The following is a 144,179-nucleotide window of genomic DNA, read 5'->3' as shown; positions in this document are numbered from 1 at the left end:
CAGAATTGACGGGAGATAATCTGAGAAGAAAAGCACTAGAGGATCTAGGACTGACAAAGAGCAATTTGAGCTGAGTTTTAAAGGGAGCCAAAGAAACCAGAGATAGTAAGAAGGGAAAACATTCAAAGAATGTGAGGATAGCCAGTGAAAAAGCACATAGTAGGGAGATGGAGTAGTGTTGGAGAGAGACAACAAGGAGGCAGGTGTTATTATATCAAAAACTATTTGAAGGTAAGAATAACTTAAGAAGATTGCAGAGCTAGGATAGGGTCCAACTCTGAAGTTCTCCAAATGCTGAACAGAATTTTTTATACAGAACTTTGTAACTTAATCCTTGAAATATGAGGGAGTCACTGGAGTGTGTATGTGTGCAGAGAGTAGGAGAGGTGACATGGTCATATCTGGGCTTTAAGAAATTGAGTCTGGCAACTAAGATTAAAATAGGGAGAATTGATACTGAATAGGAAATTCTTGGAATAATCCAGGGGTGAGGTAATGGGAGGTTGCACTAGAATGGAGAGAAGGGGATGTGTATAAGACACATTGAGAATATAGGAACTGCAAGATTTAGCAACAAATTGTGTCTTGGGTGTTGGATATCCAATAAGTGGTATAAGTTCAAAAGAGAAGTTGAGGATGATGCTGAAGATGTGGATGATTGGAAGGGTGATAAATGTTCTTGAAAGTAACAGGACAATTTTAAAGAGGGGAAATTTTTTTTGAAGAAGGATGATGTATTCTATTTTGGACATATTGAGTTTGAAAGGCCTTAAGGACATCCCTTTAGTTGATGATGTGAAAGTGGAGCTCAGCAGAGAGGTTAGGGCTAGATATATAGATCTGAGAATAATTTACATAGAGATAATAATTGAATCCATAGGAGCTGATAAGATAACCTTATCAAATGTGAGGAGCAATAGAGTAATAGTGGGAGAAGAAAAGAAAATTTGAGGGATATCCAATGATAGAGGGCATGATTTGAGTCAAGAACCAGCAAAGGACACTGAGAAGAAACAATGGGACAGGTAAGAGGAGAATCAAAATAGCACAGTGCTACAAAAACCTAGAGGGGAAATAATATCCAAGAGAAGAGAATGTAGAAAGTTCAAGAAGGATAAGGATTGAGAAGAAACCATTAGATTTGGCAAGTGAGGTAGCACTAGTGATTTTTTAATGACTATACTTCCTCCCAAGGTTCTATGTGGTCCTCCTAAGATTTATAATATTCTCTATGAAATAGACTTGCCCTAAAATGTAAACACACTTATGGCCCACTGGAGAGGGCCAGGTATTGCACACACCTAATAGTTCACTGTGATTGCAAGGTCCCGACCCAAGTCACATGTCCTTCTTCATTGCTCATCCTCTACTCCAACTTTAGTGGTCACATGGGCAGCCTTCTTCCTCAAGAAGCATATTGTTTACGGATTTTTCCTTAGAAGGCTGAATCTCATGGTTCTTGATCATCTATTAGGCACCTTCTCAGGCTGTTACTCCTTTGAAGGTTTGATTCTGGCATTATTCTGGCTAGAGAAGAACCTTACATTTGGAGATAGAAGTCTTGTGTTTGAATCTTGGTTCTGACATTTGTTCCCTGTATGACCTTGGACAAGTAATATTACTTCTTCAGCCTTGGATTTCTTCATCTCTAAAATGAGGAGATTAGATCAAATCATCTGTGAATTCCCTTCTGACTCTAAACCTATGCCTCTAAAAACCTATCATCTTATGATACATATTTGAGGTTAGAAGCAGGTTGCAGGAGATCATCTTTCTCAACTAACTGAAGAAAATTGCTTTCACGGGATGGAAGAAATGAGGCATAAGGATTTTTTTGAATGATGGAAGGAAGAGAGAATGACGTTCCTATCATTTCTCTGCATTCTAACCTCACGACCTGTTGGTTCTGACTATTGCTTTTTTTATTTCCCTACCTTCCCCTTCTTCCCTACTGACTCCCAAAGTTCTGCGGAATAAATATGCCATTCTCATTCTATCTCTGCTCCTCAGATGTCACGCAGGCCCCCTAAAAAGGACTCTGATGTTTGCTTGCTGTGCCTTGTCAGTTCAAATCAAGTCACAGTAGCTCAAACTTACCCCACAGGCAAGGGTTTGACAGCTCTTCTCATCAGCGTGCTGCTCAAAGGCAGTAGCGGAGAGTGGAACCAGTTAATTAGTTGTGACTACTACCAGGTTGGAGGAGTTTTCTTTTTAAATGGTTAGTTAATTTCATAGTAATTGAATTTGGTCTCAGTGTATAGAGATGTAAATAAGAGATACTGAAGGTACTCTCAGCATCCCCTAGCTATGAGGAGGAGGAATAGAATTAAAAACAGTTCTATACTGTTCCTTTCCGTGTGTGTGTGTGTGTGTGTGTGTGTGTGTGTGTGTGTGTGTTTAAGGGGAGGGATTGATTGATGGGGAGACTGAAAGAGGGCTGAGATTTCCTTCAATGAGATTTATGGAGTTGGATTATATATGTATTGACAAGGCAACTTAGCCACCAAGGTTCCTCTCATACTTTATGTTCCAGGTCTATTTGATGGTCCAGAGTGAGAATTCAATTCATTCTGATTTTATTCAATTTGATTCAATTTAGTTTTAGTTCAAATTGCCAAACTTTAGTTAAGCATTTTGCTTGATACTAAGCAAGATTCTAGTGATACAACAACACAAATGAAAAGGTCTCTGCTCTTAAAAAACTTACATTCTATTGGAAAGATACAACATGGAATAGTCTTGAATCATTGTATTTTGAGAAGAATTATGAATATCATAGTTGATCATCACACAATGTTGCTGTTACTGTGTATAAAGTTTTCCTGGATCTGTTCACTTCACTCAGCATCAGTTCATGTGTCTCCAGGTTTTACTGAAATCTACCTGCTTATCACTCCATATAGTTCTATAATACTCTATTCCATGCATATACTACAAATTGTTCAGCTAATCCCCAATTGATGGCTTTCCCTTAATTTCCAATTCTTTTGCTTCTACAAAAATTGTGGCTATAAATGCTTTCGTATGTGTAGGTCCTTTCTTCCTTTTTTTTTTTTTTTTGGATGATCTTTCTTTGGGACACAGACCTAATATTGCTATTGTTGAATCAAAGGGTATGTAGAACTTTATAGCCCTTTGGACATTGTTCAAAATTGCTCTCCAATAATACTATCCAGTTGAATAAGTTCACAACTCCACAACAAAGCATTAATATTACAATTTTTCCACATCATTTGCAATTTTCTTGACAAAGATCCTAGAGTGATTTGACATTTTCTTCTCCAGCTCATTTTACAGATGAGGAAACAGAGGTAAATAGGGTTAAGTGACTTGCCCAAGGTCACACATATAAATACCTAAAGCCATATTTGAACTCAGTTTTGACTCCATGCCCAGTGCCCAATTGTGTCACCTAGCTACCAAAGAGAGAAGTGATGAGGACCTAAACTAAGGAAATGGTTATAGATGACTATAAGCAAACATATATTGGAGAGGTAGAAATAACATGATTTGGTAGCTGGTTTGTTATATGGATGAAAATGAGGAGTCAGAGGTAATTGGGAATCTGATTAAGAGAGTGGTGGTACTCTTGACAGTATCAGAAATAAAAACTTGGAGAGAGAATTTCTTAGGGAATTAATAATTTTAATAATTATGGCTAGCAAATAATTGGCTTTTTCTTGTAAACCGTAGATGCCTACTGGAGAACATTTAATGCTTAAAAAGCCTTTAGAAAAGGAGGAATAGCTGAGAGTGGAAATCAATTGGTTAACAATCCATGGGTAGTGGTAGACATATTAATGAGATGAGCAAAAAGTCTTCGGCTCCTCTTGCTGAGAATGTGACATGATCATGAGACTCAGCCATCTCCAAAAGAACTGGATAAAAGAATCCATCTACCCAGACTACTGTGGCTGGTTTTCCCCTCCATAATCTAGATCATTTTAAATTCTATTGAAAGATCCCAAGGATAGGGACTTATTTCTTAATGGCAAGAGTAAACTCTGTAAGATCTTCTAGGTATAAGGTCTTCACCCAAGATCAATAAGCAGCATTCCCAAACATTTGGGCAATCACATCTATCAGCAATGTCCTTCAGAGGTCCTCCAATCAGAGGAGTTGGTTCTGAATAAGAAAATGGAAAGGAAGAAAAATTGATGATTAGATATTAATGTAAGAGAAAAATAATCAGTTCTCTTAGTGGTAATATCTTATTCTATATTGAATATAGAATATTGAATATCTTATTCAAAACAAAGCTGAACCATTTAATTAAAATCACCAAGCTTGGCTCTAAAAGAGAAGTATGAGAATGTACTTTCTTTATTCTTGGTAGAAGTGAGAAGTTATGGTATAGAATATATATATATATATATAATATATAAAACTATGATTGATATGTTTTTTGCTGAACTGTTTTTTTCTCCCAATTTTATTCTTTGTTACAAGGAATGGATCTCTAGTTAGGGAAGAGTAAGGAAATATATTTGGAAATAAAGGTAATGTCGAAACAGTTATCTTAAAAGTGCTACCTTAAAGTATGAATAGGACAAACAGGAGAAAAATAGAATCCTTTATTTTTTTTTATTTTTTTTTTTTTTTTTTTTTTTTTTTTTTTATAATAAATTTTATTTTATTTAATAATAACTTCGCATTGACAGAATCCATGCCAGGATAATTTCTACACGACATTATCCCTTGCAATCACTTATGTTTCGTTTTTTCCCCTCCCTCCCTCCTCCCCCCCCCCCCAGGATGGCAAGCAGTCCTATATATGCTAAACATGTTGCAGTATATCCTAGATACAATACATATTTGCAGAACCAAACAGTTCTCTTGTTGCACAGGGAGAATTGGATTCAGAAGGTAAAAATAACTCGGGAAGAAAATCAAAATTGCAAATAGTTCACATTCATTTCCCAGTATTCCTTCTTTGGGTGTAGCTGTTTCTGTCCATCATTTCTCCAATGAAACTCAGTTAAGTCTCTTTGTCAGAGAAATCCACTTCCATCAGAATACATCCTCATACAATATCGTTGTCGAAGTGTATAATGATCTCCTGGTTCTGCTCATCTCACTTAGCATCAGTCCATGTAGGTCTCTCCAAGCCTCTCTGTATTCATCCTGCTGGTCATTCCTTACAGAGCAATAATATTCCATAACGTTCATATACCACAATTTACCCAGCCATTCTCCAATTGATGGGCATCCATTCATTTTCCAGTTTCTAGCCACTACAAACAGGGCTGCTACAAACATTTTGGCACATACAGGTCCCCTTCCCTTTTTTAGTATCTCTTTGGGGTATAAGCCCAATAGAAACACTGTTGGATCAAAGGGTATGCACAGTTTGATAACTTTTTGGGCATAATTCCAGATCGCTCTCCAGAATGGCTGGATTCGTTCACAACTCCACCAACAATGCATCAATGTCCCCGTTTTCCCGCATCCCCTCCAACATTCATCATTGTTTTTTCCTGTCATCTTAGCCAATCTGACAGGAGTGTAGTGATATCTCAGAGTTGTCTTAATTTGCATTTCTCTGATCAATAGTGATTTGGAACACTCTTTCATGTGAGTGGTAATAGTTTCAATTTCTTCATCTGAAAATTGTCTGTTCATATCCTTTGACCATTTATCAATTGGAGAATGGCTTGATTTTTTATAAATTTGAGTCAGTTCTCTATATATTTGGAAATGAGGCCTTTATCAGAACCTTTAATTGTAAAGATGTTTTCCCAGTTAGTTACTTCCCTACTAATCTTGTTTGCATTCGTTCTGTTTGTACAAAGGCTTTTTAATTTGATATAATCAAAATTTTCTATTTTGTGATTGGTAATGGTCTCTAGTTCATCTTTGGTCACAAATTTCTTTCTCCTCCACAAGTCTGAGAGATAAACTATCCTATGTTCTTCTAATTTATTTATAATCTCGTTCTTTATGCCTAGGTCATGGACCCATTTTGATCTTATCTTGGTATGTGGTGTTAAGTGTGGGTCCTTGCCTAATTTCTGCCATACTAATTTCCAGTTATCCCAGCAGTTTTTATCAAATAATGAAATCTTATCCCAAAATTTAGAATCTTTGGGTTTGTCAAACACTAGATTGCTATAGTTGACTATTCTGTCTTGTGAACCTAACCTTTTCCACTGATCAACTAATCTATTTCTAAGCCAATACCAGATGGTTTTGGTGACTGCTGCTTTATAATATAATTTTAGATCAGGTACAGCTAGACCACCTTCATTTGATTTTTTTTTCATTAATTCCCTTGAGATTCTCGACTTTTTATTGTTCCATATGAATTTTGTTGTTATTTTTTCTAAATCATTAAAATATTTTCTTGGAAGTCTGATTGGTATAGCACTAAATAAATAGATTAGTTTAGGGAGTATTGTCATCTTTATTATATTTGCTCGGCCTATCCAAGAGCACTTAATATTTTTCCAATTATTTAAGTCTGACTTTATTTGTGTGAAAACTTTTTTGTAATTTTGCTCATATAATTCCTGACTTTCCTTTGGTAGGTAGATTCCCAAATATTTTATGCTATCAACAGTTATTTTGAATGGAATTTCTCTTTGTATCTCTTGCTCTTGGATTTTGTTGGTGGTGTATAAGAATGCTGAGGATTTATGGGGATTTATTTTGTATCCTGCTATTTTGCTAAAATTATGAATTATTTCTAATAGCTTTTTAGTAGAATCTCTGGGGTTTTCTAGGTATACCATCATATCATCTGCAAAGAGTGATAGTTTGGTTTCCTCATTGCCTACTCTAATTCCTTTAATCTCTTTCTCGACTCTTATTGCAGAGGCCAGTGTTTCTAATACAATATTGAATAATAATGGTGATAGTGGGCAACCTTGCTTCACTCCAGATCTTACCGGGAAAGGTTCCAGTTTTTCCCCATTGCATATGATGCTTACTGAAGGTTTAAAATATATGCTCCTAACTATTTTAAGGAAAAGTCCTTTTATTCCTATGCTCTCAAGTGTTTTTATTAGGAATGGCTGTTGGATTTTATCAAATGCTTTTTCTGCATCTATTGAAATGATCATATGGTTTTTGTTTGGTTGGTTGTTGATATAGTCAATTATGTTAATAGTTTTCCTAATATTGAACCAGCCCTGCATTCCTGGTATAAATCCTACTTGGTCATAGTGTATTATCCTGGGGATGATTTTCTGTAATCTTTTTGCTAATATTTTATTTAAGATTTTAGCATCAATATTCATTAGGGAGATTGGTCTATAATTTTCTTTCTCTGTTTTCAGCCTACCTGGTTTAGGTATCAGTACCATATCTGTGTCATAAAAGGAGTTTGGTAGGACTCCTTCAATCCCTACTTCTTCAAATAGTTTATTTAGCATTGGAGTTAATTGATCTTTAAATGTTTGATAGAATTCAGATGTAAATCCATCTGGTCCTGGGGTTTTTTTCTTAGGGAGTTGATTGATAGTTTGTTCTATTTCTTTTTCTGAGATAGGAGTGTTTAGGATATTTACTTCTTCCTCTGTTAGTTTAGGTAAGCTATATTTTTGGAGGTATTCTTCTATTTCATTTAAGTTGTCGAATTTATTGGAGTAAAGTTGGGCAAAGTAACTCCTAATTATTGCTCTAATTTCCTCTTCGTTAGTGGTGAGTTCTCCCTTTTCATTTTTAAGACTAACAATTTGATTTTCCTCTTTCCTTTTTTTAATCAGATTTACTAAGGGTTTGTCTATTTTGTTGGTTTTTTCATAGAACCAACTCTTAGTTTTATTAATCAATTCAATAGTTTTTTTACTTTCAATTTTATTGATCTCTCCTTTTATTTTTTGAATTTCAAGTTTAGTGTTTGATTGGGGGTTTTTAATTTGTTCCTTTTCTAGCATTTTTAGTTGCAAGCCCAATTCATTGACCTTCTCTTTCTCTATTTTATACAAATAGGCCTCTAGAGATATGAGATTTCCCCTTATTACCGCTTTGGCTGCATCCCATACATTTTGGTATGATGTCTCATTATTATCATTTTCTTGGATGAAGTTATTAATTATGTCTATAATTTGCTGTTTCACCCAATCATTCTTTAGTATGAGATTATTTAGTTTCCAATTATTTTTTGGTCTACTTTCCTGTGGCTTTTTATTGAATGTAATTTTCAATGCATCATGGTCTGAAAAGGATGCATTCACTATTTCTGCCTTACTGCATTTGAGTTTGAGGTTTTTATGTCCTAATATATGATCAATTTTTGTATAAGTTCCATGAACTGCTGAAAAGAAGGTGTACTCCTTTCTGTCCCCATTACATTTTCTCCAGAGATCTATCATATCTAATTTTTCTAGTATTCTATTTATCTCTTTGACTTCTTTCTTATTTATTTTGTGGTTTGATTTATCTAATTCTGAGAGTGCAAGGTTGAGATCTCCCACTATTATAGTTTTACTGTCTATTTCTTCTTGCAGCTCTCTTAATTTCTCTTTTAGGAATTTAGATGCTACACTACTTGGTGCATATATATTTAATATAGATACTTCTTCATTATTCATTCTACCCTTTAGCAAGATATAGTGCCCTTCCTTATCTCTTTTGATTAGATCAATTTTTGCTTTAGCTTGATCTGAGATCAGGATGGCTACCCCTGCTTTTTTGGCTTCACCTGAAGCATAGTAGATTTTGCTCCAACCTTTTACCTTTAACCTGCATGTATCACCCCGCTTCAGGTGTGTTTCCTGTATACAACATATTGTAGGATTCTGGCTTTTAATCCATTCTGCTAACCGCTTCCTCTTTATAGAGGAGTTTACCCCGTTCACATTTATGGTTAAAATGACCAATTCTGTATTACTTGCCATCTTGTTGACCCCGGTTTATGCTTTTCTCCCTTCTTACTCCCTTACCCCCTCCCTTACCCCCCTTCCCAGTATTAAGCTTGTGAGCTCCCCTTGCTTCTCACAGCCCTCCCTTTTTCAGTATCCCTCCCCTCCCCTTAGAGTCCCCCCCCCCCCAACTTACCCCTTTCCCTCCCAGTTCCCGTATTCCCTTCCACTTAGCTTATTCCTTCCTTTTTCACTTTTCCCTTCTCACTTTTCAATGAGGTGGGAGAAGTTTCACCATAGATTGAATATGTCTAAAATTCTTCTCTTACTGCCAATTCTGAAAGCAGTAAAATACTCACTATTTTCATTCCTCTCCATTCTTTCTCTCAGATATACTAGGTTTTCTTTGCCTCTTCATGAAATGTAGTACCCCCACTTTCCCTTTTTTCTAGTACAATGTCCTTTCCTCAACTAGTTTCTAGAACAAGGTATACATGTATTTTTTATACATCTTTACAGCCGAAATATAGTTCCCAAGATTAATCTTTACCTTTTTAGATTTCTCTTGAGTTCTGTGCTTGTAGATCAAATTTTTTGTTAAGTTCTGGCTTTTTCATCAGAAATAGATGAAATTCGCTTATTTCGTTGAATGACCATCTTCTTCCCTGGAAAAAGATGCTCAATCTCGCTGGGTAAGTTATTTTTGGTTGCATACCAAGTTCCTTAGCCTTTCGGAATATCATATTCCAGGCCCTTCGATCCTTTAATGTGGATGCTGCCAGATCCTGGGTGATCCTTATTGTGGCTCCTTGATACTTGAATTGGGTTTTTCTAGCCGCTTGCAGTATTTTTTCCTTTGCCTGAGGGTTCTGGCATTTGGCCACTATATTCCTTGGTGTTTTGATTTTAGGATCCCTTTCAGTAGGGGATCGATGAATTCTTTCAATGTCTATTTTACCTTCTGTTTCTATGACTTCTGGGCAGTTCTCTTTGATAATTTCCTGGAAGATAGTGTTCAGGCTTTTTTTTTCATCATACTTTTCTGGAAGTCCGATGATTCTCAGGTTGTCTCTCCTGGATCTGTTTTCCAGGTCTGTTGTCTTCCCCAGAAGGTATTTCACATCCTTTTCCATTGTTTGATTTTTTTGGATTTGCTTGACTGATTCTTCTTGTCTCCTCGAGTCATTCAATTCCAATTGTTCGACCCTGATTTTCAGTGAGGTATTTTCTTCACTCACTTTTTTAAGATCTTTTTCTAATTGTCCAATTGAGTTCTTTTGTTCTGTGGAATTTTTTTCCATTTCGCCAATTTTGTTTTTTAGAGAGCTGTTTTCTGTTTCCAGTTCACTAATCCTATTTTTCAAGGATTTGGTTTCTTTATCCACTCTCTCTTTAACTGACTTCTCCAGGCTCTTTTGCCAAGCCTCCCTCTCCTTTTGCAGAGCCTCCCTCTCCTTTTCCCATTTTTCTTCTAGCTCCCTTGTGAGAGCCTTTTTAATTTCCTCCATGAGATTCATCTGTGCTGAGGGATATAAGGTCTCCTCCTTCGGGGATTCACCTGGGGACTGTTTGTTTTTAGTCTCCTCAGGGTTTGGAGTCTGCTCTTTATCTGTATAAAAGCTGTCCAGGGTTAAATTCTTTTTCAGTTTCTTGCTCATTCTGTCTATTTATCAAAGACAAACTATCAAAGAAACAGAAGGAAAAAAAACCCCTTGAATGGAGGCTGCTTTCTTTGGGGGAGGGGCAGGGTATTCGTGAGGCACAGGTCCTACTGTGCTATGGCGCCTGCGCACTGAGATCCGAGCGCTCTGAGATCCGAGCGGGCTAAGACACTGTGGGGGAGGGGTGGCCAGGTCCCTAGAAACTCCAGCTGTTTGGGATTGTATTCTTCACCCCCGGTGTTTTTAGCTTCTCTGCTGGGCTGCTGACTTGCTCCTATAGCAAAGCTCTCACCGCAGAGACGGCTGCGGTCCTACCCCCTCTCCGCTCCACCCGGTTCTGAGCTGCTATCTGTGCTCTGGTTGCAGCTGCTGCTACCCGCAGACTGCTTCCAAATACCGTCCCCGCCCTCGCGCAAAAACAGACCTTTCTTGACGAGTCTCAAGGATGGTTTCTCTTGGTAAGTAATTGTATGGTTTTTTTTTCAGTCGAGCATTAATTCAGAGGCATGAAATGAAATGAATAGTGAGAGAAAAACACGGAGATTACACAGAAGTGTATTTCCTCTCCGCCATCTTGGCCGGAAGTCTAGAATCCTTTATTTTTGAAGACTGATACTTATTCTGTGATTATTATTATTAATAGTAGGAGCACAAATGTCTACAAATGCAACAAAGGTGTACTGATAAATATTTAGAGTGGGCTTTCTAAAAATATCTAAATATGACACTTTAAAATTTAATTTTGCATTATTGAAATAGACATTTAATAAAACAAATAAATTTCTAATTTATTGCTTGCCTATTTCCAAGGTATAAATGATACATTGAAAATTTATATTTTCTCCTAAGCTATTATTTACCAATTCCAGCACACCATGGAATAAAAGTAACAGCTCTAAAGAATATTCAACTTTTTAACCATCTTTAAATTAATTAGCTTATTGAGTAAGTGTCCTAAGAAAATGGTATTCCTAGCCAATCTTTTAAATAATAACAACAGCTAAGATTTATACAGCATATTAAGGTTTGCAAAAAAACTTTATAAATATTATATCATTTTGTCCTTACAACAACTCTGAGAGGTAGATGATATTATCCTCTCTGTGTTATAAATGAGGAAATCAAGGTGGATAGAAGTTTAACTTGTCCAGGGTCACCCAATTAGTAATATCTGAAGCCTGATTTGAACATGCTCATCTTGACTTCAGTTCTTTATTTACTATCACCTGCGTTTTTCTTAAATATGCTGCTTTTTGGTAGTAAAAATGAAATAAATAAGATAAAACTGGCTCAGCATTTTGTCATCATGATTGGTAACAAGAGTTGTTATTAGTGCCTTCTTGTACCTGAGTACCTTCAGGCCCATTTTCCTTAAAAGGTCTTTGAAATGCCAAAGAATGAAACTATAGTAGTGCAATTATGGGTAATGAGATTGGTTCAGGGGTTGGACTAGGTGTTTCTGAGGTCCCTTCTAACACTAAAATTCTAGAATTCTAATGATTCCATGTTACTTATAGGTAGAGGATTCTGTGTGGGCTCCTCATGTCATATTTCAAGGAATAATCAATCATATTACCTTCTTTCTCTTTTCTATAAGGCTGTCCCAATTTCCTAAATATCTATCTGTCTGTCTGTCTATCTATCTATCTAAAAACCTGGATAAGCCAGATTATAGAATGGGAAACCAGAAGTAAAAGCTGGTCATTCACTGACAAACTCTTTAGCTTGTTGACTGTGGTTGAGCAATCCTAGATACTTGGTAGTGGTTTATACATTTCCTAATCCCATAGTTACTTTTGAGAAAATGATTTAGATAGTTTTAAGGCTTCCACAAACAAAAAGAGAGTTTTATGCTATCTGCGTATGTATAGGTATCAATGACAAATAAAACACAATAGGTAGGTTTGGTTATTATAGATAAATAAATCAGACATTATTTAAGCATGTGAAATGATCAGTGGATATTTGGTGCAATACTCTATTGAACAGAACTCTCTTTGGCCAATCATAGCCTCAGAGCAATGGCAGTAATCTATAGGAAGGGGAGATTAAAGAAACCCAAAGATTTAAAATTTAGAGGGAATCTTGGCTGTAGCTGGCCTGAGAAGTTCAGATTATTTTCTAGCGGTCAGGGTTTCAATTTTTCTCTTGAATTGAAAACAGACATTTTGGGAAAATGGACTGACTCAGAAACTAGACTGCTTTTAGTGTATTAAACATTCCTTTGAAAGAGTTTATGATCTTTCCAGAAGTTAACTTCTCTAATATCTTCTCTTCGGAACAGTATGTTTTACCATTTTGAACCACATTACCCAGACACAGCTTTCAAAGTTCCAGGCATCCTAAGCATTTCACAAAGAAGTGCATAAGGATCCTAGAATCTCAGGATGGAGGAGCTAACTCAGAGGCCATTTGAGTCTAATCTACACCTTAACAAAAATCCCCTCTACAAATATTCAACAAATGATCATCTAGCCCACAATTATATAAGCATAAGAGCATTTATTAAATGCTTTGCTAGAATTTGAACAAATTATATCAGTAATACTTCTCTGATCTGCTAGACTAGTTACCCCATGAAAGAATCAAAAAGCTTTTTCTGGTATGTCTTGCTCTTCAGTGAAGACATACTGGTTGTGTGTGTGTGTGTGTGTGTGTGTGTGTGTGTGTGTGTGTGTGTGATCATTCCATTTCAAGATGTTTATTTATCATTTCTTTAGGTAAGGAAGAGAATGGAATTTGCAACTCATTGGCATATAATTGCAAGTATCATTTCTTTCCCTTAAAAAACAAAAACAAAACTTAGCACATTTGCCTGTCTCCAATTATGTAGTTCTCTTCCATTAAAAAAAAAATCTTTTATGACTCAATAATCATAACTTTTAATTCTTTATTCAATGATATTGCTAATTTGGACTTGGCAACTTAAATATATCAAAGCTTACTGCTTATATTTTTATTATCTCCCCACTTATTTGGGACATTAGTTCCTTATTAATAATTTTTGTTGTGTTCTTTCTAGTTTAAAGATAAAGATCTTTGGGAAAGAAAAGAATAAGAAGTGGGCCTATGACTTCACTGGTATAGGATTCTTCCAGAGAAGGGAATTCCCTTTATGAATGTATCTTCTCTGTAACATATACTTGTAGAGTATTTGTAGAGGAATGACTTCCTAAAAGGCCACACAGCCAATCTGTGTCAGAAGTAGGATTTGAATCTAGTTCTTTCCGACTATAAGGCCAACTTTGATTTACTATAACATGTTGTCTCCCTAGGGATAAACTTTCTATATGTTGTCAACAAAATCTAGCAGGAAGAAATGGAAAAATAAATTCCATTAAAATAATTACAAAATATAAAAACAAGAAAAGTATCTAGGAATCCATCCATGAAGAGAAACATAAGAATTATATGAATACAATTATAAAGCACACTGTTAAAATTAAAAAAAAAAAAGACAGCAAACAACTGGTGAGATATTGATTGCTCATGGCTAGGCCATGTCAACCTAATAAAAAGACAATGTTATCTCAATTAATAAAGTGATTCAATGCCATATGAACCCAAATACCAAGACAATTACTCTAGAGAAATAGAAAATAATAACAAAATTCATCTGAAGGAACAAAAGTTCAAATATCTCAAGGGAAATAACAAAAAAAAAAGAGTGGAAATAAAGGTAGTTTAACAACATTAGATTTCAGTACACTACAAATTAGTAACATAAAATTTATTTGGTACTAATTTAAAAATAGAAATACTGATCAGTGAAAAGATTGAAGTAAATGTCTTTATTTGTTATTCTCCATAAATTATAGCTTCTATCTATGATATCTAGCTTAGTGGATACACTGCAACAATTTTTACCCTATTCCTTTTCAGTTTAATTGCTTTTGATTAGCTTTGCCAGGTTACATGCAAATATATTCCCACAAACCCTTGATAAAAATCCTCTATCCTCTTCCAGGAACCTCTTGATTCCTATGTTTTAAGCCATGGTCTATAAATTGCTGATTTATATCATTATTAAATTGATGATTAATTTATGGAATTATGAAATGGGATTGGGCATGCCTTGTTTTTTAGGTATTTTCTGGGAAAGACTGTGATAGCAATGGGAATAATGCTTCAATCATATTTTAATAAGGTACAGAGGATACAGGGATAAATTGTATAGAAAGTACAGACACAAATGGCATAGAAAGGGGTGTGCGAGATAGAGAGTATGGAGACAAGGCTAGGGTGTTAGAAGAAAACAGGTAGCATGGAAAAGAGAATGGGGAAGGGGAAAGTCTTGGAAATTCACTTAAACATGGATGGGAGTTGGAAACCACTCAGTAATATGTACCTAGGTGAAGATTGAAGATGCTTAGCCTGCAGGAATTTGGAGTCTTGTTTTTAAAGAGTTTTAGTGGAGGACAGATGAACTCATTCCTATCACTTTGGAATTTATTAAGATATCAATATCAACTCTAAGTTGTCAGCAATACCTTAGTGTTGGTTCATTAACATATTTACATTATCTTAAAATTATCAGCAACATTTGGTGTTCTCTTGGTCTCACTGAAGATATTAGAGACTAGAATATATCTAGAGCTTATTTGAAGTTTACATATCATAGGACCAAAAGAGTCTGATTTAGTATGTAATCTCAGGATGTAATTTTTAGTTAATGTATCATACAACTTGCAAATTACACTCTTTTGATCTTTGAGACAGCTGGTTAGTTACATCTAGGTTCCTGTTTCCAATTTTAGTTTGTTATGCCACAGTTCTTTTTATTATCCTTACTCACTTTCCCTAATTATCCTGTCTCAGTTTCCCTAATTGTTCTGCTCAATTCTGCAAAACCCACCCCTCCCTCTTAATCAGAATATTTGATAAGGATAAAAGATCTTATATTTTAGAATATCATAATGCCTCTCCCCATCCCAAGCTATCAGAATATCAGATACCATCTTATTAAGATGACTCTCCCCATCTCCAGGGTGCCTCCCCCTATTATGTCATTCCCTTCTCTGATGGCTCACCTCATCCTGTCAGAGTCCTGTTTCTGCTCTCAGCACCCTGATTCTGCCCCTGCCTCCGTCTACCACCTGAGTCTGAGCCACATGTATATAGGTCATTGAGAACTCACATTATTGGCTGGATTCTTGGAGACGATAGTCTCATTCAGCCTTTGGACCAAACCATGGATCTATTTGGTCCCAGTAAATCTCTCCCTTTTAAATAAATTATTAAATACTCTCTAATCTCTATCTTGCCTCAGTTTTTCTGGCATTACAAGTTGCTGCTATTGTTATTTTATTCTGGCTACTTACAACCTTATTTACTATACCAAAAAGAAGGGAGATAGTTAGTAAGAAAGACCAGAACAAGATACAGTTTAACATGCATGTTAATATCTGTGATGATTGAGGAAATTTCCATGCAAGCAGTCCTCTACATTGATAAAATTATGAATTCTTCAGGAATTCTCACATTACATATTCCTGGTCACTTCCCTAAAATATTTGTGCCAGTCAGCTATGTCACCAAAAATGTACTAAAATGCTCATTGACTCACATTCTTGTCATAATAAATTTGGAAATTCATATACAAAGTAATGTAAAATTAGTTCAGCAGAAAACAGAGACTGATGACCACTTACTAAAACTACTTTCACAAAAGAAAAAGTCAAAGGTAGTGGATATGAGGTATGGAAATGGAGCTTAGAGCAAATTTTCCTTTCCTTCCTTCCTTCTTCCTTCCCTCCCTCCCTCTCTCCCTCCCTCCCTCTCTCCCTTCCTTCCTTCCTTTTTCTTCCTTCCTTCCTTTTTCTTCCTTCCTTCCTTTCTTTCTTTCTTTCTTTCTTTTCTTTCTTTCTTTCTTTCTTTCTTTCTTTCTTTCTTTCTTTCTTTCTTTCTTTCTTTCTTTCTTTCTTTCTTTCTTCCTTCCTTCCTTCCTTCCTTCTTCCTTCCTTCCTTTCTTCTCTCTCTTTTTCTTTCTTTTTTCCTTTCTTCCCTTCCTCTCTCTCTCTTTCTTCCTTTCTTCTCTCTCTCTCTCTCTCTCTCTCTCTTTCTTATCAAATGCAAAGGATTTCACAGAACTTTGTTATTCATTTTGCATGTGTATTGGATTTTGCTTTTGCTGATGATTCTTGCTTTTAACAAAAATGCAAAAATGTTAAAAAATAAACAAACTAATTTAATTTATGGACAAATGACATTTATATCCACAATGATCTAAGCATTCAATATTTATTGAATGAGTGAATGGAAAACTGTATCATGAACCACACAAAATGAATTTCTTAATTTTTTACCCCAAATACTGATCACAAAACACCCTAAAGTGGAAGTTTGGAATTCAAATAGATGTGCAAAACAAAACAGATTCAAGTAGAAATCTTGGTCACTGTTGGATTTACCAAAGCTGAGAGAACCATCTGGTCAAACTGCAGGAGGGTATTAGTTGCTTTTGTCAAAGGAAGCCTTTATTTATGATCCTTGTTCTAAGAATCCAAATTCTAGTTAGAATACAACAGATTTGTCAATATGTATATTCCCTACTCAGGCATTACAAGTGTTTGGGAAGAGTTCAGTATATTCCCTGTCCTTTATATAATGACTCACTAAGCATATTTATTGCTTGTGAACAGACTGCAATATGAAAGCAAGAAGACTAACCCTTTCCTTTCTTTAGGGATACAACTATTCTGATATTCCCCCAAAAGGACCCCTTAGGAGAAAAACAGCTAATTGTGTTTTCACCATGCTTAAATATAGCTCATTTTTCAACTCCTGAAGATCCTGTGGTGTCACATGACAGGGCCACATGTGACAACAGGGAAGGGTGGTGACTGTCTAACAGTTCCTGATCTTAGAAGTGTGTAAATAACTCAGCATGGGCTCTGGGATTTGGAAAATACTAACAGCTTGCAAAAGAAACAAACTCTCCAAAGTATGGTGCCCTTCCTAAGCATTTAAGGGAAAAAAGAAAGATCTGTTTACAATCCTGTTCTGTCCTATAAAGGATGGCAAGCACATGCTTTTTGAGTGGAATAAGAAATAAAATAGAATACCATTCAACCAATATTAATTGAGATCCTATAATGGGAAAAAGTCTATATTGTGTTAAGGAATGTAACGAGGCACAAAGATGTATACTTAAGGCATGGTCTCTTCTTAGAGTGGACACGAGGCACATGAATACAAAATAAAGACAAAAACATAGAATGTGACAGAAGTATAAAGAATTATGAGAATTCATAGCAGAAGGAGATTGTCGCATCTTATATTGAAGACTTTATGTAAATAGATGACTTTTTTTGCGAGACCTTTATGGACGATTCTTGAATACTAAGATTTCATTAAGGTACATAGGTTAATGTTGCTAGAATGTATTCCTTCTCTTCATGAAAAGACAGCTGCAAGAGGTGTGCTCAGGAAGAAGGACTGCCTTGGTTAGACACAGTTTCCATACTTCATTTACTCCTAAATGATTTCTGAGATGATGACATCCTAATTATCCTTTCCATATTGACTGTTCTCTTTAGTTTACTTTAATTCAGATTTACATTGGGACTTAGAGGCTTCTATGTACTCTCCCAGCTTTTCTCCATTAAACCCTCTCTATGTATTCCCTGGTTATCAAAATAGCAATATCACTAGCAACACTATTTAGGGGTTCTAACAAGGACTTTTCCCCAATATGCTCTTCCCTTTAACTCCTTACCCCTTGATTCACAGGCATGAATAAGACATGACAAAGCTGCTGTTACAGCTTGATGGTTTTATACCACCAGCAGAATTACAAGGAAGCAATTAAAGATACAGTAAGGATTAGTCTGCTACTTAACAAGCATCTATTCATTACAACTACTGGTGATGTGTAATATATTACAATGGAAATAGAGCTGGATGTGGAATTTTAAAAAAAGGTTTAAATCATGGCTGTGATATAATTTGTGTGACTTTGGGTAAAGTACTTAAATGCTCTGGGCTTTGGTTTCCACATCTGTAATAAATGGTTAGGGTTGAACTTGACAACCTCTAAGGTCCCTTCTAACTAAATCTATGATCCTTTTTCTAGGATCATAAAAAAAGGCACCTTACTAAACTCAGGTCACAGGAACTGGGAGCTTTCTGGGGCTTTCTGGATCAGAAGAGGAGGGAAGGAAGGTGGGATATTCAGAGAAAACTACCTGATATATATTTACTAGTGTATTCCCTAATTCCAAAGGATCTCTCTCTCTCTCTCTCTCTCTCTCTCTCTCTCTCTCTCTCTCTCTCTCTCTCTCTCTCTCTTTTTCTGTCTCTCTCTCTCTCTGTTTCTCTCTCTCTCTCTCTCTCTCTCTCTCTCTCTGTCTCTTTCCTTCTCTTTCTCTCTGTCTCTATTTCTTTCTCTATCTCTCTGTCTCTGTCTCTGTCTCTGACCTTAAACTGCTTTCTAAATGTCACCTCTAATTATTGTTCCAAAGACTCAGATCAAAATAGGGACTTGGAATGACAGTGAAGCAGAACATATGCTTTCTTGCTTCCTTCTTGGATTAGTAAGCATATCCATAGGGCTTTGTGTATTATTGATTGAATCCTGTGGTTATGTTAGCTTAGAGAGACTCTGTATCTTATCGACAAAAATGTATCCTCTGTGTTAATGAATGACTATTAGTTTGTTTATGTGATTTGAAGTAAGGAGCTAGGATTTGAACCCAAAACTATTGAGAAGTTCCACTGCACTACCGTGTTTCCCCAATAAGAAGACACTATTTTATTATTTTTTTTTGGACAGAAAAACACCAGAGGGCTTATTTTAATGAACATTGACAGTAATTTTAATAAACAGGTAAATGTGAACAAAAAAAAAAGTACCTTTATTCAATAATGATCATGTCATCTTCTTCAACAACATCGTCATAAGTGTCCATACCCTGAATTCCGTCCTGGATGTCTTGCGCCTCTTTTTCCTTCAGAAGAAGTGGACCCAATCTGTCATGTCCAGCAATATAGCTCTCTTTAAATGAACATGTCTTGTCCAGGTCACCTGCTCGTAGTACCTTGGCGACAAGCTGTCAGTAATTTTATCCCATGACTTCTTCACCCAAGTCACAACTTCTTGCAGACAGGGCTTCACAAAGTTTCCACGCTGATTGCTTTCCATTCTATTTTCAATGTAGTCATTGACTTCCATGTGCAAATGGTCCTTGAATGGCTTGTTTATTGCAATATCAAGGGTGTGGAGATAGGCGGTCATTCCTGCAGGAATCATTACTTGATCTATTCTTCTCTCTGCAAGGAAGTTCTTCATTTCTTTAGCGTGGTGAGTGCTGGCTGAGTTCTTTTATCTTCCATCATGCCCCCTAAGTTCTTCTTTTATCCTCCATCATGTCCCTTTTATCCTCCATCATGCCCCCTCACTCCCGCTTACATACCGGGTTTTTATGTTGTCCTGCCTCAGCTCTCCTCCGCGCCACTGCTCTCAATGTCGCCTGCAAGCAAATCACTGGGGAAGAACAGGATGACGTGCTCACTGCTGCAGCTCTGATTGGATATAGCTCGGAGCACGGCATGCGTTTCACTGGGGAGTGGGGGGAGGAGGGGGAGGAACGGTGCATACAGAAGGTACCGTAATGTAGCGTGTAGCACAGGGGATCACCTTCACTACCGTAGCAATCTCAATAGGGCTTTTTCGGGGGAGGGCTTATTTTAGAGAAATCTTACACAGTAAGGGGAGGGCTTATTTTCGGGATAGGTCTTATTATCGGGGAAACACAGTACCTTTTGTTGGTATAGCAATGAAAGGGCACAAAGGATATTACCTGATCTAGATAATATCTAGGTCCATATGAATGCTGGCTTTTTTGTTGCTTTAGTTTGTTTAAATGATTGGATGATGCTATATACAATGGCAGGGAAGAGTACATATATTTCAGTAGCTACATTATTTAGTAGTGTTCAAGTGACTGAGCAGTAATATGGTCACATTTTTCTGAGCAACACCTTCTCTTATTGCTACATATTATATCAGGGCAAACTGCAGTATTTATTTTTCAATGCTTGAGATTAGTCATTTCGAGTCAAGATGTTTTGAATTTGTAGATCTATATTGGGCTTTCTATTTAGGCACTATTCTAAAGAACTAAAATAACTTGAGAATGTCACCATCATTTTTTTACTTAATAATTTATAAAGGGCACCACTGTGAAGCATTTAAATCACCACAACTCTAGATTCATGCCCTAAAATGGAAGAGAAGTTTACTTCTTATGGAGTGGTTATGTTATTGAATGTTTCCTTATCATTTCAGTTGTTAACCTCTGCCTCCTCCCACCCCCCTCACCCCCATTGTAGTGCTAGCCAATGGGCAGCAAATCTCCAGGGAGAGAGATTTGCATGCATTTTAGTGGATTAAAGCTAACCCCTCCCCTAGAGGAATTCTTTCTAAATAAGGATGCTCCATTTTGTTACAATGTATTCTTAATAAACAAGGTAGGGGTTCCTAGTATTATTTGAAAGGTAAATGATGTTGTATTGATATAATACGGGTATATATAATGAGGATGACAAGTTCAGGGATCTCTGCTGTTTCTCAGTAATTATATGTCTGTAAAGGACAATAGAGTCATTTCCCAGTATTTTGTTTTGAGGTAGTAAATTCTGGCATGCAGTTCTCACTCCCTGTGGACACTGTTGTTATTTTATCAGGGTCCTCTGCTCTATTCTCATTGGTGATTGATTTACCTGGCCCACAAGAACTGATAGAGGTAACTATTCATGAAGTGGATAGAGTGCTGGGCTTAGAGTTAAGATAACCTGAGTTAAAACTTGACACCAAACACTTACTACTTGTGTGACCTTGGCCTAGTTATTAACCTCTGTCTGCCTCAGTTTTCTTAACTGTCAAATGGGTATAATAATAGCATCTGTTTTCAAAGGCTATGTGAGGATCAAAGCAAAGTACCTGGCACATGGTATTTAATAAATGTTATTTTCTTTAACCCTTCCCTCTGTTTCCCTTCCTTCCCCTTTCCTTTCTTTCCTTTTCCTTCCTTCTTTCCATTCTTAAACAATGGGGAAAACACCAAGTTTAGAAAAGACATAGTCTCTGAGCTCATTGAGCTTCTAGTTTATTAGTGGAATAAGGTAAAAGCACTTTCCTATCCGATTCCATCTTGGGAATGGGGTTAATAATGATGGCATTATGGGAGATCCAATCCTACATTCTGAAGGATCTTTCCAGATGAAGGTAGTCCAAGTATTTTTAATACCATTTAAAAATTTTTATAAATTTTATAAAATTTTAATAAAATTTTAAATTTAATAATTTAATTAATAATAATTAATTTAATAATATTTTTAATACCAAGTATGTGCTTCTATCAACTATCTTAATAAATATCTTTGGGGCCAATGAGATTTCATCATAAGATAGCAATATGGTTCTCTCTTTTTCAGTTTATTAATTCTAGGAAACATGTCTACATCTATTCCCCTACAAAATATAGTGAATTCAACATAAAAAACCCAATGGACATCATTGATAAAAGCAACATCAAATATTGCAGATATTTTAAATATATAATCTATATATCTACTCCTATCCCCCGCCTTCTAAAAGAAAACAGTTATAGCCAATCAACAACACTAGTCTTCTTGCTCCTTTTTTTTTTTTCCCAACTCCCAACTCTATTTATTTGCACCAGTTCTCTCTCATGACTGCTTCAATGCTCATCTTCTTTACCTTTATCTCCTGGTTGCTTAGATTCCTTCAAAGCTCAGTCTAAATCTTACCTTTTGCAAGAACCCTTCCTCTGTCCAACCCCAGCACCTTCCTTCTGAGATTACCTCTCAGTTATAATATTTACATTTTACATGTTTTTAATCTTTTGTGTATTGTCTTCCCCATTATAGTGTAAGCACAGGGAGCATCTTTGCCTTTCTTTATATTCCCAGTATTAGCATAGTGTAGGTACATAATATTTAACCATTGATAATATTTCAGTGATCAGCCTTGATTATATACATTATTTTAAAGTCATAATATACTTGATGATCAGTAAAAAGACCAAGATTTGCAGAAGAGATCACATTTTCAGAATAGAAAATTATAGCCAAATTGGGCTGGAAGAAATCTTAATAGACCATGTTTCTTATGTTCAACCCATAAGGTGAGCAAAATGTAACATATCTCAAAATTTCCAGGTGTACATTCATTCAATTTTAAAAGTAGTCTTCTACTGTAACTCTTGGTTATGGTGAATCACATCTCATACTCAGGAAAGATTATCTTCCAGGTACCTAATTTCCTACTTTGCTCCCATGAATTTCCTTTGCCCTGTGTCTTTCTCTTAATTGGAAATGGAGACTGATCACTTGGTTATATTTCAAGTTACTTTGTAACTTGAAAAAAGTAACCCTTTTATCTCCTTATATGTTTTATTTTAGTTCATATTCTCTATAGAGTCTATAGATGCCTCTTTCCTTATGGAACCATGACTTCTCAATATGATGACAGAGGGGACAGAGCATTATACTTGGAGTGAGGTTCTTTGTTCAAAGGTTACTTTATGATCTTTACCAATCACTTCATCTCTTTGAGTTTCTGTTTCTTCATCTATGAAGTGGTTATAGTAATATTATCTGAGTAGCTAGAGAGCATAGTATGTTGAGTCCTGGATCTGGAGTCAAGAAGATTTAAGTTTAAATCTGACTTCAGATGCTTACTATGTGATCCTGAGCAAATCATGTTAATTCTGTTTATATCAGTTTCCTCATCTGTAAAATGAGCTGGAGAAGGAAATGCCAAGAAAATCCCAAATGGAATCATGAAGAGTAGAATACAAGTGAATGAAAAAACAATGCCATCTGCCTACTTCATAGATTTGGCACGAAGATCAAATGATATAAGGTATATACTAAGCTTTGAAAAACTTAAAGAATTATATAAATGTGAGCTATTATTATTAGTTCAGAAGTAAGGAATATCCTCCAATAACTAATAATATCTCTCTGATCCATGATGGGAGTAATGGGAGAATTATTTTACAATTAAAATTCATCCAGTCCCTGATTAATGTGATTAATGTGAATTAAGGCAAATGGTTCCTATTCTTCATGACTGCTGGAATATTACTATATGATGATGATAACATACTCTGACAGGACTGACATCTCTCATAACATGAAAACCTCCTTGGACCAGCAGTTGTTGGACAAGACTTCTGGAACCACTGTAGCTTCTCAAGGCCACATGTGAGCATGCTCATGTATGTGTGTGTACACGCATGTGCATGTACATGTATGTGCATATGTATGAAAAGCTGTCACCTCTATTTTTTGATCCCACAAAGGCACTAGCCTTTCTGATTATGTTTAGCAGAAATTGCCTGTTATTTTATCTTTATTTATTTATTTATTTTTTACCATTTTGCTAATATGTTATAGGTTAACTTGATTAAAACTGAAAAACAAAGAAGGGTCTGTGTCCTACACCAAAGACAGCAGTGATTGTCAGTGTGTATGAGGACCCAGTGCCTCAATTACCCATGTTAGCCTAGGAGTTGAGAAAAAAACTGAGTTGGAATCTTAGCAGTCTGTCCCAATGAAGTTGGGTGTGGTCAGCAATGTATACAGAATCTCCATGACATGCCTTGTAGAAATACCTTGGTTTCTTGTGACCATCTTTCCATCAATGCCACATACACGTCCAATTTTTCTCACAGCTTTCTTTTCTGTATTGTTCAAACTTTATTAGAACTAGGCTGGGTTTTATACTCAACTTATTGTATCCCCTTTTCTAAGATACTTTATAGGAAAGATTTTCTTGTTGTTGTTAAAAAAAAAACAAACAACTTTTGGTATCCTTGAAAAAATGAAGTGGTTACATATTTATTTAAATTTATAATTATGTCCTTATGTAGGGATTCAAACCCAATGAAAATGTGCAAGTACAAATTCAAATAATGCAGACACTTCAGGGGATTTATTATTTGTACTATTCATATTTCACGTTATATACGATGCTTTATATATCAAAGCTCACAAGCCTTTTGAGTGCCGTACTGTATGACTAATTCATATGTATTTGTTTTAATTTTGTCATAACAACTAAGTTGGCATTTTGCATATGTAAATTAGGATGCTTTCCTTCTGGATCTGACAAATCCCTATTTTGTTGATCATAAGAGTATAGTATGACAGACATGTCCTTTCAGGTTGGTTTCCCAGATGGATAGACTATCACTTGTTAATAGGATTCGATTAAATTCAACAAATATTTATTGTGTGCCCTCTGTGCAAAGCATTGCTCTTAGCACTGAAGATACAGATAGAAATATGATCATAGGCCCCATTCACACAGAGCATATAAATTTATGTGGGGAATGACAAGTACAAAAATAACTATACTATGAGAGGTAAATGTGGAAAGACCTTAATTCAGAAAGGCCAAGGTCATCTACTGCATTTCCAGACATCACCAGTGAGCTTAACTTTTCTCTTGCCTTTGAAGGAGAGAGTGAAGCTAATGACTTTGCCTATCTGTGCCTCTCTTAAATCCAACTCATACACAAATCAAGACACCATTCTTTTGATATCATTCATCCTCTTCAAGAATGAAGGGTAAATAACTTCAGTGAACAAGGTGTTTTCCCACCTTGAAAGATCCCTCTATCCTTCTCCCATGGCTGAGTTCCTCCTAGAATCACCCTCCTCCTCCTCCTTCTCTTTCTCCCTCTCCTCTTCTTTTTCTTCTTCCTCCTCATCCACCATAAATCCTTCATTTCTCTTGCAGCTATGCTTATAAATCTCTGGACTTTGTTATTATTCTCACATTAATACTTTCTCCCATTTTCATGCTTCCTTTACAGTATTCTTTTGTGTGTAATTAGAATGTCAACTCCATGAGGTCAGGGACTGCCTTTTTTTTTTTTTTTGGTTGTATTTGTATTCCCTCTGCTTTCCTCAGTGATTGGCACATAAGAAGTGTTTGAAAGATGCTTGTTAACTTATTGATTTAAACTCTCAGTGTCTAGACAAATCTCTTAAGACTACAAATTACAAAAAAAATGTCAAATTACATTGTATAGTTTCCTAAACTGGAATTTTCAATACCAATTAAAAGCTCAGTTGAATATCCCCTTCTTGCAATTAAAACTATTTCAAAATTGAATATACTGTCTCAGGATGTAGTAGATTTCCCATAATTTGAAATTTTCCAGACAAAGTTGGATAAATTCATTTTAGGTATGTTGTATAGGAGTTCTTTTAGGATAGCTAAATGACACAGTAGATAAAGTAGTGAGCTTAGAATCAGTAAGACTCATCCTTGAGTTTAAATCCTACATACTAGCTGTGTGAACCTGGACAAATCATTTAACTCTCTTTGCCACAGTTCCTCATCTATAAAATGAGCTGGAGAATAAAATGACAAACCACTCCAGCATCTTAACAAAGAAAACCCCAAATGGGATCATGGAGAGTTAGGCATGATTGAAACAATTAGGTAAGACAAGAGTTAGGATTCTTTTAATAATATCTTACATGAGATATCTACCAAGATCCCTTTAAACTCTTTAATTCTATGATACTAAAATTAGGATTTTCTGATTAAAAACATGTTCCTTTTTTGGCTAACTTCTTTAGAGAAAAGATAGTGATGTATAAAATAACATTTTAGATCTAAAAGAATATAGATAAAATTCTCATCACAGTGTCTTTTTCCTTTTACCCCTTCTCCTCCTTCAGATTTTCCCGTTGTTCTTGAGGGCACCATCAGCCCTCATCCTGCCCAGGCGTATAACTTCAGAGTATATCTTTGATTCCTCACTCTCACTTACCCCATTTATCCAATCTTGCCATTTCTACTTTCAGAACATCTCTCACATATCTCCTCTTTAGTCACACAGCTACCACCCATGTATAAGCTCTCATCACTTCTCTTCTGAACTACTGTAATATTGGCATTTCTGCCTCAAGATTTTCCCTACTTCAATCCATTCTGCACACACCTGCCAATATGATTTTTTTTTAAATAAAGTATGTTACTTTATATACTACGTTACTACCTTCTTTTCCTCCTGAATGAACCCTACTGGCTCCCTATTCCTCCAAAACCAAATTTTTTTTTTTTAAAGCTCTTTATATCCTAGTTATTTCCTACCTTTTCAGTCTTCTTGCACTTTACTCCTTTTCTTATACTTTACAATCCTGTTACAATGACAATTTCTTGAATAAGACATTTTATTATTCTTCATTTCTAAAATGCTTTGCCCACTCATTTCTGTTCCTTAATTTTTCTGCCTGCCATCAAGATTTAGCTCAAATATTATCTTTTTTAAGAGGTCTTTCCCAGTCCCCCTAACTACTAGTGTCTTCTCTTTTAGATCACCTTCCATTTATTCTTTATATGTTTTGAGTATTCTTATTTATTTATTATCTCACCATTAGAATGGATATTCCCGCAGAATAGAACATTTTTACCTTTCTTTGTATCTATCCAGAGCTTAGTATTGTGCCTGGCACATTATAAGATCTTAATAAATGCTTGTTGCCTAACTGCTCATTTATGCTACATTTCTAGGTAGAGAAAGAGTTCCTTATTCTTGTTGGCTTGACCTTCATTGAACAATCTAATGGTATGTTTATTAAACAAATAAATTTAAGGAGCTGATAGTTCTCATTAGTGGGTGTTAATATATTAAGAGAACCAATAAATTAAGTTGTCTTTACTCTGTTATTCCCCAGCCTTATTATAGCTTTAAAAAACACTTTTAATATGCCCTAATGAAGACTAACATTCTTTAGTGTCTGTTTGTTCAGTAAACAGATCATCAGATTATGAGCAGAAGGTCAGACTTACAAGCCGAGGACATTAGTCAGTTGCCAGAAATGCTGTTGATATTACTGATATATACTATACATTGCTGTTATTTTCATTGATCTTTGTAGGAGTAACTTATGCCTCCCAGGGATACTTTTGCATTCAGTGAATTCAGTTTAAATCTTTTGTATAGGAAGAGAGGCAGTGAAATGCAAAGGATCTGGTTTTCATAAGGCATTACTCATTTTTTTTTTCTTGTTGGAGTTTGCTATGTGGACTCAGATGTGAAGGGGGTACTCCTGTGTGCTTGCTATCCAGAAAGTGGGGAGAGATAGAAGAGCCTACGTTTCTATAGCTTTTTTCTCTATTGTGTAGGATGTCTAGTAGAGGAATACTATGTCTGAAATATTATGTGTGGGCTGTTCAGAAAGAAATGTTATGTAGTGAGTAACCATATAATTAAAGAATAGCAGCACTGGCAAGTGACTTCAGAAGTCATTTAGCATAACCTTCTTAGGAAACTGAGGCTCTGACAAAGACCCAGCTTCATAGGATGACTGAATCATTGATTTATTGATCTTAGAGCTTATCTACATAACAGATAAGAAAACAGCCCCAAAGAGGCAAAGTTATGTGATAGATCTTGTGGGTAATAAATGGTAAAGCCAGATTTTTAATGATTACAGACCCACACTTTCCCCACTCTTTCATTCTTCTCCTTGTTAAGTAAATAATCTTTCCAAAGTAATAGACCTAGTAAGTTGCAGAGATAGGACTTGACATTATAATAGCATTAAAATGAATGCATTCATTCTGGCACTTACCTTTTGGGGGATCTATCCTCTCCATTTTATTTCCCTACCCTAAATGAAGACAAATGAAAAACAGACACTTTAAAGCAAATATATAATGAAGCAAATAAAAATTTTAAATGGCCATGTGCAAAAAAATATATATCTTATTCTGGATTTTGTGTCCATCACTTCTCTCTCATGGTGGATTGCATGCTTCATTATTGGTATTATGGAAACATAATTATCACATTGATGAGAGTTCCTAAGTCTTTAAAATTCTTAGTTATGCTCATTTCAGTCACCATAAGCTGTAGATGTTTTCTCAGATTTGTTTGACATTATCACTTTTACCTTTACCTAAAATATAAAAATATTCCATTGTATTCATATACAATAATTTGTTCAGTCATTTCCTATTTGTTGGGCATCTCCTTAATTTTCATTTTTTTTTCTATAACAGAAAGAACTGCTCTGAATACATACATACATACATACATATATATATATATATTTATCCATGGTCTCTTTTCTTCTTTGCCTTGGAGTTTAGTAATGGTGTTGGTACAAAGATTATTCACAGTATGACTATCTGAGTATAATTCAAAATTGTCTTTGAGAATAGCTGGGCCAATCCAGAACTTCAACAACATTTTATTAATATTCCTGTTTTATTCCAGGCCTTTCAACAATTGTCTTTTTTCCTTCTTGTCATCATTTATGCCAATTTAATGGATATAAAGTGGACCTGAGGTTTATTTTAAAATGCATTTCTCTAATTATTAGTGATTTGGATAATTTTCCATCTAATTTGGATAATTTGAATATTAATAGCTTGGATTTCTTCTTTTAAAAGCTACTGATTCATATCCTTTAACTATTGAGGAATAGCTCTAGATCATGTTATTTCAAGCTAAAGGACCCTTAGACATCATCTAATCTAACCCTCTCATTTTACAGAGGAGCAAACTGAGGTTCAAAAAGTTTAATTAACTTATTCAAGGATTCAAGGGTAATAATAATAATAATTGATGATATAGCTTTACAACAAACCTATGAGGTAAATACTACCTCACTATTATTTCCATTTTACAAATGAGCAGTGTCTTATCCCTGGTTTCCTAGTCTTCTTGACTCCAAGACCAACGCTCTATACTATCAATCCTACTGTATGCCGCATATATACATAGATATAGTTAATTGGTGTCCCTCAAGAGCTCAATATAGAGTTACATTGTTCCTTTAAAGCCCAGGACAAATGGCCATAGATGTTCACGTTGTCCTTTATCCTTATTATTTCTGACAACTTAATTATTCTAATGATTAGTTCAAGTCAGTAAAGCATAGAATTCCAGATAAAGTAAGAAATCTTTTCCTTTCCTAAACATTGGGCAGATACTAGTCTTTCTAACCTTCTGTCATGTCCTACCTAGTCCATTTTTTCCTCTATCTAACTTTTTATAATAGACATTCACTTAGAAAGAAGTAATATTAGATTTTCTTTACAAACAGTAAGTAAATGAAACTTAAAAGAAATTTTTTATGGAAATTTCACAAGGTAAATAAAACTGGTTCACCAGTTAGTTCCAAAAGAAGGGGGGAGGGAAAATAGAGAGTGGACAAAATCCCTAGTTCCAAATACTGAGGCATACATAGTTTGGCCAATGGCAAGTGTCGTCCAAAAATATCACTCCAAAGATGGGTCAGCAATAAAATTCCAACTACTCATCATGTAGCAGCATTTTCTACTTATGGTTGGCTGCCACCGCTCACATGTATCCATATTCTAAGTCTCTTCTCTACAAACATTTCCATATTTCTGACTTTGTCTGTCCCAAGCAGAACTTTGTTCCTTCAGCCTTTTTTTTTTCTTTGCCTGTAAAAACTATATTTTCTAGTAGCCTTTTCAGCCACTATAGGGTCAAATATAAATAGCAAAATTGGGATACAAACAAAGGTCCCCTGACTGTGAAGCCAGTGCTCTTTCTACTATAACACACTGATTGTTATCATTTTTGATATAAAATATTATTACTTTTTATTGAAATCCCATGTTTAAGCTAATATACAGAGTACCAAAAATAAAAAAAGAATAGAAGACAAAAATGGATTTCTTTAAGATTTTGCCGTATTTATGAAAATCTCTGAATAGTCACAGAGTAACTCTATGTTGAATTAACCAATAGACATGTTTCCATATGCCTTGGAAACTGAAACCTGAAAAAAAAAAGTTTATCCCTTCTCATCTATCTATAGGTGGATGGTTTGAGCTTAACTCCTGTTTCTGGCTCTATCACTTACTGGGAATGTTGGGAAAGTCATTGAATTACCAGTTACATTGGGAAAATCAATTAACTCTATTGGAACCTCAATTTCCTCCTTTGTAAAATGGTCAAGTAGCTATACGATCCCTTCCTAATTGAAATCTATTGTCCTATTGCATATATCAATATTAATTCAAATGGCAATAATGTGTAAAGCAAAGTACCAGACTTGTAGTCTGTACTTCTTGGGCAGATCAGATTAGGAACACATAGAACAGGGCTTTTTATTCTTTTTCCACTTTGTGACCCAATTCACCCAAGAAATTTTTACATGATCCTGAGCATATAGATATATAAAAAGGTATACAAATCATACATTTCCTGATAATAAATCATAAAGAAATTTATATATTCTTTGGTATACATATAACCTCACCATTTATTAAAGATGAAAGCAAATTTGCATACTGAGATGAGATTTATTTTTACATAAAGATGCAAATCTTGGTGGAATATCTGATACCTTTTACTGCTTCCAAATTTTTTGCTATCCCTACATTCAGTTATGAGACTCCATGTGGAGTATGACCCATAGTTTAAGAAGCTTTGATATAGTGGGTAGTACTGTGTTACCCACAATACTGCCTGACTTCAGGTAAGGCAAGGAGATCTGTGTTCAAATATTGCCTCAGCTTTGTATGATCCTAGGCAAGTCATTTAATCCCTCTTAGTTTCAATTTTCAGAGGGTTAATCTCAAAGGTCTGTAAGGTCCTTTTGATACTGTATTTTCACCTCTTTGAGTTTCAATTTTCTTCTCTCTATAACAGGACAATGATACTTACCCTTCTACTTCACAGAAATGGTAGTGGAAGAACAACAGCAACAACAGAAAAATGTGTGTGAAAACGTCTTTGGTGATTTTCAAGTACTCTACAGATGTGGGTTATTATTATACATCATAATACCAACAACAGTAACATGGCCTGTGAGTTCATAAACATTTCTAATTCACTGATTTTCCCCTGGGGATCTTTGAGAGGTCAAAGTCTTTATAATTTTCCCAGCATGACTTTGCTTGGTTGAGAAGAAAGGGAAATCTGTGCAGAACAAGAGACCAGAAGAACCAACATTTTGATGAAATGGTGGCAAAATGAGAGCATTCCTCCCTCCCCCCATCCAAAGGAGATGTCTATATTTTGAATGTTTCTGTTTTTCATAATAATTTAAAAAGCCCCACTAAGAATAGGAAGTTGGTGCAGGAATGAAACTCCCTCTCTGGCGAACAAGGCTATGTTTTCCTATGCAAATGTTGCAAAGCCCAGAAATTAGCAATGACTGCTAAATTAACACACTTGAAGAGCTTGGCTGGTTCTAATAGGCAGTCAAATGGTCTTGTTACATTGTAATGGTGCCAAGCTAATTGAAGTGATTACTGTTGCTCCTGAGCAGCCTTGCTGAAGTACAAGTCTTTTAAATTATCCATAGACGTTAAATGTCAGACACTATTGTGTAATTATACTTTGTAAACGCTGAATGTCATAAGGCATCACAGGTAATTGAGGTTTACAGAGAAGAGCTTTTTCTAAACCTAATTGGGCATCAACTCTTTGTCACTTTTTTCTAAATCTAATTGGGCATCAACTTTTTGTGCCAAAGGACAATCCAGTGCTTCATAGTCCCTCTTTTTCTCTCACCTTCTCCCTGGAAGACATGTCCATTGGATGCTATGTGTCACGATGATTCTGGCCAATTTAGCTCAGGACAATCTTCTCATTCTCTCTCAGCTTCTCTGGTCTATGTCTGCCTGTCCCTGAGACTGTCTTTTTATCTCTTACTTTCCCCAGCCACCATTGCCACTTGAACCTGCTGGACATATATTATTTAAGGTTAGATATCCATCAGAGGGGTGGAATGGAATAATAATAAAAATAGCAAACATTTATGTAGCATCTTCAGGTTTGTAGAGTGCTTTAGATATTTATTCATTGGATGTTTACAATAACTCTATAATTTAAATGCTATTATTATCCTTACTTTGCAGATGAGGAAACTAAGACAGAAAGAAATTAAGTGACAGTGAATATTTGAGCCAAGTTCTGTGTTCTTTCCATTGTGCTATCTAGTTGTTTTGTGGATAGAACTCTGCAGTTGGAGTCAAAAGATCTACATTCAAATCTCACCTGTCAATTTATTAATCTTGGTCAAGTTTCTCATAGTCTTTCTGGCCTCCATTTCCTCATTTGAAGGGAGGTAATAATATTGTGAGGTTCAAATGAGATAATGTAAGGAGCTCGGCAAACTTTCCAGTGATATATGCTCATCAGCTATTTATTACTAAGAGGTAAAGCCATCTAAGAACATCAGAGTGACAATCTATTGGCCACACTGGGATAATGAAACTGCAGGGTGATCCCAGAACAAGCTGCTTATAATTATGCTGATGAAGAGAAACATCTCTTCATCCATAGATGTTAAATGTCAGACATTACTGTGTAATTATACTTTGTAAACGCTGAATTTCATCTAGGAACCCATTTGATTAAAAATAATAATAATGTTGGTAGTCACAGGAAGGGAGGTGCTAATAACCTTAGTCATTGGAGTCATAATTAAAACAGGTCTATTAAGCAACCATTTAGCCTTTTTACCCTTATGCTATCTTTTTTTTGACTAACATGGACTCCTTTCAGTTTAAAACAATTCTACAAACATCCATTTGCTTTTGCTTCTGTGTTTGGAAGAGATATTGATAGTACACAAACAATAAGTTTCTTAGAGTTGTCCTGGCATTAAGCCAAAATTAGAATTTTGGACATTGGCATCAAGATTTGTAATTGATTGTGTCTTTTTATGTACTTTGACTCCCCAAGAATACATTCTAAATTTTGCTTCCTGTAGCTGACAAGAAACACACAAAAAGGTTTTGTTATTACATAATTCCTAGAGCTCATGTTCTTTTGGTCACCAAATTTCATTAACTAAAACTACTATTATCTTAATATGATTTCATGACAGTTTCCCCATTGTACACTTTTAGTGGATAGTAATTTATAAAAGTCCTAGCTTATTTGTAAAGCTATCTTTAGCTGTGCTTTTAAAAAATAGCATTTATTATTCTTTATGATAAATTGAGTCTGAATAATATTTTTTTGTCATGGTGTGAAGAGCCAGATGTCAGTGCACAGAAAAAGGGTATGTGTGAATTTTCAATAATGGGGAAAAAGATAACAAGCAAGTGAATTTTTTCCTAATTCTGTTCAGAGATCATTATTTGGTGGGTTTCATTGTTATGACGCTGTTGGCATGTGGGTGCTTTGGATGGGCAGTCTAGCCTTAAATTAAATGCTTAAAAGCTGCAGTTTTTTTTTTTTCCTGTTGCCTGATTACACTTCTGTTTGTGCAGTGATGGTGTGAAGGTACATTGAATGAGTGCTTTCTACTTATTAATTTTATAAAGGCAGCTTTAGAGAATGTTATGTAGGATGGTAAAAAAGGACTGACTGAGTTTGAAGATGTGGACTCACATTCTAATTCTGACCTTTCTGACCTATGTGACCTTGAGTATGTCATGTAATCACATGAACTAGAGCCAGCTCAAATGAGCCGATTGTTAAATTTTCAATGTGACCATTTCTATGTAGAAAAGTAGCAAATGCTACAAACAGTTTACTATTCTTTTGATTGTCTAGACTTAAGAAAGTGAATGGAGAAAGTGTTAATAAAATAAGTTAAATATAGGGCAGCTACGTGGTATAGTAGATAGAGTGTCAGGCCTAGAATCAGGAAGACTAGAGTTCAAATCTGGCCTCAAACATACTAGCTGTATGACCCTAAGCAAGTCATTTAATTCATTTGCCTCAATTTCCTCATTTGTTAAATGGGCTGGACAAGTAAATGTTAAATTATTTCAGTATTTTTGCTCAAGCAAAACCTCAAATGGGGTAATGAAGAGCTGTACACAATTGAATTGACTGAACAACAAGAAAAAAACAACAACCCTTAAATATATGTTGTCCATATATTTCCCCTTCCCTCAGGAAGTCAGTTGTTCAATGTTTATCAGCATATCATTACATATAACCCTGTGAGCCTTAGTTTCTTACTAGTAGAATATATGCTTCTTAATATCACCAAACTATTTTATTTTTACCTTTGTATTCCCAGTGACTTGCACAATTTTAGGTGGATCTGTGATTTCATTAGCATATGGGTAAAAAACTTATTAACACAATCAGCACCTTTATAAACTTATAGTCTTAGAGAGTAGTTTGAATCTTTGAGAGGTTAAGTGTCTTGCTCATGGTCATGTAGCTGGTTTGTATCAAAGGAAGGATTTTAAACCAAGTCTTCCTGACTTTAGTTTTCTATACAGTATCTAAGTTGTCTTCAAGCTTCTTTGATTAAGTACTTCTATTAGTTTAAAAAACATCTATATATTTGTGATTTATATACATGTATTGTTGCACTAATCATTACTATACACACATTAAGCTTGTAACCACAAGCTTAGTGGATAGCATGCCAAGACTGGAGTCAGTTCAAACTGATCTTTAGGCATTTACTAGCTAGGCTGCCCTGGGCATGACACTTAACCCCCATTGACCAAAAATGTCTTCATTTTTGTAAGGACAACATGAGATAACATTTTTAAAGCATTTAACACAATATCTTATATATAGTAGGCTCTGTATAGATATTAGCTATTATTAGTGCCTGAAGGTTTGAAAAGAGCTTTACATATATTATTTCATTTGATCTTCATAACAACCTTGAAAAGAGCTTTACATATATTATTTCATTTGATCATCATAACAACCTTTGAGGCAGGTATTATTGTTATGTTCACTTGATGGGTGAGGAGAATGAAGCCAGAGGAAGTTACTTAACTTGGCCAGAGTCATACAGTTAGTAGGTATTTGAAGCCAGATTTCAATTCAGGGAGATGAATTTTCCTACTGGCAAACCTGGTAATATAGCCATTGTGCTGATAATTTTAATAATTCACAATTCAGTCAATTTGATCAATGTAGTTAACCAAACAGGTAATTTTAAAAAAATACTTCTAAATTGAAAAATATAATATGAAAATCAAACAAAAAGGTCATAATAGTAAATAAACATAAAATATTTTCAAGATTCATATTCCTCTATACGTAGATATTTGCCAAATGCAAAATAAAATTAGCCAGCAAATGTGATTTGACTCCGATTTAAATTCAGCAGAAAGTTTTTTGTTTTTTAAATAGAAATTCACTCTATTTCTTTATATGGTTCTGCTTAATGGATGGTAGATCATCACCAAATTTCCTGTTTACTTTTTGGACATTTTAGTGCTGTTTATGTATGAATGTGAGGAACGGCAAAAAGGGCAATTTGATTGGAACATAGAGTGTAGGAAGTGGTGTGATACATAATGACACTGAAAAGTAAGTTGCAAATAAGAAATAAAGACTTTAAATGTCAAATAGAGTAGCTAGCATTAATAGATAGCCATTGGAGTTTGTTGAACAGGTGAGTTACATGGCCATCCTGAGCTTTAGGAAAACTACTTTATTAGATGTGTGAAGTAGAAATTAGAGTAAAAAGAAATTTGAATCATGAAGACCAAAAAGGAGGGCATTGCACTAATCTAGGTGAGATCTAACAATCAGAACTAAAGTGGTGACTCTGGAGTTGAGAGAAGGGAAGGGATTAGAGAAATGTGTGGATAAAAATGACAAGATTTGGCAACTGCTTACAAATAAAGAAGTTTGGGAGAAGGATGGTTTGGAGCGGGGGGGGGGGGGGGGGAAGGTAGTATAATTTGATCTATGATATATCTTACAACCCCTGTGTCCTACTGAAAATGAAGAGGGTGGGAAGGGGACCTGACTAGTTCACTGCCGTAGGAGGTAGAACTTACTCTCTGACAAACATATGCCTAAACTATGAAGTTCTAAAGGAAGTGGCGAGGGAGTTAAGGAAGCTGAAGTTGTGGGGACAGGAGGGATTCCCAATGGCACCTATACTTCTGTTGCTATGGGTTTTCGGGTCAGAGCTAGGTTATAACTGTCCTGAAGGGCTAACATTCTGTAGAGAAGGCAGAAGATTGGACCTTTTACAATAGCCAAACAGCAGTGCGAATGAGTTGAGTGGGGGATTTATTGAACTGTTATGGGAGAAGGATAGATGTGATTATATTGGAAGCAGATAACATCATTGGATGCTGAGGAAAGAGTGAGATGAGATCCATAGCATTAAGCCAAGCTGTCAGTCACATAGTTAGAGCTTAATAAATGCTTAGTGAATTGAATTGGATCAAATCAACTCTGTCATTATTCCTAGAAAGGTTTTGCCAATCTGCTCCCAATGGGTTTCACTCACCATTCTGTGACCTTTCTGTTTAAGATTCCCCTATATGTGTTATCTTCTATTATAATGTAAGCTACTGAAGACAGGTACTATCTTTGCTTTGCTGTTTGTTTCCTCAGAGCTTAGAATTGTACTTTGTGTATAAATGCTGAATAAATGTTTTTTATTCATTGATTCATTGATTCAGAAGAAGGTGGGACTTTTAATGTCCCTTCCAGGCTTACATCCGTGATCCTATGAATTAGTGTTTTATGTTCTTCAAGCAGCATCTTTGAAGTTAATTCCTATATTTATTCCCCAGAAAAAAAAAAAAAAAAGGTTCAAGGATGTTTTCAAGGTTATTTAGCATTTTTCAAGAGCCAATAATATGCAAGATGACACATGAAATATTGAATTAGACATGGTCTTTGCCCAACGGGCTTATACATCTCATCTCATTTTGCTTTCTTTCATGAGCAAATTACACCTCTCTTGACATAGTTCTTACTCCTGTGGTTGGAAGCCTTTCCTTTCTTATCAGCCTGCTTGTACACAGCACCTGGTATAACAGGGGCCTTTTAGATTACAGGTGCTGGGTTGCAAATATAATTTATCATGGAGTTAGTGGGAATGAGACACAGCACCTCTCTTGTTTACATTATGCTAATGGTGAGATGGGTAGGATGCTACATCATTTTCCACCTATCTGTAATACCTTTCATTCAGCTATCTCAAATTGTCAGTGAATGCTTAAAGAGAAGTGACAGTTCAAAGTGAGGCTGTACTCACTGCCCTATGGCTTTAAGAAGAAGCTTTTTGTGAACACTGAAAATCAGCTGGGGATTGGAATGAAGTGGTCAGAAATGCTGGCTTTCTTGCTGCATGGACCTCTTGCTGCAGGAATAGCTATTCTGGCCTTGGATTTTGTTTCAGGGGGAAACTTGGGGTTAATAAAGGTGCTATGTGATTACTCATCTCCTATGTTGAGTCACTGGGAACTTTTATATTGGTACCTACCATAACTAGATATATGTAAGCAATTTTTATGTTATATTGTATGAAATGAAATGAAATAACAAATAATTGACTGACTATAACATAATTTTTAAAGAAAACTTTGAGATTTACCAAGTACTCACAACCTGGTGAGTCTGGTAGTGTAAATATTCTTATTCCCATTTTATAGATGAGAAAACTGAGATTTGGAGAGTTTAAATGACTTGCCCAGTGTTACATGACTGACTGGGAATGGAATCAAGATTTAAATTCATTCTCCATCATTTCAAGTTTAGTCTTTTTCTTGATCTTTATTTCTTTATCTGTAAAATGAGTTTGCAGAACTTGATAATTCTCTTCCAAACCTCATATTTTGTGGTTTTAGAAAAAAAAAATAGGGATCTATTGAGGTTTTAAAATTGGGCTGACTTGACCCGATAAAATCTGCTTAGGGAAAATGGTATTTGGGATTATTGGGTAGTGGAGAAAATAAGATCAGGGTATTTCCTTATCAGGATCTAGAAAGAAGAACAGACTTTGCTTCACAAAATAAGGTTTGGTTCCTGGCTCTAATACTTCCTAGTTATAAACCAATGGGAAAGTCACTTTGTATTTTTCAACTTCAGATTCCTTATCTGTAAAATGGGTATAATAATGAGTCATAAGACCTAATTCATAGAGTAACTGGGCAGAAAGCATTTTGTAAATTTTAATGTGCTATATAAAGATGAACTATTTTTATATGCTCTAATTGTGACACAACAAGCTTCAATTTAATACTTTAAGATTTTAATGAATCAGAGCTCTCATTGGTAGGGATACTTTATCCAGTGGGGCAGATCCTTCTCCAATAGCCCATTTGGATCTTCTTATTTTATGTTAATTTTGTCCAAATTTTCCTTTGAATCCTCAGTGGAAGCTCTAGTCAATATGCTTCGTCTCATCTTTTTTTTTTTTTTCTGAAGCAATTGGGGTTAAGTGACTTGCCCTGGGTCACACAACTAGGAAGTGTTAAGTGTCTGAGGCCAGATTTGAACTCAGGTCCTCCTGACTTCAGGGCTAGTGATCTATCCATTGTGCCACCTAGTTGCCCCCATCTCTTCTATTCTTAACATTATATTAGTACTATTAGAACACACATCCTGTCTATTAAATCCTTGTTCTTGCTACAAAAAAGGACAAACTACTTCCTAACCATCATCTATTGATATCTTCTATGCCATTTCTTCTTGAATTTCTTTGTTGGGAATACTTTGTCACCTCTTTACACTTATCACACATTTTATCATGACTCTTTGAGTGACCTGTGATGTTCATTGTTATTACATTTCACAACCATATTAGAAACATATTCATATTAAAAAGAAAGATTATGTTTCATGGGAAAGTCTGGGATTGATAAAAGAGCTAGGTGATTATTCATATACAATATTTCTCATTTTTTCTTATTATTTACCTGCAAGGCATGTCAAAAATATGTGTCAAAGATCTTTCCAATTTCATATAATGATCTATAATAATAAGCATTCTTTATTCACTTGATTTTTCCTGTATGATATGGCCCAAACTGTTTAAAACCTCAAAATAGATTTTAAATCCTATTTGGGGGATTCTCCATTTTCCTGGGCTTGAAGCAATCAGTACAATGATATTTATAAACAGGAACATTTGGAAGAACTCATCTATTGGGACTCTCATTTGAATTGTACTCTTTGTTGGACATTCCAGATCACCTTGGCTCTTAATTGTATTTATATCTCACTATTTTATAGCTCACTGTATATTAACAGTCAGAGAGCAGTTGAACACCTGGTCTCATCATCTCATGTTACAGTTGAGGAAATTGAGATTTAGAGAGTAATACCAAAGCCAAGATGTAAATCTGAAGAGGGGACCCTGAAACTCTAAAAATTCTTAAAGGAGAAAATCTTCAACTCTGCCTCAGTGAGGGACCCTGCCACGAGGAACAAATAGTTTCATCCTTGTTACCTGGGTGAGGTTGGCTCAGTCCTGAAACTCATTGAATTGAATTCAAATTCCAGCTTAAGCTGAAACCCAGTGATGAGCCAACTTGGGACTCCACCCACGAATTCCCTTCAGCTAAAGCTCCCATTATAAAAGAGCCAAACTAAAACCCTTTCTTTGCAGAGGTTCCAAACAGGCCATGTATGCCATTCTAGGCTATGTCATGCTATGCCAGGAGCCTCTGCCCACTGGAATACTCTTTCTAGTGTCATCCTCTCTTTATCCTCACCCATTTCCTAAACAGACTTTATGCCTCTCTGTCAGGATTTCTAACCTTACTTCCAATTCCCATAATAAACTTCTTTTATCAATCTAGGTTTTGTAAATTCTTTTACAGAGACTCTCCATGCCACCAGAAGGGAGTCCCCAAAATTCCCTACCCTTTTGCCAAATCCCAAGGGGTTGCAGGGAAGCCAAACTTCTCCATTTGGTTCCCTGAACCCCAAACCTGCCACTAGATCTTATCATTTAACTCCCTGACCACCAGAAATCCTAATTTCATTTTGGTTCCCTAAATCTAAACCTTATCAAATTCAGGTCCCCTGATTCAAAATTCAGTATTCTTTTTACTGTATTATAGTAGATGTTTATGAATAAGTGAATACATTAATAAAACATTTATAATTTATACTTCTAATATGTTGATACTAATAAAAGATGTGAAAGCTGGTAATTGAAATTGTTGGATGGTGGGGAGGAGAATAGATAGCCAGAATGGAAATTATCACCTTGCTTTTATTTGGTCAACTTGAAGAGGTTCAGCTCCCCTCAATTCCCGGTGGTCAGGGAGCCAAATGAAGAGGTTTGGGATGTGTCCCTAAATGAAGAGGTTCTGGGTTGTGTCCCCAAATTATGAGGTTCAGCGCAGGGTCCCCTAGGATTTGGTGCAGGGCAGGGAGTTGTAGAAACCCTTTGGTTGGAGCAGAGGTTCTTTGTAAAGAAATTTATGAACTCAAAAGGCTATACTGGCAGCCTTTGCTATGCATGAATAGAAAGACTGAATTCCTTGGTGGCAGGTCCCAACAGAGAAGTAAAATTTCTAGTGGAGGAGTCCTGGCAGAGAGAGAGAGAGTTTCTAATCTGAGAAATCCTCTAGCAGAGAAATCCCGACAGAGAAGTGAATAAGGTCTTGTAAGGGAAATAGGTGAGAAAAATAAAGAAGGGATAAGGCTGAAAGAGAATATCATTTCAGTGGGCAGAGGTTTGCAGTTGTGCAAGCTACTTAGGCCTTCTGCAAGGAGTGAAACCCAAGTTGCCTCTTTTTATAATTGAAACCTTGGCTAGAAACTGGGGACAGCTCTTGATGGGGCCTGGGAGCAGTTTGAGCTGGAATCAGAATAGATTCCCCTAGGTCCCTGAGTGTTTCTGGGCCAATTTTCAACTCAATAGGGTCAGGAGTTAACCAGTCCCACCCAGATAACAGAATGAAAACCACTTTATCTTGATTCCCTGGAATGGGTCTCTTAGGGGAGAGCTTAGCTTTCTCCCCCAAAGTCAGAGAAAGAGAAAGAGTTTTGGGACTCCCCTCATCAAACTGAATAATGGAAATAGACTATGGAAAGAGTAAAATTTTAGAAAATTTTTGAAGGCAGGGCAAGCAAAAATTCAGAATTGAAGTTGGGAAACCTGACAAAAAGAATGACAAAATGAGGCATAAAAATGCCAGTGAAGATGGAGGTTTGGGAACAATGCTGGGTAGTTCAGTTTATTACCTTTAGGAAGAAATTTATTAACAGAATTGTAGTAAAATGGAAACAATCAGTAAGGTAAAATAATGATTTGCATATGGATAAATAGGCTGATTTAGTCTCACATCTGGAGCTGAATTGCTCTTTTGCTCAATCTACCTCTTCCTACATATACTCTCATTTCTTTTTTCTTGAGCTTAGAGAAAAATAATTTTTTTGTGTCTGACTAGAATGTGTTCAAACTTGTTGTCAAAGAGGCATTTCTGTCTCAATTGTCTAAACAAATCTCATACACAATTGCTAAAATATCAAGGAGTGAAATTAAATTTGATAACTCTGCAATTCCCACAGGACCAGAAAACTGACTTCGATTAAGGCAGAATGCACTAATCCATTGTATTAGCAACTTGCCAAAATTGTCTGAATCACTGTTTGCTTTTGTCAGGAGCAAGAATAAGGTAAAGCACACATGGGAAAATATGTGCAGAGAAATTAATGATAAATTAAGATGTGAACAACAATGTTCTCACATGTCCTGAGGATGGAAAATAATTTAGGGAAATAAAGCAATGGGTAAATAGTATTTGTTACATTGATAAATGGGATTTGGCAGACTTCCAGGATTTTCATTTAATTTGGAACCAAAATGTCTTTTGATTTGACAAAGCAATTTCACGTGTGCTACTGATGCCCAAAAGTTGCCAATTGGTGATATATATTAGTAAGAGGTTGTTTGAACAGCATCATAGAGGTGATGATGGGATGTCCCCTCAGGTCACCAACAGATTTATTTGTATGTCACCCTTAAAATTGTAAAACTGAAACTGATCTCTGTAGACCATGAATAGCAAGAATATGATAAATATGGTCTCACCACCAGCTGTGAAGAAAAGGAAATATGAATTCTCATTTATGCATTATCTAGGTTCTGGCCCATCTATCAAATGATGGAAAGGGAAAGAAAGATGGCTGATACATAATCCAAAATAAAGTCAAATCAGTACAATTTTCCACGAGGAAATTTTTATCATAACCTTCCATGTGAAAGAAACTCTGCTAAATGTGATTAAGAATTCAGAACTCTGAAACAGTTCCTGCCCTCAATGAGTGGAAAATTTGGTATAAGATTTCTTTCCCATCCTGATGTGCTTATTTATGTTTTTACTTATAGTAAAGCTAAAGATATCATTGCTTTAGAATATTACTTCATTTATAAAACTTTATTGATGAGAGATGAGAAGCATAATCTCATAAAAGAGAGAAGCAGGGAAGGAAAACTAATTTAAAGATAGTTTGGTGAGATACTCACTTAAGCAAAGTCAATATCCAGGATAGTTAAACATGAAATAAGAATGATAGCAAATTGACAAAAAATGGAAAAGATGTGCAAATATTTGCATCATTATGGACGGGAGGCACAACACTTAAATACCAAAACCATTGTCTCAGATGTGGAAATAACTCTAAATAGAGCCAAGATGGAAAAAGCAGATGAGGTAGGACAAATGAAAACAGAGGAAATTTAGCTTAGAGGTAACACTATTTTGAAGACATCATGTTGTTGATTCTTATGATATCTGAAGAAGGGGAAGATACCAAAGGCATGAAAAGAAATCTCAGATTTCATTATTGCACCTCCAAAAGGTAGCTAAGAACAGAACTAATACTGTTCATCTGACTACTTTTTCTTTGATATAAAATTTAATGAGAATAACCCAAATATATATTTTGGCAGCTTTGGTTAGGGTATGAAATATGAATATCACAAAGTTTTACTCTGGAATAAATCACATCTCTTCTAATTTGACATTTGACCAAAAGATATAAAGACCACAAAATTTTGTTATGTTTATCATTTGTTGCTGATGAAAACCTAATTGAGTAAAACTCTTCCTTAAAGACATTCTACTAATAAGGTGTCCCTTGCATATGCAAGATTGAGAGGATTCTGGGAAGATGGCAGAGTAAGTTGGTAAATTTCAAGCTCTCTCTATTTCTCCCATTAATAGGACAAATTTGTGCCTCAGGGTGAACATAAACTGGTGAAAAATCAAGACTTGGGGCAGAACAGGGGGTCCTCCTGATATAATCCCAGAAGATCTAAAGAAAGACCCAAGGATGCCTAACCTGCCTAACCACCAGATTAGTTCTACAGAAATATCAAGTGTGGACCCTTCTAGCTAACTGGGTGTGGCTGGAGTCTCAGCAGGAACCATAAATATTTTTGAGTTTGTTGAGTTGGATTTGAGTCCAGGAAGACTGAATGAACCTTGACTGTTTAGGACCACCAATCCCAGCTGTGCTGCTGAAACATGGTCCTAGGCAAGAAGAAACCAGCAGGATAGGGGCACTGATGGCTGCAGGCACTTGCAAAAGGGTGGAATTTGGGGTTCCTGGTAAGAGTGGAGAGCTGAAAGGAGGCTTGAGGCACCACCCCTCACCCCTTGTTTAAAAGTGCTTTTTCTAATACCTTTTACTAAAAAAAAAAAAAAACAGGCAAAGAAGAAAGAATTCCACCATTGAAACATATTATGGGAATGGGGAAGACTCCTCTTCAGAGGAGTATACTTAAGTTAAAAAAAGTTCCTACCCCAAAGAGTAATATGTAATGACATCCTGCCTAGAGAGAATTTATAGAAAAACTCAAAAAAGAATTTAAAAATCAAACAAGAGACATTGAGGAAAAACTCGATTAAATTAAAATCACCTAGGAAAAACAAGAAAATTATGGAAAAAAAAGTTAACCAACTAGAAAAAGAGGTACAGAATCTCAAAGATAAGAATAATTCTTTGAAAATTAGAATTGGGCAAGGGGAAGCTAGTGAAGCTATGAGAGATCGAGAAACAACAAAAGAGATGATAAGAACTGAGAAAATCAAATAGAATGTGACACAAGAGAAATGACAGCTCTGGAGAACAGATCAAGGAGAGAAAATATAAAAATAATTGGACTTCCAGAAAGTTGTAACCAAAAGAGAACCTTGACACAATAATGCTGGAAATAATCCAAGAAAATTGTCCTAGAGTGACAGAACATGAGGGGAAAGTAGAAATAGAAAAAACTCACCAATCACCATCTCAAGGAGATCCTTTATGGAAAACACACAGGAATATTATTGCCAAATTTCAAAATCCCCAGATCAAAGAGAAAAATTTGCAAGAAACAAGGAAAAAAAAAACAATTCAAATATTCTGGAGCTACAATTAGAATTGTACACGACTTATTGGAGAGTTCCAATAAAAGACCTCAGGTCCTGGAATCATATCTATCCACAATCAAAAGAACTAGATTTGTGGCAAAAAATATCATAGATAGCAAAATTATCTATAATATTGAATGAGGAAAAAATGGGCATTCAACAAACTTGCAGATTTTCAGGACTTTCTATTAACCAAACCCAAACTTAACAAACAATTTAACACATAAAAGCCAATGTCAAAAATCAATTTTAAGGAATTCAATGTGGACAAACTGTTTAAAAATGGAAAAATTGTTTATTTTTTTTTTTTTTACATGGTAAATGTATATTGTATATTTAGGATTCACATCAACAATAAGGTAGCTCAAAAGAAAGATTGGCAGAGCAAAGGTAAAAATAGTAATCATGTTATACAAATGAGGTGTAGAGGAAGAATAGACATAGAGGCCTTGGGGGGAGGAGGACTTGTATTTCTGAAAATCTACTCACATCGGGAATGGGTTCAATAGGCAACACTACATATGTACCATGAAGGGTATATCACCCTCTAAAAATCTATAAAGAAATAAGGGGGAGATAGATGGGGAAGCGAAGGACAAGGGAAGAAGACAAGGGAGGGATCCTTGGATGGGGGGAGATTAAGTAATAGCAAGGCAAATTATGGAGCAGAATTTAATTAAAGAGTCAGCAGAGATAGGAAAAATGTACGTGTATGTTGGGTATATGTGTGAATGTGTTTATGTATGTATATACCTACATAAATATATCATTTCTTAACTGCAGCTTGCTTGGAAGTGAGGGGGATGAATAAGGTGTGTAGCAGAGAACCAAAGAACAGTTTACAAGGAAGTAAAGAAAAAATGGGACATTCATGAATATAATTTATTCTACTAATATATACATATGTATATATGTATATATATACACATATATGTATATATGTATATACTTTCTTGATCTGATAATTTGTTGTTATATATTTTAAATCCTCTCTGATGTCCTCTGATTGATACATGACAATATTCTTTTTTGTTTTGCTTTATTTTGTTTTGTATTCCTTTCCTGTTTTTCTTTTTTTTTTTTAAAACTGAAATAAAATTTAAAAATATTCAAGATTTCGGGGCAGCTAGGTGGTGCAGTGGATAGAAGACCAGCCCTGAAGTCAGGAGGACCTTAGTTCAAATCTGTCCTCAGACACTTAACACTTCCTGGCTGTGTGGCCCTGGACAAGCCACTTAAACCCAATTGCCTCAGGGAAAAAAAAATTAAAAAAATATTCAAGATTTCTCAAATGATATGATGAGAGAGGAAACTTTGTTCCACAACCCTGTAATTATTATCACATGAAGAATAAAACAGAGAAACATGTATACCAAAAGTATTTGTCACTGTCATGTAGAAGATTTAATATAAGATACAAGGTAGTGAGGGCCAGTGCACATATCCTTGGCATTGTTGCTTGAGAATTGTTGTGAATAATATCTGCAGCCCCTTTCTCTCCTTCTTAGGTTCTATGCAGTTTCTAGCTTGGTTTTTCCCAGTCAGTCTTCATCAAATGTATGTCTTTTTTTTCCCTCATACTTAGTGCACAGATATCCTGGAAAACATAATGTTTTATTTCTGTCACCCCTTTTACATTTAAAATTATATTTATTATATAAACTTATATATGTATATCTTTCATTAGATCCCATTCTTACTTGAAAGAATGTGTATCCTTGCATGCAGGCAGAAATAATTCCATTGGTTGGAGGTAAAGAAAAGCAGAAGTTGACAAGATGGCAAGTAACTAATGAAATGCAGTTATCAAAATATGTTTCTTAAAAAGTTCATGGACCTTAGATTAAGAATGAGATTCTAGTACAATTCAATTCAGACCCTAAACATTGTACATCTCCATAGCATCTTACCCAGTCTCCTACAATTCCAATTCCTCTCCCTAAAGTAAATTCTGACCATGTCATTCTACTCAATAAACTTTCCATAGTGACCTAGAATCAAATATAAAAGTATCTCTTTGGAATGGAAAGGTTTTCACAACCTATTTCCTTCCATTCTTTCTCATTTTCTTACTTATTATTCTTCTGGACTCATTTCACAATCCAGCTGTACTTCATTTATCACCATAAATGTTCCTTTATTCTGAATGTTCTTTCTGCCCTCTCAACTTTCTTCCACCCCTTGGAATTATGACCTCCTTGAGACTTAGCTCAAATGATATCCCCTGTAGGATGCCTTTCCTGGTCCCCCTTCCTTGCTGCTGCCTTCTTCTGAGATTATCTTGTATCTTGTGTATATCTATGTTTACATTCTTTATTGACTTGAATCATTGAAAGGATGTAGCCTTAGTCAAACTGAGACTTGAAGACCTTAGCTTAAAAAGACCCAGGTCTTCCATTTCATTCAGTTCCATCTCCAGCTGTCCTAATCTATATCTGCCCACTTGACTCCAGATGGCTCTGGAGGGGAAAGTGAGGCAGATGACCTTACACCCTCCCTCATTTAAATCCAATTTACTTGCATGTCATGACATCACCTCTCTGATATCATGGTTCCCTTTGAAAATGAAGGGCAAAAAACAACAATAACCTCCTTTCTCAAGGAATTTACTTAAAAAAAAAAAACTTTTCTATGGATCTTCAGCACCTAACAAATTGCATAGTATAAAGTAGGTGCTTAATAAATACTTGTTGATTGATTACAAATCATTTTAGTGATAGGGGCATTGAGATCCAGAGAATTTGTCCAGTGATCTTGGGCAAACATTAGTGACTTGCCCAAGATCACATAGGTAGTGAGTCAACAGAGCTGTGATTTGAATGTGGGTCTTTGTACCATAAAGCCTGTGTTCTTCAAACCCATAGAAGAAATGGATGATCAGGGACTGGGATAGAGGGAACAAAGATAGAATAGATCAACAACAAGAATTTTAAGGTTAGAGGAAGAAGTGCAATGCCAGAGCCAATGGGATACGACACATTGTAAAGTGTACTCAGGAACTGATTGCACTAGTAGTATTTTGTTGTCAAATGGATATTTATAAATATATATAAATACGACTGGAACATAATTTCCAGTTATTCCTTTGATTTGGAGTAGAATATGGCACATCTTACGGTTAGATGAGGGCTGGGGAGAAGTCAGCTAGATCAAACACTCACCCTCTTCCTGAGGGTAATGTTAGAGGTAGGGAATATGTTATACCAAGGAAAGGTTTGGATTTGGACACAGAGAAAATTGATTTGAATTCCTGCTTTGCTATTAATTATTTGCGTGACCTTGAGCAAGACAAATAATTTCTTGCAGTCTCAGTTTCTTCATCTGTAACATGAGGGAATTATACTAGATAAGTTCCCTTTTAGGTCTAAAATTATGACCATATGTCTTAGGAAAGTCTCCATTGCCTAATGTTCCATTAGGGCAAAGCAAGACTTAATCCAAGAGTGGACTATCTCTCAGGACTCTTTTTTCTTCCTAAAGGAAAGACTGAGGAAGAAAATTTGCCGACCTGAGCCCCAAGAAGAAAATATGCTAGGTATCAGTTAAACAGATTAGGGATGCTTAGACTTTCAACATGACAATCTTTTCTGCAAAATTTTCCTGGGAGAAGCCCATTCTTCATAAAAATCACTAGATTATATGCCTACACAGCAGCTAAGTGATAGAGGAATACCCGAGTTCAAATTTGGACTCAGACCCAGGGCTTTTTTTAGGAGTAGGCTTTTTTTTTCCTCCTTTTTTTCTTTGTCAAACTCCTCTTGAATTCTACTGATCTAGGAAAGAGGTAAAAGGGCATAATGACTCTGGCTGCTTTATTGGAAATTGGGGAGTTTCTGAATCAGGCAACAGAAGGGGAAGTTAAGGAAGAGATTACCTTGGAACAAGATCCCAAATCATAATCAGTATATTCTTGCTTTCACTACTATGTTATCAGTTAAATTTTATTTAACCTAGGTTACATAGACCCCTTAGATTCCAGGATAAAAAAAATCTTTGTTTTCACTAACCTTTAGTTTTCTTTTCATTATTATTTTATTTTTTTAATGTATTTAAAAACAGTATTCTGAGAGACTTTTAAAGACTATCAAAGGGGACTCTAGCACAAAAAGGGTTAATATGCCCTGCATTAGGAAATTTCACCAGAAGACTTGCTGATCAGAATAAAGGATCTGAAGGAAAATGTGGAGTCTTGCAATAAATAGCATTTAATAAAATTAAAAAAAATTATGCAAAACTCAGTCACCCATAAAATAAAATTTCATAGTAAGCATGAGCCCATAATGTGTAGATTAGAGTGTGGAGTTGTTATTGGGGTGCAGTTTTCAATTGCATTAAAGGTCCATCTAATTACGATGAAATGTAATAATCTCTCAGGTCAGTGTACAAAAATCATACACCATATCTGATGCCACTTGGAATGCTGAGAGAAATTTTTTCTAATGTATTTTAAATGTATTGATGCACTCTAATGGCAGAAGGTTATTGGATAAAGTGTTGGGAAATTCTCACAAACTTGATTTAATTGACAAGCCTAATAAATATTTCTAGCTTTATCTTCCAGAAAGAGCTGCCTTTGTTCATTCTGTGGATTTTGAACAAAATGCAACTGAAATACATACCTGAGACTTCAATTAAGAAATTCAATAAGTCTTTCCTGAGCACCTGTGTGCCTCTAATTTTGTGTTTGGTGCACAATTGTAAGTAGAGAGGGGGCAGTTGGAGCATCATTCCAGGGCATTAACATTTAGAGGGCACTCACAATACTTACTCTCCTTCAGGCAGGGTACAATGAACTGACCTTAGTGTCTGGTTAGCAAAAATCATTATGTAAAACAGGAAGCTTCCATACAATCATACTTCCCCATGGTGCCTTGCTGTTTCTCTGGTGATCCTGATTTTTCTCTGTTCTCTATTTCTTAGGCATTGCCAATGTAGTCTCTTAGCCACTCCTTTCCACATTTTTTCTCCTCACCTGTCATAGTGTGTTCTGGGTAGTTTGCCAGCCTCAACTGAATTGGTCTTTAAAAAATTGTGTTTTATACAGCTTGCTCTGGGTTCATTTTATAAACATTCTTCTTGGGCACCACATCAACAATGCTTGGCATTTTGGGGGAGTTCAAAGAAGTATATTACAAAGTCTTGCCCTGAGGAAACTTCTGTTCTAATAGGGTAGACAAAGTATACATATATAAAACAGACCCAGGGCAACTGTCTTTCTGTCTTTCTGTCCCTGTCCCTGTCCCTGTCTCTGTCTCTCTTTCTTTGTGTAAGGCATCAGCAACTGAAGGAACCAAGAAAAATCAGCTGCAGAAGGTGATGCTTGAACTATGTCATGAAGGAAACCAGAGATTTCAAGAAATATGGGTTAAAAAAAAAAGAGAGAGAACATTCTGGAGAGAGCCAAGATAAAAGCCTGAAGAGGTGGATGAAGTGAAGATGAGGAATTGAAGACAGAAAGACAGAAACAGAGAGAAACACAGAGAGATGAAACACATAGAAAGACAAAGACACATATACAGATTAAGAGAGACAGATAGAGATAAACAGAGAGACAGACAGAAAGACAGAAACAGAGAGAAACAGACAAGAAGACAGAGACAGAGACAGAGACAGAGACAGAGAGAAACAAAGTTAGAGACAGAGACAGGGAGATAGAAAGATAGAGAAAAAAACAGAGAGGAGAGAGAGAGCTAATCAAAAAGACAGAAACAGTCATTTCATTGACTCAAAGTCAGTTCATTGAAGAGACAGTCATTTGACAGAAGTCAAAATGTTTCATTGTTCAGAAAGAGAAACAGAGACAGAGACAGAGAGAAACAGACAAGAAGACAGAGACAGAGAGATACCGATAGAGAGAGGCAGAAACAGTGAGAGGTAGAGATAGAGTGAGAAACAGAAATGGAAAGAGACAGAGAGAAACAAAGAGAGATATAGACACAGAGACAGAGAGAGACTGAGGAACAGATAGAGGAAGGGAGGGAAACAGATATACAGATAGATTGAGAAGCCAGGAAGAAGAGGAAATTGTCAACACTGTGAAATACCAAAGAGAGGTCAAGTAGAAGAAGGATTTAGAAAAAAGGATTGATTTAGCAATTAAGAGACTATGGATAATTTGGGAAAGCAGTTTTAGATGAGCGATAAGATTGGAAACCATAGTTCATAAGTTTAGAAGTAGAAGCAACAATTGTAGATAGTGAGAGTTTGGCTGAGCAAAGGTAGATACAAGACAATAGCTAGGTGTTTTGTTTTGTTTTTTTAAATTTTATTTTGAATAAGGGAGACTTGGAAGTGTTTTTAACCATTAGGAGTAAAACTAGGAAATAGAGATTAAAGATTAGAGTGTGAGAACAATTTCTGGATGGGATCACAGATACATAAAGAGGGTCTGGTCTTGATGAGAAGGATCATCTCTTCATTACATTCTGAAGCAAAGGAGGAGATAGTGCAAGGTAATGACAAGGATTATGAGAAGTGGGAAAGAGGTAGTTTATGGTGAACGGTCTTGCTTTTCTCAGTAACATGTGGTGAGATTCTTAGCTGAAAGGATAAAGGCAGTAGACATACTACGGGAGGCTTTAGGAGAGAATAAGTTTGGATAAACTACTAGTGAATAGGATAGACAATCAATTAGGAAGGAGTAAAAGGATTACCTTGCTGCAGTGAGGACCCTGTCGAGATTAGTTGACACAAATTTATACATAAGACCAGCAACAAAGACTGCTAACCCTTCCATCTGAATTCAGTTTGTGTTTGTATAGGTACACAATGCCTTATTATCTCTATAGTTTGATTTTTGAAATTTTGATTTGATTTGATTTGAAAGTTGATTTGAGAAATTTAGCTGTAGTTTTTCAATTTCAAACATTATATCCATAAAGTATATTCTTAAATCTGAATGTATCTTAAACAGATCTAGAGTAGGAGTCATATTTAGTCTTCTCCACAGGTCTGCAAACAATGCCTGTGGGGCCAAATCTATCTTGTTTTTGTATAGTCCCATGAGCTAAGAATGATTTTTATATTTTAAAATAACATTTTATCATATTTAGAATTTAGGATTTGGCTCAATGACTATAATTTGGTAACCCCAGAATCCAATCTTCCATTTTAGAAATAAAAGTAACTGAAGGTGTTTAAGAATTGAAATAATTTGATCAAGGTCACATAGCTAGTAAATGGGCTTCAGGACATTAACTTATGGTATTTCATCTCTTTGGGTAAAATGAAGGAGTTATATTAGATAATTTTTAGGGCCCATCTAATTTGTTACTATCGTCCTTTGTCTCTCAGTGATATGCTCTTTCTATCCATGAGTCCATATAGCATAAACAGTGAATTTCTAAGCATAAATGGTGTCCCAAACTGATCTTGGACTCATTTAAAAAAAATCTTCATTCATTTAAAGAAAAGTAAGGAGGGAACATTGTTATTTTTTAAACACCTCAAAGTAAAAGAATGAATGTATAAAAACAACAGAAGACAGATGGTTGACTTCAAGTCCAGCTGGGATCAGTTTCCAGCTCAAATGAAAAGAAAACAAGCTGAGGTATAAGTAGGGTAAACCACAACCACCTGGGTCAGATCTTGTGGCAACAATCGAGCTGCCACTCTTTATCTCCATCCTTGGTTTATCCTTCCTGTTTCCTCACTTATCAAATATTTATTGTCAACAACGGGCAGTTTCTGTTTGCACACAGTGCAATGGGGTAATGAGATAGTTAGGTTCCCTCCTGTTATTGATGGGGAGTGCTGATGGCATGAATAATTTCCTCTTTTTATAAATGAGAATTTAATTATTGATGCCTTGTTTAGGCAGTGACAAAGGTGTTCCTGATGCAGAGCTACAACAGGAGGGCTCTGACAGTCAACAGGCTGATGCCTGTGCTTCATGAGGATGATGACATAAAATCAGTTGGTTGTTTAGAAAATAGAGAAGCTTTTTAATTAAAAACAACAACAAAAAACAATAATCTATTGAAGTGTTTTTATTTTTTAAACAAAGAGAGAAGAAAAAAAATCAAATCAAATCTAGAGAACTGCATAAAGAAGAAATCACAGGAGAAAACCTTTTGTAGTTAGTAGAATGGAAGCTTCCAAAGGGCATGCCTTTTATGGGGGTTTTTGCTTCTTTTAAATTTCTGCTTTTTTGTGCCTTGCATAGACTACCCCTATTTATACTTCTCAGCTCCTGTCACAGATACTGGTCCAATTATTTATTGAATTGATTCAGTTTAGATAACAAATTATTGAATTTTTGCTATTAGTATGATTAAAAATGAATCTTAAATTTAATTGGAAATCCTCCAAAATTTGAAAGTTTAGACAACAAGTTCCTATAGTTTGATGTAGTACAGAAAACAGACAGCCAGGTGGTACAGTGGATAAAATGCTGGTCCTAGAATCAAGAAGACAGGAATTCCAATGTGGCCTTACACACTTATTAGCTATAAGATTCTGGGCAAGTCACTTACCTCTACCCCAATTTCATCTGTAAAATGGGATTAATAATATAAGAATTCCTAGACTTATTTTGAGGATAAAATGAAATAATATTTGTAAAGTGCTTTGCAGACCTTAAATTTAATGTTAGTTATAAAGACCAGATTAAACCACAGGGATATGGGGATTTTAGGCAGGTAAAAGCAGAAAGAATATCCATAGTTCAATTTTTTCATTCTTTATATTTTTCATCTTCATTAACATGTTTTCTCCTGTCATCTCTGCACGAAGCTTCAGTTTGTAAATAAAGCTTAGTGACAGAGACTACATTTCTTTTTTATTTGTTTCAAATCTGTGATGGCATTGAATCCAGACAAAAAGTGTCTGGGAATATATCTCAGAATGATGGCATTTGACAGAGTTTTATTTTGGGCAAAAATTAGTATGTTGGAGAGGAGGTTAGAAACCCAATGTGTATCTTTCCCCAGCCCCTGATTGCTTCCTTCTCCTCCTACTTAGTCAGTTTTAGGCAGCCAGCTGTCAGGTATTCAGGATATTTTTTCTCATGTAGTAATGTTTAGTCTTTTTGTCTACTTTGCTGAATCATCCATTCTGCAGAATGGTCTTCTATCAGCTGTGATGTCATGGCTTTTATACCTCCATAATTCTTGCCTATTTTTCTTCTAGCACTACTCATGTCCTTTTAGCTGGCCATATGCTTTTGGTACCAAGCATCCAAGTCAACTATATATACTAGGGGAGATGGAGGTTCAGTGTCATAGAATGGAAAGCATTGATTTTCCCCTTAAAGGACTCAGGTTCAAATCTTACTTTTAAGTATGACCTAAAGAAAATCATGGGGCTGGACCATATGAGATTTGAGGTTTGTTCTAGCTCTAAATCTATAAGCCTATGAACTGAGAGAATGGAGAAAGGAAAAGATAAATAGATGATCATACATAGAGTATTAATATAAAACAAATTATTTAATTGCTAGAGAGTGTACTAGACAACTTTCTATCAGCATGAATTTATATCTAATATATCTAGCCTGTGGACCAACCAGCTCTGAACTCTTAAAGATTTGGATTTAAATTGTGAGGCTTTTCAATGATAAATTGCTTCTCTAGTTCACTTTTGCCTTCACTCAAAGAACTAGATGCTTAAGTCTGGGCATTCCGTTTCTGAATAACACCAGTAGCTCCAGGAAAAGTACATCACTGAAAGAGTAAAAACACTTAAATCAGATAGAAATGAACAATAAAGCAACAAACAACAATATCAACACTCATTTCCCAAGCAAGAACTAATTCCACTACCCATATGGTCTTGAATAGTTTTAGCAACAAGCTTTTGTGAAATCTCTTGGAAAGACAGGGGGAGCATCTTAGCAACCTGAGCTTCTTTTCTGGAAAAGCTTTGAAGTGGACTTCAATCGAGGGCTTATTCCACGTTCTATGATTTCCTTGGTTATCATCATTTCTCTGCCTTTTACATTTGGTTTGCCTTAGGCACTGTTCATTGCATCTACTTGTGCCATGTCCCGCCATCTTTTCCATGGTTAAGATACTTCATTTTCCTGCTATATACTACTTGGTGCTCTCCATGTAGAAGCTAAGAGCAACATTTTCTGCTATGACTACCCTTTTTAGCAAAGTCATAATTCTGGCAAGAATCTCTATCACTCTCCATCTTCCCACAGAATCCTTCATCAGTATCCCTAACTAATCAAGGTCTATGCCATTAACACTTATCTTTATGGGGAATGGAGTCCTTGTTCTTTTCCAGTGAATCCTTCTACTAGAAGTCCAGCAAAAGACCCAGGCACTTTAGTCCTTCTCCCATTAGACAGATGTGTATATCCTCCTCTTTCTCATAATAGTCATGTTTGTTATCTAAGTAATATACAAGCTATACACCAAAAATCAAGGCACCTTTCCTAGCCATTTTTGCCATTTAGATATATTAATTTAATTTAATTTTATTTGAACTTTTTATGATAAAGCAACTTATTATTATTATTATTTTGCTCTTCTGAGAAGCATGTTCATAGCTTTCTGTCTCCAGATGATCAGTGATGGAAGCCTGATGGGTGGTTCTGAAGTTTACCTCCAGATCTCTTCTTCCCTTCCTATGGTGGAAACTGGAAGCAATGTGTTTCGGAGAGTCCCGAATAGCTTTCCCGTTGATCAAGTACTGAAAAGATCAATAATCCTAGAGAAAAAAAAAAGCAGGATAGGATGGGAAAAGGGGAGGATGAGATCTCAGGCCAATTATTTTTCTACAAAATACTTTATGTGACAACGGAGGCAGGCCCCAAAGGGCAGCATGTAACAACAGAGCCTAATTAGAATGATTTCAGTGTAATCATTAACTCGCATCTAACACCTACGAGAGTATTTCTGTTTAAACTAAAACATGACCTGCATGGTGGAGAGGCCTTGTAAACTGTCTATGAAATAAAAAATGTGACAGTAAAGGTCAGAGCAGCACTCATTTGAATTTCAAGTAGGAAGCTGGTTCCACAATCATTGTGTAAGGCAAGACTGGCGACTCTTTTTCCTGAGCTTTTCTTGCCAACAGTAGCAGTTGGAGAAATCCTCCAGGACTAATTACTAGGGCTGCAAAACACGTATTTTTCTCTCCGTTGCTTCACCCATTCCTCTCCTACCCCAACCCCCATTCCCCTCATACTCTCTGATATGGAGAAAGGCTTGGGTTCCTAATTATATTGTGGAAAAAGAAGTGGCTTTGTTTGTTGTCCTGCGCAGGACTGAAGGTCACTGCTCAAGCCTGCCAAGTGGCCCCTAACAACTCACTCCAGCCACCTTCAGACAGCATCCCTGGCATTGCCTTCTCGGCACGTCTCCTGCTGGCAAAGCAGGGGAGGGCTTGCTAATAAACTCTCCTCCCAGCAAGAGTGATGCTAACGCATTGCCTTCCGCTGGGCCGCGTAAAAAGCAGCTATCAAATCAGCAAGATGCAACTTGATTTGCAGGTCTCTAGTGAAATTTAAGACGGCAAACCGTAAAACGTTCAGGGAAAAGGAAGCATGAAAACATTTTTAAGGAAAGCATTTAAAAAGTCAGAGACAGACATAATAATAAAAAAAAAAAGTTGGCAGGGAAGGTTTTATTTATTCATTTTGAAACATTGCAAAGAGCTCTGTTAGCAGCATTTATCTATTTTTTTTTTTTAAACAGCCCAGAAAGCAAGTGAGTTGAATTCATTTCCTATTTCCTTCTGTGACTTTTAAAAGTACTGTATACACAGAGATCTTCTTTTGCACTTCTGGGAATTTATAAAGCTATAACATTTAGTACATAAGCCTTACTTCACTAAATCCTACTTCATCCTGTCCTATCTCCCCATTTCTACCTTTTTCTTTCTTCCCTAGAAGTCAATGCTGTGATTTTCTTTGTTGTTTATAGTAATTGGTGCCTTTGTCTCAATCCCAACTAAAACATTTTTTTCCTGGTAACATTCACCTCTTAACTTTCATCTTTCCCTTTTCTTTCTTTCTTTCTTTTTTCCTCTAAAGACATTTAAAAATGAATTTGGCAGTGGTGAAAAGTAAAAGTCAAGAAAACCCAATGCTTCTTGTTCTTTATTTATTCTCCAAACTGCATAAACTGGGGAGGAAGCTGACTATTCACCATTAAATTGACAAAGATGAAGCATCCTCCTCCCCTATTGAAGACAGGAAGGTTATTGGCGTCTTTGTTGGTTTTTTCCCCCAGCATCCTTTGCTAAGGTTGCCACCTGTAGTGCTATGATCCTTCTACCTCAGACACAGTAGGGTCTCAATAAAATATTTGTTGATTGACTGATCTGTGACCACAAGATTATCTTGTAGCAGGGTCATCTTGTCACAGTAGTCCATTCCAGTTTAATAGCTCTCTACTCTCATATTATCTCTAAGTTCTTCACTACTGTGGTCTCCATTCTCACCTTCCTCCATTCAGCTTTCACTTTATTTTTGACTGTCCCTGTGTGGAGGTCTCCTGCTAACAGTCCTGATACGATATTGGGCAAAAGGTGAGGGAAATGGGGGGGCCTCTTATTCCAGTGTTTTCTCGGGGTGGTGATGGTGGGGGAAGAGCCTTCCCCATCTTAATTTTAAAAGGATATTTGTTCCCAAGAAGATGCTGTAATAGGGTCACATCCTATTTCAGGGCAGGTTTTAAATGAAAGGCAAAATCATGACTGAACCTTCAGTGCAGAGTTTCATGAGGAATATATGTGGAAAACATTCTAGACAAAAATGGAAAAGATGCTTTTTATTAATGAGTGGGTACCTCTAATTAATTCCCTGCCACATTAGTAGATTGTTCATTAGCTTGTGCCCAATTTATTGTCTGTACCAAACGTAGCCCAGTAAGCAGAGGTTCCTCCCACCACATTGTCCTGCAAATACCTCTCTGAGCTATGTTTCTACTCTGTTTTGGTATTCTTAATGATGTATGATAGTATAGGGTATAATATCTGTCTGTGTAAGATCACAAAGGAGTATAAAAATTCATAAGGAGACATTAGGTTATATTTTACAGAAATCTTTGTGTATTCTTTTTAAAGTTCCATTAACACTTCCAGGGATTCCACAGAGCAATGTCGTTCAGGAAATTTATTGTTTTAGCCACTGATTTAGTCAAGCTTCATTTTCCCCTTTGTGTGTAGGAGGAATGTCACTATGAACCAATATGTGCACTGAAGGGAGTTGAATCACCTTCTGGGTTATCAGTTTTTGGGCCATCTCCCCTCTAGCTAGCAATCCAATTCAATTCAATTCAGTAAAATTGTAGTAAGTGTCTCCTTAATTCAACAACAATGCGACAGGAGTATGGTACTACAGACAATCCTGGTAGTCATTGTAGTAGGCTGCTTGTGAGAGAGGAAAGGAAATGTTTACATTCAGTTCTTAGGAGGGAACTTTACCTAAGGCTTCTAGAAATTGTCTCAAATATGTTTTAGTATCTCTGCTTCACAGCATTATTGGTCTTGCCATCTCCAAGATAGCACAACCTTGCAATACCTTTAATGGAGTAACTATATACAAAGTATTTGGGGCAAATTTGCTTAATCCCATCATCCCTTTTCTCTTATCTTCATTTCCTCACTAAAAGAATAGCTAGCATTTATATAGTGCTTTTAAGCACTTTATACATTTTATCATCACTGCAAACCTGAGAGATCCCATTGTACAGATGAAGAAAATAAAACAGATGAAGGCAACTATCAGAGAGAAATTATTACTTTAAGATTTTGAAATGTTAAGTTTGAGATAAAAGCAGCTCATCTAGACAGTGATATCAGGCAGTTGGAAATGCAGGAGTGAAAGGTAAACATGAGAGCTGATTGGTGAATGCCTGCTTGGGATGCTATCAAAGAATGGCCCCAACTATTTTTCACTTTAATCTTCAGTCTTCTTCTTACCATTAGAGTGTAAGTTCCTTGAAGATAAGGACTATCTTAATTGTTTTTATTTATATATCTGGTACTTAGTACAATGTCTGATGTGTTTAACAAATGTTTTGTTTTTCTAGGTAAAGGGATTATAGAAATGAAAATCAATGTTATTGCTGAATAAGAAAGTTCAGAATGGGGAGAATCTGGTAAAAGACAAAGTCTTAGATAGGCTTATGGGCCTCAAAATATTATCGGGCCAGAGAGGAGCAAGAAAAGGAGTGAGCAGGAAGGAGAGTCAAAAAGAGAGCAGTGTTATAGAAGTAAAGAGAAGAGAAAGGATCATATGCATGTGATAAACTCCTATTACATGTATATATGTGTTTCTATGCATATGTTACATATACATACACATATGCAATTATATATATATTTCTGTGTCTCTATCTATCTCCCTTGGCTCAAAATCCATTTCCAGGAAGACGTTCTTTAGGTGTTGGCTCTTTGTCTACATGAGGGATAGAATTGGCAAGAATTTGGGAGAACAAATATCCTGGTCTCTTGACTTCAAGTTTTGAGAAAGATGACACAATTTTGGATTTTCTACAAGGAAAGATCTCTGAAAAGAGGGGCATCTTCTGGGAAGAAGCTGGCATCTTGATCATGTCTCTATCTCCAGCTTGCTAGAGACTTGCTAGAGACTTTAGGAAATTTACCCTTGATTGAAATTTATAAACTTTCTCCTCTCCCTTTCCTTCTCTCTTTTCCTATCTCTCTCCATCTCCCTTTCTTCTGCTCCTGGTAGGAGAACTCATTTATTTTGTATTTCTTGATATGTTCTCATGTGTCTATCTTCTCTGATTTGTCTTTTGCTATCAACCTGGATAAATGACTTTATTCGCTATTTGTTACATGTATTTAATTTTGCAACTGACATTGGATGGGAAGGAACCCAAGCCTTGGATATATAGTTTGGGGCATTCCCTTACCCCTTAAAGGATGGTGATCAGGAACTCAATTTGAACCTAAATTTTTTTTTTCCCAGACTGACAACATTTATATGGGAATATAAATAAAATCCCAGCCAAGGACTCTTCTGAGAAGAGCAGAATGGTCAGTAGTGTCATTCTTTGCCATTATGTCAGGAATTTCTCCTTGGAAGAAGGGTAGGTAGAAGAGACTCTTGATATTTTTACTCATTCATGTTTCCCTATAAGCCACATCCAGGCAGAACCATGTAGACATATTTGATCTACATGGACAAAACAACATACACTATCCACAATATGCATATGCACAATCAAGAGAGAAAAAGTGATAAACACACACACACAGACACAGAGACACATAGAGGGAGAGATGGTGAGACAGAGACAAAGAGAAACAGTGAGACAGAGACAGAGAGGCACACAAAGAGACAGAGAGAGAGACACACACACACACACAGAAACATAGATACAGACCGAGAAACAGAGACAGTGACACAGAGAGATGACAGGAAGGGTGGATGATTATAGAATTATAAGATCATTGGATTTAGAAGTAAAAGGAATATTGGAGATGATAATAAGTTAGATTTAGAGTTAGTAGGGACATTATAAGTTATGTTTACATTTGAGTTTACAGATGAGAAAAGAGAGTCAGAGACTTTAAATGCCTCAGTCAGGACCATAGTTATCAAGTGTCTGAACTCATGTTTTATCGATTCTATAAGTCAGTAAAGATAATAATATCTTAATATTAATATAATGAGTGCAGTACTCTATCTATGACCCCTACCTGCCAATTCTTCTCCTCCTTTTCCCTCTCTCAGCCTCCCCCACCCCCAAAACTAAGAAAAATAAAAGGGAGAAAGAAGTGACTTGGCCAGCATTTGAACCAAAATGCAGTGTCTTCCTATGGAGCAAAGTCTCTGAGAAGATGGGAGGAGGCTTGAAGATTCCACTTCTTTTCCTTTGCTAGTCTCTTGTTGATTTTGAACAATTTTGTATAAAAAGCAAAGTCTTGTAGGCTTAACAATAGATTCAAAGAACAAGTTACTGCATCCCAGATGTCATCACATCTGTGTAGCTAAGCAGACTTCACTTTGCTAGGATTTTTTTTTTCATATATTTTGATTTAATGAAAAGCAAAACAATACAGTTTAAGAAAGCATACTGCCAAAATGCCAGAAATTTTTTCTTAAAGTTTTTTGGTTATTGTCTTTTTTTCAATAGTCACAATTTCTATTGCTAGTCAGGAAAAAATAAAGGCATAAAATTTTCCCTGCCATTCTCTTTCATAATTTTTCCCCCTGTCCTTCCCTCTCCATCTTTTATGCTCAGTTCCTGTACTTCCTTTCTCCTTCCCTTTTCCCTATATTAACAGATTCTAGCTGTAAAAGAAATTGATTCTTCACTCCAAAGTAGGTCATTATAACAGAGGTTTTAAATCATTTGGTCCTCCCATTTGTGAAATATAGACTTCACTTTAATCTTCTGTGCATTACCAGCAGTAAAAAAAAAAAAAAAAAGAAAGAAAGAAAGAAAAAAGAAGCCCATAATTTGTGAAAAATGGGATTTTTCTCCACAATCAATCCTCTGGACAGATATGTAACTTTTCTACTTCTTTTTCACCCATCCTCCACTCTCTTTCATACACCTGGAAGTCAAAAGGACTAGTGCTTATCTCGCATAGGCTGAATATATTTTCTCTTACTATATGCTAACTTTAGAAACTTAATGGAACATGTAGGTTCTATAAGCAAATTGCTATAGGCTCTATTTTCTTTTCCCATTCTTTCCTTCTTCCCCTAATTGTTCTCTTTCCTTCTCATTCCTCTGCCTTTTCTATTGTCTGCAGTTATTGAGAAAGACAACTAATTTTCCCTTAGGGTGATATTAGTAATGGTTACTGTCCTATCCCAAGCAAGGATATATGGACTTTTTGTTTCACATGACATTTTTGTCTGAATTGCAAAGTAAACACTTGTAAAGCAAAAAACTAGGCCAACTTCGTACCAAAGGGGTGACTAAGTGCCAGAATCACAGGACTGAGATGAGTAAGAATGCTAGTTGCCAGTGTGAAGATTCAAATCATTGGGGAATCAACTTTAATCAGAAGTCAAAATGAAGAAAGGGTCGAGAAGCTATTTGTTTGGTTCAAACTTCTGGGTATGACTAATGGTGTCTTCTGTCTTCCCAGCACAGAGCAGACTACACTACATCCCCTTTGACTAAATTATGCCCCTCAAACTGCCAGAGTAGATGACTCTTACCTCAAATCCCACCTTCTTCAGGAAGTCTTTCCTATCAGTATCTTTCCTCCTCTCTTTCTTTCCCCACTGCATACAACTTGTATATGTGGTTGTTTGCAGTATAGAAAGATATTCTTCAGAAAGAGATTATACATATTATCTCTTTCTGAAGAATATCTTTCTATACTCCACACTATAGTTTGACAGGATGCCTTTGGTAGAAGGGCTCTCTCAATTACAGGAAATGTACATTGAACACAAATTCCCATATTCTCTCCTCCACTCTACTAATCTTGAAGGTTGCTTTGTTGCCTCCAAGAGTAAAGGATGTCTTGAATAGAGTATTCTTTCTGCCTAACCATAAGTAGCAAGAACATGAGAATATAGTTTGACATCTATTTGAGCCCATTGTAATGAAGACTAATGGGATACAGAGTGGATGTGTAAGGAGAAGAGTAATCCCAGATAGTAAGCTACTAGCTTGATAATGTGAATAATATAATTTGTAGAAGTTTACAAACTTTCTCCATCAGTTACTGAACAAGACTCTTGATATAGAGAATAACCAATCTTAGAACACTATATTGAAAGCCTCTCTGGTGTTCTGATGGAGGTCTATACCATTCTTTAGCTACTTGTAGAATCAGCCACAATCTCTGACTCCCCAAGGTTGTCAGTGGTTGTAGGAAATATAGTGACTTATTATATAAAAAAGAGAAGGAAATTCATAATTTATATAGATAGGCAAGTGCTGGGTAGAAAAATGGCTGAATGTAGCAAAATTTACTAGTGAGCAGCAAAGGAGACACAATTATCTTATAGGTAAGAGATAAAAGAGACATTGTTTCAGGGCTTAATTTTATGATCTATCTGACTGTTAACTGATAATCTGTGTGTCTACTACGTGCTAGGTGTTGTGCTGAGAATATGAAGGCAAATGACATAGTTCCTGTCCTTCAGGGACTTACAATTTCTCAAAGGAGACAATATACACTCATACAAAGATGTATACATATATTATATATAAGCAACATATGCACATACATATATATATATATTTGCTGTATATTTATAGTACACATTGTACACATATGCAAATATACACATACATACACATATATTTATACTCAATACTCTAGCTTGTCTCATCAACAAAATCATTGTCAGGGAATACTAGAACAATGCCCTTAACAATAGTTTTCTTTACCTTCTTTTTATCCTTCCAGGAAGAAATTGTTTTTTCTTTTTCTTTTGTTAGCCAATCTTTCTTTTTGTTTTTTTCCTTTTGACTCTACTGTTAGATAAAGCTGCTTGCATTTGGGAGTTTGGTTTCCCTATTACTTTCATATGTATGTTATATTTTACATTTTTATAAAACTTGATTTATAAAACTAAAACCCATCTCATTGATTATTAAGTGAATGGAGAAAGAGTAAGAGGAAATTTAACAGGAAAAAAATGATAGAAACTGGAGAGGAGAAGGTCAGAGAAGGCTTCATGGAGAAGAAAATATTGGAGTTGAGTTTGGAAGGAAGGATTCTGAAAGGTAGAAATAATGGAGGGTTGCATGGGGAATGACTTGAGTGGATCCTTGATGAAAAATCTAGCAAACAGTCAGGATGCTATCTTACCTGTCTTAGAATTTGTGATGAGGACTGAAATGTGGTAAGATTTAAAAAGGAGGTAGGAATCAGATTGTGAGAGGCCTTGAATAAAGGAGTTTGTATTTTACCCTCAAGGTTAAGAAAGAGGATAGAGAAGTTAGGAAGATAATATAGATTTAGCTTGGGATGACAATGTAACATCTAGAGAGAGAAGGCTTACAAGGGAGTTAGAGATGTATGATTGGAGATCCAGAGAAAGATTAGGCCTAGAGATATTGAATTAGGGGTAATATGTACAGAGATGATCATTTAGTGTGAAAATAGAGGCAATCACTGAATAATGGAGTTTAAAGAAAAAAAGACAATTCTTGGGACAGAGCACATTTAGCAGGCAACAGAGGCATAATATTTCAGCAAGGGCACCTGAGAAGTTTTGGAAAGTCCCTCATAAAAAATTATTAGAAGAAAATTATAGAAATAATCATAGAATGATGATTAATTGAGAGCAAGACTAGATCAATTGAGGAAAGAATGACAGGGAAAGGAGAGTGGGCAACAGTGACAATATTGCAGAGATAATAAAAAAATGGGAGACTGATTAAACTGAGTAATTAAGAGATCAATAGTATTATACATGGCAACAAGACTATATGATGATCAATTCTGATGAACGTGGTTCTCTTCAACAATGAGAGGATTCAAACCAGATCTACTTATTCAGTGATGAAGAGAGCCATCTACATCAAGAGAGAGGACTGTGGGAACAGAGTGTGGAACACAACATAGCATTCTCACTCTCTCTGTTATTTGCTTGTATTTTGTTTTCTTTCTCAGTTTTTCTTTTCCTTCCTTCTTGATCTGATTTTTCTTTTGCAGCAAGATAACTGTATAAATATGTATACATTGGATTTAACATGTATTTCAACATATTTAACATGTATTGGACTACTTGCCAGCTGGGGAGGGGGTGAGGGGAAAGAGGGGAAAATTTGGAACAAAAGGTTTTGCAAGAGTCGATGTTGGAAAAATTACCCATGCATATGCTTTGTAAATAAATAAATAAAGAGAAAGATCAATGGTAACCTTTAGTGCAGTGCTTCATAAGTTCAAGGAGTTGAGAAGTGAATGAATAATGAGGAAGTGAAATCAATGGTTAGATAGGGGTAGCTAGTTGGTGTAGTCCCGGACAGGGGTCCTCAAACTATGTCCCACGGGCCAGATGTGGCAGCTGAGGATGTTTATCCCCCATACCCAGGGATATGAAGTTTCTTTATTTAAAGGCCCACAAAACAAAGTTTTCGTTTTTACTATAATCCGGCCCTCCAACAGTCTGAGGGACAGTGAACTGGCCCCCTATTTAAAACGTTTGAGGACCCCTGATTAGTGAATGGATAATTGGGCCTGAAATCTGGAGAAAATGAATTCAAATCCAGCTTGAGATATTTACTAGATTGTGACCCTAGGTAAACCATATAAACTGATTCCACTTTCATTTTTGTAAATGAAAATAATAATACTTAAAAGGATTATTGTGAGGAAAAATGAGATTTTGTAAAGTGTTTTGAAAACTTTAAAGCACTATAGCTACTAGCTATTATCAATAAACAGCTTTCTCGAGGCTGGAAAGGAGGAGAGTTTTAGGACAATAGTTTGAAGGAATGGAAGGGTCCAGTGAAAGACTTTTAAGGATTGAAGGATGGGGAAAACATGAGCATTTCATAGGCAGCAACAAAGGCAAGGTAGAGACTGAAGATGAAAGGTGAATGATTATGATCAAGATGAGCTGCTTTTGGGAAGATAGATGCTACCATTTTGCTCAGAGGAAGCATCAAAGGACCATAAAGTCACAGATTTAGAGCTGAATGGATCTTAATGTCATTTTGTCTGTTCCCTCAATGTACAGATGAAGAAACTAAAGCCCAAAGAAAGAGAAGAATTTGTATGAAATTAGATTTAAGATGTAGAGTGGTTTTGAGGAATAGAGTGGGGCTGATAAAGGAGATCATGATGGATGGATGACTTCTTTTAACCTGAATTATGATTTTTCTATCTTTACTTCAGGTGACATTTTTGAACTCAAAAACACCTCTTTTTCTGTAGCTCCTTGCTCCAATTGGAGAATTCCTTTCCCAAACTCCTTTTGAGGAAACATCCAAGCTTACTTCTTAACCTAGTTCATTCAGCCTTTAACTTCCTGGAGTACTTTTCTGTGTCCCCACTTCTCCAAATCATTTCTTCTCTCTTTAATGTGCTGTGTTCCCTTATTAGATTGTAAGCTCTTTAAGACAAGGCTTTTATATGTATTTGTATTTCTCTTTCTTAGTATAGAGCCTGGTACATAACAAGCGCTTAATAAATGCTTTGTTGAATTTAATCTAAATTTTTTTTTTTTTTTATCAAAAGCATCAAAGGAAATCATCTGGTCATGATGAAGTGATGTAGAGTTGCTGCTGGGAGGCTTGGAGAGAGAATATTTGGAATAGCCACTGGGACCATCTGATAGAAAAAACTATCAGAAAGTAATAAAAAATACTGTCATGGTGTAGTAAGGGCCCAATCATAATGAATTTAAAAGGGGACTAAACAGGAGATTTTTATGACTTCTTATTTAAGCAAAATCACTTAGTTTTTCCCTGCTAAAGTAGAGAATTTATCAGAGAAGAAGGGATTCCAACTAAGCCAAAAATTTTTTTGAGTATTTTTTTGTTTTTTTAACTCTCCCCCTTTTTTTTCCTTCTATTTCTCTTATTCTTAAGTTCTTGCTTCCTAATAATAACTACAACAGAAAATTTATTGTTTGTAGCTTTAGTGAGTGGGAAAACCTTTCTCCCAATTGTTTCACTCACCATCATTGTGAATTTTCCTGATGAAAACATGCTTTGTTGGCCACCCCCTCCCAACCCTCCTCCCTACATATGTTCAGAATGGAAGATAGAGACTGTGTCTTGCATTTGTATCCCTGGAGCTTGGCATAGTGCCCTGATACATAGGAGGCACTTAATAAATGCTCATTCATTGAATGCTGAAAGCTGAGGCTTCCTGACTCTAGGCCTGGTACTCTGCCCACTTTGCCACTCAGGTGCCTTACACTGATAAATACATAGGACCAATTAAGTTCAGTTGAGTAAGGGAATCTAATGTTGAGGGGGAAATAGTGTTCAATAGTTAATGGACAGAATATTAATAGTTGACAATTACAGAGTGCTTTAGTATTGTTAAACTCCTTATATACATTATCTCATCAAGTCTTACAATAATCCTGTAGGTATGCCATTTTTTTTTCCCTTAAGCATCAGAACTATTTATTCTGCTAAGTAATTCAAGTTAGTAACTTACACAAAATATCACAGACCACAATGATATTGGAGGCCCTCTAGTTCAGGCTCCCTCTAATCTAATTCAGTCCTTTTTTTAAGCATTGTTATCCTCATTTTATAGATAAGGAAACTGAGACTTAGAAGTTAATTGATTTGTTCAGGTTCACAACTTTTAAATAAATCAAGATTTGAACTTGGGTCTTCCTGACTGAGTTCAGCATTCTCTTTTGCCATTCTGCCCCTCTAAAATAACTGTTTCATTAATGGAGGGCCTTTAATCAGATTTGGAGAAAATTTAAAAAATCATAGATTTTGAGAAGAAATGGATTTTACAATCCATCTAATCCAATTCTCTCATTTGTCTCAAAAAAACCCATTACTTTTTCCACTATATAACCTTTTGTATAGTTTGTGTGTTAGAGAGGGAAAATCTTTTCAGATATGATTTGGTCTAGAGAACTTTCATGTCTTTTCCAGCATTGACACTTTATGATTTTATTTCCTGTGTCCAGGAAGCAAATTTCTTTTCTTCCTGGATCATTCCCAATATTTGTGAAAAATACAACTGCTGTGGGCTTACAGTTAAAGAAACAACATCTTTGTTTGAAAAAAATATATATACATATGTTTAGCTCTCTAAATAACAGCATCACAATATGGTGTGTTGGAAATTACAGCCAACTCTTTTTTTTCTTATTGCAAAGCAAAATTTTGCATAATCAAGAAAGTGCACCCTGGGTTGGAAACTATGGCTGTCAGAGATCTCTGAGTTTGGAATTTTGCTTCTATTTATGCTTCTTATATGTTGTGTCATGTTTTCCTTGTGACATTAAGAAGAACATACACTTCACTATTTGGGTTACTTCTATCTTGACAAAATTTTTCTTCTTTTGAGCCTTCTTTACCCCTGTGGTGCTCCTATGGAACAAAAGTTAATAATGCCTTTCCTGTCAACTTCCTTTTCTCATTTATATCATAACAGGTTTGAAGGTTAAGAACAAAGCCCTTTTTGAGTAAGCCAATCACAAAAAAAACTTTTGAAAAATGTCTGAGCAGGTGATAAACATTCTCCCCTCCCCCACTAGTTCATGCTCTGACAACCCTGAAACGTCCATCTGGATTCTGAGCTGAGAACAAGCATGAGAAATTCCAGTACAATTGGCAATTGCTTTCAATAAGTCATAAGTGCCAGAAATCAGTATACCCTTGAACATCAAAAGGCCTTACCCCACAGGAGTCGGAAAACCCATTTTTTTCCAAAGCAACTTTCCACTTGAATTGGGAGGGGGAAGATTGTATGTTTGTAAGCATCTTGGAACAAAACATAAAAGGGGGGGCATTCTATTAAGAAAGATCAAAAAAGAAGAAACAAACTATATTTGTTTTTGTTTTGAAAAAGGCTAAGGAACAAGACTAGAATAATAACAATTCAGACGGAGTGGTTTGCTGTACTTTAATCTAATTGTGTGGCTCTAGCAATATTGGCTTGCTCATTTGAACATATTAAGGTGCATGATGAACTCAGGGGACTAAATTCTATGCTAATTAGAGAATGTCTTTAACAATTATCTATATCCAACCCTAATCTAGTGGGAAGAATACCTTAGATTGAGAGTAAAGGGATAAAGGGATATAGTCTTTAATTCTGAGTTTATCATTTGGCTTGTTGAAGAGATGTCTGACAGTTGTTGCACATGAGTTGAGGTTTGGATCTAGGAAAGGTCAGATGAACTGTCGCCTATCAGAGTCTAGCCCAATGACTGGCTAGACTAATACCAAACATTACTTAGCAACAATGCATGCAGGAAAGCACTGTTGTCCTTCCTTCTTATCTGAATTATTTAAGAAGTGTCTTAACTATTCCCTTTTCTAACTACCAGCTGCCAAAGTAACCTCTCTACAACTCAGGGCTGACCTGATCATATCCCTATATTATTTAAAGTCTTCCGATGTGGTTTTTTTGGGATTCTTGGCACAAAATGACAAGAATTCCATCCCCTTTAAGCACTCAGTTCCAAGCAGTAGATAGCTTACTATTCTTCACACTTGCCCCAGCCTTTCCCATAGAATGTAAGAACTAGAGGAGATCATAAAGATCTTTCACACTATCCCTTTTTCTCATTTTGAGGATAAAAAAACTGAGACCTACCAAGATGAAGTGAGTCTAACTAATGGTAGAACCAAGATTTACACTATAGTTATCCCTTCTCCACTGTGACTTTTCTCATCATGGTTTCAATATATCATGAGTTGGTGTAAGAAATTAAATGGGACTTTTTGGGGACAAAATGTAAATGTAACCATGTAAATGCTAGCAGATGACATAGAACCTATGGCCAATTATTTAACCTAAATTTTGCAATAAGACACTGTAAATATACTATAAAAGAAAAAGAAAAAAAAATTCAGATATCTCTGGTACAAAAAGAGGGCCAGCAAATTTTATGCAAATCATCCAAATCATGAAGACACTATCCCCCTGTGATATGGAAGGGATAACTATAGTCTGAATCTTTTGATGTCCTGTCTGGTGTCGCCTTGAGTATTCCATATTTCATTGTTTCATGTATTTTTAACAGAACAATGGTTGGGCAGAAAATGTCCTGGATTTGAAAAGTCCTCAGCATTGAAGTAGGCTTGAGCATCTAGGTAGCCCACTGGATAGAGTGCTGGGCTTGGAGTCAGGAATCAAATCTGGTCTCTTACTAGTTGTGTGACATTGAGCAAGTCTCTTTGCCTCAGTTTCCTCATCTGTAAACTGAGCTGGAGAAGGAAATGGCAAATTACTCCAGGATCTTTGCAAGAAAATCCTAAATGAAGAGTAAGACATGACTGAAATCACTGAACAACAAATGTGCCAGATATTGTGCTAGGTGCTAGAGATTTAAGGGAAAAAAAAAAAAGCAAAACCAGTCCCTCCTTGAAGAATGTATGACCAAATAAGAGGTAGAGAACATTATAAAATGCAAAATGGATAATTTTGTTTACATTGAATTAAAAAGGGTTTGCCAAAAAACTTCAGTGCAACCAAAATTAGAAGGAAAGCAGAAAGCTGAGAAATAGTGTTTATAATCAGTGTTTCTGATAAAGGCCTCATTTCTCAAATATAGAAAGAACTGAATTAAATTTATATGAATACAACTTATTATTCAATTGATAAATGGTCACAGCATATGAACAGAAAATTTTCAAATGAAGAAATTAAAGCTATCTATAGTCATATAAAAAAAATTCTTTAAATCACTGTTTATCAGAGAAATGCAAAATAAACCTGAGGTACCATTTCATACCTATCAGATTGGTTAAAATGACAGAAAAGGAAAATAATACAGAAGATGTGGGAAAATTGAAACTCTAATGCATTGTTGGTGGAGTTGTGAACTTATCAATTTGGAATTATGCCTAAAGGGCTATAAAACTAGCACACCCTATGATGTAGCAACGTGACTACTACATCTGTATCCCAAAGAGATCATAAATAAGGGGAAAGGATCCACATGTACAAAAAATACTCATCTCAGCCACTTTTTGTGGTGGCAAATAATTGGAAATTGAGGGGAGCCCATCAATTAGGGAATGGCTGAGCAAGTTGTGGTTTATAAATGTAATGCATTTCAGAAGATTTTAGAAGAACCTAGAAAGACTTGCATGAATTGATGCTGAGTGAAATAAAAACAGAACAGGAGAACATTGTACCCAGTAATAGCAATTTCATGGCATGATCAACTATGATAAACTTAGCTCTTCTCAACAATGCAATGATTCAAGATAGATTCCAAGGGACTCTTGATGAAAAATGCCATTCACATTCAGAGAGTAAATTATGGAATCTAGTGCAGATCAAAGCATATTATTTTCACCTTTTGTTTTTTCTTTCTCATGGATTTTCCCTTTTACCCTGATTCTTTTTTTACATGACCAATGTGGAAATATATTTAACATGATTATATATAACCTATATTGAGTTGCTTGTTCTCTTGGAGGGGAAGACAGAAAGAAGAGAAGAAAAAAAATTGTAAATCAAAAATGAAAGTTGAAAACTATCTTTACATGTAATTGGAAAAAAATAAAATTCTGTAAAGTACAAAAAAACAGTCCATCCTCTTAAGGATCACATAGTTTAATAGGGAGATAATATTCAAACAACTCTGTATAAACATGACAGAATCATTTGGGGTACATTTCAAAGAGAAGGGGACAAATAGCAACAAGGGATGCTGAAAAAAGCATTTTACAGAAAGTGAAATTTTAGCTGAGTTTTGAAGAAAACCAGAGAATCCAGAAGGCAGATGGGGAAAAAGAGAGCATTTCAAATGCAGAGATGATATAGTAAAGAGTATAATACTGGAGGATAGAGAACAGAGCAAAATCGGGAGAAGAAAAGTTGAAAGTATTCTTTCCTTTCCTTGTAATCATCTACAATGCCATGTACATTGCTTTGTCTCTGATGGACATTCAATAAATGTTGACTGACAGACTCAAGGACGTTACAGACAGTTGAAGGGTAGAGAATTTAATATTAAAATCCATCTATTGTTTTTATGTTTTAATTTCAGTAGAGGAAACATGAAGGATGAGGGCAAAGGCTAACATTTTCATTTGCCTCACCTAAAGTCATATTGGCAGGGGCCCTCAGGGTAAAAGAAGGAAAAGATGAGGTGTGGAATGGAAATGGGTATGAAAAAGTCATAATAAAATAACTAAGCACCAGAGCCTGCGAATAAAAACAGATAAATTTCAGTCAAAGAACAAAAAGGATAATGTGTAAAGATATTATGTGGAAAAATTCAACCATCGGGTAGATTTTGTGTGAATGTTAAGAAAAAGGGCTAAGAAAATTAAGGAAAAACCTTTAATACTCAGCTCAGTAGGCAGACTGCTGGTATCACTGCTTGAGGGCACACAGTGTTCTTGTTGGGACTTTTTTAATCTTTGAAAGAGGTGGGGGAGTGTGGAACCAAGTTTAGCTTTGTGGAGGAAAGGGATGCTTTCAAACATCTTCTGGAAGCAAGGAGAAATTAAGGGATAATTTGTTAAGGTTATATTTATTGGTTTGGGAAAGATATAGCAGCAATTAGCAGTTGGTAGAAATGTTGATAATCAAAAAATCAACAGAAGGAGATAGCTGAAAGAGTCTATTAAAGACACAACTGTTTGCAAAGTAAGGGACATAAACAGGATAGTGTTTGGGACACTACAGAGCAATGAAAATATAGGTGTCCCTTGGGTCACAAAAATTCACCGACAAGAATGCCCATTTATATCCTTTAGAGGATCATAGATGTAGGGTATAAAGAGAAAGATCCTCTAGTCCAGTACTTCCCAAAGTGTGGCCTGGGATTCTTGAGGGTCTTCAAGACCCTTTCAGGCCAAACTAATAATTTCTTAATTTCATGTAATAATGATAATAGCTAACATTTATATAGTGCTTACTTTGTGCCAAACACTTAACAATTATTATTTCTTTTGATCTGTTAGAAAAATCCTGAGAGATAGGTGCTATTATTATTTCCATTTTACTGATGAAAAAATTGAGGTAAATGGATTGTATGATTCACACAGTCACACAGCTTTTAAGTGTCTGAGGCTGAATTTGAATTTGCCTCCCTCTCCAGGTCTGGTGATCTATATGATGCACCACCCAATTGCCAGAGGGCAGATTCAGATAATCGTCATTGTACAAAGAACAACTCTAACGCTAATAATGAAAGTAGCTATCAGTCAGACAAATGGACCATTAGGAGGCTTATTTATTCTTGCTGTGAAACACTAGAGCAGATCATGGGATTGGGGCTAGAAGGAAGGTCATTTAATATTAAGCAGAATTTATCCCTGCATATATAATGAGGCGCCATGTGTGGAGAGGATCTTGTTCTGGTGTGTGGCTTGAAGGGAGGTTGGAATAGACATTTCTAGCCTCCTCTTCTCTCATCCTGCTCCAAAGAAAACTTTTCTTTCTGACAGTAGGGGAAGCAGAAGGTTGGTGCCAGAGCTACCACTCTGCTCTCCTCAGAAGGAGGGTGGGATACGTACCAGACAAGAATTATATCTATCAGTTTCCTTAAGTATTATTCATCTACGGGATATGATTCCATCTAATTTCTGATTACTTTGTCATTTTGGGGGAAAGAGGACTCAGACCCCTTTCCTATTACCAAAATTCTACAATGAATACACATAGAAAGTAGTTAAAAAAAATCCACTTATACAAATCATTAGCAAAACAGAAATCAGAAGGTATACAAAGGGGAATCTATCTCAGACAGTATAAAGTGAAGGAGCTCTCTCATTTGATGCAAGGTAATTAATTTCTTCTGAGAGTGTCCTAAAGCTCTTTTCCAAAGGGAATTCCCTGAAGTCTCTAGAGTGGCAAGCTGGAGGGAGGGACATGATAAAGACTGCCATATCTTTCCCCATCTTCTCTCTTGAAACTGGAAGTCCAAGGGACATTCCAAGAAAACTTGAAGCTCGACCAGTTCCCAGAGGAGGGTGGGTGGGACTTTGAGGAGTCGGAGAAAGGAAGTGGCCAAGAACTGAAACTCTTGCCTCTCAATAACTCTACCTCACTCCTTATGCAGAGCCGGGCCTTTATTTCAACCAATAAGGAGAGAATCCCACGTTAATAGGCTTTGGAATATAGACTACAAATAAATGAAAAAAACTGAGGATTAGAGAGAGTGGGATTTGTCCAACATCATACTCTTTGCAGACTAGGTCTTTTGTTTCCAAATAAAATGCCCATTCTATTATATCATGTTGTTTCAGAACCTGGCATCTAGAACCTATGAAACTACTTCAAGGAGTCTCCATTACATAAATTAGAAGTCAGGACAAAGATTTTCCCCCAAGATAGACAGACTTTAAGAGGAAAGACCCATTCCAGGAATGGGTCTGATATGAAGTGGTATGGGGCATCCTTGTTAGGTAGGTATGCTTTTTTGTGCTTCTTGGCTGCCATGGAGAATGTAAGATAAAGTCAGGGATGGAGAAGAGCAGAGTGGAAAGAACTAATCTTATAAGAGGCTGATGGAAACCGACAAGGTTAGGGTTAGGTAAGACTAGAGAGAATAAAGGTACAAGACCAGCTGAGGCTTTCCCTCTTAAATTAATTACTTTCTATCTACTCCATGTAACTTATATGTCTCTCTCTCTATAGATATACATACAAATATACATTGTCTCACTGAATAGAAGGTAAACTTCTTAAGGGGAGGGAGCATTTTTGCCTTTTTGTTTCCTCAGCATTTATTACACTTCCTGGCACACAATAAATGCTTGATAATTTTTTTATTGATTGATTGAACAAATTTCCTAACATAAGCATGAGTTAGCAAGAGTGACAGAGATATTCCAGAGCCAGCTTTACACTGATAATTAATATTTGGATAATTAGTGTTAGATGCTAGAAATCAGGGTTTAATTGATTGTTTTGTGGATTGTTTAGATTTAAGGAAGTAATGAGGAAAATATGAATAATGCAGATTAAGTTTAAAAGTGTGTCATTCCTACATTTCCCCCTCAGAGAGCTGGTTATTAAATATTTATCCATACAACCTCTGAGTCAGGCACCAAGATAACCATAGTGCAACAGAATAGATGGAGGTAAAATCCAAAGAGGGAAAGGTCAGAGAAACCAGAAAGTATTCTGTAATGGGATCAGAAGCTATAACATAGCTACATAAAGATCCAAGGTCTTGAAGTCTCAATAAAGTAATGTGATATTTTTGGGGAATTGATGTTCATCAAGAAACTAGCTTGATAGGAGCAAGTTGTTCCATCCAGTGGGGCCTCGAAATTTTTCTAGGGTGTCATTGTTGGCCCCTTACCCAAGGTATACTCCAAAAGGAAGAGGAAGTCCTTACCTGCATATAGAAGTGTTCCCAGTTTCTAAAATGAAAGCTCGGACTTGGTACAGCTCTGATTCACTTAAATCCAATTTTCTTGCAAATCAAGACATCACCCTCATGTCATTGGTACTCTTCAAGAACAAAAGATAACAACAAAAATATAATTTCCTTCTCTTCATCTCTGATATCTTGGATGCTTCCTTTCTGATAGAGAGCAGGGAACTTGATTATAGGAATAATTGCTTGATGTGCTCAGAATTATCATTTAAAAGATGGTACTGGCAGATGCCCTTAATAGGAGTGAAGCATGGGTCCTCAAGGTGGAGAGGACAACATGGAATTACAGAATCAGATGGGACCTTAGGAGTCCTGCCTCTTTGGTCTAATCTATATTCAAAGCATTGATCTCATCTAATAATAAGTAACATGATATTAATAGCTGACATTTATATAATATTGGACATTGGAGCTCAGTTGATCCTCATGACAACCTTGTGAGATAGACTCCTTATTTTCTTATTTTATGGATGACAAAACTGAAGCTCAGAGAGATTAGATGGTTTTCTTGTGGTCACACAGCTGGTAAGACAAGATTTAAATCCTCTCTCCTGTTTTCTAGTTCAGCACACTTTCTACTTCACTTTTACATAGTGCTTCCAACTAGTCTTTTTTTGTCTTCAATTGGCATTTCTATCTTTATGCACAAATGGTCCTTTCTCTATATTTAGCCACCCTTTAGCTATTCAAAGCTGGTGGTCTTCTTCTTCCAAGTCTATTCTTTCCTGGGCTAACATTCTGGCCTAAGCTGTTTCTTTAATCAATCATTATGGGGCACAGTTTCAGGTCATTTAAACATCGTGGTTGCAGGTCTCTGAATGTGTATTGATTTGTCAATATTCTTTCTAAAGTGTGGCTTCTCAAGATGGATTTAATATGAGTCTCCTGATATCAACTAAGGCAGAGCATAGGGAAGCTCTCACCTCTGATGCTTTGGACACTATGTTGTTATTAATACAGCTTCATACTGAATTAACTCTACTGACGGACTACCAGAGCACACTACTGACTCATACTGATGTTGTAGCATTCATTAAAACCCATGGTCTGTTTTCTAGCCATATTTCTTCTATCTTTTTTTTTTTTTTTTTTAAGACTTATGTTGGACTCCCATTTTATTCCTGCTAAGTATCAATTTGTTGGTTTCAGCTTGCTATTCTAATTTATTAAAATAATTTTTGGATTTTGACTCTGTATTGTTGCATATTCACTGTCTTTTCTACTTTCATGTCATCCACACATGATAATATGCTATCCGTATCTTTTTCTAAATGACTTATAAAAATATTGAAAAGAAGAGGGCACAGGATAGAGCCCTAGACTTCTACCTTCTCCTGGCTCATCTCTAGCCATTAATCCTAAATTATGGGGTAACCAGTTCTGAACCCTCTTAATTATGCTTTTATCCAACCTTTAAATAAGTATTCTCAGTGATGGACTTTGCCAAATGTCTCACTAATATCCAGTTATATATACTATTGTGAACTCTTTGACAGAAGAGATTATTTTTGTCTTTCTTTGTATACATAACACTTAGCACAGTGCTTGACTTAATAAATGTTTGTTCATTTGATTTACAACATTTTTTCCTGAGCTATTAAGCTAATAATTCAATCACAAAATAAAATAATGTTACTTTGGTATGCCATTCTTTATAAACCTTTGAGAAGACCATATGTGTGGTAATGAGAAGGAACACAAAGATTGCAGGTCAGGTAGATTATAACTCACAGGTAGGCAAGTATACATGCATATGGTTTCCCTCACCTTCATTCTTATGTACAAGCATAAACAAAAGCATGGATTTGAAGTGGGATGCATATCCAGACTGAGAGCAAGCTGTCTTTATCCTTATATCTGAATGTTGTTACTGGACAGATTAATGGGGACCAAGTGGAAGATGTAATTCAGGGGCAGCGGATCAGTGAATGCTTTGGAGTGGGTTACTTCTCCCTAGTACCAATCTTAAAGGCATTAGACAAAATTTGCTTAACTGATCAAGAGAAAAATGCATTTCTTGCCTACAAGGTGACTAAATCAATTATTGGGTACATATGAACTTCTGGATACCTGGGTGGGTCAATTAGTAATCAGATCTGGAGTAACTTCCGTCAGCTAGTGAGTAGCAATAAACCAATCCTCACAAAGTCCATACTGATTCACAAAAATTGCTTTCCTTTCTAAATGTGCACAATTAACTTCCTTTAAATGATGTAGAGTAGAAGTTTGTTGAAGACAGTTTATGCCTTTGTATTGCCGATATTAAAAAAAGGCAGTCTCTTTTGACTGTATGTTTATTTTCCTAAATGTAATCTCATAACAGCCATTTACATACTTATTGAAGGATTTTTGATGACAGTACTAGAAACATGTGGGATTCTTTTACAATTCACAACTTCCTGAAAGATTCAGAGAATATAAAATCCCAATGTGCTTAATTTTTGTCAACTGTAAGAAAGCATTTGAGTGATAGAATAAAATGCCATTTTTCAAGGTTTTCTTCCAGCCTTGGGTCTCCCACATATATATCTAAACAAGATTTATAAAAGATACAAATGTTAAATGATCTTCTTTTTATTATTATCAAGTGCATGAAACACAGAGGTATATGCTCAAAAAGTGACATTGTCATGGGGCATGTTTGACAGAATCCTAAGAGAGGAAGAATTTTCTATAGACCAGGAATTTTTTTTCATTTCATTTTATTTTTTTAAATAGCTTTTTATTTACAAGTTATATGTATGGGTAATTATACAGCATTGACAATTGCCAAAACCTTTTGTTCCAATTTTTCCCCTCCTTCCTCCCACCCCCTCCCCAGATGGCAGGATGACCAGTAGATGTTAAATATATTAGAGTTTAAATTAGATATACAATAAGTATACATGACCAAACTGTTATTTTGCTGTACAAAAAGAATCGGACTTTGAAATAGTGTACAATTAGCCTGTGAAGGAAATCCAAAATGCAGGCAGGCGAAAATATAGGGACTGGGAATTCAATGTAATGGTTCATAGTCATCTCCCAGAGTTCTTTCGCTGGGTGTAGCTGGTTCAGTTCATTACTGCTCCATTGGAACTGATTTGGTTCATCTCATTGCTGAGGCTGGCCAGGTCCATCAGAATTGATCATCATATAGTATTGTTGTTGAAGTATATAATGATCTCCTGGTCCTGCTCATTTCACTCAGCATCAGTTCGTGTAAGTCTTTCCAGGCCTTTCTGAAATCATCCTGTTAGACCAGGAATTTTTAACACTATTTTGTGTCCTAGACCCCTTTCTCAGTCTGGTGAAAACTTTTAGTTAGTCCTTCCACAACATAGGGCTAAGGGGTACTGGTGCTCTTGTGATCTGGAAAATCTGCATAAAATTTTTGACCCTCCCTTTGTACCAAAGAAAAAGCCTTAATTATTATAGTATTAAAAGATAGAATGTTGATTTTATACAATATTACAAACATACATACACGAGCGCGCGCGCACACACACACACACACACACACACACACACACACAAAACTTCTGAGCTTCTAAACTTTTCTGTCATCTGTTGGCCTTCTTGTGTTATCTGGGGCTTCTGCAAAATTCCCCCCTATCCTCCCCCCATATTCTCATCTAATTTCTTATGCCAGCCTGTGATATATCAAAACTATGATAGGAAAAATGATAATGTGGAAGAGATAACTAATGTTTTTAAATGCATGAAATAGTATACAGGATTACAAAGGAACTGATCATCTTGAAATGTGTTATCTAAATGTTAAGAAAAACAACAAAAAATTCATGGACCTCAGGTTAAGACACCCTGTTATATAAGTGGTGAGTACCTCTAAATTTTCCTATTCTCAGATGACATTTTGCTGATTTCATCAAACCCTGTAATATAGCATAGAACGACATTTGATCTACAATCAATTAAAAGAGTTCCTTTTTATATTTACTAACCTTGTGATCTTGGACAAGCCATTTGGCTCTTTATCTTTAAAAAGAGAAGCTTGGAGTAGATGATTTCTAATGTCCCTACATCTGTGATCCTGTGGCATGATTTTTCCTATCTCCCCCAAGGAAAACCCAATCAATCACTGCTCTCTTGATCCCTCTATAGCAGGGGTCCTCAAACTTTTTAAATAGGGGGCCAGTTCACTGTCCCTCATGCTGCTGGGGGGCCGGACTATAGTAAAAACAAAAACTTTGTTTTGTGGGCCTTTATATAAAGAAACTTCATAGCCCTGGGTGAGGGGGTTAAATGTCCTCAGCTGCTGCATCTGGCCCGCGGGCTGTAGTTTGAGGACCCCTCTATAGCATAAAAACTTTAGTTATTTTGATCAGTATTCACAAGTCTCAGTCTCTATTATGCTTAAGCTTTCTTCTTCTCTCAATCCCTCACATTTTTTTTTTTTTTTATCTTTATTCTTGGTTAGTTGCCTTCACTTCCATCTCAGGCATATAGGAGCAGAGATCATAGACTTATCCAAGATATTTAGAACTGGAGGAGAATTAGAAGCTAGAAGGTGACCATAGAGGTCTAATATGTACCTTTTGCAGATGAGGAACTGAGATCACAGAAGGTAAGAGACTGGTTCAAGATCACACAGATAGGAAGTAGCAGACTCAATATTCAAATCAAATTCTTTGATTCCAAATCAGCATACTTTCTATATCCAAATCTGAATTCCCTGTGGAACTGAAGTCACATTATTCTTTAGACACACTTTACCTCTTTTCTTCCTTATAATAATGGTAGCAACAATAATATTAATAAAAATAATACCTAAAGTTATAAATAGCACCTTAAAGTTTGCAAAGCATCTCACATATATCATCTTAATTGAGATACACAGTTAATTGTAACTATGCTATCCAAATTTCTTGCTTGAGTCTCCTGGCTGTACTTTTCCTTCCTATTTCTCCATCCTTCCAATCCCTCTTAAAGAGATTTTCTTCTTCTAGTATTTGAGAAAGTACATGTTAGCACAGAAAGGAAAGACTCATCCGTGAACCAGAGAGGCATGTAGAAATCAGGTTCAGCTCTGACCTTGAAAGAGTATACCACTAATTAGTATTCCAATGTCTATAATATTAAAATCTAATATTTATATAGTACTTACTATATGCCAAGCACTGTGCTAAAGGCTTTACAATTGTTATCTGATTTGTTTGTCACTAAAACCCTTGGAATTGGTACTGTTATTATATTCTTTTACATATTAAGAAATTGAGGCAAACAAATTAAGTGACTTGCCCAGGTTCATATAGTTAGTATGTGCTTAAGATCACATTTGAATTTAGATTTTCCTATTTCCACATTTAGTATTTTATCCATTCCTCTCTCTCTCTTTCTCTCTCTCTCTCTGTTTTTCTCTCTCTCTCTTTGTTTCCTTACACAACACACATACATACATATGTTATATATATGTATATATGTAGATATATGTATATTTTCAATACCACCCAGTAACATCTAGTACATTTCATCCTGTTAAGGCCGCATCCATCCAGCAGACATGAGTAGAGAAAAACAATGCAGTTGTGGCCAATATTTGAGACCAGTTTATTATGATTCTGTGGACACAAAGCATTTAGTGCAGGCAGAGAAGGGAAGGGGTCATGTAGCCCATCATGTTATGGCAGTTAGGCAGTGTTTGTTGAATGGTACAGGGATCTCATGTGTGGTGCCCTTTTGTCTTAATATATTCTTTTGCCTGTTTAGGCAGGATAGCTAGAAGGCTTTGTTTGGGTGAGTTGGTTAGGGGCATCTATAGACCTAATGTTGATGTTGCTTTGCTTCCCTGAGTTTAAGGCAGCAACCACAAAGAAACTAATTTGGGTAGAGATCAGAAATCCATTTTTCTGACTGTTATTTGAGGATACTGCCTTTTCTGCATGTCAGCTGCTTGTTGGATATTTACAAACAACCGTCTCATAAGTATCTTAAACTCAACAAGTTCAAAACACAACTCTATCTTTTTTCTTCTAATCTCTATCTACTTAAAAACTCATGTGTTTCCCATCATATTGCCAGCCATTCAAATTTGAAACCTTGGAATCATTCTTAATTTCCTTATTCTAATTCATTCCTCACATCCAATCAGTTCCTCAAGTCTTGTTAATTTTTTCTTACAAAATAGATATCAAATCAGTAGCTTCCCCTTTTCACTCCCAGGGATACTACCCTAGTTCAGAACCTCTTTACCTCTCATGTGAGATATTATACTCATCTGAGATATTGCAATGGTCTCTTAATTGATCTCCTAGACTCTAATCTGTTCCTTCTAAAATACAGCTTCACAAGTTGAAAATTGATATTACTGAAATATAGGTCTGATACATCATTTCCTTGTTCAAGAAGCTCCAATGGCCCTTCCTTTGACTTGTAGAGACCTATGTACTTTGATTGCAATCTATCTTTCTAGACTCATTGCACATCATTTTTTTATGTGCAAACTACAAACTAGCCAAGCTGGCTTGCTTTCTTTTCCCTATATACAGCATTTAATCTCCTGCCTCCATGCTTTTATACTGACTGTCCTCTAAGGTAATGCATTCCTTTTTTACCTCTGTCTTATAGAATTCCTTAACTTCATTTAAAGGCTCAATTTAATTGTCATCTCCCATAGGAAACCTGTTCTGATGCTCCCCAGTTACTAGTACCCCTCTTCACTTCCAGTTACTTTGCCTATTTATCTATCCATCCACCCATGTTCTTTTTTCCTCCCTCCTTTCCTTTCCTTTCCTTTCCTTTCCTTTCCTTTCCTTTCCTTTCCTTTCCTTTCCTTTCCTTTCCTTTCCTTTCCTTTCCTTTCCTTTCCTTTCCTTTCCTTTCCTTTCCTTTCCTTTCCTTTCCTTTCCTTTCCTTTCCTTTCCTTTCCTTTCCTTTCCTTTCCTTTCCTTTCCTTTCCTTTCCTTTCCTTTCCTTTCCTTTCCTTTCCTCCTTTCCTTTCCTTTCCTTTCCTCCTTTCCTTTCCTTTCCTTTCTTTCTTTCTTTCTTTCTTTCTTTCTTTCTTTCTTTTTTTCTTTCTTTCTTTTTTCTACATCTGTCTATCTATTAATCTGTATATATATTTCTACCAATCTATCAATTTGTCTGTCTTTCCAGCAATCTATCTATCTGGCTGTTTTTTTTTTTTTAATTTTTATCAATCTGAGTGTCTGTCTTTGTGTATAAATGTGTGTGTATATATATGCATGTATGTGTATATATACATATACACATATAAATCTGTCTGTCTACCTGTTATTTCCCCTAATAGAATGTAAGGAAGGTAGGGATTGTTTTATTTTTATCTTTGCATTGCTAGAGCCTGGTACAAGGCCAGGCATATATTAGGTAGTGAGTAAGTTTCTGTTGAATTGAATTGACTTGAATCACTGCCAGTTTCCTTTGTGGGAAAAATCAGGGAAGACAAGAACAGAAGAGACAGAAAATGATCAGAGGGGGAAGAAGAGTTCCTGGGAACAGACAGAGGAGGCAGAGCTGGAGATGAGTTCAGTTGGGGAAAATGCTTTTTTTGCCCGCAGCTCTGGCTTTCAGGCACCAAGTGCAGGCTGTGCACCTCTCTGAATGAATATAATATGTAACAAATATATGGTCCATCTTAATCTGTAATGACATGATATATAGCACAACATGCACACTATGCAGAGATTTGTTCTTTAAAATCCAGTAGGAAAAAAAATCTGTATACAACTGTTCCTTAAATTTCTGTAATTCTTTTTCTCATTAAGATGTTTTATGCCTGCAATCTATTGTTCAACAATAATATGTATTTGCCATACTAATACTTAGAGTCTTAAAATTGTTTCTAAATTTATTTTTTTTTTTACTGGCATTCAGAATCTTTCCTGACAATACAAATTTTAATATATATTCCAGTACATATGAATCAATTCCTCTGACAACATCCTTTACACTATTTGCTTAATTTCTGGTGGGTAATATGTGGCAGCTTGATCATGTCTCACCATGCCCCTCTCCATTGTCCTTTGTGTGAACCTTAACTTCATTTCTATGGTGTCTGTATTGTTCCATGACTTGAAGCCATATATCATCAGAGGAATATTGTTATTAAAGAAGGGTCTTTGTTTCAGGGAAAAGCTTAGAGTCAAATAAAACATGCAGAATTTCTAAAGGCAATCTAACCTCTGGACCTAGCTCATTGCCTATTTGCAGAGTCTAAAATACACATACACACAGAGGCTCAAAAATACATACATGTACACATGTACACATATATTGATGGACTAATTCTATAGGTTGTCAATTAAAGTACCTATTTACTTGGATAACAAACTTTCTTCATCCATTTGATTTTTCCCGTGAAGATAGTTTAGCTGAGTTCTTTTGAATGACTACAAAACTCATTTGGGAGGCTCCACAATTTTTCAGGACTTGATGGAATCAATATAATGCCATCTACTAATAGTTATAATAGGTAGCTTTATACAGTGCTTTGCATTGGCAAGGTACTTTATAAATATCTCATTTGATAGACCTGGGAAATAGGTAAAATCTTATATCTATATACATAATCTATATCTATATTTATATAGATTTATAGATATAGATATATTACACAGCTGGGGAAACAGGGCTGACAGAGGCAAAATTATTTGCCCATGGTCACACAGATAGTAAGTGAATGGGCCAGGATTTGAACTTAGCCTTTCCTGACTTCAGATATAGGTGCTCTGTCATTCCCCATGCTCAATCAGTTGACCAGTCTTATTGATTGTATCCAGCTAATATCTTTTCTTTTCCATTCCCACTGCTACAATTCTTTTTCAGGATCTCATTACCTTTCATTTGAGTATTGAAACAGCTTTCTTTTAGTCTTTCTACCCCATCCCCTCCAATCCATTTTACATGCTGCTTTGAGATGAATCTTTCTCATGCACATCCTTAGTCATATCACTCCAGTGCTCACAAAATTTGATTGATTCTCCATCACCTAGCAAATAAAATTCGAATGTCTAAGCCTAATAATCAGGCCCCCTAGAATCTGGCTCCTCCTGGCTCCTTTCCAGTCTTAAATGTACTTTACTCACCTTCACATACCTTATGCAACTATAAACTTTGTTATTTATAATCTTTCAAATAGTTGTTTGATTGAAAGTCAATGCAAGAAACATTTATTAAGTATCTGTTATATATAAAAAGGCTGTGCTGGAAACTCAGGGAACAAAAAGACAAAGCAAAAACAATTTCTGCCCTCAATAAGCTTAAATTCTATTAGGGGGTGATGTATGTGTGAGAGCAAGTCAGTATGAAGTACATATAAAGAAATTTAATTGAGACAGAGAGAAGAGAAGAGGGATAGAAGGGAGACAGACACAGAGAGAGACAGACAGATACAGAGACAGACAGAAAGAGAAATAGCGACCCAGAAAGAATCATAGAGATACAGACAGAGACAGTGACACAGATACACACAATAAAGAAACAGCAAGACTGAGAGAGACACACAGAGACACACTGAGACAGACAGACAGAGAGACAGAAATGGAGACAGAGGCAGATACAGAGAGGATCTAGATAGGAGGGACTCTGGAAAACTCTTGTAAAGATGGTATAATCTGATTTTTCACTTTTATTTGCCAATAGTTTCTTATGTTCTTGGAATATAATCTACATTGCCCACTTTCTCTTCTTCCTTGCTTTTTGTTCCCTGTTGGAATCCTAGAGTGTTTCAAAGCTCAGATCAAATGCCACTTCTGAGAAATTTTCTGTAATTATCTCTCCCCACCAAGTCAAAAGGGAACTCTTCTTTCTCTGATTTTGCATGGAACTTTGTACCTCTCATTACATTCTTTTTAGCTTTTAAATAATAAATAAATAAATATTATTATTTTAAAAATTGAACAAAAATCTTTTTTCTCTTCCATCTCTTAATATATTTTGCTTTGTGTTATAATTGTTCAAATTCCTATCTTATTGTTTTTACTATACCATAAGTTGCTTGAGACTATTCTTTATCTTTATAGTTCCCTCAATGTATAGCAAAGCACCTTGTAATGAAAATAGTTACTCAAATAAATATTTAAATTTAGTAGTTGAAAGTATTACATAGGAAAGAAAATATGATTTCTATGTAAAAAATAGACTTCATGCAAAAATAAAACAAAATTATTGGATCAGGGCCCACCATAAGAAATGGTTTGGCGTAGTCAGATTATGTTTTGATTGCCCTTTGGTGCTTCTATCCCTTTATTATTCTCTTTATAGTTGGTCAAGCAATATGCATTTAGCTATATGTCAGGCTCTGTGCATAATTCTGGGATCCAAAGGAACTTCTAATGATTTCTTTTTCCTTATTTCTTAGGCCTCCAGTACCTTTATACATTCATTTTCTCTCTTTCTCCTTCCCTCCCTCTTCTTCCTTTCCTCCCTTCCTCCTCCTATTTCTCTCCCTCTCCCTCTCTGTGTCTATCTCTCTCTTCTTCCTTCCCTTCTTCCCTCCCTCCTTCTGTTTCTCTCTCTCTCTCTCTCTCTCTCTCTCTCTCTCTCTCTCTCTCTCTCTCTCTCTCAGTCTGTTTGTCTGTCTCTTTTTCCTTCCCTCCCTCCCTCCTTCCCTGTTTGTTTCTTTCCCTCTCTCTCTTCCCTCTTTCTATCTCTGTGTCACTGTCTCTTTCTCTGTGCCTCTCTATCTTTTTCCTTCCCTCCCTTTTCCCCTTCCTCTTTTTGTTTGTCTTCCCCCCCCCTCTCTCTGTCTCTCTGCCTCCATCTCTGCCTCTGTTTCTCTCTCTGTCTGTTTCTTTCTTTCTGTCTCTCTCTGTGTCGTCTCTCTCTCTCTCCCTCCTCCCTCCTTCCTTCCCTTCTCTTCTCTTTGTCTGTCTGTCTCTTTTTCCTTCCCTCCCTCCCTCCTTCCCTGTTTCTGTTTCTTTCCCTCTCTCTCTTCCCTCTTTCTATCTCTGTGTCACTGTCTCTTTCTCTGTGCCTCTCTATCTTTTTCCTTCCCTCCCTTTTCCCCTTCCTCTTTTTGTTTGTCTTCCCCCCCCCTCTCTCTGTCTCTCTGCCTCCATCTCTGCCTCTGTTTCTCTCTCTGTCTGTTTCTTTCTTTCTGTCTCTCTCTGTGTCTGTCTCTCTCTCTCTCCCTCCTCCCTCCTTCCTTCCCTTCTCTTCTCTTTGTCTGTCTGTCTCTCCTTCCTCCATCCCCTCCCCTTTGTCCCTGTCTCTCTGTCTCTTTTTGTCTCTCCATCTCTCCTCTCCTCTCCTCTCCTCTCCTCTCCTCTCCTCTCCTCTCCTCTCCTCTGCTGAAAACTTCCTCACATTTCTTTCAGTATCTCAAGGATCAATGACTCCATTGGTATGGGTACTCCTTTCACTGATGCAGATCACAACTCCTTTCCACCTTATTAGACAGTCTTCATGAATTGCTGTAGCAGAAGAAATTCATCCCCTGGCGGTTAGCTTTCTAGTGGTGAGCCTTTCTAATCTTGGGCTGGCTCATCTTCCTTGAAAAGACATACATTCTTTTGTTAGACCAATACTCAATGCCTTTCTGGCTTAATGATGCCTGACAGAGCTTCTTCTCTGCTGGCAAAACCCCTGAAAACCCAAGATCACCTCCATGCTCCACAATGAGCCTACAGCTTTGGCGGAGTAAGCTAATTAGTACTAAGGTATAAATAGCTGATAGTTGATTAGGATAATGTGCTGCATCTCTCTGAGGTATTTATATTTCAACTAGGGATAAAAAGCTTCAGGCCTAAGAAATAAAATTCAAATTGCGGAATATCAGGCCTAGGTAGGACCATCTGGGTGAGATGAGGTGAGGGAAAAGGTGAAGGTGAGAAGTTAGCCAGTGGATAGAGTGCTGTGCTTGGAGTCAGAAGTCCTTGAAGGTTCAAATATGGCCTGAGACACTCACTGACTGTGTGACTCTGGGCAAATAATTTAACCTCTATGTGCCTCAGTTTCCTAATTTGTAAAATGGTAATAATAGCACTTAACTGCTAGGATTGTTGTAAGGTTCAAACAAGATGATCATTTTAAAGCATTTAGCATATTAAGTGGCACATAGTAAGTATTGTATAAATGTTCACTATTATTATTAATTGTTACTATTATCTTTTCAAAGTAGATTCCATCTAATGTTGCTCTCTATACTATAAAGAAGACTTTTTGTTTCTTTTTGTTTATAGTCGAGGATGTAGAACCTGCTCTTGTGGTCCTATTTATCACAATTGTAATTTGGTTTTTAAAATGAAGAGTGGCTGAAAGTTAGCATTTTTTCTCCTCATACATTCAGCACTCATATCTATATTGTTTAAATCTTGTTTGCACTGTATTTTTATTCTTCCCCAAATAGCATTTCCAGCCCTTGAGACAGCTAATTAGACAAGCAGAAAGGGTGGCAGGTTGATTTATTGGGACTACAGTGTTTAAAATTTTTCTTGGAGCTAGAAACATTGCTTTTAGACTACAAGGACAAAGTGGTCAGTTTGGTATCATTTGAGAATGAATCCTAGATATATTTTCCAAGACTAACCATACCTATTTTTTCCCTCTTCTTATCATTCTCCAAACCCTTCCCTCAAACTTATTTCCAAGGTATCTTCTTATAGCTGTCAATTCCCAATTTTCTCTGATTTCATTATCTCAAACATGCCTCTTATCCCAGTTTCTTTTGGTTCCTACTGTGTTGTGTTCTGGTTTGTAAACATTCATTCTAAGTAGCCTGGGGATGCTTCTTTCCCGATGGGCTGTTCTCTGCTTTGCCAATGTTTTGCATTCCTACTTAAAATCAGCAGAAATTTTTAAAAAGGAAAATGGGGGGAGGGAGGAAGAAGCAAGAAAGAGAGGATCATGCTTAGGTTGCTTTTCATCAGGCACATCCATGAAGTCCCAGGTTCCAGGGGCATTTAGCCATTCATTAACAGATTCCATATTTCATCCATCTCCCTCTGGATTAAAAAAAAAAAAAAGATTACTTCAGGTTTGTGAAAATGGAACTTTTTCTGCATGCTGATGATTAGCTGCTGAATGGATTAAGTGGTTAAATCTCCCAGACTCAAGCCTCTGGTGGCTGCAGATGGGCCCTGTTTTGTTCATGTTGCTCCACTTCCAAGATTACTAGCTGTAATCAGCCTTACTTTGGGCTCAGTCTAAGAGTCACTTTGGAGCCACTGAAGGAGGCAGCTGTTGTAACTTCACCTGTGGATCTAGAAGATGATTCTTGACTTTTATCACATCATAAAAACTGTGACAAATAATTTCTTCTGTTACCCTTTCAATCACAAATTAGTCACCTTTTTGGTCAGAAGCCATTTGATGACTTCCGAGTTACTTTCTCATCAAGTTTACTATGGGAATTACCTAACTATGGATAGCTTTCTTTCTTTCTTTCTTTCTTTCTTTCTTTCTTTCTTTCTTTCTTTCTTTCTTTCTTTCTTTCTTTCTTTCTTTCTTTCTTTTTTTGATAGCTTTCTCTTATAATTTATTCAGCAAGCAGATTCCTTAAATATGGTTATCTTATTTATGTCCTAGATTTGTAACAGTTCTGATTCCCAATCACAGAATAGTAGGAAGAATATCTTCACAGAATATGTCATATGCCATCAGAATGTCCTGTATTCTAGTATTACATATTTTTGCAAACATTTCCTAAATGAACAAAGTCAGTATATATTTAAATTAGGGCCATTATCCTGAATTCTGTGAACTTGTCTGAAAAATAGTTTGATAGCTGTATTTCAATATAATTGGTTTCTTTTATGGCTCTACTTTATGTATTTAAAAATATTCCTTGAACAAACAAGTCATTTTGACTATTATAAATACTTAAATTAAATATAAAGGATATGTGAAGAGAAATGTTATCTGCATCCAGAGAAAGAACTGATAAATAAAAGAATGTAGAGAATAATTTTACACCCACATCCACACCCACATAGCCACATACCCATATTTGTATCTAATGGTAGTCACCTCTCCAGTAAAAGGGAGAGAAGAAAAAAAGGAAAAAAAAGTAAGTTACTTGATAACTCTATTATATATTTAAAAGGAATAACAAGTTGTACATAATAGATTTGCAGTTTCATGTGCAATCATCTCTTTATTTTGCCATGTTATAGAAATGCTTATTTTATTCCTAAATAAAAAAAAATAAGATAATTAAGAGAAAGTCCATGACTTTGGCCACTAGGAAAAAAAATAAACACATTGGGGTCCATTAAACAAAGCAGTAATTTACTGACAAATTTAAAAAGTATTTTTTTTGAACTAGATCTTAGATTGGATCCATTTATGGAACTCTCACTATTGATGGGGATGAGTACTCCTTTGCAACTTAGTCTTAGAATATTACTTAGGGCATTGAGAAGTTAAGTATATTGCCCAAGATCTCATGACTATGTGTCAGGGGCAAGGCTTAGGCTCATGCCCTTTTCTCTGAAATCAGTTCTCTATACATTATATCCCAGCTCCCTTAACTTAAAACACATATGCTACAAAAGACAGAGAGTTTCAAGCTGAAGAAAATCATAATTATTCACAAAACAGGCTCATGCTAACATGTATAATTTATGTCTATATACAATGATTCCTCTATGCTGGTAGAAGGATTTCCCTTACTAATAATGCATGATTCCAGTAAAATCACTTGTCTGGACCAAAATAACTATATAGTAAGTGTGCATGTTTGTCATGTCATGTTTCTGATAATCTAAGCTGAAAAGCACCCCTCCCCTCATACTTTATATTACTATAACAACCGGTACAGTAAGGTAGGGGGCAGTTAGGTGGTGTAGTGGATAGAGTGTCAGGTCTCAAATCAGCAAGGTGCATCTTCTTATGTTCACATCTAGCCTCAGATACTTACTAGTTGCGTGACTCCCAATAAGTCATGTAACTCTGCCTCAGTTCATCATTTGTAAAATGAGCTGGAGAAGAAAATGGCAAACCACTCCAGTATCTTTGCCAAGAAAATAGCAAATAAAGTCAATTAAGAATCAGCCAAGACTGAAAAACAACAGTAAGGTAAGCTGATAAATGGTAATAATAGGTGATGATGACAAATACCAGTATTTCTAGCAAGTAGTCTAAAGGGTTATTTGGATTGTTTTTGAAAATTATTATTTTGCTTCTCACTAAAAATCTTGGAAAAGTTAGAAGCTATTTGATTGTCCAAAGTTCCCTAGAATCAAAGTGAGTTCAGGGTAAGGGGAAGAAGTAAGGGTAATACATAAAGGGTAAGAGAAAAAATGCAAATAAATACATAAATCAGCAAATAAAGCAAATAGTCTTTTGTCAAACCCTGTGCTTTGATTTGTAGTCTAGATCATTCTGTTTCTCTGGCTATGAAGTCATTTGCATTTTTAACAACTGGTGACCCAAAGAATAATTTAAAGAAACTCAGAGCTAGGCAAGATGATTGGGGCATAAATATTCCATAGGAAAAGAAAAGGGAATGGAAAAGCTGGACACGGTAGTGAGGTACACAATCCCTTTACTAGCTGCATTTGAGTGCCTGGGCTCTGAGCTGCATTGGGCTAAGTTGATCAGGTGTCCCCTTTATATAATTACCTTCCTAGCAACAGGAGCCCCCCAGCTTGCCCAAGGAGGAGAGAACTGGCCTTGGATGTAAATGAACTAGGTCAAAACTTGAGCTTATCAGATTGGGAATGGGCCTTTGAGTAGCCTTGTACAGCAAGCCTCAAAAAAAAGAAAAGAAAGAAAGAAGGGAAGAAAGCAAAGGAAGTAAGAAAGGGAAGAAAGAAAAGGGAAAAAAGTAAGGAATAGTACCTGAAAAGTTCATTAGAGGAATGCATAAATGACTGAAAGATAAATTACTCTGTGCCAAACATTTTGATGAATATTGGAAAAACAATTACAAAAATGAATTGTCTCTGCCCTCAGGACTTATGTTCTAATAGGGTAGACAAACTATATAGGGAGTGGTTGTTAGAAAGGGAGAGTTTCATTTGGAAATACAACAGGGGTAGTCAGTGGGGTTATAAGGAAGTAGCAATGACAATTTAAATTTGATAATGCACAGTGGAATCTTTCCAAATGGCAGAGTAGCTGACAAAAGAGATGATCCCTAAGTGTAAGTGGAGTCTGCCTCAATAGAGTGAGTCATTTGATATTTTCATCAATGAAGACAGAGGCTGATTTCCTAAAGCACCCATTCCTTGGAGACAAAGGTCTAACATGGATTTATGGGAGAAAAAAGAAATGAGTTGCACAGGATGAGACGGCATAGTTAAGGTGTGGATCATGAATCCTTCAGAATGTTAGTGTGAGGTATGCTTGAAGAATAGGTTTAGTGATAGCTGTGTGTTTATATGGTTTTAATGACTAAAACATACAAATGGCTATCAAGTCATCCCATTTTTCAATGACATTTTCTTACTATTCTAGTTAGTCATACCTTTTTCTATAGTTACTTATTTCAACAAGCTGCTAGGTATATTCATTTCCCTTCCATATAGTCCCATAAAAAGTGAATGGAAAGTAAAGAGAGGGAGGAAGATTTAAGCCATTGCCTGTTTTTCACTAAGTTTGCTTGGCTTTCTTTTAGTCCCTAGATATATGGGTCAGACTAGTTTCCTCATGTTTAGAATGATAGTACAAGTGTTGCATCTTGGCAAAATTATTTACTAGACCAAATTTGTTTTTGATGAGTCCCTCAATTTGGTCCTGTAGCAAAGTCTGCCCTCTTTGAGCAATAGACCATACTTTGTAGCTTTCCATCAAAACTCATCTGATGTAAAGTGCTATCCTCCAGAGAAAGAACTGATAAGGTCTGAATGCAGATTGAAGCAGTTTTTTTTTTTTTCAAACTTTATTTTTTCTCTGTTTTCTTTTGCAAGGTGACAAACATGGAAATTGATTTTTTTTATTACTATACATATATATACAAATGTGTATGTGTACATATATACATATGTGTGTGTATATATATATATATATATGTATGTAAATATACACAATCTATATCAAATTATCTTCTCAAGGAAGAGGGGAAGGAAGAGAGAAAAGGAGAAAATTTGGAACTCAAATTTTTAAAAAAAGTTGACAATTGTTTTTACATGCAATTGAAAAAATAAATATAAGAAAATAAAAAAAAATTGACTACTGTACCCATTTTTTTCCCCTCTAGCTTCAATGAGGAAAAAATGCTATGATAAATCAATTACTCTTAAAGTGATAATGAGGGACATGTTTTCCTTGAAGGAGTGATTTCTGCCTTTGAGTAAGGGATCCTTAGAAACAAAATGCATTAAATGAAAGGAAGGAATTTAGGATAATTGATCAATGATTGAGCTATGGTAACAGAATCAGGGAGGCAGCAAGATGGCACAATTGATAAAGTGCTCAGCATAAAGTCAAGGAATATTGATCTTCTTATTTGTGAACAGATATGCTGATTTCACAAAAGATTGATTCTAGATAGAATCATAGAAAACATGAAAGGAAAATTATTACAATTTCCTGAAATATCTAACTTACTTCAGAGCATTATCTTGTATTCTGGGATGTTATTACTCAATAATATTAAAGTAGGGATGTGAAATTGTGGGAATTTTCCCAGATATACTCAAGGTAAATGACGGAAGGAACAGAGTGGTTACCTACTTTTGGTACCTCTCCATATGCTGAAGGTTGCTGTTTGAGACTAATGCACAAGTAAGTTGTAATTAAATGGCTTATTCATTTCTATATTGTTTGCTGCTTTTGGTTTAATTAAAATATACTTCTGTGACTTTGGGAAACAGACATTGAAGTCAAATAGAGATTTTATAACAGCGAGAATAAGGAACAAGGCAATGTGCTTTAACAGGTCTATAAATTCCTTATTCTTCATGACCAATTAGCTTGTGTACAGATCCTTGACCATCTCCAGGTCATTTTTAATGAAGCATGTGGTGCTCCATGGGGAGTTTTCTTCTAGTAGTTCTATAACTACTGTCTGACCTATAGAGATAGGAAAGTTAGTTGATATTCTTGGCAAAGATGGCATTTAGAAATTGGAGATGTAAGCAATCACAAGAATTTAAGACTCAATTTAGGAAATATTTAGATATTAAATTTTTCCAAGTATATACACAGATGAACATTTGACTTGTTTCTTTGAAAATACTATTTAAGATTTCTGGGAGCCAAGATGATAGAATAAGATCAGAAATCCTTTGAACTCTCCCAAATTCACCTCCAAGCAACTTTGAAACAAACTCTCTAAACTAATTTTGAAATGATAGAACCAACAAAAAGGATGCCCAAGACAACTTAGAAGATCAGCAGGAAAGGGCTTTCCTACTCAGGTAATAGGGATACACAATTCAGCGCAGTCAATGTCCAGACAAGCCAGCAGCAAGCCATGCTGAGAAAAGCAGTAGGAGGCACTGCGCTTCAGCTCAAGTCAGTGACCAAGGCTCCAAGAATTGATTTAGCAGGTGAGTGGTCCCACCCCAGCTCCTATGATCCAGAGCAATACCAGGTCTTCCATGAGCTCCAGCACAGCACCAGGTTCTCTGCAAGCCCCAGTGCAGCACCAGGAGAAGGGCCATCAGCATAAAACCAGGTACACTGAGGTTCCCAGCAAAGCACCAGGTGAATGACCAGGCTGCCTGAAGTCCTGAGTGCAGAATTAAACCTCTCCCAGAATCAAACTGCCTCTGCAGTTCCATCACAGTGCCAGATGAGCAACTGTGCAGCCCTAGGTAAGCAACCAGAGCTTACAGGCCCTGGCACAAGAAGATTGGGACAGTGTCCCCTCCACTCCAGGAGGAGAGGTCAACTTTAAAGGTAACAGAATTGGGTGAAAATGGGTAAACAATAACAATAAAACAACAACAAAAGAACCTCACTATAGTTATTATGGTGAAAGACAAGATCAAAATGCAAACTCAGAAGAGAACAACAATGTCCAAATGCTTAGGTGCAAGCTTCAAAGAAAAGTGTGAACTGGTCTCAAGTTCAAAGAGAACTCTTAGAAGAACTCAAAAAAGATTTTAATACTCAAATAAGAGAAATAGAAGAAAAATTGGGAAAATAAATGAAGACAATGAAAGAAGATTATGAAAAAAGAATCAACAGTTTAATAAAGGAAGCACAAAAATTAATGAAGAGTTATTTAAAAAGTAGAATTGGCTAAATGAAAAAGAAAGAACAAAATTTTGTTGAAGAAAGCAACTACTTAAAAAGTAGAATTGAACAAGTGAAAGCTATTGACTCCATGAGATGTCAAGAATCAGTCAAACAAAATAAAAAAAAAATAGAAGAAAATGTAAGATATGTCATTGGAAAAATAACTGACCTGGAAAACAGCTACAAGAGATAATTTGAGAATTATAAGGCCTCTTGAAAGCCATGATCAAAAAAAAGTGCCTAGATATCATACTTCAAGTGTTTTTAAAGGAAAATTCCTAGAACCTAGGTAAAAATAGAAATTGAAAGAGTCCACCACTACTTTCTGAAAAATGAAAAATGAAAACTCCCAGGAACATTGTAGCCAAATTCTATAATTCTCAGGTCGAGGGGAAAATGAAATAGTTTAAAAAAAAAGATTTAAATATCATGGGGCCAGAGTCAGGATTACACAAGATTTAATAGATTCTACTTTAAAGAACTGGAGAGCTTGGAAGATGATATTCCAGAGTTCAAAGGAGCTAGGATTACAACCAGGAATACAAAACTTTGCATAATCCTTCAGTGGAAAAAAATAATCATTTCTTAAAGGAGGGAAAGGGGCCCACATGTGCAAAAATGCTTGTGACAACCCTTTTTGTAGTGGCAAGAAACTGGAAACTGAGTGGATGCCCATTAATTGGAGAATGGCTGGGTAAATTGTGGTATATGAATGTTATGGAATATTATTGTTCTGTAAGAAACTATCAGCAGGATGAATACAGAGAGACTTGGAGAGACTTACATAAACTGTTGCTAAGTGAAATGAGCAGAACAGGAGGTCATCATACACAGCAATAGCAAGAGTATATGATGATCAATTCTGATGGACGTGGCTTTTCTCAACAATGAGATGATTCAGGGCAGTTCCAATGATCTTTTGATGATGAAAGTTATCTACACCTAAAGAGAGGATTGTGGGAACTAAGTGCGATCACAACATGGCATTTTTACTTTTTTTTGTTATTGTTTGCTTGCATTTTTTTTCTCATTTTTTTTCTTTTTGATTTGATTTTTCTTGTGCAGCAAGATAATTGTATAAATATACATGCCTTTTTTATTTACATATATATGCATATATATTTTACCATGTTTAACATATATTGGATTCCTTGCCATCTAGGGGAGGGGATTGGGAAAGGGGGGGAATTGGAACAGAGGTTTTGTAAGGGTCAATGTTGAAAAATTATTCCTGCATATGTTTTGGAAATAAAAAACTTCAATTAAAAAAGATCATTCAATGAAGGAGAGGATTTTCAAGTATTATTATCTTTATTTTACAGTTGAGGAAACAGAGATTAAATGACTTGCCCCATGCCTATAATTACAACTCAGTAAGTTTTGGAGCTGAAAAAATGCATGCATTAATAGATGGGGAATTATTTTGTAAAAAGGCAAATCACTGTAATAATTTGGAAAGAATACTGAGCTTGGCATTAGAAGATAATAGGTTGAAGTTTGGTTGTGCCATTCTATCACTTTAGAGAAATTTCTAGGTCCATATTTCCGCTTCTATAAAATAAAGATAGGGATTCACTATATCAAATTAGACTTTGTAAATAAAACCTTTTTAAATCATGTCCTTCTACAAATGTGAGATGATGATGATGATGATGATATTCTTTCAGCAGTCTTTATTCTGGTCCTTTATTGTAATATGTTGGCAAGGTGTTTTGGTTACAAATACACTGAGGGAGTACATGCTCTGTTAAGTCCTAGGAAGTTAAAAAGACATATACAATTAAGAATCAATATGTCTGCTATCAAAGGACCAGCCAAGTTAAATCATCATTAAGCTGCAGGATGATGAATTTTTGGCCATGGTTTCTCAATGACTGCCAATGAAGTTGTGGTGGAATCATGAATCATGTCAGTGAAGGGAGTCCCCACACAACAAATTTAAAGTAATAACAAAATATATCAAGTGATTGAGTTTAATCAAAGTTTTATTTAATTTGTTCATCAACATAGATCACCAAAAGGTAGAGTAAATTCCTGGATGTTTGCTTAAAAAAGGTGTAGGGAGGAATTTTTCCCTTATAGAAAAGTCGCTCTTAGCATCCTGATTCATAATCTGGTAGGCTGGAAGATAGAAGTTCCATATTGATGATATATTCACCTTTGGCCAGTAAAGTTTCCCTCAGGTAACTCTTTTGAAAATATTCTCTTGTCAGTAATCCCAGTATGGTTCCAGCAACTTTCTCTGTATTTGAAATCACAACAGTTATGTTCAAATGCTAACTCTGTTGCTTTCTACCCTCATAACCTTTAGCAAGTCATATTGCTTTTGGCTCAGTTTAGCTGTAAAATGAGTTAGATTTGATGACATCAATATTTATGTTCCTACTCATGAACACAATCTAAAGATGTCAAAGGGAACTCTAGCCAGACCTAATATCACTACTGAGATCTCTCCACCTCAGAATGTTAGAACGATCTTTTCCTTTCCTAATTCCTCCTCCTATTTCACTTCTTTTCTACTCAGGCCAAACCTTGTTCTGTAGTAGGCATTGGTGGGGCTTCATGGCATGTGTGTGGATGTCAGCAATCTAGGACTGCAAGGGCTCTGAAACAATACCAAGTGTTTAGGAACAGGTATCTGCTGAGTGTTCATCTCTGATGCTTACTATTTGGGGCATTCAGCACATAATCCTACAATTAGTTCATTTAAAAAATAAAAAAAAAATTCTACTTGCAGGTCACCTTTAAAACAAAGAGAGAAGCAATTTTGAATTTAGTTATTTTTCATTTTTGACATTTAGTACCACCTCAAGCTCTGCAGCTACAAATAATGCTGGTGGGATACCGATCCTTTTATACACATTTAAAGAAAGAAGGGTTATGCATTATGAATAGAACAAGGATAAAGGAAGTGACTCTGCAGTGTGAGATACTTTGAGTACATTAATCAACCCATCTTCTTTAGAGTAAGTAATTTTTTAAAAAATGGATTTAAAAAATGCAAATAATGTAGGCCTTTGAAGCTTGTATGATCTAGACTTATAAAGGCAATGATAAAATGAAGCAACCTAGGAAGCAAAGCTCTCTTAAAATATAAAAAACACCATAAGAAAAAAAAAAGGATAAACAAACCTAGAAAAAGTCCAACAAAGGAAACAACCTGGAAAAAGCTAAACTGGAAATTAAAACAAGTCTTATGATATTGAGATTTTCTGCATAGACATGTATATCAAGATCTTGCATGGGGATTTTGTGATCCCAAAGCCACAGATTGTGCCTTTTTTATTCAGAGGACTCCACTTCAGTCAATGTGGATTATCAAACATCTGCTATGGTTGCTTGGGAATGTGGTTTACACTGTAGAATAAAATAAATTGAAACCTGGTCTAATTTTCTGAGACAAATGAGAGGAGAAGAACAGTGATCATAGGTAAAATAAACAATATCAAATATGTTTGTTGCTAATGGGACAGTAGGATTCTACACACAAAAAGAAAATTCTGCTTAAGTGTTGGGGAAGCAATCAGTTTAAGCAGCAGTTATGACAGACTTAATGATCCAAGTTCTTTGGACACATTATGTTAGTGAGATGTAGAAATAAATTTTCAAGTAATCATTTTCTGAAAAGAATTGTATACACTAAGGTGAAGGGCAGATTCATATAGTAGGTAGAGTTTCAAAAATTCAAAGTCAAGATGCTATGGATGAAAATTCTACCTTTGATATTTACCAGCCATATGACCACAAGTAATTCCTCCTTTATAAAATGAAGAATAAGAATTTTTGTTGTATTTATATCTCAGGGTAGTTGCCAGGCTCAAATGACATAATGTATGTAACTGTAAGGTGCTTTGTAAACTTTAAAGAGGTAAATAAAATGTCACATATTATTTAGGTGCCCATCATATGTACAAAATCATGTGCTTCCTACAGCAAGTCATTTCCAAATTATAGCTGTACTAATTACTATCATTCCCAGCCTCAGTATTTATACTTGTAAAATGAGGATAATAATCTTTATAGTACTTACCTCACATACATATTGTGAGGCTCAAATGAGATAATTAACAAATATTTAATAAGAGCCTACCATGTTTCAAGTATTAGGCTCAACAGTAACCATCAGTGATACAAAGACAAAAATAAAAGAATTCTTGACTTGGAATTTATATTTTGTCACTTTGCAGACTTTAGAGCATAATATATGTCAGTTATTAGTTTGTTATCTTGGTGATCTTGGACGAATTATTTATTTCTCCTGGACCTTACTTTCCTTATCTGTAAAATGGGGAAAATGTAAGAAGCAGCTATGATAAAATGCATTAAGAAAAATGAAAATCATTTTAGAAAGTAATAATTAATCCATTTTCTGTAAAAAGAGTGAGATTAGATAAACTCAAAGATTCCTTCTTCCCCTAAAATTATGATTCTATGAAACTCTGAAACTTAATCTCTTCTCCTTACCCCAATATAGTTAAAGACTAGGGAAAATGTGTGTTGTAGATCAATATAAGATTTGACATTCTAACCAAGACTCCATAGTTAAGTGGAGGAATCTTTGGGAAATAGATATTTTTCAATTTCGGAAAGAGTGCTTAATTGAAGGGAATGGGAAAGCTCTCAAAACTCAGGTAGAAACTTGGAATCAGATAGGACCAAATGAAAATTTAAAGAATATCTTGAAAAACTCCTCTAAAACTGATAATAAAAAGTCATTTGAAAACATTAGAGTCAAAAGAATTACTTAGAGAACTAATGGAACTCTTTTCCTTAACATATTATGAAAATAGAATTTTAAGGGTAAAATAGAGCAGTTAACTCACTGAGTTCTTAAGTTAGGGTTCTCCTGATGAAGCTACCAGGGAGAGTTTTGCTTTTAAATTGACTTTTTCAATAGACAAGAGATGCCAGAATAAGTTGTGGCAAATGGATGGGTTTTAGACTGGTCTTGTGATATGACACTTGCGATTGGTACTTTTTCTGCAACTCACAATTCTTTAGAATTTCCTGTGAGTACTGAGGGTTTAGGTAACTAATACTCAATTATTACTTACACAATTAATTTGCATCATAGGTAGGATGTGAACTCAAGACCTCCTGAATTCTGAGGCTGGTTCCTTATCCCTTACCCCACTATGTCAAAACTAATAGGCTTGATTTAAAAAAAAAATCATCAGGATTGGATGAAGTCCAAGATTCAAGGGTAAAATCTTGAGACTTGGTCAAAATGTATACCCCTATAATTTAAAATATCCTCTGTTTATAGGGCCAATAGAAAATACCCACACGAAAGAGATCCTACAAATGATATACTAAAGAGGTATATGTCTAAAAGTATCTAACTGGTGGAAACTATAATAAAAAAACAAGATCATGAGACTCTTAAGCAAACCCAAATGAATAGATTTATCACCTTAGGATAAAAATAAAATTTTCTTTGAATCCTTATCTTGTGCAAGGTTTATCTGAGATGCCACCTGTTCCGAGGAGTTTTTCCTGTAATATACAATTGTTATGTTCTCTCTCCTTTCTTGCAATAAACACCTTGTGCTTATATTTGTCAGGTTACATCCCTCAGAAGAATACATATTCACGGAGTGCATGGAAAGCACAGATTGTTTTGTTTTTGCCTTTGTCTCTATCTGTAGTGTCTAGTATCTAGTGAAATGTAGGGTGTATTCTGAGAGCACCAGTACCTCCGGTGTGACAGCTTGCCTAAATCCATGGCAATCAGGGCTGCTCATCCACGTTTGGTGTTCACCTGGCACTCAACTCTCACCTGTGGCTCCAAGAAGCTGTAGCATGCAGCAACCACACCCTGATAAAACTGTCTCAGCAGATTAAGGGTAACCAACAGACCTCAAACCTGTCAATGAATTAGGGGGATGTCTTCCCTAAACATGTGAATATTTACCTAGGCAGGATGGCTGAAAGAGAACAATTTGTTCCAATGGCCATGAAGGTGGATGAAGCAGGTGGTGTGGGGTGCTTAAAATTTGGTCAGATTTCAAAGATGTCATGGTCCACTACATCCTGGGCCATCAGCAAGTGTCTTGAATTTTGTCTTGTCATTGGACTTTGATGCCTGGAAAAGAGAATGGAGCTGATGAATTTGTCCAACTCTGTCTCACTTAAATCCCATTTATTAAAAGTCAAGATATCATTCCATATTGTCCCTAGTATGGAGGAGGAATGTGATATGTGACAGGGTTAGAAAGGGAGTGTTTGCAATTTTTGGAGAGCCTTGAAAATTAAGGGCAAAAATTTGAACTTAATAAAAAGGAATCTTAAAATGAAAAAAAATGAACAAAAATGAAGAATAACAGCATTTAGTATAGAGTAATGTACTTAGTATGTGCTTAATAGTATCTGTGTTGAATAAACATGCTGGGGGTGGTGAAAGTGGTAGCAATATAGGTTCTTTGAGGGAAAATCACTGCTTTTAGAGTAGAGAAGCACATGTAGAAGAGGGAGGGGAGGAACTTCATTTTAAAAATATTAACGGTCTGACCAAATTCCAACTTAAGGCTAGATTTGAACTCATGAAGATGATTTTTCCTGACTTCAGGCTCTATCTACTGCACCTCCTACCTCCTCATTCAATACTTAGAATTTACCTTTATATATATATATATACATATATATATAATTTGAATTTATAGAAAATATTTACATATTATTTGTATAAGATATAAATATTTATATAAATATATTTATGTGTATAGATAAATATGATTTGAATTTTGAAAATAATTTAAAATTTTCTTTAAATGATTGGTTATAGCATATAAACATGTAAATAGCACTGAATATAAAATCAGAAGCTGTGATTTCAAATGTCACTTCTGCCATTTACCATCCCAGTTATCTTCTCTGAATCTCTTACCAGCTATTGAACCTCAGGCAAGTCACTTAACTCTATTTGCCTCAGTTTTCTCATCTATAAAATGAATTGGAGATGGAAATGGTAAACCACTCTAGCATCTTTGGCAAGAAAATCCCAAATGGGATTATGAAAAGTCACAAAGTGACTGAACAAGTATTAGGCAATTAATGGTTCAAAGCTTAAGAGCTGGAAGGGATTTTGAAAGTAATTCAAAGCTTATCTAACTTAGCTCTCTCATTCTACAGATGAGGAAATTGAGGTTCAGAGATATTCAATTACTTACTTAGGGGTTTACCCAAGTCAAAGTAGCAGAGCTGGAATTCAAATTTTCTTATTCTATCTACCATAGTAGTTTTTCTTTCCAATATGCCATCCTATTTGACTTGAATTGCTAAGATTTGTGAAACCAGAATCCTTCAGGATCAGATAAGATAGAGATACTATAAACTAATTAAAATTGTCAGGCAGAACAAAAATATTCAGACCACCTGCTCTGATATTTGGCTCAATTTCTTCATGTTCTGTCCTATTATATTATTCAGAATTATGCCATCTTGTTTCCTTATAACCTTCACAATATCTTCTTCTCTTCCTAGCTGTGTGGTTCTGTACTAAAATATGACTAAAAGACTTCACTGAAGATAGTGAAATTTGGATATGTGTTTCTAGGTCTTCATTCTAGCAGGGGGAAACTGTAAGTCTTGGTGATCATTTAGGTGCCTGAATTAATCCAACCACCAGCAGTTTTCTCTTTGTGTGTGCATGTGTGTGTGTGTGTGTGTGTGTGTGTGTGTGTGTGTGTGTGTGTGTGATAGGTGATAGGTTTATTGCCTGTTTAGTTCAGGACATATTTATTTCAAAAAGAAAAAGTCTCCTTGTTGCTCCCCCTATTGTTTAATCGGTTTCTCCATGTTTTGCTGTTAAATCTCCTGACTTTGAGACACTAGAGGGAAAAATAAATTTAATTGGGTCCTGGTATGAACATTGAACTATTTGCTATTTTATTTGAGGTAAGCATGAAGCCTGAAGACATTTGCTTGTGCTTGTTTGTAATTAATTATAGGATTTTTATTAACCATTTGGGGGCTAAATGGTGGGATTTAGAAAAGATGAAACTGTGGTCCATATCTTAAAAAGTCAGCTTCTTTGGGAAGGCACTGAATTAGATAATGTCCTGAAAATGAGCCAGGCAAATCTTTAAGAAGGCACAGTAGTAATCCACAGGCTACAAAACAAATACTCCAATAATCTCTGAGATAAGCTAATCTGAGGAAACTAGCATTATGATTTATTGGGAACTCCTAGTAAGGGAACATACTCCCTCAAACAATGCAGATTTATGATTATGAATCTTTGAAAGTATTATCTGTATCACTAAGAACTGAAGTATCTTACCCAGAGACACACAGTAGTTACTTGTAAGAAGTAAGATTTGAAGCCAGTTCTTATTGGCCTTGAGGCCATGTTTCTATCCATTATAATACATTTCCTTTCCATTACAGAACTGTAATGCCTTTTATTTCAATTATTACTCCTCACAAAGTCCTAAAAAGTAGGTTAGCAATGTTTTTCCCATTAGTTTCAGAGATGAAAAAACTGAAGCACAGAATCTTTAAGCTACTTGTCAATCTGAGCTGAACTTTGAAAGGTGTTGGACATCTTAAGGTAAGGGGAAAATAAGAGGCAAGAATGCTGTCTATGTAAACACTTGGAAATTAGAGATGGAAGGCTCTGGGAAGAAAGGTAGAGTGAACAGAAGCAATTTATAAGGGTTAAAGTAGTCTTACAAGTTAAAGGGTGATTGAAAAATCCAAGTTCTCCTTTGCCTTCAGACTTTGAATCAGGCTATTTTGCTCTTTTCCCCAGTTTCATAAGCCTCCCTGAGCAGTTGTAAGTGAAAAAAAAAATCTTCTGTTCAACATATGTGAAAAATGGTCCTCTATCTATATTTTATTTAAAGACTTCCAAGAGACAGAGCCAAGATGGTGGAGTAAAGGCAGGGACTCAGAGAGTTTTTCCCCAGATCTCTCCAAATTCATTTAAATAATGACTCTAAACAAATTTTAGAGTGACAGAATGCTCAAAAAGATAGAATGGAACATTTTTCAGCCAAAGACAATTTAGAAGATCAGCAGGAAAGGTCTGTGGACAAGGGTAGGAGGCCAGCACTCTGTTCCAGCACAGCTCCGGCCCCAGAGTCAGCAAAGCAAGAACTGGCCTTGGGCCTTAGAATTAGTAGCAGTATTGGTGATTTCTCGACCTCTCAGCCCAGAGATACCAAAAAATGACTTGAAATGTCAGCTATAAAGACTTATCAGTAGGGTAAGAGGGCCTTGGGAAATCATTAAACCAAGGGTAGGGGTGGGAGGTGGTGAAAGCAGCAACTTCTGGAGGCCTCAGCTCACAGAAAGTCTCTTTACTAGCACTGAAGAAAGACTCTATTGCTTTAGCACATTAGAACTTAGAACCACAATGGAATAGGGACAGAAAAGTACTTGTGGTCAAGTCCCTAGAAGGATCTCTGAAAACATCTTGGGACTGTGCACCCTCTACCCTGGAAACCGAGCCCTACTTTAACAAATAGTTAAAAGCCAAGTAATAGGCTGGGAATATGAGCAAACAACAGAAAAAGATTCTGACCATAGAAAGTTATGGTGACAAGGAAGATCAAAACACATGTTCAGAGGAAAATAACAAAATCAAAATTCCTCATCCAAAGCCTCCAAGAAAAATAACACTTCCAGTGAGGGGAGGCCAGTATTTCAAAATGAAGTTCGTTGCTTTTAATTAAATTTAATAGAGCTTCCTTTTTCTTTTTGCTGAGGCAATTGGTTAAGTGACTTGCCCAGGGTCACACAGCCAGGAAGTATTAAGTGTCTGAGGCTAGAGTTGAACTCAGGCCCTTCTGACCTCAAGGGCTGGTGCTCTATCCACTGCACCACCTAGCTGCCCTAATAGAGCTTCCTTTTGAAAACAAAGATGGTAGATAGGGACCTATGGGAGGGGCAGAGTGGAAGGTGCCTTTTATGTATGGATCTTATGCAATCCAGTCTTGTTACTTTCTAGTCAGACTATAAAATAAACATCTTCTGTTAGACTCTAAATGTTTTTGTGTTCTAATATGAAGATTACATGGAAAGAGAGAGAGTAGAGAAATATAAAGGTCTGACTTAAGAGTATGCTATCCCAGACAAAAATAAACTATCAGCTTATTCATTTATTTTAATGGTTCTTTATCTTCCCCCCTCCCCCACCCCATTACACGTCAAGACAACTTTTAACATTTAGTTTTATAATATTTATATTATAACATAATATAAATAATTATAATTATTTATATATAATTTTTATAAGATTTTGAGTTCCACAGTTTTTTCCTTTCCTCCCCTCCCCTTTTCCTAAAATGGTAGATAATTTGATATAGGTTATACTTGTGCTTTTCATGTTTCATATTAGTCACAATTGTGAAAGAAGAAACAGGTGCAAAGGAAAAACATGAAAAAGAATAAAGTGGAAAAATTAGTCTTTGATCTGCATCCAAAGTTCATCAGTTCTTTATCTGGATGAGGATAACATTTTCAACTGTGTTTCTGAGAAGAGCTGAATCATTCATAATTGATCATATTTGACTGGTTCTTGATGTCTCATAAACTCACTAACTTTTACTTGCTGAATTCTAATTTTAAGGAGATGTTTTCCTCAGTTAAGTGTTGTACTTCCTTTTCTATTTGAACAATTGTACTTTTTAAGTAGTTGTTTTCTTTAGTGGATTTTTGTTTCTCTTTTTCTATTTGACCAATTTTACTTTTTAAGTACTTGTTTTCTTTTCCCAAGAGGTTACCCTTTTCCATAATTCTCTTGCACCATTCTCATTTATTTGCCTTCTACTTCTTTTACATGATTTTAAGCTCCTTTTTGAGGCCTTCCATGGTTCTTTCTGGGCTTAAGACCACTTCCCATTTCTCTTTGGGATTTTTCCCATAGCTGTTTTGACAATGTTGTCCTCTTCTTGGTTTGTATCTTGATTTTCCCTGTCACCATAATAATATTCTACAGTCAAAAGCTCAGTATATATTTATTTCTTTTGTGTTTTTTTTCTCCTGATCTTATACAAATGAGTACACTGAGATGGAATTATATGGATGGCAGTCTTGTGATTTTCAAAAAGTCCAAAAATCCTGAGAGGTCTGAGGAAACCATTGAGGTATTAGTTGGAATGACAGTAGGAGGGGACACAGCTGCATAAGTAGTAGAGAGATCTTGGGCCACAGACAATGAGCTACTGTCATTGAGTTATAGTTAAGATAAGCCAGCTTCAGGGAGTGTGACTGTCCACAGAGAAGTACAGATTAATGGGTTTAACAAATATCCAGATTCTTAGAAGCCAGCAGAGGGGAACTTGATGAGAAATGCACAAAGGGAGAAAAGGACTTTCCATGTCAAATGTTGTGAAATACCCCATTCGCCACATGTATCTTAAATATATTTCTCTACTTTTGTATTATGAGTTTGAGCCTATTCTCTTCACTTTGCATTTGCTGTTCTGCCTGGTTTCAACTTCATGGAACAAGATGCCATTGTACCGGTTATCCTCTATTCTTCCCATTCTACTTTCCTGCCTCCTTTATTGTAGTATCTTCATCTCCTTAGACTGTAAGCTCCTTGAGGGCGGGGCTATCTTTCCTATTATTAGTTATATCCCCAATGCTGAGTACACTGCCTCGCACATAGTAAGCACTTAATATAATCATACCTTGGAGATTTTGTAGATTTGGTTCCAGATCACTGCAATAAAACAGATATCACAATAAAGCAACTCACATGATTTTTTTTTTTTTTTTTGGTTTCCCAGTGCATATAAATATTATTTTTGTACTGTACTGTCATTTATTAAGGGTGTAATAATATTATATCTAAAAAATACATACCATAATTAAAAATATTTTACTAAATGCTAAAAAATATTTTCTAAGCATCATCTGAGTTTTTTTTAGTGAATCAGTGTTTTTTGCTAGTGGTAGTCAATAGTTATTGACTAATCAGGGTGATTGCTGTTAAAGGTTGATATGGTTGTGGCAATTAAAAAAAAAAGACAACAATTAAGTTTGCCACATTGGCCCTTCTTTGCACAAAAATTTTCTCTGTGGCATGCAATGGTGTTTGATAGCATTTTATTCACAGTAGAACTTCTTTCAAAACTACTCAATTGTCTCAAACTAAGCTTATGTAATATTCTTTAATATTATTTTGTCTCCAGAAATAGGGAGACCTAAGAAAAAGGGAGATGGGGGAATGACTAATTGGTAGAACACTCAAAACAAATATTTATGGATGAAATTAAGCTTTTTTATGTGTATGGTTTGTGGTGTCCCACAAAATTACAATAATTACATTAAAGATCACTGATCACAGACAACCGCAACAGATATGATAATAATGAAGTTTGAAATATTGTGAGAATTACCAAAATTCAACACAAAGAAATAATTTGAGCACATACTGTTAGAAAAATTGTTCTGATCGACTTGCTTGATGTAGGTTTGCCACAACCCTTCAGTTTGTAAAACAAACAAAAACACAATATTCATGAAGCACAATAAGGTGAAATACAATAAAATAAGGCATATTGGTTAATATTTGTTGGATTGGATATTAAGGGAAGATGCATCCTAAATTTGGAGAAAATATTTTTTTTCAATGACTTTTGAATTACCTTCTCAGATAATGCTTTTTCTAAAAGGTATGTAGTTTGGCTAATTTTTAATGGGGAGCACACTCATGGGGGCTTGGGAAAGAAAGTACTAGAAAATCCCTCATCCCAGAATTACTTGTCTCTAAATCTTAGAGAGTTGGAATAGCTAGTTATCCCTTTGGACATCCCAAAATATGAGCAATAAGTTTGACTTGGGGCAGTAACTCTGGAGAGGGCTGTTAAATTGTAAAAATGCATACAGGCAAGCAAAATACATCAATAAATTGACTTTATCTAAAAATGTAGGGCTAATTCTGTACTTCTAGTCTTTTAGAGATGGAATACTTTCTTCAGTGAGTTTTCCAAAGTTAGGAATGATTACTTTCCTTTTTCAAGTTCTGATAATATAGTGTTTTAAAAATGTTTTTCTCCCAACTACCCCTGTAAGAAAGGTCATAAAAGTATTAGTATCCCCAGAGGCTTAGAGAAAAGAAATAACATGTCCAAGGTGATACAGTTAAATATTTTGCTAAATGGGGACCTAGAACTTTTGTTTTCAGTTTTAGGAATCTTTATATTAAAGGGCTGCAAGAGTATGAGGAGGGTTAATGAAGGAACCTGGGAGCTGGAAGCTAAATAAACAGACGGAATGCCCCATTTCCTTTTTTATATTACAAATTCCAATTTTGCAAAAAGGTTCTCTTTAGAGAAAAAGCTATTACCTCCCTAATTATCCTATGTCTTTATGAGCGAGACTTACTCTTCCCATCAGGGTGCCTGTTACTTAACCTTCATCTACTTTTTCCCCCATGCCTCCTGGTTTTGGATTAAATTTCAAATTGATAAAATGCTTTTGCTAGCCACATTAGTGCAATAAACACAGGACTGTCTGCCATCTGGGTATACCTGCATTCTTTTAGAAAAACAACCAGAAAATTCTGATGAAAATTGCTTGGAGACCCAAGGAAAAAAATAAATAAATAAAAGTAAGAAAAACCTACTGCTGCAGGCAATCCCTGAACCAGAAGGAAAACACAGGGAAAAATCAAGAGATTCTGTCTTTGATTCATACCTAAGAGAGGGCTTCTTAATGACTGCCTTTTATGTCGCCAAAGCACTGCTCATTTATCAGTCTGTGGTTTAATCCAAATGCATCAGGATGAAAATTCAAGGAGGATGAAGGTTAAATGACAGACATTCTGACTTGGAAACTACACAGTTGATGAATGACTTCCAAAGTTGACTGAAAAGGCTGAGAGGGAGTACCAATGGGGAGGGAGGTTGGAATCTATCTTCAGAAACACAGAAAAGCGGGGTGGGCCTTGGGGAAAGGCAGTGTAAGGATGAATCTAATAGCAACAAAATGAGCATATTTTATTTTAATAGTATATTTAACTAATTCTGAATTACAGAAGAACTCCCTTGAACTTCCTCCTGTCTATATTGATTCTGAGTGAATTTGTGGTGATGCTTTTAATTATAGCAATAAATAAGAGAATTGACATAACAGGATATGGTTTTCCAAAATAATTCGAATAAAATTTCCTTAAAGTTTAATATTATTATCTGTTTCTTTTCTTTTCTTTTTTTTTCTTTTGTTCCTGGCTTCCCCTTTAGGCTCAAGTTTGTAGATTAAAAGCTGGGAGAGATTTTATAAATTAAACTAGTCCAAATCTCCTTTTTTTTTTTTTTTTTTTTTTTTTTTTTTTTTTTTAACAAATGACAAGCCCCAAAGAGAATGATGTGCCCAAGATTACACAGGAAGTATATTATAAAAGCAATATTTGAATCCAGTTCCACTGACTCAAAATACTGCCCCACATTTCTTCTTTATGCTTTCCTTCCCTCAAATTCTTTATCATGTATTTTTCTACCACTCCTACAACTTCCTTCAATAGAGACAGCTTTGGTCATTTGATGGACTTAGAGATAAAACAGTGATTAAAAACTTGTATTTATTTAAAAATAAACCATTACTGATTTATGTTTGTAGTTCCATGTTTGAATTGCAATCATATAGATAATTTGGGGGAGAGGGACATGTATGGTTAAACCTTCAGTGTGTTATTAACTAGGAAAATGGCAATTTCATAATTAGAACATCAATCTAGAATTGAAGAGGATCTTAGACATAGTTTAATCTCCAGCTTCTTAAATTGTGAGTTGTGATCTCATGTGGGATTTTGTAACTGAATGTAGGAGTCACAAAGTTATGATTTATCATCAGTATATGTTTGATTTGTATGCCTATTTTATATACCTATAAACGTGGGGTCACTTGAAAATTTGTCAAGGAAAAAGGGGTGTGAATGGAAAAAGTTTAAGAAGTTCTGATCTAATGCAGTTTTCTTATTTTAAGGATGGGAAAACTGAGGCCCAGAAAGATAGTAGTTGAATGTAAAAGAGCTATATAGAAACATGTGAAATGTCTTGAGAACTATCCTAAAGTTTGGTGGGAATGACATCTTGTTTTTTCAGTATGTAAATAAAGACTGACTGTTCTCTGCCTTTCTGTTTTTGTCTCTGTTTCAAATATACCAGTCTCAGAAAACACATTAGAACCCTATCAAGGATTGTACATATACTGCCTCAAATGGGGCCATGTCTAAATATGTTTCCTGCGGAATCCACTTTTGATATTGAGTAAATGCTAATGATAATAAGATGAGAAATTTGACTCATTCACCTGATTGCTCCCAGAACAAACCAATAGTGACATTCCACTCATCTGAGATTTGTTCCGAGGTATGGTGTTGGTCCTCATTTTATTCAAGTGGGGATTTCTCATTTTTTCTTTCCCTTTCTGTAGAATGATTTCCCCAAGGGAACTTGAGTTATTCTATTAGATCTTTGAACAACTCTGTTCTGGATCACATGACCAACAAGACAGAGAAATAGAAATTTTCTCTGATTCTCAGAATCTCTCAAACCTCTCCTAAATAGGAATTATACACAAGAGACAAACCAATTTCAGCTGTCCTTATAATCAAGGACACAAAGAACCCTAATGAGATAAACCCCCTATGAATTAACCTGAGAAAAAGTTAATTTCTAACTTCTAAAGTGCACTCAGCTGTCTCTTCCCCTGTTGCCCACTATCCTAGATTAGGAGAGCGTGAGCCAATGAACACAGTATACTCACCTCTTTCTTCCTTCCCCTCTGAGTAAAACCATGCTGAATAAAACCAAAAGGTGAGACCTTGCGCAGGCTGGGATAGCATCTGCTAATTGCTTTGTACTTCCTCAAAGCTCAGCTAGAAAACTGAGGAAGAGTTTTATGGTATCCAATTAAGATTGATGGAGAGAATCTAGCATGAGGGAATGAAGCATTTATTAAATTCTTCCTGTATGCAAATCACTGTACTAAGTATTGGGTTTATAAATAGAAAATAACATTTTTCCTGCTCTCAAGGAGATTATATTCCAAGGGGGACAACAATATATATGGAAGGTTCCAGCTGCAAGTCAGATGGAAAGGTCATATGGTCCTTAGGGTATAATGGAAAAGTAGATGATCTTTCCTCTTCTTTAATGGTATTTTCATTGGTAAAAATCACATCAATTTCTGATATTGACCTATTTGACAGTGCTAAGGATTTTAGTGACAAGACAAGAATTTTCTTTTGTGGGTCTTCAATAGATGTGACTATCACCAACAGTTGACTGGCTACACTTCCAAAGACAATGAATCCCAGGATGATGACTATGGTCATGGGCTAGAAACACTGCTATTCCAAAAGCTCTTGGTTCAGAGTTCTGCATTGTCTCGCATAGGATTTGAGGAGGGATCGTAGTTAAGATAGTGGTAATGCTTTAGCCTTCCTGCCTGACGATATTTCCACAGGACTTGTTTCTCTAGATGATGATTATGAAGGCTGGTCTGAAAGCAGAAGCAAAGTCAGGAGTGGTGGAAGGATGCTGACACTCTCAGGGCTTTTATGCTTATTTATCTATTGGTGACAGCTGATCCACAGTTGTTACTAGTGGTGATGAGAAATGTGAGCCCCTTCTTCACAATGATGTCTTTCCTCCCCAATGGTTGCAAGGGCTGGGCTGAAAGCACATCTGATAGTACAAAAGAACAGCTATTCTCAAAGGTTTTTAATCTTAGAGTGAGTTCTCGATAGTCTTCATTATGGTCTGAAGGGAGATAATGGTGATGATCCAATTGTTACATGTTGCATCCTTTCTCTTCCTCAGTGTGCTTTGCTGCTCCAATCAGGTTGACTTTCTAATATTTAGTTTGGACCAGTTCTGTTCATCCCTACTCCAAGTTCATCCCTACTCCAAGTCACTTGGGGCAGAAACTAAGACTAGTAAAATGTGCAGCTTGGGAGGAGACTGAGCCAGCTTTGAGTTCCTGCCCCCAGAGGAACCATCATCAAAGGGGAAGCAGTCAGAAAGTAAGCAATAGAGTAATGTAAGGAGAAAAGAGAGGAATTACCAATGATCTTGGAAGAACTTCAAATAAAGACCTTGGGCATAAAAGAAGATAAAGCAACAAAAAAGATCACTAACAGAAGGGTACATAGCCTACAGATTAGTTAAAAGAGTCTAGACATAAATATTGCAAGAAAAAGGAAAGATTAATCAATAAATAACCAATGAGGATTCCCAAGAGAACATGAAACCACAGCAGGGTGGATGGTTTAAAAGAGAATTAAGAATTGTGGAAGTAGAATTTATGGCCTTTGCTGCAGAAATATTTGGCAGAATAGAAAACTTGAATTAACAGTAGCAAGTTTCACTTAAGAAACAAAAGATTGGGAATTCAAATACACAGAAGTGAAAGACAATCTCAAAGAAGATAAGCAAAAAGCAGTAATTTTATAAGAAATCATGAACTTAATAAAAGCAAAACACAGAACTCAAATAAAATTCATATAGAGATAACTTAAAGATCTTAGGTCTTCCTGAAGGACATAAGTAAAAAAAAATGTTAATATTAGAATAAAATAAATAATAATGAAGAACAATTACCAAGAAGTTCCTAAGACAAAAAATAAAATATTTAAAAAATATCCACAAATTGCCTCCAGAGAAATAAAAACCCAGCAACTTCATACTACAAACTCCAAGACATATAATGGCTAAATTTAATAATTTCAAGGACAAAACAATAAATTCTTCAAGAAACCAGGAGAAGGAATTTAAAATATAAAGAAAATCAGAATAGCATACAATTATCTTGCTTCCACCAGAAACTTAAGGAGGGAATGGAATGTATCCTAAAGAGCAACATAGCTCAAAAAAGAAATGAAGATGACATATCTTGCAAACCTGAGCCTAGCCATTAATAATAATAATAAAAAAGTTCAGTTTATTTTTTTTATTTTTATTTTTTAAAATTTTATTTTATTTAATAATAACTTTGTATTGACAGAATCCATGCCAGGGTAATTTTTTACAACATTATCCCTTGCACTCGCTTATGTTTCGTTTTTTCCCCTCCTTCCCTCCACCCCCCCCCTCCAAGATGGCAAGCAGTCCTATATATGTTAAATATGTTGCAGTATATCCTAGATATAATACATATTTGCAGAACCAAACAGTTCTCCTTTTGCACAGGGAGAATTGGATTCAGAAGGCAAAAATAACTCCGGAAGAAAATCAAAAATGCAAATAGTTCACATTCATTTCCCAGTGTTCCTTCTTTGGGTGTAGCTGTTTCTGTCCAACATTTATCCATTGGAACTCAGTTAGGTCTCTTTGTCATAGAAATCCACTTCCATCAGAATACATCCTCATACAATATCGTTGTCGAAGTGTATAATGATCTCCTGGTTCTGCTCATCTCACTTAGCATCAGTCCATGTAGGTCTCTCCAAGCCTCTCTGTATTCATCCTGTTGGTCATTTCTTACAGAACAATAATATTCCATAACATTCATATACCACAATTTACCCAGCCATTCTCCAATTGATGGGCATCCATTCATTTTCCAGTTTCTAGCCACTACAAACAGGGCTGCCACAAACATTTTGGCACATACAGGTCCCTTTTCTTTTTTTAGTATCTCTTTGGGGTATAAGCCCAATAGAAACACTGCTGGATCAAAGGGTATGCACAGTTTGATAACTTTTTGGGCATAATTCCAGATTGCTCTCCAGAATGGTTGGATTCGTTCACAACTCCACCAACAATGCATCAGTGTCCCCGTTTTCCCGCATCCCCTCCAACATTCATCATTATTTTTTCCTGTCATCTTAGCCAATCTGACAGGTGTGTAGTGATATCTCAGAGTTGTCTTAATTTGCATTTCTCTGATCAATAGTGATTTGGAACACTCTTTCATGTGAGTGGTAATAGTTTCAATTTCATCATCTGAAAATTGTCTGTTCATATCCTTTGACCATTTATCAATTGGAAAATGGCTTGATTTTTTATAAATTTGAGTCAGTTCTCTATATATTTTGGAAATGAGGCCTTTATCAGAACCTTTAATTGTAAAGATGTTTTCCCAGTTTGTTGCTTCCCTACTAATCTTGTTTGCATTCGTTCTGTTTGTACAAAGGCTTTTTAATTTGATATAATCAAAATTTTCTGTTTTGTGATCAGTAATGGTCTCTAGTTCATCTCTGGTCACAAATTTCTTTCTCCTCCACAAGTCTGAGAGATAAACTATCCTATGTTCCTCTAATTTATTTATAATCTCGTTCTTTATGCCTAGATCATGGACCCATTTTGATCTTATCTTGGTATATGGTGTTAAGTGTGGGTCCTTGCCTAATTTCTGCCATACTAATTTCCAGTTATCCCAGCAGTTTTTATCAAATAATGAAATCTTATCCCAAAAGTTAGATTCTTTGGGTTTGTCAAACACTAGATTGCTATAGTTGACTATTCTGTCTTGTGAACCTAACCTTTTCCACTGATCAACTAATCTATTTCTTAGCCAATACCAAATGGTTTTGGTGACTGCTGCTTTATAATATAATTTTAAATCAGATACAGCTAGACCACCTTCATTTGATTTTTTTTTCATTAATTCCCTTGAGATTCTCGATTTTTTATTGTTCCATATGAATTTTGTTGTTATTTTTTCTAGATCATTAAAATATTTTCTTGGAAGTCTGATTGGTATAGCACTAAATAAATAGATTAGTTTAGGGAGCATTGTCATCCTTATTATGTTCGCTCGGCCGATCCAAGAGCACTTAATATTTTTCCAATTATTTAAGTCTGACTTTATTTGTGTGGAGACTTTTTTTATAATTTTGCTCATATAATTCCTGACTTTCCTTTGGTAGATAGATTCCCAAATATTTTATGGTATCAACAGTTATTCTGAATGGAATTTCTCTTTGTATCTCTTGCTGTTGGATTTTGTTGGTGATGTATAAAAATGCTGAGGATTTATGGGGATTTATTTTGTATCCTGCTACTTTGCTAAAATTATGAATTATTTCTAATAGCTTTTTAGTAGAATCTCTGGGGTTCTCTAGGTATACCATCATATCATCTGCAAAGAGTGATAGTTTGGTTTCCTCATTGCCTACTCTAATTCCTTTAATCTCTTTCTCGACTCTTATTGCAGAGGCTAGTGTTTCTAATACAATATTGAATAATAATGGTGATAGTGGGCAACCTTGCTTCACTCCAGATCTTACTAGGAAAGGTTCCAGTTTTTCCCCATTGCATATGATGCTTACTGAAAGTTTTAAATATATGCTCCTGACTATTTTAAGGAAAAGTCCTTTTATTCCTATGCTCTCAAGTGTTTTTATTAGGAATGGCTGTTGGATTTTATCAAATGCTTTTTCTGCATCTATTGAGATGATCATATGGTTTTTGTTTGGTTGGTTATTGATATAGTCAATTATGTTAATAGTTTTCCTAATATTGAACCAGCCCTGCATTCCTGGTATAAATCCTACTTGGTCATAGTGTATTATCCTGGGGATGATTTTCTGTAATCTTTTTGCTAATATTTTATTTAAGATTTTAGCATCAATATTCATTAGGGAGATTGATCTATAATTTTCTTTCTCTGTTTTCAGCCTACCTGGTTTAGGTATCAGTACCATGTCTGCATCATAAAAGGAGTTTGGTAGGACTCCTTCAATCCCTACTTTTTCAAATAGTTTATATAACATTGGAGTTAATTGATCTTTAAATGTTTGATAGAATTCAGATGTAAATCCATCTGGTCCTGGGGATTTTTTCTTAGGGAGTTGATTGATAGTTTGTTCTATTTCTTTTTCTGAGATGGGACTGTTTAGGATATTTACTTCTTCCTCTGTTAGTTTAGGCAAGCTATATTTTTGGAGGTATTCTATTTCATTTAAGTTGTCGAATTTATTGGCGTAAAGTTGGGCAAAGTAACTCCTAATTATTGCTCTAATTTCCTCTTCGTTAGTGGTGAGTTCTCCCTTTTCATTTTTAAGACTAACAATTTGATTTTCCTCTTTCCTTTTTTTAATCAGATTTACTAAGGGTTTGTCTATTTTGTTGGTTTTTTCATAGAACCAACTCTTAGTTTTATTAATTCAATAGTTTTTTTACTTTCAATTTTATTGATCTCTCCTTTTATTTTTAGAATTTCAAGTTTAATGTTTGACTGGGGGTTTTTAATTTGTTCCTTTTCTAGCATTTTTAGTTGCAAGCCCAATTCATTGACCTTCTCTTTCTCTATTTTATACAAATAGGCCTCTAGAGATATGAGATTTCCCCTTATTACCGCTTTGGCTGCATCCCATACATTTTGGTATGATGTCTCATTATTATCGTTTTCTTGGATGAAGTTATTAATTATGTCTATAATTTGCTGTTTCACCCAATCATTCTTTAGTATGAGATTATTTAGTTTCCAATTATTTTTTGGTCTACTTCCCCCTGCTTTTTTGTTGAATGTAATTTTCATTGCATCGTGGTCTGAAAAGGATGCATTCACTATTTCTGCCTTACTGCATTTGAGTTTGTGGTTTTTATGTCCTAATATATGGTCAATTTTTGTGTAAGTTCCATGAACTGCTGAAAAGAAGGTATTCTCCTTTCTGTCTCCATTACATTTTCTCCAGAGATCTATCATATCTAATTTTTCTAGTATTCTATTTATCTCTTTGACTTCTTTCTTATTTATTTTGTGGTTTGATTTATCTAATTCTGAGAGTACAAGGTTAAGATCTCCCACTATTATAGTTTTACTGTCTATTTCTTCTTGCAGCTCTCTTAATTTCTCTTTTAAGAATTTAGATGCTACACCACTTGGTGCATATATGTTTAATATAGATACTGCTTCATTATTCATTCTACCCTTTAGCAAGATATAGTGCCCTTCCTTATCTCTTTTGATTAGATCAATTTTTGCTTTACCTTGATTTGAGATCAGGATGGCTACCCCCGCTTTTTTGACTTCACCTGAAGCATAGTAGATTTTGCTCCAACCTTTTACCTTTAACCTGCATGTATCTCCCTGCTTCATGTGTGTTTCCTGTAAACAACATATTATAGGATTCTGGCTTTTAATCCATTCTGCTAACCGCTTCCTCTTTATGGAGGAGTTTACCCCATTCACATTTATGGTTAAAATGACCATTTCTGTATTACTTGCCATCTTGTTAACCCCGGTTTATACTTTTCTCCCTTCTTACCCCCTTACTCCCCTTCCCAGTATTAAGCTTGTGAGCACCACTTGCTTCTCACAGCCCTCCCTTTTTTAGTATCCCTCCCCCCCTTAGAATTCCTCTCCCTATCTTACCCCTTTCCCTCCCAGTTACCGTATTCCCTTCCACTTAGCTTATTCCTTCCCTTTTCACTTTTCCCTTCTCACTTTTCAATGAGGTGGGAGAAGTTTCACCATAGATTGAATATGTCTAAAATTTTTCTCTTAAAGTCAATTCTGAAAGCAGTAAAATACTCACTATATTCATCCCTCTCCATTCTTTCTCTCAGATATAATAGGTTTTCTTTCCCTCTTCATGAAATGTTGTACCCCCACTTTCCCCTTTTCCTGGTACAATGTCCTTTCCACATCTAGTTTCTAGAACAAGGTATATCTGTATTCTTTATACATCTTTATAGCCGAAATATAGTTCTCAAGATTAATCTTTACCTTTTTAGATTTCTCTTGAGTTCTGTACTTGTAGATCAAATTTTTTTTTAAATTCTGGCTTTTTCATCAAAAATAGGTGAAATTCACTTACTTCGTTGAATGTCCATCTTCTTCCCTGGAAAAAGATGCTCATTCTCGCTGGGTAAGTTATTTTTGGTTGCATCCCAAGTTCCTTAGCCTTTCGGAATATCATATTCCAGGCCCTTCAATCCTTTAATGTGGATGCTGCCAGATCCTGGGTGATCCTTATTGTGGCTCCTCGATACTTGAATTGGGTTTTTCTATCTGCTTGCAGTATTTTTTCCTTCATCTGACGGTTCTGGCATTTGGCCACTATATTTCTTGGTGTTTTGATTTTAGGATCCCTTTCTGTAGGGGATCAATGAATTCTTTCAATGTCTATTTTACCCTCTGTTTCTAAGACTTCTGGGCAGTTCTCTTTGATAATTTCCTGGAAAATAGTGTCCAGGTTCTTTTTTTCATCATACTTTTCTGGGAGTCTGATGATTCTCATATTGTCTCTCCTGGATCTGTTTTCCAGGTCTGTTGTCTTCCCCAGAAGGTATTTCACATTCTTTTCCATTGTTTGATTTTTTTGGATTTGCTTGACTGATTCTTCTTGTCTCCTCGAGTCATTCAATTCCAATTGTTCGACCCTGATTTTCAGTGAAGTATTTTCTTCACTCACTTTTTAAAGATCTTTTTCTAATTGTCCAATTGAGTTCTTTTGTTCTGTGGAATTTTTTTCCATTTCGTCAATTTTGTTTTCCAGTTCACCAATCCTATTTTTCAAGGATTTGGTTTCTTTATCCACTCTCTCTTTAACTGACTTCTCCAGGCTCTTTTGCCAAGCCTCCCTCTCCTTTTGCCAAGCCTCCCTCTCCTTTTCCCATTTTTCTTCTAGCTTCCTTGTGAGAGCCTTTTTAATTTCCTCCATGAGATTCATTTGTGCTGAGGAACATATGATCTCCTCCTTTGGGGATTCACCTGGGGACTGTTTGTTTTTAGTCTCCTCAGGATTTGGAGTCTGCTCTTTATCTGTATAGAAGCTGTCAAGGGTTAAATTCTTTTTCAGTTTCTTGCTCATTCTGTCTAATAATCAAAGACAAACTATCAAAGAAACAGAAGAAAAAAACCCTTGAATGGAGGCTGCTTTCTTTGGGGGAGGGGCAGGGTAGCCGTGAGGCACGGGTCCTACTGTGCTGCGGCACCTGCGCTCTGAGATCCCAGAGCGTGCTGAGACACTGTGGGGGAGGGGTGGCCAGGTCCCGAGAGACTCCAGCTGTTTGGGGTTGTATTCTTCACTCCTGGTGTTTTTAGCTTCTCTGTTGGGCTGCTGACTTGCTGCCGGAGCAAAGTATCTAATCCTGTAGCAAAGCTCTCCCCGCAGAGATGGCTGCGATCACGCCCCACCCCCTCTCCGCTCTGCTCGGCTCTGAGCTGCTTTATGTGCTCTCGCTGCAGCTGCTGCCCGCAGTCTGCTTCCGATCTAATAACTGTCCCCGCCCTTGCGCAAAAACAGACCTTTCTTGACGAGTCTCAAGGATGGTTTCTCTTGGTAACTAATTGTATGGTTTTTTCAGTCGAGCATTAATTCAGAGGCATGAAATGAAATGGATAGTGAGAGAAAAACGTGGAGGTTACCCAGCAGTGTGCCTCCTCTCCGCCATCTTGGCCGGAAGTCCCCAAAAAGTTCAGTTTAAAAGAGTCATTCAAAGTATATCCAAAAAGACAATACATCCAGACAAATTATTTGTTTTTCAAAGACAACTGAAAAGAAAGGCAAACTAATATAGCAATCAAAGACTAAGTATTAAAGCAGAAATAGAAAGGATAGACTTGAAACATCATTGACAAACCTCACAATAACTTTAGTGGTCTCTCAGAAATAAGAGACCTCACAAGGGAATGGGTGAGGAGGCAAAAGGAAGGATTAAGGGAGAGAACAAAAGTGGGAAATCTTATTTCAGGGGTAGAAAGATATACCACTGATGAATATATCATTTTGGGAAAAGATATCCTATAAAGGAAGATGAAGACCTTACATTGTATGATCTTCAGGGATTTGGTCTTTAGAGGGACTACTTCTCACTAAAGAGAAGGAAAATTTGAGTTCCATATCAACCATATTTACATAAAAAGCAAGAAAAAATAAAGAATTGAGAAAATTACACTTTAATTTAAACTCAGTTCCTCAGTGTTCTCTCTAGAAGTAAGTAGCATGTTTTCCATCATGAATCCTTTGGAATTGTCTTGAATCATTGTATTGATAGAGTAAACACTATTGTTACTATGCACAATTATCTCCTGGTTCTTTATACTTCATTTTGCATCAGTTCATATGGGTCTTCCCATGTTTTTCTGAACCCTCACCTCATATTTCCCACAGCATAATAGTACTCCATCAGAATTATATACCACAGCTTGTTCAGTCATTCCCCCATTGATGAACATCCCCTTGAGTTCCAATTCTTTGTCATCTCAAAAAGAATTGCTATAAATATTTTTTCACACATAGACTTTTACTGTTTCTTTGATCTCTTTGGAATACATGTTTAGTAGAATTATTATTGGGTCAAAGGGCATGCACAATTTTATAGCCTTTTGAACATAGTTCCAAATTGTTTTCCAGAATGTTTGGACTACTTTGCAACTTCACCAACAATTCATTAGTGTATCTATTTTCCCTCATCCCCTCCAGCATTTGTCATTTTTGATAGGTGTGGTATAGTACTTCAGAGCTGTTTTGATTTGTACTTCTCTATTTTTTTTATATGACTATAGATAGCTTGGTTTCTTCTTCTGAAAACTGCTTTTAGTCATTTATCAACCAGAAAATAGTTCTTATTTTTATGAATTTTGACTTAGTTCTGTACTCAGTATATATTTGAGAAAAAAGGCCTCTATTAGAGAAACTTGTTATAAACATTTTAATAATACTTTATTATTTATGGTACTCTTTTAGCAAAATGTAGTTTCCCTGATTATCTCTTTTAATTGAATCCATTTTTTTGCTTTTACTTTGTCTTAGATCATGATTGTTACTCCTTCCCTTTTTATTTTGCCTGAAACGTATTAGATTTTAATTCAACCCCTTTTTAAAACGCTATGGGTCTTTGTTAAAAATCTGTCTCTTGTAAACAATTTGGTTTTACATTCTGCTGTTTCCCTTTATGAATGAGTTCATTTTATTTACATTCATTCGTAGTTATAAGTACTAACTGTATATTTCTTTCTATTCCATTATCTTCTGTTTCTCTCTCTCTCTCTCTCTCTCTCTCTCTCTCTCTCTCTCTCTCTCTCTCTCTTTCTCTCTCTCTCTCTCTCTATCTCTCTCTCTGTTTCTTTCCCTCCCTCCCTCCTTATTTCCTTGTCTTCCTATTCCTTCACTGGGTAAGTTTCATTTTCACACCTGAGTATGTGTGTGTATTTTCTTTTCTGAACCAATTTCAAAGACAGTGAGGTTCCAGCATTGCTTGTAACCCTACCCTCATTTCCCCCTTTTTGTTAAACCATTTTCTTGCATGTATTTTTTATGAAAAAACTTTCCCCATCCTATCTTTCCTCTCCTTTCCAGTGCATCCCTCTTTCTTCCCCATATATATATATTATTCCAAAATATTTGATTCACATCCATATCCTCATTTTAACTACCCTAATAATGATAAAATTCTTAGGAGTTACTGGTATCATTTTCTCATATAGAAATATAAATACTTTAACTTTATTGACTCCCTTATAGGTACTCTTTTATGTTTACATTTTTATGCTTCTCTTGAGTCTTGTGTTTGAATGTCAAATTTCCTATTCATCTCTGACTTTTTCATTAGGAATGCTTTAAGATTCTCCATTTCATTGAATGATCAATCCCTTCACTCCCCTCAGAAGAATTACACCCAGTTTTGCTGGGTTGGTGATTCTTGCCGCAATTTTAGCTCCTTTGCTCTCTGGAATATTATATTCTAAGCTCTCCACTCCTATATGGAAGTTGCTAAATCTTGTGTGATTCTGACTATGAATTTGTGATATTTGAATTATTTTTTTCTGGCTCTTTGAAAAATTTTCTCTTTGATCTGGAAACTCTGAAATTTGGCTATAAAATTCCTGGAAGTTTTCATTTTGGAATCTCTTTCAAAAAGTTATTGGTGGATTCCTTCAGTTTCTATTTTCCTTGTGTTCCAGGAGATCAGGGCAGTTTTTTCTTGATAGTTTCTTCGAAATATGATGTCTAGGCTCTTTCTTTAATCATACCTTTTAGGTAATCCTAAAAATTTTGAATTATCTCTCCTTGATCTATTTTCTAGATCAGTGGTTTTTCTGATGAGATATTTCATATTTTCTTCTATTTAAGAGGAAGAGAATTGGTAGGAATATGGTTGATTTAAATTAGATTAATCTAAATAACTGAAAAAAAGTACTATAGATGAATCCAAATGCATGTTAAACAAAGGTTCCTGGTTACAAATTGGATGACTTCCCATTGTGTTGGAGTCTGTGCTAAATGTAAGGGAGTATTGAATATGAGAAATTGGGATGCTCTGTGTGTGTGTGTGTGTGTGTGTGTGTGTGTGTTGTGTGTGTGTATGGTGCTTGAATACAGGCCAAATGACCATGGTTCCTAGCAAGGGCAACAATAGTACCACCAGAAGACTTGCTCTCTTAAGCACTCAGGAAAGTAGCAACAGCAGCAAAGCTTCAACGAGAGTGTCTTTAAGCAAAAATAGCACCAAAACCCCTCACACTAGAAAGATTTTCATTTAATTTTTCTTACTGTTTTCCTTTTTTATGTCTCTCTCAGTTCAAAAGAAAAAAATCAGTATATATAATCTGAATATATATATTTATGCATATGTACTCTGGAAATTTTTTTTTATTAATAACAAATACAATCAGTTCCATTCCCACCTTCTATTCCCTTTTAGGGTTAAATTCCCTTTTCTCAATTCTGTTCCACACATTTATAAATAAACTCATAGAAGATGGCCATCTAGTTTTTAATAATACTTTCAAATCACATGAAAAAGAAACAAGCAGTTGAAGCAATAAAGCTTCCAAAATCCAGACTGCTTTGTCTGGCAGCCAAGAAAGAGACAAAAAAGTTTTTTTTCTTCCCTTCTCAATTCCCTCTCTTCCCCCAAATGAAAAGCAATAAATAGGTAGTAGATGGGTAATTGGAAACAGAATGGAAGGGGTTATTAAGGGGTTATGGTTTGGACCTTGTTCTTTTACCAATGATTACCTACTGGCTCGACCCACCTGCTGCATCTCTGACTGGTCCTATTTTGTCTACTCATCACTGACATTGTGTCAGCAATTCTTTCCCCCTTGTGATCTGATTATCTCTTCTTTCCTGGGCTTATAACCAACAGGTGAGCAATAACCTTTGGTCATCATTCTTCTCTATGTTTGGATGGTCGAAAATAGGGTCCTTTCTAAACCACTCCCTCAAGAGTCTCTCTTAGTCTACTCTTCTTTATAAAAGTTTTTCAAGGTCAATACCACAGGAACTTGGGTAAGGCTTGATAATTCCTATTCTCCTGCAGGTCTCTTTTCTGCTCACCATGTCTTTATATCCCTTTCTATAGGAGGAACAATATATGCCTTACATGGGGAGTAGTTTAATTTTTAATTGATTATGTAACTTGTTCCACAAAAGTTTCATATTTTACAGTGATTCCTTAATTTAAAAAAAATCCTCAGGAAGAAAGCCTATTATGATAAAGATTGGATATTGAAAAGTTTGTGGCAAGTTTTGGTCTCGTAACCATAAGGTAAAGAATCATGTTGACTGAGAAGAAAGAAATCTGTTGAGAAGGTATCACATTGCTCACTGAGCAGAATGTAGTAGAGGTTCTGTGTGGGCCTCCTTAACTATGACTGTTTTATCACTATTTGGGAGACACTCTTAAAATTATGTGATCACTACTCTCTACTTACCTTTCACTGAACTTGCAGCACAAAGGAAGGAAAAAGAGATTGACTCACCGAGAAGCAGAAAGCGGCATAGAAGGGTTGTTGGAGAGAAAATCTGTGTCCGAATGTATTACTATCCATCCAGTGTTATTTCAACCTCTGGGAATGATATTTCTCACACTGAAGTATATCCCTAGAATGGATCCTCTTCAATTTTAGGACTATCACTTTATTTCTTTTGCTTAGAATATATCAATCATCTAAACTTTTTAAAGTTATTTTCTTACTATTAGTTTGTATTTTTGAAATGGCCTTCTTAGTATCTCTTTCATTCTATCTAAAAGCTTTATTTCACTCTATTTTCTGAATTTCAGTGTTTAGTTTATTTAGTGAGATAAACAAATGTTATGATAACAACAGACAATGAGTGAATGATACTTACAGGAGAGTCCTAAATACAAGAATTAATCAGCAAGAACAGGCAACTATCCCAGATGTCTCATGTAATTTTTAAGAAATTATTTGAAACAGGGAAGATGTACAAAGCAGCTCTTAAGAGGATGGAAGGGAAAAAAGAGCAAAAAATCCATATACATGCAAATATACACAACATGAGTTATAACATATATACCACAGATGTGAGCTTTGTCAACTGTACCTATCTCTCCTTGCCAATCAGTCTGAGGTTGAAATGACAAGAGCCCATAAATTGTGGTGAATGAGAATGTTGCTTAATCCCTAGCAACTAGGGAAATAAATGCAACTGGAATAGTTTTGAAGGACTGTTTTGTTAGTTTAACCCAGTGCTATATGATTCAGGACCTTGAGGATTCATTTATAAATACTACTAATTTATTCTTATACATGTTATAAAATACCTACTTTCCTGTAGTCACAATACTTTGTTACTTCTGAAGGCTGTGTGATACAGTATAAAGAATATAGGCTCTGGAGTTAAATCCTGCTTCCAATGCTTGCTACTTAGATGGTAGTCAGATGGTCAGTGACAAGTGTGACTGTGGGCTACTATATCATACTGGATGGTCTTCTCATCTATGAATTAAGAGGTTTGGACTAGATGACCTTTGAAGTCCCCAATAGCTCTTATGTTTGAACCACTATATTTTATAACTAATTTCTCTTGTGTTCACAAAAAGAAGCACTAATGAATATTGTGGATAGAATGATATTATTCCATAGAAAAGGGAGTGGGCAGGAAGTCAAGAAACCTGGATTTGCCATTAACTTGTATTATCTGAAGGAAGTTACTTCACCCATCTTAGCTTCAATTTCCTCATTTCTAAAATAGGAGAACTGAACCGGAAGATCTTGAAAGTCTTCTTTATTTTTCAAGTTCCATGGTTCAGTATTTATAAATGAAATGAATTAATATGATGTTGATGTTGGGTAATAGGAATAATATCATCCTCATATAGTGACTGTTACCATTTTATCCTATGTAGCTGTTACATTTAGGGGGGAGACACATCATCTAACTCATATTTTAGATGACTTTTTAAAAAATCATGTTTAACAATGAGATCTTTGATAATAGGGTACTACTCTATGCAATTCTTCCTCCCTTGGTTATAGTCATTTTATCAGTAGTTCATACTTTGAGACTTAGTTTAAGCAGACTCCTTTCTTTGTTTTGCCAACTATTTTATTACTTGCCCTCTGGGGTCTTTACACTTGTTTTCTTTTCTTTAATCCAGCAATTCATCTCTTCCTAAGGAAAAGCACTGGAATGTTAAAATGATTTTCTCTATGGCTTTCCAGCATCTTTATAAACAGCTACAGTGGGGAAAAGATTTGCTTTGAGTACATTAAGGCTTCTGGCAGACTCTAACCCATTTATAATTTAGTAGATAAGTCTTATAGAGTTGCCTGAGGCTCAGAAGAGCTGGTCAACAGAATGTAATTGATTGGCCAATAAATAGTAAGCTTCTTAAGGGCAGCTATTTCATTTTTGTATCTCCAGAACCTAGCACAGAGTTGGTGCTCAATAAATGTATATTGTTGATTGACTATGGTTTCACAGCAAGTAAGAATCAGAGAGAAGAAAGTGAACTCAGGTCTTTCAGACTACAAATCTATCAATCTGTTCTTGCTTTTGCACTGTCTCTTGTATTGTTGAATATGCCTTGAGTAATAATGTGAGTCTTAGACTATCCTTTATACCCTTTAATACAATTGATGAAAGTAAATACTCTTTTTTGGGGGGGAGGGAGAGGGTTGATTTATTCTTGAATTTATTTTAGTGTTTTGATGAATCTGTAGGCTTGGATGCAATATGTTCTCTCCAACAAAGCAGTAGCACCACCTGCACACCTTCTCATACTTTGTGACTTTTGTCCATGCCCTCCTATAAATCCTAGATAGCAGTCCACCAACAGGCTAAGAGCCTTCTTCTAGATCACACTGAATAGATACCAGTAGAACATACATGCTATTAATTGGTTTTCCTTTGATTTTACTATGTGACTAATCCACTGATCTTTTTGGATAATTCAAAATCATCCTCTAGAAGAATGTTCAGTAATTCCTTCAAGAATTTTCCACCATTCCCTTTCTCTTCTAAGACCTTTGTGGAAGAGGGAGTTTAATCAGTCAAACTTAAAATAAAAATCATTAGAAACTTTCATTTTAAATATGATAAAATCAACAATTATCTGTTTGTAATAAAAAATGACAGAACAACAACAGCATAAAAGAAATGACAAAATTTGACAATTGCATATGTGGGATAAGTCAGAGGCAAAAATAACACCAAGATTATAAATCTGTAAGATTGGAAGAATGGAGATTCCTTTGGCAGAAATCTGGAAGTTTAGAAAAAAGGGTAGATTTGATAGGAAAGTTAATGAGTTTTGTCCTGGACATGTTGAGCTTGGGATATCTCCAGGACATCCAGTTTAATATGTCAATAAATAGGCAGTTGGTAACACAGAATTGAAACTCAGGGGAGAAACTAAGGATAGATACATAGATCTGTGAATTATCTTCAAGGAAATGATGTTAAACACATGAATACTGATAAAGTCTGCAAGAAGAGAATAAGATGGCGGAGGGAGAGAGGAAGGAAGAAGAGAGAGAGAGAGAGACAGAAAGAGAGAGAGAGACAGGAGAAAGAGAGAGAGAGAGAGAGAGAGAGAGAGAGGAGAGAGAGAGAGAGAGAGAGAAGAGAGAAGAGAAGAGAAAGAGGGAGAAAGAGAAAGAGAGAGAGAGTGCAGGACAGACACAGAGAGAAACAGAGACATATACAGAGAGACAGAGACAGAAAGAGAGTGAGTGAGAAAGAGAGACAGAGAGAGAGAAGGAGACAGAGAGAAGGAGAGAGAAAGAGAGGAGAGAGAGGAGGAGAGAGAGAGGGAGAAGGAGAGAAAGAGAAGAAGGAGGAGGAGGAGGAGAGAAAAGAGTCATAGAGAGAGATAGACAGAGAGGAAGACAGAGAGACAGAAAAAGAAGAAGAAAAACAAGAAAAGAAGAAAGACCTGAGACAGAGCCTATTGAGATGTTGATGAGACAAGATTGTTGTTATTGTTGTTCACTCTTCAATCTTGAAGAGGACCAATAATATCATAGTGCTTTTTTTTTGGCTTGTGAGTGAATTTTATTTCAATCATGCAGAGCTGTGCAAAGTTATCAGCCTCACTGTTCCCCAAAGTCATCGGAGTCCAGTGGCAAAACACAAGTTGACAACTGGTGAAGGTCCAGAATGTAGCAAGAAAGGAGACCAAGGAGACCTTAGATAGGTAAGATCAGATTGAGAAAATAGAAATGACAGAAAATGCAGGAAAATCAGACAGGAGAGAATATCAAGAAGGGGAGAATGGTTAACTGCATCAAGTTCAGTAGAGAGGTAGAAAAGAATGGACAGAAAAAATAAGACTCAAAATTGCTGACCATTTATTGTACTTTACTTTTCCATGGGAGTAGGCTATGAAAACATAAGAGGGAGAGGAGAACTCAAAAAAAAAAAAAGGAGAAAAACAAGTTGAGGACTTTAAGAATAGGACTTAAAAGAGGATTTTAGAATAGTGAAAATGATTAGAGGTTGCATTTGAATGGAAGAAATTTCTGGGGACTTCAGGAAAGGAGAAGGTAAAAGATGAAGAAGAAGGAACTGACATGAAGATGGACTCTCAAAAAAAGAGGGGAAAACTAACTAAACATTTGAGGAGAAAAAAAAAAGGAGGAACAGAAAGAGAAAGTGAAGGACCCAAAGAGAAAGAGAATGGCTTAAGGGGAAAAAGAAGTAGAAGGAAGAGAAGAACTGAAGGAAAGGGTAGTAAGACAAAATTAGAGACATTGGAAAGATTAAGTTAAAAGGTTAGTGAGAAGAGGAAAAGGAATTTCTATACAATTGTTTAGGTATCAAAAAAGGAGTTAACAAGAAAAAATTTGAAAAGTCCTCTCAAACTCTTTTCTAGAGTGGATACAGGGGACCTACTAAGAAGAAAAATAAGAATTGAAGACATCACTTTCCTTAAGTCTGGGAAGCAAGGATAATTTTGCAGCTACCTGCACTGAATGTACAGTGCTTGTATTTGTGATTGCTATTCATGTGGACTTGTGTCCATGCTAGAGGAGAAGAGAAAGGGTTCTTTTTTTTTCAAAATATATACAAAGATAGTTTTCAATTTACACCCTTGCAAAACCTTATATTCCAAATTTTTCTCCCTCCCTCCTCCCTCACCCTCTTCCCTTCCCTAGAAAGCAAATAATCCACTATAGGTTAAACATGTGCAATTCTCCTAAACATATTTCCATATCATTCTGTACAAGAAAAATCCAAAAGGAAAAAATGAGAAAGGGAAAAAAAAAACCAAGCAAACAAACAACAATGCCAATAACAACAAAGGTGAAAATACTATAGTGTGATCCACATTCAGTCTTCATAATCTTCTCTCTGGATGTGGATGGCTATTTTCATCACAGGTCTTTTGAAATTGCTTTGAATCACCTAATTGTTGAAAAGAGCCAAATCCATCACAGTCTGACATAATCTTACTGTTGCTATGTAAAATGTTGCCCTAGTTTTACTCACTTCACTTGGCATCAGTTCATATAGGTTTTTCCAGGCCTCTCTGAAATCATCTTGCTGGTCCTTTCTTATAGAATAATAATATTCCATAACATTCATATACCATAACTCATTCAGCCATTGCCCAACTAATGGGCATCCACTGAGCTTCCAGTTCCTTGCCACTACAAAAGGGGCTGCTACAAACATTTTTTGCACATGTGGGTCCTTTTCCCATTTTTATGATCTCTTTGGGATACAGGCCCAGTAAAGACACTGCTGGATCTAAGGATATGCATAGTGAGATAACCCTTTGAGCATAGTTTCAAATTGCTCTCCAGACTGGTTGGATCAGTTCACAATTCCACCAGCAATTATTAATGTCCCAGTTTTCCCACAACTTTTCCAACAATTATCATCTTTTCCTGTCATTTTAGCCAGTCTGAGTGATGTGAAGTGATATCTTAGAGTTGTCTTAACTGTCTTAATTTGCAGAGAGGATTCTGAAGAATATCCTTGTATTAGACAAATTGTCAGAGAGAATGAAATGTTTCTTTCCAAAATGAAGGTGTTTAAAGTGAAAACAAAGATGAAAAAGAAAAAGATGGGAATATTGACTTATGTTAAGAGGTTGTTAAGTGGAATAATATCATGAGAAGAAGAAAGGAAGGAAAATGTAAAACTTGACATTAAAAATAAAAGCAAAATAATTCAGAGGTTACTTTTGAAGAGGAGAGAACTCAATACTCTGAGGAAGAAGCAACTGGCATTTTTTTAAACTCCCTTAGAGCCACAGGTTCTATAAAGTGAGAAAACATTCAGTAATGATGGGTGATGACTTGCTGAGGAAGTAATGAGGCAACTATCTATCTGGTCCCTTGAAAATAGAAATAGAGAGGTCTGTCCTTTTTCCAGGGCATGTATCCAAAGCATGACAAAGAACCCCTCAAAACTAGTCAAGACAGAGGAATATGACCTACTTCTAATGATTCATGTGGGCAGAAACGATACTGCCAGAAAAAACCTAAAAACCATTGCCAAAAGTGACTAAGTCTTGTGCAAGAAAATAAACTGCGTAAAGGCACACTCAGGTGGTATTTTAATCATTGCTGTACATTGAAAGCAGGGACTCAGAAGAGAAAAATATATTTGAGAAGTGAATAATTGGTTAAGAAAATGGTATCTGAAAATGAGATTTGAATTTCTGTACCACAGATTAATATATATGAATGACAGCTTCTTGCACTGGATGGACCATGACTAAAAAAATAGACTGGGAAAAATATTTGTTTGAAGTCTTGAAAATTTAATCAAAAGGGTTTTAAATGAAGGAAAAAGAAAGGAAGGAAGGAAGAAACATGCATTTATTAAGTATTTTCAGTGTGCCAGAAAAGCTGGGTTCTCAGTGGATAGAGCACCATATCTGGAGTTAGAAAGAGCTGAGTTCAAATTGGACCGCAGACACTTGCTACTTGTGTGATCCTGAGCAAGTCATCTTATCTCTGTTTTCCTTAATCCATTAGAGAAATAAATTGGAAACCACTCCAGGATCTTTGTCAAGATAACTCCATGAAGAGTGTCACAAAGAATGGGACAAGACTGAATGATGGAACAACAACAATGTACCAAACATTGTACTAAGTATTGGACAGGAGGTGGAGGGATTGAGGTGGCAGGAATAAAAACAAAATAATAAAAATAAAAAAAAAGGCATTTTCTGCCCTTAAAAGGGTTAGATTGTAATGGAGGAAGACTGCAGCTGAAAGGATTTGAAAATTGGGGAAAAAGAGAACACAGGAAATTAATTTGATTTTGAAGTTCAGAAAATCAGAAACAAATGTGGGAGTGGGCTGAAGGCAAGCTACCTTGGCCCCTTCACAAAATAGACCCTCTAAGAAGAACTTACCAACAGGAGAAGATCGGTGGGCCTTTCAAAGGGATTTTCCAGGTAAACAGGCTGCAGGGGTAGCATAATGTTCCAGAGTGAGCAAGGTTCCAGAATAAGAGAGAATAGGAGAAATGTGATTTTGAGGTCTAGAAGTATATGTTTAATTATATCCACCAATCTAGATTCCCAAAGGATAAGCAGCTAGATAGTACAGAAAAACAATAGACATTTTCATAAATTCACAAAAGATACAATCTAAATAAGGAGCCAATAATAAAATCACTGATATTTATAAATGAATGTACAAAGTATGGAGAACAAATAAAAATAAACTAGAGAGCTTAATGAAAAGTGACAAATTTATCCTCACATAAATTTCAGGTACTTTGTAAGATGAGAATCATAAATAGCATATGACTCTGGAATTATATACCTTATTGAAAAGAAATAGATTAATTCATGAGAGAGAATTTAGTAATCAGGGAAGAGAAACATGGTAGAAAGCTTTGGTGTGAGGATCAAAGGGGATAGAAAAGAGAACTGGCAAAGTCTGAACTATGGTACAGACCACTTGGACAGAATAATGGAATAAATGAAGACTTTGGAGAATAGATCACATGTCTGGCAAGGAAACATAGAGTGACAATAGGAAACTTTAAGGGTGTCTTCTATAATTCTGTGTTTGTCTTTCTTCCTTTCCCCAAAGCTGAGATGTAATGCTTCTCTGGCTTGCCTTCATCCTTTAAAAGAAGATGCTTGCTATTTCAGATTTCATTCTACCCAGAAGGAGAAACTGGTGACTGAAGAAGAAATGATGGGAACTTAGAAGACATGATTGCTCCATCTTGGAATGTGTGATAGAGAAGGAGATCAAACATAGTCTCACATAGAATCTGGATTTTTTTGGGATAAAACATTTCTAAGGATATAGATAAAAGACAGGTAAGATCCCATGGATTAAAATTCTATGAGAAAAGGAAGACCAGGAAGGATGGCAAACTCTCATGAATAAAAATTTATTGACATATGGAGAAATAATTAAATGAGAAAATTTAGTGGGAAGCTGTTTGGATGTATAAGGAATGAGCATTATTCAGATTAACAATGGTTCTGTAAAAAGAAGATGATATTATATATATAAAGAGAGAGAGAGAGAGAGAGAGAGAGAGAGAGAGAGAGAGAGAGAAACTAGAACAATTCCCAATAAGATCAAGAGTGAAACAAAGTTGCCCACTCTTACCATTACTATTCAAAATTGTATTAGAAATGTTAGCATTGACAATAAGAGAAGAAAAAGAGATTAAAGAAATTAGAGTAGGTAATAAGGAAACCAAATTATCACTCTTTGCAGATGATATGATGGTATACTTAGAGAACCCTAATAAATTAACTAAAAAACTACTAGAAACAATTCACAACTTTAGCAAAGTTGCAGGATACAAAATAAATCCACATAAATCATAAGCATTTTTATATATTGCCAACAAAGTCTAGCAGCAAGAGATACAAAGAGAAATTCCATCTAAAATAACTGTTGATAATATAAAATATTTTGGAGCCTGCCCAGGCAAAGCCAGGAACTATATGAGCAAAACTACAAAACACTTTCCACACAAATAAAGTCAGATCTAATCAATTGGAAAATTTTTAAGAGCTCATGGATAGGCCTAGTAAATATAATAAAAATGACAATATGATCTAAATTAATATACTAATTCAGTCAACTATCAAGAGATTATTTCCCAGATCTAGAAAAACAAAGTTCATCTGGAAGAATAAAAGATCAAGAATTTCAAGGGAATTGGTGAAAAAAATGCAAATGAAGGTGACCTAGCTGTACCAGACCTAAAACTACATTACAAAGCAGCAATCATCAAAACCATTTGGTACTGGCTAAGAAATAGAGTAGTCAATCAGTGGAATAGGTTAGGACTACAGGACAAAATAATCAATAACTATAGCAATCTAGTGTTTGACAAACTCAAAAACCCCAGCTTTTGGCATAAGTTTTGTCACTATTTGATGAAAACTGCTAGAAAAATTGGAAACCAGTATGGCAGAAGACTATTTGAAGGAACTGGAAATACTTCATCTGGAGAAAAGAAGACTTTGGGGTTGTTTGCTGACAGTTTTCAAATATTGAAAGGGCTAGCTTTTGGGAGAGGAAATAGATTCATTCTATGTGGTTCAAGAGGCAAACAGGAATAGGAGAAGGAAGAGTACAAATAAACAAGGGTAGGAGATAAAAAATGGCTTTGTAACAATTAAAACTAGCTGAAAGTAGAGCGAACTATCTAAAAATTCCTCTGATGGGATATTTCCATCTTTAAACAAAGACTGAATGGCCAGTTGCCACAGAAGGTATAGATGGTGTTCTTTTTAAGGTATGGGTTGAACTGGACACATAAAACTTTTTTCTAACTCATATTCTGTGATTTTGTAATTCTTACAATTGAGATTCACCTGGCCTTTTTTATATCATAGAATGATTGCTCTGGATCACAGATCATTTTTATGTTGCGTTTTCTTTTTCTCCAGTGAGGTTGAATTATCATGAACTTTTTCTTCATTTTCGGGGAAAAAAAAACAAAAAACACCCTATCCCTTAAGCCCTATCCACGCAAGCCCAGAGCTCCTTCTTGTACCATTGAGGTTCCCAGGGCACCTCCTCATAGTGCCTTTAATTTTGTCTTTTTTGGGTAGGATAATCCTGGGGCTTTTTCTTTTTCTTCCCTGGCAGTTAAAACAGCAAAGAGATACTGAAACTTAGTCATAAATAACTCAGCACAGATTTTTTCTGGGTTTTATAACCAATATTAGTTTCTTTCCAATTCTCATCACTGCTCCTATGTCCTTTACTGGAAGGGATAACCTTCACTTTGTACTTCACATTGACTTGGTCCCACTGCATATTTGGGGCATCAGTAAGTAGAAATTGGTGATAACCTCCCTGACTACAATCTTGTGTGGCTCAGAGAAAGGCTTATAAGATTCTCATTCCATTATCATGTTACATGTCACGTAGCATACTTTTTTCTTCTATTTTTTTTAAATTTTTAATGTTTTATTACAGTATATGTTACTGAAATATTTTTCCTCCAAAGAGAAAATATGGCTGTAATAAAGACAGCCTAGCTTTCTTTTTATGAAAGCTCTTTTTCACTTGGGGTGGGGCTCAGCTGTTCATTTCTCTCTACTTTTTTGCTACTGTTTCTGTAACTGGTAACTAGATGAATTTTACCTTGTCTCTTCAAATTTACCTATACTATTAAATATAAAAAATTAGGAAAATGTAAGAGTGAAGACAGAGGAATATATGACTCTGTTGCCATTTTATCAAATAATCTTTCTCTCTTTTTAACAGATTCCTCTTTAGTTCTCAAATTTAATTAAATTATCTATTTTTAATTAATTTAAAAGACTTTGGAACAACACCCTCAATGGGATGTTCCCTTTTTGAGGTATGGAAACCAGAACAATCTTTGCATATTCCACTGTAAATCTTCTCTTGAGGAAAGGCAGGAAGGCTAAGTATCTTGGTCAGGTGTCCTTAAACTTTTTAAAGAAACGGAACCTTTCTCAAAAGTTAAAGACTTTGTAAAATATGCTAAGATCCATGGTAGTGAAAAAAATTCTCAGTAAAGTTTTAATTATGGAATTTATATAGATGTTAACAAATCATAATTTATATATAATAATAAATAAGCAAAAAATTAAATTTCATTGGGAAATGAAATAGTTATCTTATAAATAGAAAAATAATCAATTAATGGGTATTTCTTAAGTTCTTACTTTGTGCCAGATATTGTGCTTAGTTCAGGGGAATGAAAAACAACAAAACAAAAGCAAAAACAAAACAAAACAAAACTGTACAATTCTTTTCAGGGAGATTATATTCTATCAGCTGACATTTACTTAGTATTGAAGTTTGCAAAACACTTTATATAGCATATTTTATTTGAATCGCACAATAAGTCTATCAGGTAGATTGCTGTTGTTCATTTGTTTCAGTTGTATCTAACACTCTGTGATACCCTTTCAGGTTTTATTGGCAAAGATATTGGAGTGGTTTGCCATTTCCTTCTTTTGCTCATTTTACAGATGAGTAACTTGAGGCAAATAGGATTAAGTGACTAAGGGTCACACAGCTAGTGTCTGAGGCCAGCTTTGAACTCAGGAAGGTGAGTCTGCCCAACTCCAGGCTTTGGCACTCTGTGCAGGATTGCACTACCTAGAGACCCCACTAGGCAAGTAAGGAAACTGAAACTCAGAACAATTGACTTGACCATAGTCACATAATGTCAGAACTAGATTTTGAACTCATGGTTATCATAAGTTAATTATGTTTTTGGTATATTTTTACCATAAGAAGTAATTGGAGGATGTGCTCTGACTCACATAATTAGCTGACTTGACCATACTTAATGATAATTAGAAGATTCACTAGAGAAATGTTCTTTGATCAAAACGACCTGAGTTTGAAGCTGTCATTAAGTTACTAGCTAAATGACTATGGACAAGTCACTACCTTTCTGAGCCTCATAAGAATTTTAAGTTATGAGCTAGAATAGACTTTAGGTCAATTAATCCAGCCTCCCTATTTTCAAACTGAAGAAACTGATTCCCAGATCTTATTTATAACATAACTGTGACCTATTACAGGTCTATTTAATAATGAACTCCTATAATAGGAAGTTGCAAACTCCTAAACATTTTCTCAGTGGGTTCTATTTTGTGAGTTTCTTTAAGCAAGTCTGTTTTTCTTCCTACTTTAAGTGACTTGCCTCAAGTCAGAAAATTTTTGACAGCCAGAAATTTGTCAGATCTGACTACTAGTTCATTGTTTTCTGTGAAATCAAGGAATGAACCAATTAATTTCTAGAAATTCCCTTTATATTATGATAGGAGGTGTGTTAATATTCAAAAAATCTTGTATGCTTTTGTTTCTTTTTCTTTGTTCTTTCAATTTTTCATAGCAATAATGCCTTAAATGGTAGCACCTACTTGGAATTAGTGACAGCCAAAATTTAATGGTCCTTGGCTATGTATTTTGTCAGCAACTCATTTTATTTGATCATCAGTTCCCAGGGGGGGAAAAATATCAGTGTGTAATTAGAAGCCAACAACAAATTCTTTTCTTTTCTTTTTGAGAGGTAATTGGAGTTAAGGATCCAGCTAGGAAGTATTAAGTGTCTGAAGATGGATTTGAACTAAGGTCCTCCTGACTCCAGGCCCAGTGTGCTATTTAGCTGTCCCACAACCAACAGAATCTTTTTAAAAAACATACTTATGTTAATATTTTTATTTTTCTCAGTTACATGTAAGTTTAAAACTTTTTTTAAACTTTGAGTTCCAGATTCTTTTTCTTCCTCCCCTCTGCCATCCCCCATTAAGAAGGCATATATGAAGTTATGTAAAACATTTCCATAAAAGCCATAACAAAAGATTTGTGATAGCGATCTTGACCCCTTAGTTCCATCTTCCTTTCAATTTTACATTCCATCTTCTATCTTCTTGACTTTGTACTTTTGATAGAATAAATCTGAGTCAATTATAATGAATGGACAAATAAGAAAGAATGGAGATCTGAATGAAAAGATTAATAATTATTAGGGTAGCAAAAATAAATTTACCAATTGATTAAGAAAAAAGTGTTCCATATCTGCAGGCATATTCAAATCAAATATAGACAGAAATAATATGCAAATACATCTAGGACCCTTAAAACTATTTCTGTAGCCTTAATATCTAGTTAAATTAGAGAAATTTATTAATCAATTTGAAAAGAAAATTGCACTCATAAAAGGAATTGGAATACCATGTACTCTCTTTGTATATTGTGTACACATTCATTATAGAAGCATGCATATATGATTGTCTGTGACATCATTTTGGAAATAGCTGCCTCCAGAGAGACAGCATTGACATCATTCCGATTGGCCAATTAGCATTTTTCTGCTTGGGAGTATTTCCTAAGCATAATTGCAATCTATCCAGCTGGGATCCAGCAGGGTGATGGGGATAATGAGATGCTACTGACCTCTCAAATCCCCTTTTGTGAGACAGACTTAAATACTTAATCATTTGATTCACTTTAGTTCCGCAAGGAATATTTTCAAATGCATACATTTGGCTTTCAATGGTATTTTTTGAGGCAGCATAAAAAGATAAGGCAGTGGACATCAGAACCAAAGGAGAGCAGGATCAAATCCTTTATGAGCAGAAGGAAACTGTGCTCAGGGTTTTCTGTTTTCTTCCTTTCACAGTGCCCTTTCCCTCTGTAATTTGCCTCTGACTTACTACTGGACAACTTTTCCTACATTTTTCTACTTTTATCCTTATAGTTGGCACTGGCTCTAACTTCTAAGTTTCTTCTCTCAGTCATATTATCCTATTTTTCTTTCTCCTAGCCTAGCTGTCCTAGTACTTTCCCTGACTGCCCTAATCTCAGGAGCAGAGTTCTCCTTGTCTGTGTCTCAGACTCGGCTTCTTGTGTTTGCTCTCCGATCTGATTTATTGGTTTCGGTAGGATGGGTTCCCTTTTCCCTTCCCCCTTCAGCCTCCTTTTGACCTGTTTGATCACAACTCACCTGTGAGAAGAGCAGACACAGTTGGCTTATCAGGAGTCCTAAATGGGGCTTCTGTTGCCCTTTGCTGATATCTGTATGGACCTCTGTTCCTTCCTGACCAAATCCTGTTAATTCTAGCTGTTCTTAAGCTTTGCCTCACAATACTGCCATAGAGAAACAGAGCTTTAGATCTGTACAGTACCTTTACAATACTTTAGTTTACTTATTAATTTTATAGCTGAGGAAACTGAACTTTTCTAACTTAATCCTTACTAATATTTTTTAGTCTTGTTGTATATGACTCCCTTCTGCACAATCATCTATGATCCAGTCTTTCCCACTTGCTGTTCCTAACACATGATGCTTCATCTCCCACCTCTGTGACTTTGCCCTGGCCATCTCCCATACTTAAAATACTTTTCCTTCTCACCTCCACTTTTCAGAATCTTTGATGTCCTTTAAAATGCACCTCAAAAGTCACCTTAGCATAGTGCCCCTCAATTGCTAGTGTCTTCCCCTGTAGGATCGCTTTGTATATATTGATAAAAATGAGTGGATGAAAAAGTTTTTTTTTAAAAAAATACATACTATGTTCTGAGCATTGTGCTAAGAGATGGAAAATACAAATAATAAAGGCAAAAATCCATGTTCTCAATGAGTTCATAGTCTAGGTAGGGGAGACAACATATAAAAGTTTCGTTTCAAAGCAGCTGAAAAAGTCTCCGGGTTCTAAGCCAGATGATAAGGCCCAGGGTTTCCCTTTAGTTTGTATCAGAGGGTTAGATGATCGTGTTTGAAGGCATAGTGGAAAGCACAGAAGCAGAGCAGATGGTAAGGTCTGTTGCTCTTCCATCTCAGTGGAAGGAATAGAGCTGGTGATTGATTCATGTCAGCAATCAAGCAACCCAAATTTGTTCTGGGCATCTTGAGTTCAGGGGAGAGAGCAGGGGAAAGGTATGCACATATCTTTCTCATCTTTCCCATTAAATATAAAATCCATAAGGCAGAGTACTTCTTAACTTTTACCTTTGTATTCCCAGAATTTAACAGAGTGCTTGACATAGAATTGGTACTTAATAAATATTTATTGATAGATATGTCCAAAATTGCATCTCTAGGTATTGAAACATATCATTCTCATTTATAGAAGTGTGTGTGTGTGTGTGTGTGTGTGTGTGTGTGTGTGTGTAAATCAGACTAATGATTTCATTGGTTTAGGGAACTCAGATTGAGAAAGTTTAGACCTATTCTATTCTACCTGTACAGTCTTAGAAAATTAGAAAATTAAGAGGTCATATAGCCAGAGATAGAATATGAACACAAGGTGTTCTGTATGGCCTACTATTGACTTTCACCATTCCACTTGACAGATAACTATAAATGATGTCTCCTCCCACCAAATACTAAGACATTCAATTCACATGTTCCTCTTTTAAGAGAAAGCCGATATGAAGTTTATTAGAAATAATATGGAAAATGAGTACAAAGAAATAGAAAAATCAATCCTAACTTACCATCTCACACTCTAGCTTCCTCTCTCGCTCTCCAACAAAAAGCATTTAATTGCTGGAACTCAAAGCTCATTTGCATAAGACTTTCCTAATTAGTGGAGGTTGGGTTTAACAGTCCACTTGCATAAGACTTTCTACTTTGGTGGAAATAGATTATTCAATGCTTCTGCCTGAGGAGTAGAGGGGGAGAGTTGGCAAGATCTAAGAGTAAGAGAGCCTGGTTTTCTGGCTTCTAGCTTCCAGAAGGAAGAATAAACAACTATTCAGATTTTCTTCAGGAACAGGTTCCTGAAGAGAAAGAAAGATTCTGGGAAGAAACTGACATGGAGAGATACTGGCTCATTTGATAATTTAGAAGATTGCCTTCAAGATTTGTGATAGTTAAAAAAATATTCAGTCCACTATCAAGCTGGTGATAATTAGCATTGTCTTCAAGAATCCAGGGTCAAATAAATGCCAGGACAAACCCTCTAAATAGGACTTCAGAGCAGGATGCTAAAACAACCGGTTGAAAGAATTGAAAATTAATCTCTTTGATGAAACGTTCTAATTCTGTTAGGGGTATTTGCTTGTACATTTTTAGGTTGAATTTGAACTGGCTAAGAAATTTCACTGTAGTCATAGTAATGTCTAGTGTTTATCTAGAACTTTAATGTCTTCAGAGCATTTTATGTATACTACCATATTTGATCCTCATGACAAACTTGTGAGATAGATGTTATTAATTAGTATCTACTTTTTACAGATGAGATAGGCTAAGTGACTTGCCCAGAGTCACATAGCTTGTCTGAGGCAGGTTTGAACACCGGTATCCTTGAGTCCAACTGAACCACTCCGTGGCACCTTTTGGTTAGCAGGAGTGATAGCTATATTAGAAACAGCTTGCCTCCCATGCTTTTACATTTATTTTTATTTTTTTGCCTGTGGAATCTAAAACTGAGAAAGGTCAATTATCTTATCCTTTCAGATGATCATTAAGATATTTTGTTTATATGATGGATATGTATGGTGGCTCATCCAAAAAGGACAGCTTGCATCTGTTCAAATAAACGTGTACCATAAAAGCAAAAAGCACTATTCTGTGATTTATCAGCCGCTTTAGAAGAATTTCACATTTTAACTTACAGGGAAGCTCTGATTTTTGAGTTCCACTGAATAGACTGAGATTATAAACACTGTTCATGTAACTTTACATCTTGTAAGTCTCCTTTAGTGCCCTGTTATTAAAATATTATAGAAGTGAAAGAGCTTTGATTAAATTTGTCTTCATGGATACATTTACATTAATGTATGATGATTAATTATGTTAATGTGCTCATTCACAAAAAATTGTTTTAAGGTGACATAATGAAAAGGCTGTATAGATAATCCTGCATAGCCTCTTATTAACGCTATCAGAAACCAGATGTGAAGTACTAAGGCACCTGTTGGATTCGTGCTGGCTGGGTGCAGCTCCTGGGTTGCATCTTCTGCGTGTCATACTTAATATAGCCCACAAGATGTCGCTCCATAATCCATTTTGATTTTTGCCTTTTGTTATAAGAAGTCAAATGACACTTTCATTTATTTTACATGCTCTCTAATTACATATTAAAATACATTAAAACCCCCTGCCAGGAAGAGGTAGTTCACACATTCTTCTAATTTACATGGGGGAGTGAAATGAATAATCCTTTCTCTATAAGTAATCTCTTTGTAGACTCAGATGTGGTCATTGTGGGGAAACCCTTGTCAATTTTTAGACATGTGTGGATGTATGGACACATTTATATAGAATATTTACATATGCAAGAAGTATGGAGGTAGTAAATAGAGGTTCAGAGTCAGTCAAACCCCATCTTTGACAGATGTTTGTGTGTCAAATTGTGTGACAAAGGCAAGTTATTTAGTGTCTCAGTACCCCAGGCAACTGTCTAAAAGTATAAATTACCTATGAATGATCTGCATCTACAGAGGGATTTTGTGCACTTAGAATTTCTTATGCTGATGAACTCCCAAGTCTAGACAAAAAATAGCTGTACCATGTGCACAATTTAAACTTTACCCCAAATCATCATTACCTTCTTCTTCAGATGAAATAATTTCCCTCACCCATTTAAAAAACGCCTCTCGCAAACCCCCAAATTATAACTCTTTTAAAAATCAAAATCTTGCACTAATACCAAAACCTAAAATCAGCTTTCTATAATTCAGTCACAACATGGCAGACCATTCACAAAAGCACCAGAAAGCATCTTTTACAAAAGAGCCCAAGATTTGTTTTTTCCATATCCTTATTTTAAGCTGTGAAAAATGTGATTCTCACTTTGATTTATCTTCTGAGGTTGAGGTGACCTTTAACTTTTCTATCAACAGCTTGGATTTTAACTTTCTTTAATTTTGGGAATTATATTAAAGCCTGGCCTTTCTATCTATACTTCATAACAGTCCCTGCCTAAATAGATAGTTTCTCCTTCTCTATCTTCCTCAGCCTGCGTCTAGAAGAGAAAGATGATATCACTATAAAAAGTTCTCTAGGAAAGTAGGAACTGAGTGATGATGAACACTTGAAAATTTTAGCTGTAAGGTGAACTGAGATAGTCTCGCCCTCCTCATTTGTGTTCTTTTGTGCCTTTTGAGGACATGTGAACAGCAGCAGAATTTATTAGAATCTATCCACAGAGTAGGTAAGTGCTTGAGTGGTAAATTATCACGGACTTTTGGAAAGGTATTCTCAGTTTCACATCTCATATCCTCTACTGACCTCACGGATATTGCCTGAAATTCCAGTTTTGCAGCTGCATTCTTTGTGCCAAGGAATTGCCCTCAATTTAAAAGCATATTAAACTCTTAGTAATTTCATTCATTCATTCAACAAACATTTCCTGCACTTTGGGCTCGGTAATATAAAGACAAAGATGGAGGTTCCTGCAATCAAGGAGCATACACTAGAATGGAGAACATAGTGGAAGGTAGAGAGAGGTTGCTGAAATCAAAGGACCGGGATAGAAATTGTAAATAGTAGGAAGGACTACTATCCAAAGATAAAACTTGCACTGATTCACAACTTCACTAGGGCAGGGCCTGAGCAATGCATTCCTTTTCTAGCAAAAAGATTTGGAAGAGTGGAAAATTGTAAGGCTAGAAGAAGTAAATCAACATTTTGTGTAGCTATTATGTGCCTGTTCTCTTTTTTGAAATCTGTGCCAGTCTTGGCCAACTGTCTTGGCCACTGACAAAAAATTATCTTTCCTCTATCACAATGGTTCTCAAATGTTTGTTCTCAATATCTTCATGTTGTTAAAAAAAAACTATCGTGGATCTGTTCAAAGAGTTTTTGTTCACATGGGTTATATTTATAGCTATTTACTATATTAGAAATAAAAAATGATTTTGAATTTGTAGACCCTCTGAAAGGGTTTCAGAGACCCAACAATTCTTTGGACTACACTTTGAGGACCACTGCTATCATTTGAGGTGCTACCTCCCAGCATGGCATTGCTAGGAAGAGACACTGAAGAAAGCTTCTAGTTCTGCTGCCATGGATATAAACCCTGTGTCTCTGATAGTTACTAGCTCTATGATCTCCTGCAAATCACTTCAGTTCTCTGAGATTTATTTCCCTCCTCTACAAAGTAAAGGGGTTGGGTCAGATGGCGTCTGGGGGCCATTGTAGCTTTAAATCTGTGATCCTAAGGCCCTGTGATCCTAAATTTATGTTCCTGTAATCCTTTCTGTCTAAAACTATCTGGCCTAAACAGTGGGGATTTAACATCTGACACTTGGAATATCTTACCTGCACTTTGGAATTGAGCCTGAGCCTTCTTTAGTATTCTAGAACAATGTGAAGGTATATTGAAAAAAAAAAAGGCATTTCATGCAGTGAAAGAAGTCTCTTCTACCTCAAAGATGGAAGGGGGGAAATATCAAATAGCTCTTTACAAATGTGCCAGAGAAAACTTCTTTGTCCTTGAAAACTTGTCTATCTGGCACCCGACTCTCCATGAGATTTTCAAGGTACCCGGCCATATACAAGGAAACAGATTGTTCCTCCTAGAAGTACAGATCATCACCTGCATCACTGTTTTGAAACATCGCGACCTAAATGGCTTTTATGTTCCTAAAAGAAGGGGGGAAAAAAGGCAAAGCTTTTGAAGGCCAAAAAAAATATATATAGTTTTCTCTGATAACCCCCATTAACTCCAGGGGTCATTGTGGCAAAATGAATGGGATTAGAAATCTGCTAAAAGCTGCAGCCTTGGTACATGGTGACTGACAAGCCTTTCACTGAGTAGTTACAAATGGGACTAATGGTTTAAACTTGTTAGTTATTGTCAGCTGCTCTGATCCTGGAGTCTGCTCTGGAAGCTATGGCAGGAATCGATAAGGCATCACTTTCAGAGAGAGCTGCTAGACCATATAGATTGCCTAGAGGGAAATGCTGAGTTCCCAGCCTGCTCAGGCCAGATGAAAGCAGCCGGCTAAATCTCCAGGAAGATTGACCACACTGCCCGGGGGCAATTAGGCCTTTCACCACTTTGAACAATGATTTTAAGAGAAGCTGGGGATGTATGTGTGAGTGTGGGTGGAATTTAGGGTGAGAGAAGCGGGGGAAGCCATGGGGAAAAAAGGGACTGGTATGACAAACTCAAAGGTCATTTTTTTCTTCTGCCACGAATTTATGATGGCCATTGTACAAGTTGATCTCATCCCATCCTCTCTCTCTCTTCCCCCAAGTCCTTCCCTCCCCCTTTTCACCTTGTTCAAATTGTTGCAGAATGAATGTTCTGGTCCTGATGCTTTTGTCCCCCCTTCAGAAGGGCAGATAGGCGGCAGCAGCAACACTTGGTTGATGATAAACTATAAACTCCTGTCGAACTCCATTAATCCATTCAGTCCCCAAAGCCAGCAATCTGAAAGCATGTCAGAAGAGGGCTTCCTGTTGGGTACATTTCAAAACAATCATCTCCCATTGTTCAGCATGCTTTCTGGTGCAGCTCTCTGCAAATGCGCCAGAGTCATCAAGGGGGAAAAAAGACATGTTCCCGCCACAATTATAGACAAGTTCCAGATCATCAGCAGGCTGCAAAAGGGAGCCATTCCCAGCTCATTTGGGAAGAGGGTTGGGTTTGGGACAGGAGGACTATGTCTGACGCAGACAAGGCTGTTTCCAGCCAGGTGAGAGGAGCCCAGATAAAACATCTGGAGTGGAAGCTGAGAGAAAGGGCAATAGTTAGTGGAGGGTGAGTGAAGGAGGGGTGGCTCATCTTTGGCCATATTTTTATATAGAGAAGGGAGGCCAGTTCGGTGCTATTGAATAGCTTTCTGGTCTCTTTCTGCCTCATCGACTCTCCATCTCTGTTCGAATTTCATCTGAGAATGCATCTTCTCACCATCGTTCCTGTGGCCGGGTTTCATTCCCTTTCTATTATTAGACTGGTGATTGATTTATTTAATTTATTCACTGTGCAGTGTCTTTCCCCATGCTGTTTACTGTAATTCGTACTGTAAACTGTGTTCTGTCAGGTATTGTTTAACTCTGTCAAGTGATCTGGGAGGCAAGCTGTCGGGGAGGTGAAGCTGAATTTTCCTTGTGCCATTTTGGGGGGAGGGCCAGGGGGGGCAGGAAGCAGACATTTTCTTTTTTACAGAATTGTTTGCCACAAGCCCAAGGAGATGTCATACTGGTCAGGTGCCAATCAAAGGTTCTTAGTGCAAACCAAGAGCTTCAGGATGAATGATGGATCATGGAAAGGAAATGAATTTCTCTCTTGAAAAAAGGGACTGGATTCACAAGACACCTTTTAAAACTAGCACTAATTGACAGAAGAGAAGCTAACGGTTGGTTGGCCATGGAACCTGCACTTTCCTCATGGGAGTGGTCTTTTTCCTGGTGTGGAGCATCCCAAGGGAAATTTGTGTTGCTGTAAAAGAAGAAAACTCCTCCCCTGGAGGGCTGTTAATAGTATATCACCTACTTCACTAGCTCTTAGTACTGAAAAGTTATACAGGCAGATTCCAGCTGTGAGAGATCACAGACATCAGGGCTTACAGATGGACAGGAAACTTCCTTATTGTCCATTTTCAACAACAAATTTTGTCAACTACTTCTGAGATCTGAAAAGCTGAGTACCTACTAGTCAGGCTTTGGCTCTTTTGTGGAAAGTTTCCCCTCACACATCCCTGAAATGAAAAGAAACCTGAAGTCAATGCTATTGCATAATAAAAGCAAAATAATTAAGGTCTTAGGAAGAACTAGATTTTACTCCAGTTATTTCTATATACCTTTCTTTGAACAATGGCCCTGTAGTTTAATGGTAAGTTTTGTTTGGCTGTTAAAGGAGATTTAGTCCCTGGTTCTGTCATTAACTGACCTTTAATTATTCATCAAATTTCTCTGGGACTTGAGCATCTCATCTATAAAATGGAAGTGTTATACACAATGATGATTAAGTTTCTATCAGCTCTAAAATACTTCATTTCCACAACCATTTATTTATTCATTCATTTGTTTGTTTATATTCAATAAGTTTATTATTTAATTTTTATATTCATTTTTTAAAAATGAGTTCTGAATCCTCCCCTCCTTCTAATTCCTCCACCATCCATGTGAAAGCAAGCAATATAATAACAATCATACATGTGAAATCATGCAAAACATATTTCTGCTTTATCCATGTCACAAAAAGTAAGAAAAGATAAAAATAAAAATATTTATACTTCAGTCTGTAGTCAGAGCTCATCCTTAGTAGTTTTCATCATGAGTCCTTTGGAATTATCTTGCATCATTATATTAATAATATTTCTATTACCATGTTCTGGTTCCTCTTACTTTACCTTGTATCAGTTCAAACAAATCTATAACCATTTATTGAAGATCATCTATAAAATTTTGATGAGTTTCTTAACCTAGGTTCCATGGACTTGGGCATCCAGGAATATATTTCAGGAGGTCTTTGAATTTGGATGGGAAAAATTATATCTTTATTTCTATAAAAATGGTTTTCTTTACAATCCTATGCATCATTTTATTTTGTGCATTTGGAAACATTATTCTAAGAAAAAGCCCATATTCTTCACTGAATCATTTCTTCCTCCTTCCCTCT

The sequence above is a fragment of the Antechinus flavipes genome, chromosome 1 (genome assembly GCF_016432865.1).
Source record: "Antechinus flavipes isolate AdamAnt ecotype Samford, QLD, Australia chromosome 1, AdamAnt_v2, whole genome shotgun sequence".
Classification (NCBI taxonomy): domain Eukaryota; kingdom Metazoa; phylum Chordata; class Mammalia; order Dasyuromorphia; family Dasyuridae; genus Antechinus; species Antechinus flavipes.
The sequence above is the reverse complement of the archived record's forward strand: the minus strand, read 5'-3'. Positions refer to the sequence as shown.